Source organism: Dromiciops gliroides, chromosome 4 (assembly GCF_019393635.1).
Source record: "Dromiciops gliroides isolate mDroGli1 chromosome 4, mDroGli1.pri, whole genome shotgun sequence".
NCBI classification, from domain to species: Eukaryota; Metazoa; Chordata; class Mammalia; order Microbiotheria; family Microbiotheriidae; genus Dromiciops; species Dromiciops gliroides.
Window position 1 is genome coordinate 101,331,821 of NC_057864.1, and position 143,072 is coordinate 101,474,892.

General features: G+C 44.2%; 3 protein-coding genes, 1 long non-coding RNA gene and 1 pseudogene across 10 annotated transcripts; 2 read left to right on the top strand and 3 right to left on the bottom strand.

Annotated features, from left to right (window-relative positions):
- The first annotated feature begins 2,090 nt into the window (after positions 1-2,090).
- ADORA1 (adenosine A1 receptor) lies at positions 2,091-63,777 on the top strand. 5 transcript variants are annotated; one of them, XM_043963910.1, is made up of 4 exons: positions 2,091-2,293; positions 2,623-2,841; positions 3,217-3,614; positions 61,341-63,777. In XM_043963910.1, the coding sequence occupies exons 3-4, from the start codon at positions 3,274-3,276 to the stop codon at positions 61,975-61,977; spliced, it is 978 nt and encodes a 325-aa protein (XP_043819845.1). In that variant the 5' UTR covers positions 2,091-2,293; positions 2,623-2,841; positions 3,217-3,273; the 3' UTR covers positions 61,978-63,777. The 5 variants fall into 5 exon arrangements, with proteins under 5 accessions (XP_043819845.1, XP_043819846.1, XP_043819850.1 ...); XM_043963911.1 differs by lacking the exon at positions 2,623-2,841; XM_043963915.1 differs by lacking the exons at positions 2,091-2,293; positions 2,623-2,841; positions 3,217-3,614 and adding an exon at positions 45,850-45,874.
- Positions 23,496-23,939, bottom strand: LOC122753387 (annotated as a pseudogene).
- A 127-nt stretch (positions 63,778-63,904) lies between the features above and the next one.
- Positions 63,905-80,634, bottom strand: MYBPH (myosin binding protein H). Of its 3 annotated transcripts, XM_043963907.1 has the most exons (12): positions 80,526-80,591; positions 79,745-80,028; positions 78,702-78,836; positions 77,684-77,851; positions 72,339-72,427; positions 71,560-71,755; positions 71,206-71,345; positions 70,460-70,619; positions 66,633-66,769; positions 66,318-66,504; positions 65,853-65,897; positions 63,905-64,560 (listed from the first exon to the last, which is right to left on the bottom strand). In XM_043963907.1, exons 1-11 carry the CDS (start codon positions 80,561-80,563, stop codon positions 65,881-65,883), a joined length of 1,551 nt encoding a protein of 516 aa, XP_043819842.1. In that variant the 5' UTR covers positions 80,564-80,591; the 3' UTR covers positions 63,905-64,560; positions 65,853-65,880. The 3 variants fall into 3 exon arrangements, with proteins under 3 accessions (XP_043819842.1, XP_043819841.1, XP_043819843.1); XM_043963906.1 differs by lacking the exon at positions 63,905-64,560 and having other exon boundaries at positions 65,615-66,504; XM_043963908.1 differs by lacking the exon at positions 63,905-64,560 and having other exon boundaries at positions 65,617-66,504; positions 79,745-80,048; positions 80,526-80,634.
- LOC122726281 lies at positions 79,968-91,782 on the top strand. The gene is made up of 3 exons (XR_006352787.1): positions 79,968-80,297; positions 81,072-81,158; positions 90,834-91,782. It is a non-coding gene; the product is annotated as an uncharacterized LOC122726281 (long non-coding RNA).
- CHI3L1 (chitinase 3 like 1) lies at positions 85,401-101,330 on the bottom strand. The gene is made up of 10 exons (XM_043963909.1): positions 101,131-101,330; positions 100,761-100,790; positions 97,479-97,680; positions 95,855-95,911; positions 94,404-94,554; positions 92,698-92,822; positions 87,559-87,673; positions 87,177-87,359; positions 86,509-86,625; positions 85,401-86,180 (listed from the first exon to the last, which is right to left on the bottom strand). Exons 1-10 carry the CDS (start codon positions 101,153-101,155, stop codon positions 86,043-86,045), a joined length of 1,143 nt encoding a protein of 380 aa, XP_043819844.1. The 5' UTR covers positions 101,156-101,330; the 3' UTR covers positions 85,401-86,042.
- Between the last annotated feature and the right edge of the window lie 41,742 nt (positions 101,331-143,072).

Below are 143,072 nucleotides of genomic sequence, written 5' to 3' on the forward strand. Positions count from 1 at the left end.
GAAACTGAGGCTCCAGTTACAAAGGTAACATGTTGGCAAAGTTGGCATTTGAACCCAAGATTTCTGACTCCAATACCAGCACTCTTCTCACTGTACCCATGGGCCTAGAGTCTCAGGAGATTGAGAATGCAGAGAAAGATGGAAGGGTCCAAGGTGGGACAAGCCTCTTTGGAGGTAGGAGGATAAACAAGATGAATTCTAGGTCTCTAGATCACAATCCCCACTCTTCCTTGTCTGAGTTGTTTAGGATTCTGTGACCCTTTTTTGCCACTAGGGATCGTGAGATGTCAGAATCTCAGAACTGCTGTGTTGGAAGGGCCCTCAGAGATCATGTAGTCCATGTTCGACCTGAACAGAATTCCCATCTACAAACATCCTTGACCAGTGGATGTCCAGCTTCTACTTGAAGCCTTCGAGTGATGGGGGAATCTGCTACCTTTAAAGGAAACCATTCCATTTTTGGATAGCTCTAATTGTTAGAAAGTTTTGCCTTATTTCAGACCCCAAACTCCCTCTCTGCAACTTCCCCCAAATTTGTTCCTAATTCTGTCCTTTGGGATCAACAAAAAAGTCTAATCTCTCTCCCAAGAGGGATTAAAATGTTTGGGGACCATGATCGTCTCCTAACTCTTGCTTGTGGTCATACAGCTATTAAATAGCCAAGCTAGCAATGGAAACCACACATTTTGATTCTAGTGAGTTCAGTGTTCTTCCCACTAGAACAATGATGCTGAAAGTTATTGAGTAGAGATTAGAACTGAAGAAGCCATTTAATGTTTGGAGCTTACTGTAAAAGCTGTGTGAGGACAGGGACCTTGTCCTAGATAAACTCTGTATCTAATTCAGTGCCTAGCACAGTGCTTTGGATGCAGTAAATACTTAATATATATTTGTTGAAGTAAATTGGAGCTGTCATTCGGGTAGGGGATAAGGTTTGTTTATTTTTTTTTCTGGGAAGTGGGCTTGAGACAAGGGGCTGGGGCTGGGGGTAAGGGGCTGAATGAGAAACGATCCTTAGAGTGAGTGGAGCAGGAAGAGGACTGTCACAAAGTTATCTCTCTACCCTTGGTAGTGCAAGATATTCCTATCATCCTCTGTTCATCTTCTGACCTTTCCCCTCCTTTCAGAGGATCACCCCATACTGGTGGGTCAGGCTCCAGGTACACCCTGTGCATATCCTCAGCTAGACCCCTTTCCCTTTCTTCCATCCTTTCAGCCCCATCCAATGATCAATTCCCAGAATAGAAATTTCTCTGGTGGGTGGAGGTGAGGGTAGGGTAAGGGTCCCCTGTATCCTGGCATTTTAGCTTGGGGTTTGCACTGCCTCCAGACCCAGTCTAACTTGATTCCTGGTGGCCTGAATTGAAATCCCTTCAAAGCAGCTGGTGGGGTCAAGCTGCCCAACCTAAAAGGTGCCTTCGTGCCTAGGGGTACCCCCACCCCTAGTAGTCCAGCAATGAAAAAGAAATGTGGTCCTGTGTGTTTTGGGGGTGTCAAGGGAGACATTAGACTGACTATGTGGAGGGTACTCCCAAAGTGCCCAGTCGAGTCCTGGCATTTGAGAGATATTAGTGTGGTGCCGGATTACAGATGGCAATGATGGGCATGGGATGGACGCCTATCTAACTGATCCGAATTGGCAGACGATAGCGGAGTGAGATGCTGGAATCCTGCAGGTGGGATGTTGAGATGGGGAAGGAGGGTGGATCAGGGACCCCCAAGTCTGCTCTGGGCCGGTTGAGTCTTTGCGGGGCTGGGGAGGAGGATGGAGTAGGAATCCCCCAAGTCTGCTCTGGGCCGGTTGAGTCTTTGCGGGGACGGGGGAGAAGGAAGGTGGTTTTCCAAATGGAGGCTGGAAGGTTGGATCCAGATGAGACCCTTCAAATAGTCTTGGGTTTTGTCGCTTTTCTCGCCCATATTCATTTCCTTTGTTCAGAAAGCAGGAGGAGGGAGAGCGGGAAAGGATAGGGGAGGTGGAAAAGGAGGGGGGGTGTGGTAGGGAGGAAGAGGGGAGAAGCCGAGCTAGGAGGGAGGGGCCCACCAGTGTGCAGGTTGAAACTGTCACATTGTCCCCTCCTCCTGGGCGGGGTCCGAGGTGTGTCTGAGCTCTGCCAGAGACCCAAACCGGGGCACCCCCAGGGCACTAGCAGGCTTGCACGGTGCTGGGGGTATGGGGGTGCCACCCTCTTGGGAATTAGAGGGGACAGAAGATTTTGAGCTGGGGGGCACTGAGGCTGGGCGGCTCAGGTGTCGGGGTTCATTGTCCAGCTGGTGCCTGCTTGGGTCACCTTGGGTAAGTCTGTGTCTTGCTCAGGCTCATGAGCCCTTGTCTAGGACGCGAGTGTGGGAGTTAGGGACCAGCCCCTCCTGGAGGAGTGGGAACCTGTCCCCATAGGATGGTGCAGGCAAAGGGCAAGGGGTCCTGACCATCTGGAGGCTGGGGACTGGGGGGGCTGCCTGGGACCCAAGCGACAGAAGCAGCCGCAATGAGGCTGACTGCTGTGTGCGTGTTGGGGCCAGGGGCGGTAGCTCGGCCCTCGGCTCCTCTCTTGGCCACGGGGTCCCCAGCCGCGACTCCCACCCCTTTCCAGGTGCAAAAACAGGGGCACTATCTCTTTAAAGCTTCCAGGGCTGCTACCGCACCATGTGATTGCTTGAAAGGCTGAGCGCTGCTGGCGCTGCAGCAGAGGAGTTCGGAGGAGGATGAGCTGCGGCTCGCAGCCGCCCCGTGCCCGCAGCCCAGCCCAGCTTCGGGCTGTCCCCGAGCCCTGGCCGGGACCTGTGGTCCAGGCCCCCCGGGGACCCACCTCTGGGACCACCTGCTGGCCAGCTGGCAGGATGGTGAGCCCCTTGCCTGCCGGGCACTGGGGGGACAGTGGCTGTGGGTGTTGGGTGGGATCCCGGGGTATGTTGCGGAGGGGGGCTGGGTGGGTCACACCTGATAAGGGGTGTGGAGGAGTGGAAGGGGAGTGAGCGGAGCTATTTTTAAGTTGTTGAATGGAGTCTGCGGGAATGATAAGGGACAGGGGCAGAGATTTGTCAAGGAGAGGGCTGGGGCTACCCTCCCTCCTTTGGCTCTGGGTGTAGGGGCGCATGGTTTGCCAAGGGGCTCCAAGTAGGGCATGCCTCCGGGGTGGGGGAGCCAGGACAGCTTCCTTGCCCGGGCTCTGTTTTTCCTTAGCAGGGGGCTTACCCCCTTGGCTCCCATGCCCGCAGGTGCCTGCTGTGTGCCCACCAGTGCCTGCTGGCTGATGTTCCTGCACTGTGCCCACCATGCCACACTCCATAACGGCCTTCCAGGCCGCTTACATTGGCATCGAGGTGCTCATCGCCCTGGTGTCAGTGCCTGGGAACGTGCTGGTGATCTGGGCAGTGAAAGTGAACCAGGCTCTTCGTGATGCCACCTTCTGCTTCATTGTGTCGCTGGCTGTGGCCGACGTGGCCGTGGGTGCCCTGGTCATCCCTCTCGCCATCCTTATCAACATTGGTCCCCAGACCCATTTCTACACCTGCCTCATGGTGGCCTGTCCTGTCCTCATCCTCACCCAGAGCTCCATCCTGGCCTTGCTTGCTATTGCTGTTGACCGCTACCTCCGAGTCAAGATCCCGCTCAGGTCAGTAGGGGGTGACTGAAGGTAACCAACTCTCCTTTCTCTACCCCCATGTTTGGGTAGCCTTGGATGACATCAGTTGCCACTGGCAGTGTGGGATGTTCTGTGTTTCTGAGTGCCCCCACCTTTCCTTCCCAACACATCTGAAGAAACAGAGGAACAAGTGAGATATATTACCCTCAAAAACTGTAGATGTATCCAGGCATATTTTGCCTAGGCATCATGCCTTCTCTCCTTCTGCTCCTCAGTGTCAGGGTGCTGTTGGGTTGGTGGGTAGGAATTGGATAGGCAGGAAGAGAAGGCTCAGTCTCAGCCAAGTACTTCTAGAACAGGGAAACCAGTGGGCATACGAGCATAGGTTCATGCCAGAGAGGGCAGCTTTGGCTGTTCTCTCAACATGGTCCAAGAGGCTCAAGGCTCACTTCCATTTCTGATTTGGATGCTGTTCTGGGGGCTAGGGGTATGTGATGGCAAAATGGCGCCTAATGCGTGAGCCCAGAGCCATGGGAACTGTAGAGTCAGTCTGAGACTGGGACAAGAAAGAGGCCAGGACTCTAGAGTAATGGGGTTTGGTAGCTTTTCCCCAAGCCCCTTGGGAGCCAGAGGAAGATGGGCAGCTGGCAGCAGGACTGCTGGCCCAGGGAAGTGGACCTGCCTTTGGGGTTGCATTGTGGTACCTAAGGAACCTGGTTTCCTCTGTCTGCCGCCCATCCACTTGCTGTTTGTCGTGGGCGTTAGGGAGGGAACTGTTTATGTTCTGTCTTAATGTTCCTTGTTCTGTTGAAAAAACATTCTGAGTTTTAGTCCACGGAACAGGGTAGGAAGCAGCATTCCTGTCGGTGCCTGGGTAGTGCTATTGTCCAGGCAGCGTCAGTCCTCCTTGCTGGTGCCCAAGTTCACATCAGAGCTCAGTGCCCAGGGATGCCAGGACATGATGTAGTTACCCGGGCAGTGCCCGTGCCACATAGTGCCAGGGAGAAACCTGGACAAGTGCCAAGTAGTGGCCATGCCAGGATACCCACAAAGCGTGCTGGTCTCTTCTCTAAATGTGACAAGCTTCCCTTTCTCTCTGGGAGCCTTGTCCATCTTTGACACCTGCTATCTCTCAGATAGGCAGGAGGAATTCTGTCTGGCAGTCTTCAGGCAGACCCTCGCTCTGGTAATCTGGGGTCCTCCTTTCTTTTCTGGACAGGAGAAGATAGAGGAGAAGATGAGGACTTAGTTCTGTGTTTCTCTTTTGCATTTGAACAGATCCTTTCATTTTAGTTATTCAACCAATATTTATTAAGTGCCTCCAAGAGCAAGACATTGGACTAGATGAAGAGGTAACAGGACATGAGTCCTTGCCCCCAAGAAACTTCCCATGGCCTGGCTTGACAAAATGCTTTTGTATATGTTACCTCATTCTGTCTTCACACTAACCCAGTGAGGTAGAAAGGATCTTATTCTCATGTCGTAGATGGGAAAACCCAGACTTGGAGGGAATGAAGTGACTTACCCTCAGCCACACAGCCGGTCAGTGGCAGAGCTGGGAACAGGAGCCGGGGTAACTCCTCATCCCCTGATGTCTGATGTCTTCTTGGAGGTCATTGGGTACCTCAATACCAGAGCTCTTTCCTCTGATGAGATGCCTGGTACCAAGGGCTGTACCCCTTGATGCAAAAAGGCAAGATTTTGAATTCCTTGTAAGATCAGTCCTAGTGGGAACTTAAGGCACATAAAGGGTGGCTCTGTGATCAGGAATGACTAGTAGCAGATCTTTGTACTCTCAGATGAATCTGATCTTAGCACACTGCACCTGGGCTGGGCCCCATGGGCCAAGGACTTGATTATAAGGAAAACACCCTCTAATGTAGCAACCCTTCCCTTCCAGAAGTTCTGACTTTTGAGTGGATGCCAACTGGAAACATGTGAACGCCTTGTTGTTGATAGTACTAATATCATTAACAATTAGAAGATACTGTTGTCTCCCCAAGGACGCTAGGGTAGGTCTGGCCTCACAGCGATGGATGCTCATGCCCACTCTTCCATGCCTTAGCACTCAGATTCCCTTCCCCCACACAAGGGTCTTCCTTTGAGGTGCAGCTGTGGCTTTAATGGGGTGAGTGATGGATTGGAGGTCCGGAGGATTGGGGTTTGAGTCTCGGCTCAACTCAGCTACTGTGTGGCCTTGGACAAGCCAAGGTTTCCTCCTTTGCTCAGTGAGAGGGTTGGACTAGAAGACCTTAAGAGTCCCTTCTCCCTCTTGTTAGCTCCTGCAAGCCTTCCTTCTTCTCCCCTCTGCTCTCCAGCGTCCAGCCCCTGGGATCCTTCCACCTCAAAATTTCCAAGGACACTTTGTCTAGATCTCCCCTTTCCTTTATAACATTCTCCCTTGGATCATTCATTCGTAGTTGTCTATACGTGTCTCCCTTCTCTCTCCTTTCCTCCCTCCCCATCCTCTACATCCTCCTACCTCCACACCTGGACTTTGTAAGCCCTTGAGCGCAGAGGTCATTCTCTTTGTCATCTTTGTGTATGTGCCCAGTACCTGCTCATAATAGGTGCTTAATCAATGTTTGCTTGAATGGAATTTGAATCTAGTCCATTGTCTTGTCAGGACTGCCCTCATTCTATTCCAATCATTTACCACTTCCTTCCCTCCCTCTCTTCCTTCCTTCCTTCCTTCCTTCCTTCCTTCCTTCCTTCCTTCCTTCCTTCCTTCCTTCCTTCCTTCCTTCCTTCCTTCCTTCCTTCCTTCCTTCCTTCCTTCCTTCCTTCCTTCCTTCCTTCCTTCCTTCCTTCCTTTCCTCCCTCTCTCCCTTATTTCCTTTCTCTCTTCCTTCCTTCCTTCCCTCCCTTCCTTCTTTCCTTCCTTCCTTCTTTCTCTCCTTTCCCTCTTCCTTCCTTTCCTCCCTCACTTCTTTCCTTTCTCTCTTACTCCTTCCCTTCTTTTCTCTTCTTTCTTTCTTCCATCCTTCCTTCTTTCCTTTCTCTCTTCCTTCCTTTTCTCCCTCCCTTCTTTTTTTTTTTTTTTTTTTTTTTGCGGGGTAATGGGGATTAAGTGACTTGTCCAGGGTCACACAGCTAGTAAGTGTAAAGTGTCTGAGGCTGGATTTGAACTCAGGTACTCCTGAATCCAGGGCTGGTGCTTTATCCATTGCGCCACTTAGCTGCCCCCCTCCCTCCCTTCTTTCCTTTCTTTCTTCCTCCTTCCCTTCCTTCTTCCTATTTCTCTCTTCCTTCCTTTCTTCCCCCCTCCCTCCCTCCTTCACTTCCTTCTTTCCTTCCTTTTTTCTTTCTTTCCTTCCTTCCTTCCTCCCTCCCTCCATTCCTCCCTCCTCCCCCTCATTTCCAGAGATAGGAGAGAGAAAGATAAAATAATCCATTTTTGGTATGAATCTCACTCGTGCTGAGCTTGCCCTCATGACAATCTTTTTTGGGGGGTGCAGGGCAATGAGGGTTAAGTGACTTGCCCAGGGTCACACAACTAATAAATGTCAAGTGTCTGAGGCCAGATTTGAACTTAGGTCCTCCTGAATCCAGGGCCGGTGCTTTATCCACTATGACAACCTTCTTGATATGCATTGTCTACCCCTCCTGAGTGTATGCTTGTTCTTCTTGTTGTTCTGCCCTCAGTGACTGAAGAGGTCAGCTGTTCCTTCTCAGTTCAAACACCAACTCTTTAGGAAGTTGGGGGTTATGAGAGAATCCCAGACTAACATTCTCAGGGTAAGAGCAGGGCTCTTCCCAAGTAAGATGCTTATTCTGCAAAATTTGCTTGAACCCAAGTAAGTAGCCATTCATGAGGATAAACAGTAGGAGGCAAGGAGAGGGGCCCTCTAGGAAGAGAACATGGAACAGAAATTCAGTTCCCCAGAGGGTTCTGGGTTTATCTGCCAGGTCTTTCTTGGAGGCACAGCTTAGTGCAGTGGTAAGAATATTGAATCTGGAGTCTGAAGGCCAGCACCTGTGTGACCCTGGGCATGTCTTTCACTCTTGGGCTTGTGTTACTTCTGAGAGGGTTGGATTAGATAGACTCCTTAGGCTCCTACCAGCCTTACATCTATGAGTCTTGACCATCCCAGGTCTCCCCTGCTTGGATCTGGCCTCTTAAGGTAGAGATATTGGAGTGGGGGCAGAGACTGCTGTGACATTTCCTAGTCTAGACCCATCCCCATCACTCTCTAGGCAATGACAAGCAAGGAGTGAAATCCATCTAACTACCAAATGACTGGGAGGGCGGGGTCTGAGGACATGGGAATAAGGGCAACTAATAGAGATTCTGACATCTCTAGCCAGAAGCATCGGTGGCATTTGGCTCCTATCCCAGATAGCCAACCAAAAGCAGCTCCAGCCTCTGTCACCGTTACTGGAAATTAAATTAGTATTGACCACTACTCCTGTGCCCTTGGGTGACCTGGAAAGAGAAGGAAGACCATTGCTCAAGGCATTTTTTTGGGGAAAGGAGTAGTATGTTGGTCATTTAGCCATAAATGGGAGAAAGGATGGTATGAAGGAAGGGTTAGGTCTCCAGGATTGGGATCCAGTTACCACATAATAATCAAGCCATTGATTTGCCACTAATTAATAACTTGTTTGCATATTGATCTACATATTATTTGCATACAGCCAGCGGGTGGTTAGTGGTCCTTCCTTTACTCCTCATTTCAGGAAACCCCCCAACATCTGTTCTTCTGCTTGGCCTCTCTTAGTGCCCATATTTGAATTGGTCCTATGACATTTAAAGGAGGGTCCGTACCACGCTAGTGGTCCACCAGTTTTGTACCACAAAATCCCCAGCCTCCACCCCCAGATGCAGTTTTCTGTCTGGTCTTCCCAGGTTGGCTTGGGAAGGGTCACAATATCCAATCTATCCTTGGATCATCTTCTCTTCTTTGAGTCCTCAGGAAGTAAAGCAGCAAGAAAGTAAAGGGATGGAGGAAGAAAAAGAGAAGAAGAGGAATCCCAAGGCCCAAATAACGGGTCTGCAGGTTTAGCTACCAGGAAACCTTTCTTTGTTGCCAAACTAAATGTTCAATGTGCTGTGGTTCATTAGGGCTAAGAGCACTGTGCTGTGAGCAAGGGGAAAAGAAACATTAGAGAACCAGTGATGAGGATTATTTTGTAGGATTTATAGCAGGCATGATGTGCCTTCAAGGATGCCTAGTATAACTTCATTTTATAGGGGAGGAAATTGAAATCCAATAGAGAAGTGACTTATCAAAGGCCACACAAGCAGTACCAGAGCTGAGATCAGAACCCTGTTCTTTGATTCCATATTTGGTTCTCTTTCTTCCTTATCACACTTTTTACTTGTGCAGGGAATTGGACTGTGGCAAGGCTTTAAAGGTACAAAATTCCAGACAAGTGACTGAAGGGATTCTTGGTCTGTCTAGCTGGGGAGGACACTGGACTGCTAGTCAAGAGACTATCGAGCTTGCTGTGAGACCTTGAGCAAATCACTTTGCCTTCATTCTCTGGCCCTCAGTTTCTTCATCTGTTAAAATAGGAATTTAGCCAAGGTGAGGCCTGAAGCTCATTCCAGCAGTAAGATTTTGTGATTCATTCCTTTCACAACTAGCTATTGCCCCGGGCCTAACGAAGTCTGTATGTTGTTTTGGGTGACTGGATATTGATGTCGGGTCTTGAATGAACAAGAAACTGGAGGATTTAGGAAGAATTTTTGTAGGACTTGAAGGGATAGTGTTGGTTTTGTTTTTCTGGATCTTTGTCAGATGCTGTGATTTGCTACCCAGCCTCACATCTGCCCCTTGTTCCCTTCCTTCCAAGCTGGGGGCACCTCTACCCTAGTGGGCAGTGGGGTCCATGCTTCTGTTCATTACTGGAAGCTTGCCTTACCCAAGATGGGAAGGAAAAGCTATCTGGGGGAGGGTTGAAAGTCTGCTTGGATTAGGCCCTGACAGAGAGAAATGTTAAAAATTGAATTATGGGTAGATTAGGGATTACTTAGTTTTTTCACCACCTGCTGCCCTGGATTGGCCTTGGATTCATTTGACCACTAAAGGGGGTGAGAACAGTTATCTAATCCTTCTGCCCATACATCAGTGGAATTGGACAGGCTGTGTGTGTGTGTGTGTGTGTGTGTGTGTGTGTGTGTGTGTGTGTGTGTGTGTGTGTGTGTGTGTTGGGGGTGGGTGGGTGGGTGGGGGTTTGTGGCTTTCTGTATCCTGGAAATAGTTGCTCTCTAAATCTAGAGATTTTCAAAAGAGGAGAAAGTGAATAGTTTCCGAATCTTTATAAAGGCTGATGGCTTAGATAAGGGAAACTAGTAGAGTCACCTAGAATAAGTCTTTTCTGGGACATGAGACAACCGTGAAGCTAGTTTCTACCTCTTGCCCATATCTAGGCTAGGTCCTAGTTATATTTCTCTTGCTTTCTTGCTATAGACTCCTAACTAACTGGCTTTCCCTACCTCTAGTTCCTCTTTACTGTAATCCATTCATCTTCCTATGGTTACTTAGAGAAACCTAGGTGGTGCAGTGAATATAGTACTGGGCCAGGAGTCAGGAAGACCTGAGTTCAAATCCAGACTCAGAGACTTACTAGCTGTGTTACCCTGGACATGTCACTTAATGTCTGCCTCCGTTTCCTCAATTTTAAAAGGAGAATCATAATGAGACCTACCTCCTGGGGTTGTTGTGAAGATTAGATGAGATTATATCTGTAAAGCACTTAACACAGTACTCAACAGATATTCATTTCCTTCCATCCTATGACACTACTCTTTTCTGGTTATATTTCTGGTCAGAAATCTTCAATGATTCCTCATCGTCTATGTAAAAAAAGCCAAACTCTTTAGTTTGGCATTTAAAGTCCTCCGGGATCTGGTCTCAACCTACCTGTCTAAATTTATCTCCTGTTTCTTCCCCCATAAATTCTGTGCTGCCACCAAAGTGGACAACTTGCCACTCTCTGGACAAGCTTTTCCACTTAGGCATTTCTGCTCCTGATATTTCCCCCTGCCTGCAAGATCCATTAGCCCTTCTCCCCTTGCTAAAATCCTCTTTGCTTTTAAGGTTTATAGGACATGGATATTGAACTCGAAGGGGCTTTAAAGTCTGTCTACCACAGCCCCTCTCCCTCTATTTGACAGATGAGGGAACTGTGGATCAGGAAGGGCAAATGATTTACCTAGGGAAATACAGGGAGGAAGGGTCAGGGGAGGGATTTGAACCCATGTCCTTTGACTACAGTCAGTGTTCTTTTTTCTGTACTATGCTCCTTATGGGGGCAGCTAGGTGGCACAGTGGATAGAGTGTTGGGCTTGGAATCAGGAAGATGAGTCTTCCTGAGTTCAAAACCGGCCTTGGGGCAGCTAGGTGGCGCAGTGGATAGAGCACCGGCCCTGGATTCAGGAGGACCTGAGTTCAAATCCAGCCTCAGACACTTAACACTTACTAGCTGTGTGACCCTGGGCAAGTTACTTAACCCCAATTGCCCCACCCAAAAAAACCCCCTAAAAAACCAGCCTCACACACTTAGCTGTGCAACTCTGGGCAAGTCGCTTAATCCTGTTTGTCTCGATTTCCTCATCTGTACAATGAGCTGGAGAAGGAAATGAGAAACCACTCCAGTATCTTCGCCAAGAAAATCCCAAATGGGGTTACAGGGAGTCAGTCAGACATGACTGAAAAATGACTAAACAACAACTACATGCCCCCTACTACAGGGCCTATCTCCCAAGGCCATTTACTTTAAATGCCTCCTCTATCCCTCATGTGTATGTGATTTCTTTCTCTTATCAATTCCCATAGAACTTTGTATCTCTCCTATGGTTTCTGCCATATGCTGCCTTGTATGATTGCTATTTATGAATGTGCCTCATCTCTCCTTCTATGGTAGATCGCAAGCCCTTGAAGTCAGGCGTCATGTATTATTCATCTTTGTATCTCTCCCCCTCAACGCTAGAGCCTTGCCCACGGTATGTGCTCAATAAGTGTCTGAGTGATGGCAAGGGCAGAATCGATAGATAGTCCTTTCAGCAAGAGGGATCTGAGCTAGATTAGGAAGTTGAACCTTTCCCAACAGCTGTGTCCTATGAAGCATTGCAAGGAAGATGGGGAGATCTTTAATGGATCGAGTAAGGCACAGTCCTTGTTTGGTGGTGGTGGAGGGGAGGGGGGGGAGGGTTGGATGAGAGGTGACTCCTGGAGGCTCTTCTGAACCTCCTAGCACGTCAGAGCAGGAAGGAACTTGGAGACCATCTAATAATCCAGGTCCTTTACTGAATAGATTCGGAAACTGAGACCCAAAGAGATGACATGACTACAGAACTTAAGAGGGGGAGCCAGGATCGGAACCTACCCAGTGATCCTTTTATTGTATCGTGTTGCCTCCTATTTATGACGGTTCTTGTGTCAGGCTAAAAGGAAGGGCCTGCCCTGTCCCTGTGCCCCTAATTTCAGAGACTATATTGCATTCCTGGTATCTTCCAACCTAGCCGCCCAGGCTGGGAAGAAGGAGCAGGAGAACGTGGGTCTCTTCTGTTTCTCACGGGGCTTGGGTATCTTCCTCATTCATTTTCCTTTGCCCCTTCGATGAAAAAAGATTCCTTTTGCCCAGGGCTGAAAGTCCAGAGGGCATGGTCCATGGGGTATGTGCCCCTTTGGGGAAAGAGATGAAGTAGGGTAAGTAGCAGACAGGAGTAATGAGAGGGATGCTTGAGAAATAACTCTCTTGTGGCCCATTGTTACCCCTTGGTCACAGCCTTGTTAAGGCAAATGAGGTGGAAGCAGCTGCTGCCAAAGAGCAAACAACAAGGGGGCAGTTGGAGGGGGGAATGGTGGTGGAAAGGGAGCTAGCTTCCTCTCTGTTGGGTGCCAGGGAAGGAGAAGAGACAGGTAGAAACTGAACCTGGACGTGAAGCAGGAGAACCATGCCCATGTCCCATTGCCTTGAGAGGTAGTTGGCCATTGGGGGAGACTTTTAGGTGTGTCTCGAACACTGGCTACTTTCCTTAATGGGGAGGGGAGGGGGCAAGGAAATCCCAACTTAGGGGAATTTGGGGGCATCTTGCTCCAAACCTCCCAAGCCACTTAGACTAAGACTTGAGCATGATGGAGTTCAGCAGTTGACCAAAGGAAGACCTACAATATACAAAACACACTTTTCCTACCCACCATCTATCCCTCTGCCCACATATTGAACCTTTTCACTGACTGTCCTCCCAAATCTGTCCAAGTGCTATAAAACTGGGCTAGGCAGTCAGGCAAAATGGCAGGTTGGACTCCACTCTAGCCATGCTATGGCTTGGCAAAAATTCCATGTAGGACCCACCCATCCCTCCCCCATGCCCTTGGTGGCCCTTAGGTGTCCCCTTTATCTTTGGCTGTACAGGAGCAAAGGGACTGAGCTAAGGGCATCTGGTCTGGCCCTCCACTGCCTCCTCATTGTTGGAGGTGGCTGTTGAAGAGAGAGAGGTCAGCTGTACCCTGGGCCCCTTTCCCAGTCCTCTGTTTTCTTTCCTTGTGGGTAGCACAAGGCATAGCCACAAACATGGGATGAAAATTTCACATGCCAAGCCCTGGCTGGGAGCTCTGGGTGAGGCTGGGAATCCAGAGTGATAGGAATGCTATGGTGAATTTCTAGAGACAGAAGATGTGGCAAATAGACTTCCCAGATCCATAAAGTAGCTCCCAGGCCTTAGGACAGCTGGTTCCCTGCTGTCATTGGCTCCCTTCTCAGAGATGCACTTCCTGCCTTCCAGTGTCCAAGCAGAGAGAAGAGGGTTGGTCGCCCTAAAATTCCGAGGCATTGTACGTCCCCTCCTGATTCATGCCACTCTAACATTGGAGGGACCAGAATTTAAGAATACCCAAAGGGTCAAGCTGCATTCATTGGCATGGTGAATATTTTTTTGATCCATAAGACAATAGGCATAGTAGTACGAAAATGTTTATTGCAAAGTAAAACTATAATAATTCGTAACAGTCAACAATCCTTGTCCTTCTAGTATTAAAATCCTGGGACTCATAGGCTGTCAAGATCCCCTGATGGTTGCTTGATCCACCCTCTTGCCTCCACATAGCCCAGGCAGATGGGAATCTTTCCTGGCTTGGCCAAGCTTTAGGGACATGACTACTCAGCAAACCCCAGCATCCAGAGGCTCCCCAGATCCAGCTGTTCCTTGCATTTTTTCCTTCCTTCTGATTCTCACCTTCCTTTCAGGAAGTTGTTCTCTCCATTTAAATCTCTAGCTGCAGTGACCCTTAGCCATTATTTCCCTCTCTCTTCTGCCCTCAACATCTATACCATGCGCTAGAAAGAGATCACTCCTTGGTGGACTCGAACTAAATATCTCTACAATCTGAGTTTCTGTGAGCCAGGAGGTACTAACCTATTGTTGGGATCCAGGGGAATTCAGGCAAGTGGACTGTGGGATAGCATCAATTTTTCTCCAGTAGGGAAGAAAGACAGCAACTCAACCATTGAGGTCACCTATCCTTACCCAGAAGTGATATAGAAGATGTAACCAGTGGTGTCCCCCATTCCTGTGGGGATGCTTGTCTTGCCATGTAGAGTTTTTTTTCCCCTTCCCTATCAAAGCCACCTCAAAGCAGCAATAAGGAATGGGTCTAGACTTGAAAGATTGCTGAGCTGCCTCTCACATTGAGGATGGAGGCTTTTCAAAGAATACAGCAGAAACTATAAGCAGTCAGCAAGCATTTGTGGGCTGCCCACAGTGTGTCTTCTGCTGCTGGGCTAGACGGGCAGGTCAGGAGAGCTGGGTGGATGTTGTGTGTGTAGCAATAGGAGTCTGTGTCATGGAAAGCAAATTTGGAAATGGTGCCAATGGCCCTTGACACAGAGTCAGTCTTCCTTAGCCAGACTCCTCTGTGTTGGTCACTCTCTTGCAGAGGGTTCATGGGGTCATAGCATCATAGACTTAGATCCTAAAGGCAACTTTGAGGCCATCCAGTGCAGTCTCATTTTATAAATGAGGAAAGGGAGGTCAAGGCATGCTAAGTGAGTTAGTTATCTAAGGCCACATAGATAGTATAAGAGGCAGAATTTGAACCTGGGTCCTTTGATTTCAAAGCTAATGCTTTTTCCACTGTAGCCCCTGTACCACCCACCTTGATGGAGTTTAGAGAGTCTGGAAATCTGAATTCTTGTCTAGCTTTATTAAAAATTGGCCACATAACAAAAAAAACCAAACCACCCCAAAATCCATTGGGGCAGCTAGGTGGAGCAGAGGTTAGAGCACCAGCCCTGGAGTCAGGAGTACCTGAGTTCAAATTCAGACTCAGACACTTGTCACTTACTAGCTGTGTGACCCTGGGCAAGTTACTTAACCATCATTGCCACACAAAAAAGAAAAAAAAAACCCAAAAAACAAAAAAATTGGCCACGTGACTATAGTTGTCATGTCACCTGCCTGGGCCTTGTGCTCTTCATCTGCAAAACAAAGATGGGGGCAGAGAACAGACTAGAAAACTTTTATGGCCCCTGCAATTCTGTGATTTAGCTGTCTTGAAGGAATTAAGAAATTCTAAGAGGTAGAAGTGAGGTAGTTGCTGTCCTCCTCAATTAACTCCAGTGGCTCCCTATTGCCTCTAGGACAACCTAAAGGTTTTCTTTGGCATTTATAGCCCTTCACTAGCTGTCTCTAGCCTAACCTGCCTCTACCCTGACCTTCATAACCTATCTCTAACTTTCCAGCCTCTTTGTGCATTTCTGTGGTTCCACAACACTTACCTTCTGACTGTTCAGAACAAAGGCATGGAGAGAGGGGACATGGGAGATGGAGTGTCGTGTATGAGGAACAGATCTGGAATTTGGATCGGAGATTGAGGCTCCAGTCTCTATACTGCCACTTGTTTGCTGTGTGACCTTGGGCTAGTCACTTAATTTCTCTCAGCCTCTGTTTCTTTGTTTGTAAAATGAGGGGGGGGGTGGGCTAGATCAAGACTTAAACTTTTTTTTTTTTTAGTGAGGCAATGGGGGTTAAGTGACTTGCCCAGGGTCACACAGCTAGTAAGTGTTAAGTGTCTGAGGCCGGATTTGAACTCAGGTACTCCTGACTCTAGGGCTGGTACTCTATCCACTGCGCCACCTAGCTGCCCCAAGACTTAAACTTTTTCCACTCAAGACCCCTTTTCGCGGGAGACATTTTTACATGACCCCCTCCCCTCCCCCAAAATTTTTACACAACTCTGGTACAAAATAGGCATATCCCTATAAAATAGGTATACATAACCTTTTACTGTTGCCAAATTTTTCCCGAGGTCCACATTCAGTTATGCAGTGGGTCTCAACTGTTAGTTTAAGAAACTGGGGGCTAGATGATATCGAAGGATTTTCTTAGCTCTAAATCCTCTGATTCCCTTTCTCCACGGTGATGGGATCAGGAGGGAGAAAATTACATGTAACAGGTGGAGAGTGTTTGAGGTGATTAGGAGAAAATATATTCCAGACTTGTTGCCTGTAACCCATAGAGTGGAAGAATCTCTGGAGGAATAATTGAGAATTATTTGATTCCTAAATTAACTCCTCTGAAATAGGTGAGACAAAATATTCTGCCATTTTTGCCCCAGGTGGCAGTGCCAGAGATAGGACTTAGATGGGCCCTAAGTCCCAGTGGGAAACGCTTCATAAATGCTCATTGATTGACTGACTGAATGATGGGATGTGTGACATTTAGGAGAAGGGAAAGAAAGGACCAATGAATGGGTCCTGGCCAAGTGGCTAGTTTCCTTCCCCCCCTTCGCCCCTCCCCCTCATCCTGAGGAAGCTGACGCTAATGACTCCCCCAGGAGACTTACTGTTGTGTCTAAGCTAAAAGTCACCTCTCCGGGGAGAAAAGCTTTTCCAGTATTTTAGGAGTGTGTTTATCTGGGCCCACCTGCGGTGCCCAGTTACGGCATAACATAAATATAACAATATTACCCCAGCGAGGAAAGCATCATATTATAGGCTCCCAGGGGCTGTTCTTGAGAGCATGATTAGAAACAGCAGATTACAAGGGCCTGAGGGAAATGCAGACAAACACACAAGATTGTTTTGTGAAGTCCCAGAGGACCAATAAGGACGGGAGAATGGGGTGGGGTTTGGAAAAGACCTGCAGGGACGGAAATAATATTCATCAGTTATAGGTTTAGAACTGCAAGAGACCCAAGTGTGTTCAGCTTTCCTCATTTTACAGAGAAGGAAACTGAGACCCAAGTGTCAAAGTGGCTGGAAAACCAGCAAAGTCTTACATGGCGGAGCCTCTGGTGCGGACCTCCAACTCCAGGACTTGAGTCACAGAAGTCCCTAAGGCAGGAATTCAGTGATTAAGGAGAAGTCAGTATTGTTTAGTGGAAATCCAGGCACTGGGGATTTGGATTAAGAAGAATCTTATTAAAATCCTGCTTCCTAATTGAGTGACCTTGGGCAAGTCACTTAACTTCTCTTTTATAAAATGAGGGGGATTGGATTTCCAGAGTCCCTTCTAGCTTTAAAAGTCTGATTCTTCCCATCCCCTTTCTGTACCACCTCAGCTCTACTTAGACCTTTGACTCATAGTCTTTTTTTTTTTTAGGGGCAATGGGGGTTAAGTGACTTGCCCAGGGTCACACAGCTAGTAAGTGTCAAGTGTCTGAGGCTGGCCTTGAACTCAGGTCCTTCCGAATCCAGGGCCAGCGCCACCCAGCCACCCAGCCACCCAGCCACCCGACTCATAGTCTTTTAAAGCCAAAAGGAATCTGATATCCCCAGCTGTTCCAACTTTCTCAATTTACAAATGGGGAAATTGAGGTCCAGAGCAGGGATTGCACAGCTAGCAAGTGGGAAGAGGACGGAACTGAACTCTGGGTCTTCTGAGGACCTGAGTTCAAAATTTACCTCTGATGCTTACTATCATTTTTTTTTACCTCTCTGAGCCTCCGAATTTCTTATTTGTAAAGTAGGGGTGGGTGGGGTTGGATTAGATAGCTTCTGAGGTCCTTTTCACGTCTAGATCTATGATCCAATGACCCTCAGATCCAATATCCTTTCCTCTCACTAGGCTGCCTCCTCCTCTGGTCGAGCAGATCAAATCCGGAGTCTCTGGCTCATTCCTGTTTTGTGCAGGAATAAGGTCCTCTCCCAACCTGGACTAACCTTTCCCCCTCCCCTCTTTTTTCCATCATGTGACTTTAATTCTTTGTCCAAAACCACCTCCTTGGTGATAGGTGCTAAGTGTTGTGCAGACAACTGTGTCCTGCCTTGCAGAGATTTGTTGTTGTTGTTCAGTCGTTTTTCAGTTGCGACTCTTTGTGACCCCGTTCGGGGTTTTCTTGTCAGAGATCCTGGAATGGTTTGCCATTTCCTTCTCCAATTCATTTGACAAATGAGGCAACTGAGGCAAAGAGGGTGAAGTGACTTGTCCAGGGTCAAACAGCTAATAAGTGTCTGAGGCCAGATTTGAATTTAGGAAGATGACTGATACTCCCTGTCTGATCCCCCTCCTTGACCTTTTCTTTCTTAGAACTGATATATCCATATTGTGTAACACTCTTCCCAACTTGTTTGAATTCCTCCATGTGTGCTTTCTGGGTTTTTGCCAGTTTGTGTTCAGCGCCACCCCCACCCCCACTGCCACCCCCCACCCCCACCCCCAGGCTGTGAGCTCATGGGTAAGAAAGGACTCTCTTTGGAAGCTCCCTGCCAGGACAAGAGTATGGATTTGCATGAGATCAACTAATGGAGTTCACTGACAGACTGTCAGTGAATGAGAGGTAAGGGAAGAAGCTGCTAGGAAATAAGCCGGAGCAGGAAGGGAGAGGGTGACTCACATGGGGCAAAGATGCTAAGTTTGCCTCTGGAGCTTTTTTTTTTTTTTAAAGATTATTCCTGATATCTTTGGTTTTTATATCACCTTCATTTCTCAGTCTATCCTTCTCTTCCAGGAAAGCCATCCCTTAAAAAAAGACTAGGTTTGACATTTAACACAATGTTCCACACCCAGTCTCTGGCCTCTGCAAAGAAGGGAGGGAGGGAGACACATTTTCTTAGCTTGGTCATGATAATTTCTCTCTATTCAGTTTTGATTTTATTCCTGTTCTTTCCATTTACATTGTTGTAGTCATGCTATTGGGGCATCTAGGTGTCACAATGTATAGAGCACTGGGCTTGGAATCAGGCAGACTCATCTTCCTGAGTTCAGATCTGTCCTCAGATACTGACTAGCTGTGTGACCCTGGGCAAATCACTTCACCCTCTTTGCCTCAGTTTCCTCAACTATGAAATGAGCTGGAGAAGGAAATGGCAACCCACTCTAGTATCCTTGCCAAGAAAATCCCAAATAGGGTCACAAAGAGTCAGACACAACTGAAAAATGACTGAACAAAAACAAACAACAGTCATCTTATATATTGCGTGTTCTGCTTACTTCACTTTGCATCAGTGTATATGTTTCTGAGTCTTCCTTGTATTCTTTTTTTTTTTTTTTTAGTGAGGCAATTGGGATTAAGTGACTTGCCCAGGGTCACACAGCTAGTAAGTGTTAAGTGTCTGATGCTGGATTTGAACTCAGGTCCTCCTGAATCCAGGGCCGGTGCTTTATCCACTGTGCCACCTAGCTGCCCCCTTCCTTGTATTCTTTATCTTCATTGTTTCTTTCAGTGCAGGCGTATTCTGTTACGTCCACACACAACAATTTGTTTAACCATTTTCCAATTTGGGAGATCTACTTGGTTTCTAGTTCTTTGCTACTAAACAAAGTGCTGCTAAATTTTTTTTTTTGGTGTATTTATAGGACCTTTCTTTCTAATTATTGAACTCCTCGGGGCATATTCCTAGCAGTGGGATGTCTGGGTCAAAGTATATGGACATTTTAGTCATTTAGCATAATTTCAAAATTCTTCCCGGAATGATTGGACCAACTTACAGTTCCACTAGTAATTTATTAGTGTTACTGCCTTCTGAAGCTGTTTTTTAAAAAATTAATATGAACTTGACAAGCAATAATGCACATGAACATTTCTATAGAGAGAGAACAGAAAAAGAGGATTGTGTATGAAACCAAGAATCTATATTAAAGGTTTTAAAAAGTATATATTAAATTTAACATGATGTGACCAGCATTGCCTTGCATCCCCTTCTGAACTTTTATTTCTCTTCTGTATATTTTAAAATCTTAAACACTTTTGGGGGCAGGACATTATTTCTACTCTATTTTGTCATCAAAATTCTACTCCCCAAAGCATAAAAGTCCTGCTTTGTTATTAACAAATAAATATAATCAAGACATGAACAATGAAGCTTTTTTTTTTAAAAAAAGAGAAATCCTCTTCCTTAAGTAGGAAAAATAGCTAGTTTGTATAGCACTTTAGGATTACAAAAATGCATGTAAAATGCATCCCCCCATTTAATACTTGCTTTGACCTTTGAAGTATGAAGGAAAACAATTATATTATCTCTGTTTTACAGAAAACAGAAGCTCAGAGAGGTGGTATGAATTACCCCAGATCACATAGCTATTAAGTAACAGAGTGGCAACAGAGGCAAGTCAGAGATAGGGCTCTTCCCACTGGACCACGCTGTGTTTCTATTTATTTATTTATTTTTTGTGAGGCAGTTATGGTTAAGTGACTTGCCCAGGGTCACACAGTTAGTAAGTATCAAGTGTCTGAGGCTGGATTTGAATTCAGGTCCTCCTGACTCCAGGGCCAGTGCTCTATCCACTGTACTACCTAGCTGCCCCACACACTGTGTTTTTAAGTTAGAAACATTTCAATAGAGTGGGGAGAGCTCTGGTTTGGAATCAGAAAGCCTAATTTCAAACTCTGACTCTGGTATTTAATAGCAGTAAGGGGGCAGCTAGATGGCGCAGTGGTAAAGCGCCGGCCCTGGATTCAGGAGTACCTGAGTTCAAATCCGGCCTCAGACACTTGACACTTACTAGCTGTGTGACCCTGGGCAAGTCACTTAACCCTCATTGCCCTGCAAAAAAAAAATAGCAGTATGACCTTGGGGCAAGTAAGTTACAGAATCAGGGGGTCTCAGATATAGAAGGGACCTCATGGACTCATAGATTTACCCTTTATATCAGCCCATATAGGAAAAGCCAATCTCAGCCCCTCCTATTACAAATGAGGAAACTGGCAAAACCCCAAGATCTTTTTTTAGCTGCTTTCTAGCCCTGCTTCCCCCATATTGTACTTGTGAAGTTAATTTTTAAGCCCACATGTAAGACTTAATAATTATTAAAGTTCATGTTATTAATTCCTAACTTAACCTGTTGGGATTCTTAAGCCATTGAGATGTTTTCAGAGATTCTGAATGACAACCATTCTGTTGACTATCCCTGCCAGCTCTGTGTGGTCTGCAAATGAAATGAGTGTGATGTCTCTCCCTTTATCTAAGACACTAATAAAAATGATAGGCAGCATAGTACCAAGGACAGATCCCTGGGGACTTCAATTAGGGGCCTCCTGACAAGTCAAATTCAACCAACATTGGTAATGCACTTGCTAGATGTATGACTTTTTTTTTTTACTAAGCATAAAGAAAATTATGAAACAGCTCCTGCCCTCAAAAAACTTAAATTCTACTTCAGGGTCATATATAAAAAATATTTGAGGGGAGAGATATCATTAACACCTTGGGGGGGGGAATAAGGGAAGGCTTAATATGAAGTGATGCTTGAGCTGAATGGGGAAGCGATGATCCAGGGAGTCTCAGAGGTAGAGATAAGGAAAGGGAGTATTTCAGGCATGGTAATTCAAGGAATAGAAATAAGAGATGGAGAACCAAGCTTGGAGAATAGAACAGCCTGGGACCTCAAAACCCACCTACGTTGTCTCCTATTATCTCTTCCCTTGTCCTAGTCTCTGAGAAATAGCTGGTTCTTCTTGTCAAAGCCATCCCCTCTTCTTTTACCCTTGATGTCATCCTCTCCATGAGCTTGTAACTTCATCATTCTCTCTCTCTCTCTCTCTCTCTCTCTCTCTCTCTCTCTCTCTCTCTCTCTCTCTCTCTCTCTCTCCCTCCTTCCCCCTCTCTCCCTCTCCCTTTCCCTCCTTCTCTCTCTCATCTGACTTTATTTACTTTCTCCTTCTGTCACAAAAATTCTCAGATCTTACCTATGCTTAAAAAATAACCCTTTCATCTCCTCAAGCCATTGTACTGTATCATCTTATATTTCTTCCACAACCAAACGTTATTATTTAATCAATTAATACATATTTATTTGGTACCTACTATGTGCCAGACACTGGGTATACAAAGACATATTTGAAACAGTCTCTGCATTCAAGGAACTTATATAGGAGATGTGTATATATGATACATAAAAATATGCACAAAATAAATACAAGGAAACATTTTAAGGGGTGTGTGTGGGGGGGAGGGTGATACTAGCAACTGGGATGGTCTGCAAAGGCCTCAAATAAGAGGTGGCATTTGATCTAAGCTTTGAAGGAAGCTAATGAGTCTATGAAGTGGAGATGAGGAGGGAATGAATTTCAGGCTTGGAGCCCTGTGCAAAAGCACAGATTTGATTGACTGTGATGAGTGAGGAACAATGAGAATTCAGTTTGGCTGGACTACAGGGTGCAGTGAAAGAGTATAATGTATAATAATTCTGGAAAAGTAAGTTGTATTCAGGTTGTGAAGGAAATCAGCCCCTCATCACTAACCTTCTATGGAAATATTTTCTACCCTTATTCCCTTCCTACCTCCACACCATATGTAGCAGCTTTAATTAAGAAATGTACAAATTAGAAAAGGTGGGTGGGTGTTGGTATGTCATGTCAGCAAAAAACCCTCGGTTTGCTGAATTGTAGAGTATATAAAGAGGAATGATATATAATAAGGCTAGAAATTTAGGTTACAGTATGATTGTAAGGTCTCTAAATACCAAATAAAGAGATTGTATTTTATCCTATAGAGAACAGGGAGGTACTGAAGCTTACTGAGTAGGTGGGTGTCACAGTCAGACCAAATGTCACCTTGGCAGTTATGTGGAGAATGAATTGGAGAAAGGGGAGACTTGAGGCAAGAGACCAATTAGAAGGCTATAGTCATAACATAGTGATGCTAGTCAAAAGTAGGGTTGTAGGGGCAGCTAGGTGGTGCAGTGGATAAAGCACCAGCCCTGGAATCAGGAGGACCTGAGTTCAAATCTGACCCCAGACGCTTGACACTTACTAGCTGTGTGACCCCGAGCAAGTCACTTAACCCCCATTGCCCTGCAAAAACAAAAGTAGGGTTGTAGCTGTGGGAACAGAGACAAGAGAATGGATGCAAGAGATGGCAGGGAAGTCGAATTGACAAGATTTGGCAACTGACTAGTTACATAAGGAGTAGAGGACGATTCTGAGGTTGTGAACCTCTGGGACTGGAAGGATTGTTGGTACTCTTGACACAAGTTTGGAAGAGTGGGTTTTGTGGGGAAAGATACTGAATTCTGTTTTGTATATGTTGTGTTTAAGATGCCTTCAGAATATCCAGATGGAAATGTCCAATATGTGTGTAGGTGGTGATTTAGGACCAGAGATCAGGAGAGGGACAATAAAAAAACCCATCTCTTACCACCTCCATTTCTTCACCTCCCATTCATTTTTTTTTTTAGTAAGGCAATTGGGGTTAAGTGACTTGCCCAGGGTCACACAGCTAGTAAGTGTTAAGTGTCTGAGGCCGGATTTGAACTCAGGTACTCCTGAATCCAGAGCCGGTGCTCTATCCACTGCGCCATCTAGCTGCCCGCTCCCATTCATTTTTAAAAAACAAAAAACAAAAACAAATTTATTTATACATTAATGTTGAGGGCTGGACTAGAGTTTAAGGAAAAAGGAAAACAGTATGCTACAGTCCTGTACTGAAGAGAGAAGACAGGTTATGAGGAAGGTGAAAAGATGCACACACACACATACACATATGAACAAGATGAAGGGAAGATAGGCTGGGCAGCTGGGGTCAGGCCTCCTGGCTAGTCACCTGCTTCATGTAGGTTTCCAGCAGGCACTTTTTAAAGGCTGTGGGGTTTGTCCAAAGTTCAGCAGCATGTGTGTTCAATGGGTTGTCAATGTTGCGTTCTCCCAGAAGGCTCTGGATAGATAATAGAATGGTCCTGACATCATATTGAGCTGATCACTTGTCCTTGAGGATGTCCAAACAGATATTGCCTTGGGTATCCACATTAGGATGGTAACAAGGTGTGACAAATTTCACAGTGGGAGCATTATATGGGTAGCCACTGGGGAACTCCAGGGAGAGCTTGTACCTCAGGTCTTCATATACTGTCCCAGCAGCCCCATGGATGGTCCCAACCCATTTGAAGAGATTGTCAGACTCTGGGAAGGCAGAAATTCCTTTGTCTCTAGACATCATTAGGGTCATCAATTCCTGCTTTAACCTCTTGCCCACAGATCTGCTGACCGTGGACCATGGGGGACCAGAGATAAAGCAAGAGAAACTCCCACTCGGCAACTGCCCCATTCACTTCTTAAACCCCTGCAGTCTGGCTTCAGACTTTACTATTTAACTGAAATTACTGTTCCCAAGGTTAGAAATGATCTCTCAGTTGCTCAGAGTGATGGTCTTTTCTAGGTCTTCATTCTACTTGATGTTTCTACAGCTTTTCCCAATGTCAATCAACCATCCTTCTTGGACTCTTCTCCTTGGCTTTAATGATAGCCCTCTTTCCTAGTTTTTCTGCTTACCTAATTGCTCCTTCCAGGAGGGTGTGTACAATGTCATCTCCAGTATTATCCCACCAGAAGTGAGTATCCTGTCTCTGCCTCTGCCTTTTTCTCTCCTCTCTGTACAGTCTCTATCCACAATCTCTTCAGTTTGCATGGCTTTATTGATCTACGCAAGTAACTCATAAATGTATATATGTAACCATAATCTTTTTTCTGCATTTCAGTCCAGTATCATCAACTATCTGCCAGACAGCTCCATTGATGTCCCATTGATATCTCAAACTCAGTATTTCCAAAAGGAAATTAATTCATCATCTTTCCCACTAAATCCATTCTCCTTTAAAATCTCTTTATACATTCTTGGCTTGCACTCTAGCCTTGGTGTGCTGTCTTGGTGGTGGAGCTACCTCTCATTCTAGATAGCTTCGACATATCATGGATTTGAAAAATGCCAGGTGGACTCCAATTGAGAAGGAGATAGCAGCCCAGTGCAGAGAAGGGAACAAAGATGATTTTTAAATAAATGAATTGCATTTCTATGTGCATAGAAAAGCAGAGAAAATTAAAAAAATAAAATCTCTTTATATATGCTAAGGTCACCACCATCCATGCTCACCAACCTTATAAATTCCTTGAGAGCAAGGATCATTTTGTTTTTGTCTTTTTATCCTTAACATAGCACAGTGCTGGCACATAGGAGATATTTTAAAAATGCTTGTTGATCAATTGACTATTCCCTCTTCTAAGCTATCCATATCTAATCAGTTGCCAAGTCTTATGAATTCTTCCACATCAACTTTTTCATTCATCCCCTTCTCTTTGATCATAAGACTGCTATTGGAATTCAAACTCTCATCACCTCTCAGATGGACTCTTGTAGTGGTCTCCTAATTTTTTTCTCATTTTTAGTCTTTCTTCTCTCCAATGCATCACAGAATCCAAATTAATATAGGCTTGACTATGTCACTCTTCTGCTTAAAAATATTTCGTGGTAGGGGCAGCTAGGTGGTACAGTGGATATAGCACCAGCCCTAGATTCAGGAGGACCTGAGTTCAAATCTGGCCTCAGACACTTAACATTTAACTAGCTGTGTAACCCTGGGCAAGTAACTTAACCCCAATTGCCTCACCCCCCCCTCCAAAAAAAAGGAAAAATATTCAGTGGTTCACTGTTGCCTTTAGAATAAAATACAAGCACCTCAGTCTGCCATTTAAAGCCTTCCACAATCTGGCTTCAACCTATCTTTCCAGACTTAATTCATATCATTCCTCTTCTTGTACTCTATATTCAAACGTGCTATGAAACCATCAGCGCTATTCTTTGAGTGCTGTCAGTGAAGCATTTTCAAAGCCACCTAATTGTGCTAGCCCTGACTTTGGAGTTTTTCCCAGACCCCAGTGAGGCAAACTTCTCTCCACCTCTGTTTCTTCATAATTTTGGAGCAATGATGCTCATAAGCAAAAGCTCCAAGGTTTACCAAGCACTTTATATACATTACATCTGTTTTAATATGTGCACTACTGAACTTACTGGACTGTTGTGAAAAAAGTGCTTTATAAACCTTAAGCTGCTGCCAATATGTGAGTTGTTATTCTTTGTTTGTTAAACATCTGGGACACAGTGGCTGGCACATGGTTGGTAGCTGAAGGGTTGGATAGGAGCTTCTGTAGCATTTTCATTTATAATTGAGGGTAGCAATTCTGGATTTAGGGAGAGGAGAGGATATAGGGTCTAAAATTCAAGAATAGAGTTTAGATGCAATCAAGAAAAACATTTTTTAAACTTTTGGTGGTGAGGAATATATTGGTTACAGGGAAGGGAAGCAATATCCATTCCGATAGGTCACTGATGAGTCCCAGGGCCAAGGGACATATGCAAAAATTGATAGTATCATAGTATTTCTCATTGGAAGAGACCTTGGGGATCATATTGCCAATTTGATGGATGAAGCAACAGAGGTAAAAAAAAGAGAGAGAGAGACCACTAACTCAAGTTCACACAAGTATTAAAGATAACTCATATTTTTGAGTCACTTTAAAGTGTGCAAAGCCATTTCCCTCACAACAGGTGAGTATAAATGTTATTGCCCCTGTTTTACAAGCTCTGAGAGGTTGTGACTTACCCAGGACCATATAAGTAGTAAATAGCACAAACAAAAACTGAACGCAGGAGTCACAACTCCTGTGACTCCAAGAGTTCTTTGCGCTAAAGTAGGGGCGAAGGGATCAGACCATTCTCTACACTTCCTTCCTCTTGTTCCCTCACATTCTCCAAATATAGGCTCAGGCCCTTCTCTGCCTCCCACCAGCAAAGGACATGGCTTGGGTTTGAACTCATTTCTCCAAGATTCAAAGTAAGAATGTGCAAGAGGAAAATCCAGCCTGACAAGTAGAATGAAGGAGAGTGGAGGCTAGACCCACCAAGGCTGCCATAGAGGGGTTTGGAGGTACGGGTTAGGGGTAAACCACAATTAGTTGGCATAATGGAAATACATCAGACTAGGAATCAGAAAAGCTGGCACCTCATCCTATATCTGCCATCTATTAGCTACATGACATGGGCAAATCATTAACTTCCTTGGGCTTTGGCTCCTCAACTGTCAGAGGACGGAAGGTTACTTTCCCTGTCTTCCTGAAAGGTTTGGTGTGAAAACTGGATGAGGTAATGCATTCAAAAGCACTTTGTAAGGCATTGCAAGCTGTCAGTGGTTATTAGCATCATTATTAAAGCCCAGCTGGACCATCACATCACTTGGGCTTCCCACAGAGCTTGGGGCTCCAGAGTGGGAACAAGGTGTGTGTGTAAGGCACTTTGCCCAGAAATTCCATAATAAGGTTCCTCCACCTTCTTTACTGGGACACCATGGGACATTAAAGAGATATTATTATTTGTCCTGATATTCTGAGTCTGGCTAGTGGCTTCTTTGCCAATATTTGACCAGGAGACACATGGGTACAGGAGCAGAGAGAAAAGTAGCATGACCTGTATGTGTGTATATATGGTGTTGGAGATTGCAGATAGACAGATGACACATGTTTTCCCCCTTGGGTCCTAGGAAGGTCATAAATGTGTTACTTTTAAAAAAAAAAGGTTAAAGAACTCTTCTCTAGGAGCAGCTAGGTGGCACAGTGGGTAGAGCACTAGCCCTGGAGTCAGGAGTACCTGAGTTCAAATCCGGCCTCAGACACTTAAAACTTACTAGCTGTGTGACCCTGGGCAAGTCACTTAACCCCAATTGCCTCACAAAAAACAAACAAACAAACAAAAAAAACCCTCTTCTCTGAAGGTGGTAGATGTGAACGTTTTTTGAAGAATATGAAGGACTATGCCATTATAAGTGGCATATCATTATCATCAATATCTCATCAACATCATCAGTGATAGCAGTGGTGGTGGTAGTATTCTATGGTCTTCTTGTTGCTGTTTAGTCGTTTTCAATTATGTCCAACTCTCTGTGACTTCATTTGGGTTTTCTTTGCAGAGATACTAGAGCAATTTGCCATTTCTTTCTCTAGATCATTTTATAGATGAGAAAACTGAGGCAAACTGGGTTAAGTGACTTGCCCAGATAGCTAATAAGTGTCGGAGGCTGGATTTGAATTCTTGAAGGTGCATCTTCCTGACTTCAGGCCCGGCACTCTATCCATCCACCTCTAAAATGTCAATTCTCTTCTCATTCAGCATCTCTTCTGTGAGAGATGCTATACTACGGGGAAGGGGTGGGTGGGTAACATTTACAAGAAGTCAAGAAATGATTCCTGACCTTAGTAAGCTCAGAATTTGGTGGGAGAGAGACAGATGCTATCCTCCGGGAGCTCTGACTCTGATTTTATAAAAAGGTATATTTTGAACACTATATCCCCTTGAACTTAAAGTCATCCTCCCCAATCCAAAATGGAATGGAGTATTAAAGAGATGATTTGTAGGCACTTATGACAAGGGTGATCACAAGGGACTACCATGGATGGGCTAATGCCAGAACAAAGCCATGTTGGAATAAATAACATGATTCGATTCTTTGGCATGGTTGCTTACTAGACTGGCAAATCAGGGAGATAAGGGGCACATAGTCCCTTTGGATTCAAGGGAGGAATTTGATGTCTCTTTTTTGTTTTTTTGTTTTTTTTGTGAGGCAGTTGGGGTTAAGTGACTTGCCTAGGGTCACACAGCTAGTAAGTGTAAAGTGTCTGAGGCTGGATTTGAACTCAGGTACTCCTGACTCCAGGGCCAGTGCTCTATTGACTGTGCCACCTAGCTGCCCCTTGATGTCTCTTAATGATGTCTTTGTGGACAAGATGCAATGATATTTAGAACTGAGTAGCTGGAATTAGGAGCAGCCAGGTGGCATAGAGGATAGAGTGTTGGGTTTGGAGTCAGGAAAGTTCATTTCCCTGAGTTCAAATCTGGCCTCACATGCTTACTAGCTGTATGACCTTGAGTAATCACTTAACCCGGTTTACCCCAGTTCCTCATCTGAAAATTAATCTGGAGAAGGAAATGGCAAACTACTCCATTATCTCTGTCAAGAAAAGCCCAAGTGGTGCTATGAAGAATTGGACATGACTGAACAACCAACTGGAATTAGCATGGTGACTGAGATCAGCTAAGACAATCACTAGAAAGCCTCAGAATTAGGAGAGACCTCAGAGGCCATCTTATCTAACTTGTACCTGAGGAGGAGTCCCCTATGTAACATCTCTGACTTCCTGAGGAAACTCATTCTGCCTTTAGACGTGTCCATTGAGTTTAAATCAAAGCTCTGCTTCTTACTTCCTGTGTGACTCTGGGCAAATCACTTAACCTCTCTGCTCTGAATTTCTTCCTCTGAAGAATAAAGAGATTGAACTGGATGACCTCTGGGGCCCACCCAACTCTCAGTCTTTAAACCCTGAACTGAAACCATTAGGAAGCTTTCCCCAGTATTGAGCTGAAATTAGCTTCTGTTCAACACTTGCCTCTTGTTCCTCACTCTGCCCTCTGGGGTCAAGAAAAAGAAATTAATTCCTTTCCAAAGTGATGGCCTTTCAGACAATGGAAGTTGTCTATCACATGGGTACCTTTCTCTTCTCTAAGGGAAACATCCTTAGTTTCTTTAATCAATTCATATAGCATGAGTGCCATCAACATCCTGGCCACCCTCCTGTGAATGCACTCCAGCATGTTGATGTCCCTTCTGAAATGTGGTTCCTAAAAATACACTATACACACAGACAGACATATATGTGTATACACACATACATACACACACATACATGTGTGACTATATGTATACACACATAGCAACTAGTTGGCACAGTGGATAGAGTGCTGGGCCTGGAGTTAGGAGGACCTGAGTTCAAATATGACCTCAGATCCTGGGCAAGTCACTTAACTCTGTTTGCTTCAGTCCTCATATGTAAAATGAACTGGAGAAGGAAATGGCAAAGCACTCCAGTATCTTTGCCAAGAAAATCCCCAATCAGGTCACAAAGAGTCAGACATGACCGAAAAATAACAACAAATATATGTGTACATACATTCATATCTATATATACATAGTAAAAATGCAGAAATATGTTTAATGTGATTACACATATATAACCTATATCAGATTTCTTTCCATCTTGGGGAGGAGGGAGGGAAGGGAGGGCGGGAGAAAAATTTGGAACTAAAAATCCTATGAAAACAAATGTTAAAAACTATCCTTATATGTAACTGGAAAATAATAAAATATATGCATAGTATATATAATATAAATATATGATATACATTCATATATATATATATATTTATATACATACTATATACATACATATATGTATATATCTATTCTGACCATAGAAAAATGCAGTGTAACCACAACCTTCCTTTTTGCGAATATTATACTTCTCACTGTAGTCTATAATTGAATAAGGGTTTTTTTTGGCTCCTATTTCATACTATTGAGCTTGCAATTCACTAAGACCTCCAGATCTCTTTCATATGGCTTGCTCTCTAGCCATGTTTCCCCTATGTTGTACTTATAAAGCTGATTTTTTGAATGCAAGTGTAGGACTTTATATTTATGCCCATTAAATTTAATCTTATTAGATTTGACACAATATTCTGTCCTGTCATGACATACTGCTCAGTGTGGATGAAGTGATACCTGATGATAGAGATGAGGCTGTATAGCACAACACTTATTTTACTTCGGTTTCCTTTGTCATGGAGGATGATCTTTGCAATGGAAAGGAGAGAACATGTGTGGCTAGAACATTGATTTAGAAGGAACCTTGAAAACCATCTAGTCCAACTGCCACATTTTACAGATGAGGAAACTGAGTCCAAGAGAGGTTAAGTGATTTGCCCAAGGTTACCCAAGTAGTGATAAAGGTAGGATTTGAGCCCGGGTCTCTCTGCCCAAATCCAGGGCTCTTCCCACTGTGCCATTCTTGTGGGTTAATAAATAGGAAAGTGCATGTGACTGTTCTTGATGAGTTCAAGTCACCAGGGCCAGGTGAATTACATCCCAAAGTAGTGAAGGAAATGGAAGGTGTTATTGCTGAACCAACAAAAGTGAGTTTTGAAAAAAATCATAGAGAATAGAAGAAGTGACATGGGATGGAAGAAGGGCAAATATCCTGATTTTCAAAACAAAACAAAAAAGGAAAAGAATGAAGTCTGTGTGACTAGGATAAAGTTGTTAAGTCAGATGCTCATCAGATTCATAGCCGATGAGCATTAGGGACAAACAGCTAACACATTAGGTAACAAAGCCAAGATTTTTAAAAATATCTGGATGGGCCAGAACCAATGCTCTGAATTGAATAAGAGTAAACAAGTTGTTTTTTGAATTGAAATTTAATAGAGATAAATGTAAAGTTTTACACTTAGGTTTAAAAAAATCAGCTTAATAAGTACACAGTGGGGAGGTTAAATAACCATTTCCATTAAAGGGATTTTGAAGTTTTATTGACCTATAAACGCAGTATGTCAACAGCATGAAATAGCAATGGAAATAACCAATGCAGACTTTTGTTGTTGCTGTTGTTGTTGGGGGAGGGCAGATCTTTGGCAGGGTACTGATTTCTTGGAGTACAAACTTGCCCTACCTGTACAGAGCAGCAATTCTTCTCTATCTGTAGTCTTAGAAAGAAGGGAGGGGATAAACATTTCCATAGCATCTACTGTGTGCCAGGCACTTTGCTAAGCACTTAACAAATATTATCTTATTTGATCCTCATTGCAGGCCTGGGAGGTAGGTGAAGTTATCACTCCTATCTTACAGTTGAGGAAAATGAGGCCAATAGAGTTGAAGGGACTTGCCTGGGGATCACACAGCTAGTAAGTATCCGAGGCCAGACTGAGAGAGCCGCCAGAGGCTATTCAGAAGCCTTGCCCAGGGCCTCATGGGGTCATTGAGGTGGCACAGTGGTTAGAGCTTGGGGTTTGAAGTCGGGAAGACTCTTATACCCAGGCATAGCACCTAGCATATAGTAGATATTTAATGCTTGTTGACTGTCCCAGAAAAGCTGATGGAAAATGTGGACCTTTCAGGTGGGGACTGCTTCATTTGTGTATGTTTTTAGTGCCTAGAGCAGTGCCTGGCACAAAGTAGGCACTTAATGGGTTGACTGATTGATGGGTATGTTAGGGAGAGAAGGACTCGTCTGTCATCATCCAGACCTTCAGGCCTCACCTGGTTTCCTGTAGGCAGCAGGACCCATGGCCCAGACTCGTCTGCACGACTGCCTCAATCACATGTGCTAAGGAATCTAAATTGGGAGGTGTTGCCAACACCATGACAACAGAAATAATACCAGCCAGGCCCATGAGGGTGAGAACAGCGGGCAGAGGAAATGAGGGAAGAGAGCTTAACAAGGGCTGAGGATGGAGTGTAGGACTCTGAGCTGGCTTCTGGGCCAGGGGATCAAGGGCACGGGCAAGGGTTAAGGCAGAGAGAGGCCCAGAGGAAAGGGATCCTGAGAAAGTGATGCTATGTCAGGGACTCTGGAACATTTTGCTTTAATTCCTTCCCAGTCAGACAGGCCTGTTCAAAGGCCTGATTCTGAGTCAAGATTCCAGAGTTCGGTTGGCAATTGACTCCCCCCCCCTTTTTTTTTGTGAAGCAATTGGGGTTAAGTGACTTGCCCAGGGTCACACAGCTAGTAATTGTCAAGTGTCTGAGACTGGGTTTGAACTCAGGTCCTCCTGAATCCAGGGCCAGTGCTCTATCCACTGTGCCACCTAGCTGCCCCAGCAATTGACTTTTGAACTTGCTATGTGTCCTTAGACACTATCATCTCCCTCTCTGGACCTCAGTTCCCTTCCTTTCCCAACAAGTTAGAGGATACATTCAATTTTGATTTCCTTTATGTCTGCTGGGTGCCCAGTGTTGTTCTGGGTACAGGGAAGCCTCGGAGAGAATGAGACATTATTGCTGAAGCTGGTGGATAGAATGCTGAGCATGGAGTCAGGAAGACCAGAGTTCAAATCCCACCTCAGACTCTTACTGGGCATGATCCTTGGTTTGCCTCTGTTTCCTCAACTGTAAAGGGAGGATAATAATAGTACTTACCTTCTAGTATTGATGTAAGGATCAAATGAGTTAATATTTGTAAAAGCCCATAACACAGTGTCAGGCATAATATATACGTATACATATGCATACATATACATGGAGCAGTTAAGTGGTGCAATAGATAAATCACTGGCCCTGGATTCAGGAGGATATGAGTTCAAATTTCATCTCAGACATTTACTAGCTATGTGACCCTGGGCAAGTCACTTAACCCCAGTCAACTTAAAAATTCGGGGCCATCTCCAGTCATCCTGATGTATGTCTTGCCACTGGACCCAGATGGCTCTGGAGGAGAGAGTGAGGTTGGTGACCTTGCATAGCCCTGCTTCACTTAAATCCAATTCACTGCAAGTCATGACATCACCTCAATGTCACGGTCCTCTTTGATAATGAAGGACAAACAACAACATATTCAAGAAAATAATGGGATTTGGCAGATACTCAAAGGCCCACCTGGAGATTAATCTAAACTGATCGAATTAAGTGAGAGTGATTTACTTTGCTGATTAGTCTACTTCAGTTAATTAGATTGTAAGCATAACTGGCTAGCCCTTAAAAAGGTATTGTTCTCAGAAGCTCAGGACTTTGAACTCAGCATGAAACCACCTTCAAATCCAGTGAACCGATGGATTTGGATGATGCTAACCAATCAGCTTGAAGCAGTGTGTTGTGAAGTTGTGGTTGAAGTAGGCTCATGGTGGAGGACTTGAGGAAGAACCTCACCAGGCTGGAACTCTAGGTTAGATAGGCCTCTTCTTAATTTTCTGAACTCCACGTGAATACCTGGTATGCTTTAATAAATGCTTAATGCCCAAAGACTGGTGCTAAAGCTTCTAATTTAAGGCAACCATTCATTAGATTTTTTAGACATCACAGTTAGATTTTAAATATCACAGCTGGGGACCACGAACTCCCCTCAAACTGAGTGCGGAAGCTTTTTATAGGTCCGGAGCAGAGGCGGTCCTTACACACTGCTTCAAGCTGATTGGTTAGCATCATCCAAATCCATCGGTTCACTGGACTTGAAGGTGGTTTCATGTTGAGTTCAAAGTCCTTAGCTTCTGAGAACAATACCTTCTAAGGGCTAGCCAGGTGTGCTTACAATCTAATTAACTTGAAGCAGACTAATCAGCAAAGTCAATCACTCTCACTTAATTCAATCAGTTTAGATTTATCTCCAGGTGGGCCTTTGAGTATCTGTCAAATCCCATTATTTTCTCACAATATACATGTATTATATACTGCATAAAAGCTAGCTGCTTCTTCATCTATTTCTCCTCCTCCTCCTCCTCCTCCCCCCCCCCCCAAACAATTCATTGGCCATTTGAATGCTAGTACCCGATAACCTGGTTTAATTTGGAGTCTGAGGACCAAGATTAGAAATTTGGCTCAGCCATTGAATGGCTATGTGACCTTGAGCAATAAACCTCAAATTCCTCATTGGCTAAACTAAGGATAATCTCTTATGTCCCTCTTAGCTTTAAACCCTCTGATCCCATGAATTAGGGACTAAGATGATGATGATGTGTGCAATCAATTGTGAAACTATGTGACATAAGCTAGGAATGCTGTAGAAAGTCAGAGGAAGGGGTGTTATGGGGGGGGGGCCTGCTGTAGTGGGGGAAGACTTTATGGAAAAGGAGAATATGGGACTGGAGTTGGGAGGCTTGAAGCTGGCCCCTTGTTAATTATCGTGGACTGAGGAAAGTGAGAGGTGGTGGGAATGTATTCAACAGGATTAAACGCAGACAGATTCTCTCAGTGTGGATCTCCAGGTGCCCTGTCCTTCTGGTGCTGTCTTGATCTTCTCTCTTTCTTGTGTCTTGTGCTTCCTGGCCCTGGGGCAGAGGGAAGTGAAGAACCCTCACTGATTGGGGGTTACAGACTCAGGTCCCTCATTGATTGGGAGGGCAGTGATTGTTGGGGAGGGGCTGGGAATCAATAGGTTTTAGAACAGAAAGGGTTCTTAGAAGCCATCTACTACCAGCCAGTAGGACTGACTACTTTCAATTCTTTTTTTTTTTTAATTTTGGTGAGGCAATGGGGGTTAAGTGACTTGCCCAGGGTCACACAGCTAGTAAGTGTCAAGGGTCTGAGGCCAGATTCGAACTCAGGTCCTTCTGAATACAGGGCTGGTGCTCTATCCACTGCACTACCTAGCTGCCCCTACTTTCAATTCTTTCATTTTCTAGATGAGGAAAAAGGGACCCACAGAGTTTAAGTGACTTAGGTTGACACAGCTAGTAAATGTAGGAGGTGAGATTCAGACTGAGTTCTTCCTGACTCTAAGGCCAGCATTCTATCCACATTTCCCTCCTGTTCAGAGTCCCTACTTACAGAGAGACAGTCCAGAGCTGCCACTGATAAATGAGCTGACCTCTCTGTCCATCATTAGCACCACCACCATTCCAAAGTCCCCCCTGGTCCCCAGGCATTAGTGCGGCTCATTGCTTATTTTCATGCGAGGTGACTGAGATGCATGCTTAGCTGATTTCTCAGCTGGCTCCATCCCCCTCCAGAGCCCATAATGCCGGCTGGCATCATTTCTTTTTTCCAGATCAGGGCCCTGCCCTTTGAAGTTTTCGTGAATGGTGGATGGAAAAAAGAGTTTTGATTAAATAAGCTCTTCTCCCCATTCCCTCCTCCCTCCTGATGATCCCTCCCCAGGGTCAGGCCAGATGCGAGGGATTTAGACAGGCTCTGCCCAAGTAGGAGAAAGCAGTTGGAACTGAGTTTATTGATCATCTCTCAGAGAAAATGCCTTCCCCAGCCCTGGCACAGAGGCCCTGCCAGCTGCCACAAGCTGTTCTGGGTTTGGTTTTTTTTTTTTTCAGTCTCAAAGAAAAGGGCCAGGGCCAACTTTCTACTGCAGGGGATGGGGACCAGCTGTTCACCATCTCCACTGAGCTCCAGGCATGAGGAAATGGCTTAGAATCACAGCAAGATGGATTAAAGTTAGACTTCTGGAATAACCCAGCCTGATTTTGAGACATCGGGGCTGGCTGATCCAAGTGCAGCTGGGGTGGAATCCATATCCAAGGGATTCTGTGACAGAAATCATTAAGGAAAAGATCTCAGGCAGGAAAGGGGCTGGTGTCGTAAGCCTTGAAAGCAGCTCAGCTCCTCCTGGGGTTGTGGTCATGGAAAGAGCATTGGTATTAGACCTGGTTTCCAGTCCTGCCTGTGATCCATGATCACTACGTCATCCCTGTGCAAGTTCGTGGAACCCCCTGAACTTCTGTGGTTTGACCTGCAAAATGGAGAGAATACTTTCCCTGAAGCATTTGTGAGGGAAATGCTTTATTTAAATCTTAATGAGCTTTATAAATGTGAGCTAGAATTATTCTCCTCCATTTATATAACCAAGGCTGGCTTCATTCAGCTGCTGGGCTGGCTGCCCCCAATCTGTACCTGGATGCCCTGTTTCTTCTCCTTAGTATACCCAGGGCACCAGGGCAGAGGTTAGAGTTTCCAGAAAGGACTTTTCTTTTTTCTTTTGGTGAGGCAATTGGGGTTAAGTGACTTGCCTAGGGTCACACAGCTAGTAAGTGCAAAGTGTCTGAGGTCAGATTTGAACTCTGGTCCTCCTGACTCCATGGCTGATGCTCTATCCACTACACCACCCAGCTGCCCCAGAAAGGACTTTTCTAAAGGGAAAGAAGGTAAAATAAGCCAGGCTGACAGAGCCCAGGATTGCTGGGTTGGTGCACAGGAATCTCATCCTAAAATGCTGCTGCTATCACCACCGAAATAACCCCCAATCCCACCCCACCCATCCCCTCCTCTGTACTTCCCATACTGCACACACCCCATGACAGTGAATACACTCCCTTCACGTCCCCCCTCACTTCCTTCCATGAGATCTGCTCCCTCCCTCTCTCACCTTCCTTTCCATCACCACCACCATTACTAACTATTACTTCTAGAGCACCTTTTTTTTTTTTTTAAGTGAGGCAATTGGGGTTAAGTGACTTGCCCAGGGTCACACAGCTAGTAAGTGTTAAGTGTCTGAGGTCGGATTTGAACTCAGGTACTCCTGACTTCAGGGCCGGTGCTTAATCTACTGCGCCACCTAGCCGCCCCTAGAGCACCTTTTGCAGAGTTTTTTTCTAATCATAGAGAGAAGCATAGCTTCTGTGACTACCTAACCCCATTCTGATGTCAGGGCCTGGATTTATCACAGAATGACATGATATAGTGGAAAGAATGTTCATCTGGTCAAAAGGCTTGTGTTCAAATCCTGAAGGTCACTTATTTATTTGTGTGACCTGGGACAAATTGCTTAACCTCTCTGGGCCTCACTTTCCTCTTCTGTAAAGGGATGGGGTTGCACTTGATGGTTTTTGAGTTCCTCCAATTCTGATAGGTCTATGATCCCGTGACTGGGCTGCTACCAGAGAAACCCCTACAGGTGCACCTCGGCAGTCATGTCCAAATCAGAATTTCTTTCTGTTTTCAGCAGGTGCTTCCTAAGAACTTATGGGTTCAGTGCTTAAAGGCACCAGGAGTTCTAAAAATTAGCAAGGCTCTACCCACCAGCAGTCAGGAAAAGGACTGGCTGATCATAGGGCATGACTGCAGGTGTTGGCTGAGGGAAATTCTGTTGGAAAGCAGAGGATGGACAAGATGACCTGAGTCTTTTGGGGCTGCCTATTTGTTTTCCCTTTTAAGTGACAGTTGAGAGAATAGAAGGCATGCTAGGTGAAGTGTAGTATACATCAAGTCTGTGTGTGTGTACATGTGTGCATATTTGTATATATGTGGTTGTCCATTTTGGACACAGGTATCCCACCCATGGTCAGTAGGGCTAGTTACCTCCCAGGGTAAGTCATTGTCAGACTGAAGTACTTTACCCTAGTCCCCTCACTCCCAACAAGGAATATTGGTTTTAGAGTTAGGGGACCTGGGTTTCACACCCAATTCTGCCACCTCTATGGCTTTGGGTAAACCACTGAGCCTCAGTTTCTTCATCTGTAAGATAAGTCTAGACTGTCCCCAGGTGAGGGGGCAAGGGGTCTTTAAGGTGTCTCCCAACACCTTTAAAATGTCTGACCTTGAGGGCAGCTAGGTGGCACAGTGGATAAAGCATCGGCCCTGGATTCAGGAGGACCTGAATTCAAATATGACCTCAGACACTTGATACTTACTAGCTGTGTGACCCTGGGCAAGTCACTTAACCCTCATTTCCCTGCAAAAATAAATAAATTAAATGTCTGACCCTGTATCCCAACTCCTCTCCAGAGCAGAGTATCATGGGGGTTCGAAGATTCTTCTTTGGGCTGGCATGCCATCTGGGGACTTGGTACTGGGGCTGGCATGCTGAAGGAAGCTGGCACCTGGATGGGGCTTGGCAGCTGCCTTGTTCTAAATGCTGCATCTCAGCGTGGAGTTGTGAGGAAATCAAGTGAGTAACGACTGAAGCACAGAATTGAAAAACAATATCAATGTGGGATTGTGAAGAAGGGCTGGGAAACTGCAGGGACTGTAATGGTGATGGGATTATTATTATTGATGACAGTAGGTATGTCCCAGGTGCCAGGAGGGAGCCTTGGAAAGAGGAAAGGATAGGGATGAATTGTAAGGGGAGGAGAAGAAGGAAGGAAACTAGTCTTGACTCCTTGTCTACTGTCAGCCTCAGCTTGGTGCAGCTGGGTGACACAGTGGACAGAGCACTGGCCCTGGAGTCAGGAGCACCAGAGTTCAAATCTCACCTCAGACACTTACTAGCTGTGTGACCCTGGGCAAGTCACTTAACCCAACTGCCTTCAAACCAAATCAAACTAAATCAAAAGCAAACAAAACATCTGGGCTTCATCCTGATGTATATATTGCCACTGGACCCATATGGTTCTGGAGGAGAGAGTGAGGTTGGTGCAAGTCATGACATCACCCTGATGTCATGGTCCTCTTTAAGAACGAGGGACACAAAACCCTCAGATTCATCCTCATATCCTCAGTTCTGGCCCCATTATTCATTCAACAAGTTTTTATTGAACATCATCAAAGGCTTACACAGGTTTACAAAATTCTTCACTCCTTTCAGCCCTGTGAGTCAGTGTTTATATGTATATCTACTTTTTAAAATTGACATTTTACACATGAGGAAACTGAGGCATATAAAGGAAAAATGACTTGCCCGAGGTGGTAGAGCTAGGATTTGAATCCAAGTCTTCTGAACCTAAGTCCAGTGTTTTTTCTTTTATCGTTGTTATTACATTATTTCAGTTGACTCTTTGTGACCCCGTTTTGAGGTTTTCTTGGCAGAGATACTGTGGTAGTTTGCCATTTCCTTCTCCAGCTCATTTTGCAGATGAGGAAACTGAGGTAGACAGGGTGAGGTGACTTGCCCAGGGTCATACAACTAGGAAGTGTCTGAGACCAGATTTGAATCCAGGTCTTCCTGACCCCAGTCCCATCACTCTATCCACTGTGCCACCTAGCTGTTTTTCTACTATGCCATAACTTGTGAGACAGCCCGTTCCATCTGGGGCTAGCTCTCCTTATTAGGGAAAGTAGTCTTTTCTAAAAGCTTCTATCTGCCTTCATAGCATCGTAAGCTTTAGGGTTGAAAAGGACCCGAGAAGTCGGCTGGAATGCGGCGTTCCTATCATTAGCTAGTCAGAAAAGGAGCTAAGTTTAGTCTAGCCTGACCTGACCTGTGCTCAATGTAGAGGCAGAGTATAAAACACAGTCCTGGTTGTTAATGAATCTTATATAGCCACAGAATCAGAGACTCCAAGACTGTTACATGTTGGAGCTAAAAGGAGCCGTTCAGGAGCCATGTTTGATGATCTAGCCCCGTCATTTCATATGTCTATACATATACATGTATATGTGTGTGTTATATTTTTGAGGAAATTGAGAAAAGTAACTTGGCTAAAGTCACAAAGCTGGTAAACGGGGCCTGGGGCTAAAATCCACATCTTCTGACCTAAGCCCATTACTTTTCATCATTAGCCCATCTGCCTTTCCAGTAGGTGCCTTTGTTTCCCCCACTCTCAGTACCCCTTCCCTGATATGTAGAAAAGTGAAAGAATGCTGGTAGGCTTGGCCTAATATCCTATCTTTTCCAGGGTTATGATTTACTACTTTCATTAGAGACAGTTAGGTGGGACAGTGGTTGGAGCATTGGCCCTGACATCAGGAAGATCTGAGTTTGGGTTCTGCTGTGTGACCATGGCAAGTCCCTTAATTGCCATTTGACTCAGTATCCTTAGTGTTCTTGTGAGGATAAAATGAAATGACATTTATAAAGTGCTTTGCAAATCTTAAAATGTTAGTAGTAGGCTTGATAATCATAGTTGTTCACATTTATTTAACACTTTACAGGTACGGTGTATATGTATTATTTCATAGTCATTCTGTGAGGTTTGTTGGGTCAAGTATCATCCTGACTTTATAGATAAGGAAGCTGGGACTCAAAAAATGTGTATGATTGACCTAGAATAACACAGATAGTAAATCATGTTAGCATTTGATCTCAGGTCTTCTCCATCTGAATCCAGTGATCTTTTCAGATCCAGACTGACTCTTTTATCCATGGTATATTCCTGGTTCCCTTAGGTCTACTGTGATATCGAATTCAGGGAATGAAGATTTATATGTGCGGTGTTTACTACCCACGTACAATGTGTATATACATGTGGGTTGTCTAAATATGCTTCACAGGAGGCATTAAGAGATATGATTTGAGCTCTGAACTGTCCCTCTCCAAGGAAGATTTTAATTGTGCCTTAAAGAGAGCAGGAGGAGGGGGGAGGGAGGGGAGGGAGGGAGAAAAATTTGAAATCTTACATAAACAAATGTTGAAAACTATCTTTACATGTAACTGGAAAAAAATAAAATACTTTTATCAAGAGAGAGAGAGACACAGAGAGAGAGAGACAGAGACAGAGACAGAGACAGAGACAGAGACAGAGAGCGCGCGAGCAAGCAGGAGGAGCCAGGAGGTAGACCTTTTTGTTATCTAGTCTCAGAGAGAGAGGACTAGGATTATGTTTACCTGACCCCCCCCCTCCAAATCTTGCTGGTCTAGGAACTTGTTCAGAATTAAAAGCCAGCAGCTTCCCTGGTCTCTGTGTCTTAAAATGGGGGTAGTAAACCATGTTAGGACTTGATCCCAGGTCTTCTCCATCTGCATCCAGTGATCTTTTCAGATCCAGATTGTATCTCTTTACCCACAGTGTATTCCTGGTCCCCTTCTGCTACTGAATTAGCTTACTTGCCAGTTTGACTCCTTCCTAATATATGCTAGTTGCACGAAATACCATCGTAAATAGTGAATATTGAGTAAGCCTGTTGATATAAGGAGAGAACAAACACAGATCAGAGACATATTAGAATATGCAAAAAATTACAGTAAATGAGTTCATTAGATGAGAGCAGGATGAATATTGCTTAACCAAGAGAGAGGCCTCAATTAGACCCAAGTTGAAATTATCCAAAGTCTCTAGGGAGGCAAGCTGGAAATCAGAAGCATGTTGAGGCTTTGGCTTCCCCGACACATCTGCAAGAGTTTTTCTTTTTCTTTTCCCTGGAGTTGATCCTGAATATAATCTGGAATCATATATGTTTCTCTCAAAGAAGAAATGAAAAAAAGTCTCTCTTTTCCCAAAGCTCTTGCACCAACTCTGCTCCTCACATAGGCAAGAACAGAATCAAGAACAGCATTCTGTCTTCTACTTACTTAGGTTAGTCTCGTGCAAAATGATCTAAGCTTGACTGAAAATCTGGGTTACCTATAGAATTAGAGCTGGAAGGGATCTTAGAAAGCATCTACTCCAACCCCTCATTTTATAGATGAGGAGCTGAGGTCCAGAGAAGTTGATTTGTCCAAGGAAACAAAGGTTGTAAACAATGGAGTGTGATTCAAACTCAGATCTTGGGACTTTAAATGCATTGACCATGCTGCCTCATTTTAGAATTGGCATAAAACCAGTTAAATCGGGGTGGGGAGGCGGGGAAGGGTTATACCTGCTGAAAAATAAACTCAAATTTTAGAATCCATTCGAAAACCAAATAGAAATAACTTTCAATTGATTCATTGTTTGGACTTATCTATCTTATCTGTCAATCTGTGTGTCCTAATTGGAAATCTCGATTTTTTTGGCAGCTATGTGGTCCAGTGGATAGAATGCTGGACTTGGAATCAGGAAGACCTGAATTCCAATCCTGCCTCATATACTTACTAGCTGTATGACCTTGGGCAAGTCCCTTAACCTCTGTTTGTTTTCCCTAACTGTAAAATGGGGATAATAATAGCACCTTCTTCCCAGGGTTGTTGTGAGCATGACATAGTATTGGTAATAGTACAGTGCCTGTACAAGGCACGATATAAATACTAGCTGCTATTGTTGTTGTTGTTTTTATTATTATTATTATTATTATTATCATTATTAAATACTGCCCTTATAGAAGGCACAGTAGGAAAATAATGGACATGGGAAGTCCCTCTCCTTGGTAGATATGGCCAACATGGTCTAATTGGAAGAGCACTGGATTTGTAATAATATATCATGATTATAGAAAGGTACCTTATATGAAAGGTACCTTGAAGGTCATCAAGTCTAACTCCCTCATTTTATGGAGACAAATCACTCAACCTCTTGGGGCTTCAGTTTCCTACTCTGTAAAATGTGGGGTTTGGATTAGGTTCCTTCTAGGATCCATTGCAGCTGTATATCTTACGAACCATCAATAGATTATATAATCACAGTGAATACAATTATATTCTAAAAGCAAAGAGAAATGAATTTTGAATTATCCTCACATCCCTTTCCCCTACTTATTAATTCCCTATTTTTCCTATTTAAAAATATTTGATTGTTACCTTTTATTTATACATAGCAACAATTTCAGTATCCCTTCTTTTTCCCCTCCCAGACAGCCATCCCATATAAAAATTTTTTTTAAGAAAAAGAAAAAGGAGAGGGGGAAAAAATCAACAAAAATACCAATGCACCTGAAAAGTCTGAAAATATGTGCATTGTTCCATACCAGTGGGTCTCCCACTTTGACAGAAGGATGGGACGAATATGCTACTATTTTTAAAAGAAATTTTTTTTAGTCAACAAAAATCCTGCTTTTCTTTCTACTTCTACCCCACCCCCCCACTTATTAAGAGAGAAAAACAAAACCCCTGCTACAAATATGTATAGTCAAGAAAAAACAGCTTCTTCATTGCCTATGTCCAATCTTCACTCTTGAATCTGTCACCTTTCTGTCAGAAGGTACATAGCATGTTTCATCATGAGTCCTTTGAAACTGTATTTGGTCATGGCATCAGTAAGAATTCTTAAGTCTTTCAAAGTTGTTTGTCTTACCGTGTTGTTGTTACTGTATAAATTGTATAAATTCTCCTGGTTTTGTTCATTTCACTCTGAATTAGTTCATAGAAGTCTTCATCTTCTATAAAAATTCTTTCTGAGAGAGAAAAGAAGATGAAAACTTTCTTCCTGCCCTGAAAGAGTTTATAGTCTAATAGAAAGAGTAGAAATGCACTCAAATAATTGTAAGACAAGGCAGGATATGGTAAGTGTGTAAAAAGCATAGTGAGTTCAGATGAGAGCGAGAGCGAGAGCGAGAGAGAGAGAAATAATTGCTGGCTAGAAGAAGACAGAATCTCAGAGTTGAAAAAGGTGTAGATACCATGTGGTTCAAATTGCGCATGTAAAGAAATCCATTCCACAACTTCCCCAGCAAGTGATCGACAGGCTTCACTTGAAGACCTCCAATGGTCCAGGAGAAATGGTTCTATTTGGAGTTGTTCAGTTGTTTCAGTCATGGCTGACTCTTTATGACCCCATTTGGAATTTTTTTTTTTTTTGGCAAAGATACTGGAGTGGTTTTCTATTTCCTTCTGCAGCTCATTTGACAGGTGAGGAAACTGAGGCAAACAGGGTTAAGTGACTTGTCCAGGATCACATAGCTGGTAAGTGTCTGAGACCACATTTGAACTCAGATCTTCCTAACTGCAGGCCTAGCACTCTATCCTCCACTGTGCTACCTAGCTGCCCAGAGTCAGAGGATAAGAGTTCAAATCCCGAGTTGGCCACTTACTACTATGTTTGTGGTCCTAGGCAAGTCACCCTCTCTGGGCCTGATTCTCCTCATATGTAAAGGCAGAGGGTTCAACAAGGTGACTTGTGAGGTCCGGTCTATGATCCCATAATGGGGAACCTTTTGCCTCATAAGGGAACAGTTGAAAGTTCTGATTAAGAAGTTTTACTTTACATGGAAACAAAATATTAGCTGTCTCTGAACCTCCCCCTACTGGTCTTATTTCTCTGGTCCTCAGTTTCCTAATCCATAAGTGGAAGGAATTGTTCTTGTGATGCAGTGGAAAGGGTGCTAGGCTTTGTGTCACAGGGCTTGGAAGTTCAGATCCTGTCTCTGGCATTTACCACCTGGGTGGTCTTGAGTAACTTACCTTCTCAGTTTTCTCATATAAAATGAGAAGGCGGGTCTGGACTATGTGGCTTCTGGGGTTTCCTCTAGCTCCAGATATATGACTATGATGAGATAATATCACAGATACTTTCCAGTTCTAAATTGTATGATACTAGAAATAATCTCCAACCCCTTCATTTTACTGAAGCAGAAACCGAGGCAGAAAGAAATAGGGAAAGGCTCAAGGTCATACACCTAGTTGGAGGAAAGATTTGAACCCAGGTCTCCTGACCAAAACCAACTCTTTTTCCATTGTCGCAGGTTCTACTGAATTATTTTAAGTAATAGCTTTTTTCTCATTTTGAGACCCCTCTGTTTATGCTCGATGCACCAACAACCCCTTCCTCAGTCCCCTCAGTGAACAATATTAAAGGACGGTACTGTCCTGTGCTTCTACAGACTTTGCCACTCTGTGCGTGTGGGGCAGCTTGGGCTCCCCATTATTCTGGCTTTCTCATGAACAATAAAGTCCACAGAGGCCCATGGAGAACCAAGCCATTCAAATAATTGTCCCTTCCTTCAGAGCCCCCAGGCTCTGTAGACAGATTGCTTTGCTTCAATGGTAAAAGGAATCTTGCCTCTTTTCACTTATGTCCTAGTTGACACATCCAAGTTGTGGGGCCAGTCACAGAGCATCAAATCCCCTGGCCAGACAGGTTGGGTTTTTTCCATCTAGCCCAGCTGAATCAGAAATAGCTACCCACTGCAGGTGGGGCCAACACTCCTGATTCAATTAACTACCTCCTTCCTCCCCCATCCAGGTAAGAGAAAATCTAATCCTCACAGTCAGCAAAGGTGGGTGAGGCTGGGCTGTGGCCTCAGCTCCACTGATTCTTTAGCCCTGTTTCTGGACACTCCTTATGACTTGGGTCCCCAGTTAGATTCATTGATTGGGGAGTTCTCAGAGGGCAAGGGCAGTGTGTCCAGGGTCATACTGGGAGCGCCCCATGAGCAAGGCACTCATGGCGAATCCCTCATGAAACTACAACTTTTGGTCACTGATGGCAGGGATTTTGTCTCTCCCATCAATTAATCAATCATCAAGCACAGTGAGGATACATCCCTGCCTTCAAGTTCATTCTCTCCTGTGGTGAGGACAGGAGAGTGGGTGGGATACAAAGTTCATGGATAAATAAATACCAGAGAGATTCAAAATAAATACAAAATAATGGGGGAGGGGATGTAGCTCAAGATAGCTAAGAGTCCAGGTCTGTCTGTCAAATATTTATTGGACTGGCACCTCCCTGATGGAAGAGACCGTCTCTCTCAAGAACGTGGGAGTTTGGAACTGTGCTTCTTATCTCCTCTCAGGACCTCAGACAAGACTTCGAATCTAGGGTATAAGCTTGAGACTAGCTCTGACTAAAACAATCCAAATCAGAAATTTCGACTACTAGCACTGACCCTTGGCAAGCGGCCCATAACCACTTCCAAGGCCAGATGAGCACAATTGCCTTTAGTCCATCCCACTCTTTCCTTACAAAGGGCACAAAGGATCAGCTCCCCTTCCCTCATATGTTCCTTCCAGCTCAGCCCAGTGAAGGGGGAAGAGGAAGAGGGTACAGGATGACGCCCCGATCTTCAAGTTGGTGGAGACTGAGGCACAGGGAGGCTGCATGACATCCTAAACAAAACTCATCCAGCAAGAAAACCGGAGAAGGCGAGTCCCCGCTTTACACCCTTGGCACCCAGCCCCCTAGGCAGCGTTCCAATTAGAGCCCTATATGTACCCTGGAGCATTCAGTCTTGTTAAATTGTATCTGATTTCCTGTTTCCCTTAGGCCCACGGGAAGGAAGAGTTTCTATGTAATAAGTGGCTTAATAATCTTATAATGATGTAAACCTCACTTCCCTTGGTGGCAGATGGGATCATGTGGTCACTAAGGCAAGACTGGAGAGTTTGGAGTTTACAATTTAAAAAAAAAAAGCCCAGAAAGTGTGTTACTACAGGTTTTCTGTGTGAAAAATGCTTTCCCCCCCCTTCTAGAGCATCAAGAAGAGTCATTTCCCCCCTGAAGTACATGTCTATGTGCTAGGTTTGGCCAAATCCCTGTTCAATCCCCCACATGGATGATTATCACCAAGAGATTAGTCATTTGCAAGTGTCACTTCACAAGCTTCACTTTTTTTCCTGGTGTCTTTTCATCACAGGTATTGCCTAGATTAGGTTACTTATCAGTCTTTGCTAACTATCGTCCCTTGTGAGCTGGGGGCTAAGTAACCCAGTTAATCAGAGCTGGAGACTCCTGAGGCCAGACACAAAAAGTCGACCACATGTGCAGTCCGTGGCAGCAGGAAGGATGGGGCATAGATAGCAAGAACAGCTCCTCTCGGGAGTGTGAGATAAAGGACCAGGAGGATAAAGGAAACATTTTGAATATTTGTTGACTGAAAAAGAAAGAGATGCCCTTCTCTAACCTCTGCATCCATAATCATTTGAGTTTGGGTTGTATTTCTCATTTGTTCTAAGGAGAGAGTGTTCCAGTGCCATGGGGTGATGCAGAGATGTATGGTATTGGATGGTCCATATAAACCCACACTACTTGTGCACCAATCATTTCGTCTTTGTCAGCCTTGGTTTCCTCATCTGATGGATGAAGTGGTTGGACTCAGGACTTTTCCAGTTCTTACAAATCTGTCTCCATAAGAAGTATCTTGAGTTCTTGGGTGGGAGGAGGGAGGTAGGGAGGAAGAGAATTTGGAATACAAAATCTTAAAAAAAATAATGTCAAAATTTGTATTTACATGTAATTTGTGAAAATAAAATTTGTGTGTGTGTGTGTGTGTGTGTGTGTGTGTGTGTGTGTGTGTGGCAATTGGGGTTTAGTGACTTGCCTAGGGTCACACAGCTAGTAAGTGTTAAGTGTCTGAGGCAGGATTTGAACTCAGGTCCTCCTAACTCCAGGGCTGGTGCTCTATCCACTGCACCACCTAGCTGCCCCTAAAATAAAATTCTAAAATGAGAAGTATCATGCTTTAGTGGAGAGAGCACTAGGAGCTCTGGGTTTGAATCCCAGCTTTGATACTCATGGCTTTGTGTGGCCTTGGGTACTTAAGTAACTTCTCTCTGTGCCTCGGTTTTCTCCTTTATAAAAGGAGTTGGATTAGCTCATCTCTATAGTTCCAGGTCTAAATCTATGATTACATAAATCCATGACAGTTACGAGTGACTGAAGACCTGGACTGTACACTAACCCCTGGGGCAAGAAGGGGAAGGCAAGAGGTGAGCTAGATCTGAGAAGGACTTTTCTGAAACTAGAGGGGAAGGGATAGGTGTTTAGCAGATTTCTTAACCTGGGTTCCCCGGATTTGGTTTTTAATATGTTAACAATGATATTTTAATATAATTTTTATAGTGCTATGAATTTTTTATGCATTTAAAACATTATTCTATAAAGGGTCCCCAGGCTTCACCAGACTGCCCAAGGAATTGGTCCATGACACAAAAATGGCTAAGAACCCCTGCCATAGGGGGCAGTTAGGTGGCGAAGTGGGTAAAGCACCTGCCCTGGATTCAGGAGCACCTGAGTTCAAATTTGACCTCCGACACTTGACACTTACTAGCTGTGTGACCTTGGACAAGTCACTTAACCCTTATTGCCCTGTAAAAAAATAACCCCTGCCATAGAAGTTCAGAGGCATAGGATGGTAGAGTGGAAAGGGCTTTAGAGTTTATGAATCTAACCCCCTCCTCCTTTGGCAGATGAGGAAACTGAGGTAGAAAGATGGAGTGATTTGTTCAAGGTCATACAGCAAGTGAATGGCAGAATCAGGGAAAGATGTCAGGGTTCCTGACTCTGAGGCCAGTGTTCTCTCTATTATCCTGTGTTTTGTTCACAATGACCCAAGTGCCAAAACCATGAGAAAGAATGAACTTCCATCCTTCCATCCTGGCAAAACAGGGTGTGAAGAGGGTGAGAAGGGGGTGCGATAGGAGAAAGCCGGGACCACAGTCTCAAACAATCCTATCTTGGCCTCTGCAGAGTTGGGTCATTCTGTCTATCCCCCTGCCTCTAAGTAGGACCAGATCTTAATTGAACCCAGATTTGTGAGAGTGAGGGGGCTCTTCTTTTCTAAGTAAACAAAAAAATCTCCTTTTTGCTCTTGCTCTTCTGTCTTGTACCTCCTTTAGGGACTCCTTCCTGATGCCTACACCCCATTCTTCCTGCTTCAATTGAACCCCAGTCTCTCATGCTTGGTGGAGAACAGCTGGGCTTCCTCATCTCACTGTTATCTAGCTCTCTACCAGACTGGAAATAATCTAATTGTTCTTCAGTTCAGGTCTCTCCATCCTCTCTCAACAGTCTCTTTTCCCAACTAAGTAGTCCTAATTCTTTCAACCTCTTACCTCATTCCTGTTGTCTCCAGGGCTTATTGGCAGTATCTCACAGAATTACTGAATTTTAGAGTTGGGAAGGACCCCAGTGGCCATTGAGTGGAACCCATATCCAAAGAGGTAATCCAACTGTAACATAACCAGACAGACAAGGGGTCATCCACCCACTTCGCTTTGGGTTAGCTATGATTGTTGGGTATTTTCCTCCCTCATATCAGGCTTAGATCTGCCTCTCAAACTTCTACCCGTTGATCTTAGTACTACCCTCTGTGGCCAAACACATCGTCTCATCCTTCTTCCACTTGATTTCAGGCCTTTCAAATACAAGACAAACACCAGGTCAGGGAGCCCTACCATCTGGCTTCGAACCAGCAACCACCCGCACTGAGGAAGGGATTAGCAGTCTCCAGACAGCATCAGCCACACCACCAGAAAATAGCCAACCTACAATGCAATCAATGAAAAATGAACTTGTTAACATTTGAGGAAAATCTATCTATTGAAGTGAAAGAATCCATGGGGCGTAGAGGAAAGGCCAATCAACCGGAAGCCAGGGCTGGGTAATAGTCTTCACTCTGCCACCAACTAGCGAGCTGTGTGACTTTGACCAAGTTACTTCTCCTTTCTAGGTCGGTGTTTTTCCCTCCCTGCTTTAAAAGGATGGGCCTTTTGGGGGTCCTCTCCAGCTCTGATACTCCCTGAATCCAAGTGCTAGAGATCTTAGAGCTAGAAGGAACCTCAGAGATCATCCACAGCACCTACATTTGACAGATTAGGCTGTGAACTTGAGATCAGAGATACTCTTATTCCCAGTGCTTCACATAGTACCTGGCATATATAGTAGATGCTTAATAAATGTTTGTTGACTCGTTAACTACAAATGAAGAAAGTGAGGCCAAGAGGGGTAAAATATTAGGATAGAGTCAGAATTTGAACTCAGGTCCTTTAGACTCCTAAATCCATCACTCTCTTCACTGAACCACACTGCCTCTAGGGCATTTTGATAGATCAGACAGTAGGTTGATGATTCTTATGGAACATGGAGAAAAAGAGGATTGGTGTGTCCCAATTGGTTGATGTACTTTCAGCACTGCCCAGGGGTTACTCAGATAAACTCGAGTGGCTCCATATTACCTCCAGGATCAGATATAAAATCTTTTTTTTTGGTCTGGACTGTCTTACCCTGGACTCCTGTCCATGCCCTCTGTGATCCAGAAATACTGGTTCTTCCTGCTCATCCTTGAATATGATACTCGATCTCTTCTACTTCATGCCCTTTCACTGGCTGCGCCTTGTGTTTGAAATGCTTTTCTTCCTCATCTCTGCCTCCAGCTTTCCTTGGACTCAGCTCAAACCTCACTTTCTCAAGAGACCTTTCCTGGTCTTTCCTCCCACCCCCACCCCCAACTAACAGTGTTTTCCCTCTGAGATTATCTCCCATTTACCATTTATGTATATAAAAACTATAGTACATATTTTTATATATAACATGTATATATATGTGTGCATATATTTGCCCTTATTTCTATTCCTAGTGTTTAGCATAGTGCTTGGCACATAGTGGGTCCTTAATAAATACTTGTGTGTGTCTATGTGTATACATATATATATATATATGTGTGTGTATATATACACACATATACATTCACACAAACTATAAAGAAATATGTGTATGTATACATATTCATCATCCATCCATCTTGTGTCTGACACATAGTAAGTGCTTAAATGCTCATGGATTGATTGTTACCATTATTATATATTTTCTGTATCCTCTATAGCATACAAGGTGTCCCAAAAGTCTCAGTCCAGTTTTAGTCTTTTAAAGCTTAAAACTGCACTAAGACTTTTGGGACTTCCTGTCTAATCACTGGTATGGTACTGTTACCAATATTCACAGAAATACACTTTAAGAGAACCTAACTCTTGTCTCTCTTGTTTTATGCTCACCTGAGCACTTTGAGCTCTGTAATGCTTTAGAGGAGCCCTACTCAGGAGAAGAGAAAAGAACGTCAGATATTGTAACAATGTTACAGGTTGTCAGAGCTGGAAGGAAATTTATAGATTATTGAGACAAACTAAGTTATTTTTACAGATGAGAAAACTGAGGCTCAGAGATGGAGCAGCAATGGTGGAGAAGAGATTCCAGCCCAGTTCTCCTGGTTAAAGTCCAGGGTTCTCTCCACTCTACCACCCCGCCTCTCCTTGACCATTAGTGCACTGGGATCTGTTATATTAATTTCTTGCAAGCTTGGCTAGCATGATCTCCTGCACTCCACCCCCACCCCTACCCCCAGCCTGATCATTGCTGAAATCAAGTTGCTGAACCTCTAGAGCTTGGGAGCCTCCATAGCCCCACCAAGGTGCCGCCAACCCCAGGAGGCAAAGCCAGAAATAGCTGACTGGTCTTTTTCTACATTCAGCACTGCTGGCCACTCTTGTTTAAGCCTCGGTTCAGTCTGGTGCCTAATTTTTAAAAAAAGCCAAAAGGCTTGGCAAAGTCCCAGAGATAAGAGCCCTGAATGATTAGTGGTCTTTGACAGAGGCTCAAGGAAGGAAGAATGGAGAATGGCAGCGGGGAGAGGGGGAGGGAAGGAGGGACTCATTCTCAGCCTTCTAGTCTCTCAAGGGCTAGTATGGTAAGTGGTTGCTCTCTTGGACCCTGTTTATAGCCAAGGCGGGGATAAGGGGAGGGGGGTAATCTTTCATCAAGACAGGAAGGATTCAGTTATGAAAGCAAGAACAACTTCCTGTGGCGAGGCACTTATTTGAACCAGACCTGTGATTTCATTGTGGTATGGGACTCCCGGTGGGGATATTCCCTCTATCGTGCAGATTGGCACCTGCTTTGAAAATAATTGTCTTGGAGAGAATGGGAGCACTATGGGATTATGTCTTATCTAGGGTTACACGGCCAGTACTGGCCAGAGTCTGGACTTGAATTCAGATCTTTCTGTCTCTGCTCGCTATTCACTATCCCACACCACCTCTTGTGAAACACATTAATCCTAATCTCATAATCATCGAGTCTGCTTAATTCATGCCTGTCGAAGTCCTTCTCTTCCTTTAAGACCCGGCTCTGATGCGATCTCTCCTCCGTGAATACTTTCTTGATTGCCTCAGCTGTAAGTGATCTCTCCCCTCCTTAGACCTCTCAGAGGGACCGGTAACACGGCAAGTGCTTGCCGATTGATTTAGCCGTAGACTGGCAGAAAAAGCTATGAGCTAGGAGTCTGGAGACCTGAATTCTTCTGTCCAAGCTCTGGCTCCACCTTCCTGCTTGGCCTTGGAGGAATCGCTTACCTCAGCAACACGATGGCTAGTGCTGTAACCTCATGCCAATTCCTGTGGGCTGTGCAAATCAATGAGGCGATGGATAAGCATTTATTAATCACCTACTATTCGACAGGCACGGTTCTAGGGATACACAGACGGACATGAGAATGGTTTCTCAAGGAGCCTCTGGCATTTTTCTTAGTGCGGAAGGATGGGGAGAAACAAGTGGTGACACATAGCCAGAAGACCCTGTCTCCACTGCTTCCTGGTTATGGGGCTAAGAGCAAATCAGTTCTTTGAATAAGAGAATCCTTGCCTGTGAAATGGGGGTGATAGTACTTATACTCTTTATCCCCTCCCCCCAAGGTTCTCGGCCCTCTAGTAGACCATGACATGATAGAGAATTTTGTAACCTATCATTAAGATGTGTGAGGTGGGGGCAGCTAGGTGGCGCAGTGGATAGAGCACTGGCCCTGGATTCAGGAGGACCTGAGTTCAAATCCAGCCTCAGACACTTGACACTTACTAGCTGTGTGACCCTGGGCAAGTCACTTAACCCCAACTGCCTCACCAGAAAAAAAAAAAAAAAGATGCATGAGGTGAGTTGGACAGCCTGGAAAGGGAAAGCTAGGTGGCTCAGTGGATAGAGTGCTGGCCCTGAAGTCAAGAGGACCGGAGTTCAAATCTCACCCCCTCCCCCCGACACTTACTAGCTGTGTGACCCTGGGCAAGTCACTTAACTCCAATTGGGTTAAACATTTGGGGCCATCTCTAGTCATCCTGATATATCTATCTATCTATCTATCTATCTATCTATCTATCTATATATATATGTAGATCTATCTATATCTATATATCTTGCCACTGGACCCAGGAGGAGAGAGTGAGGCTGGTGACCTTGCACAGCCCTCCCTCATTTAAATCCAATTCACTGAAAATCATGACATTTGATGTCATGCTCCTCTTCAAGAAGGAAGGACAAACAACAAACCAAAACAAGGTGAGTTAAGGAAGACTTCCCAATGGAGATGAGTTCTTCTTGGCCTTATTTCAGGACCTGTTTGCCCTTGGTCCCTTGGTGGCTACCATATAGAGCTGAAAGGAACTTCTAACATCAAATCCAGGACTATTTTTTTTCAGATGAGGAAACTGAGGACAAGAGAGAGGAAGAGACTTACCCAAAGTCACACCCATGGTAGAACCAGAACTGATTCTCTTTATTACTATAGCTCTGCTTTCTGTGATCACAGACAACGATGTTAGAGCTGGAAAGGACCATGGAGATCAGCCCCCTATCAGCCCGACAGGCACTGTGCTATGCGTTTTACAAATATCTCATTTGAACCTCACAACAGCCTTTCGAGGTAGTCACTGTTATTATCCCCATTTGACAATTTAGGAAACTGAGGCAAATAGGAGTTAAGTGACTTGCCCAGGGTCACACAGCTAGTAAGTCTCTAAGGTCCTCCTGACTCCAGGCCCACAGCTCTACCCACTGGACCTCTGAGCTGCCTATGAGATATACCCTAGTGAGTGGCTCATCGTGCTGTGAATGGCAGGAAGTCAGAGCCAGAGCTTAAACTGGAGATTCCTAGCTCCCAGCTTTTTCTGCAGGCCCGCCACTAAATCAATCTGCAAGCATTCACGCGTGTCATGTAACCTTTGCCTGTGAGGGGCAGCGTCGGGCTTTAAAGCCTCATTTTCTGACTCTCAGAAATATACCATATCTCTAGCAAGACAGGTCCGAGCATACAGACAAGCAAATACTCAGGGGATTCAAACCCATTAGCATTGTGTATGAGGCACGATGGGGTCCTGCTCCGAGAGAGGAGGGGGAGCCATAGAGAGGCACAGACTGAGACAGAAAGAGATGACTGCTTTAGTCCAGGAAGACTTCCTAGAAGAGGCGGGCTTTCAGCAGACTCTCTGCCCAACGCTCCTACCCCAGCTCTGTTTTTCTCAGTCTGTCCTTGTCTCTGAGCCTTTTCTCGTGTTATGTTATATGTCTAGAATGCCTCACCCATCCAGCTTAATAAGCTTCATCTCTCCATTCCTACAGCTCTGCAGAGCCCACCTCCTCTCGGAACCCTTCCTAGCTTGACTAGAGACAACATGGAGGGTTTTTCCTGTTGTTCCCTGTTTCAATAAAGACTGCTTCCCTAGCAGTCACATCTGTGTTGTATTAGGTAGTAAATACTCTTGCACTCGTGTGACCCTCCCTGGGCCAGATTAGGAAGTAGATAAAGTTTGTCTTTGGTGTCCCCCCTTCCTATTTAGGTACTTCTCAATCATCCTCCAGACACCCAGGACTCCAAATAAAGCACCTGATAGACTCATTCCTTCTAAGGTGCTAATGACTTTGTTAATGGGAGAGAACCCTCCTTAGTCCAAAGGAATGAATGTCCAGCGGTGACCCAACAGGCATCGGTTGGGGAGATACCATTGTGCTTTTCTCCTTGTGTTCATGTGTGGATGGCCTTGTGAGTAAGAGTGGGAGGAGGAGAAAGGGGTTGGGGAAAGGGGTGTGGGGGTGGGGTCAGAGGGGCCCCTCCTCCCCTGTTCAGAACAACTTCTAGGCTTGCTCCTGTTTCCCACGAGTAGAGAGAGGTGTGTCTCCACCTCCTTGCCACTGAGGGCTGTCCTTCCCATGAGAACCTGTCCCACTCTAGTCAGGGGTCCTGTGTCCTTTGGGCTCTTTCCCACACAGGGAAAAAATAGAAAGAAAAACAGATCGGAGCTGATACTCTAATCACCTGGGTCAGCTTACCCATGCTCCAGGAGCAGTCCCTGGAGGGAAAGCAGTCTTCCCCTAGACAGGCCCCAGGCAGAGGCACTGGGTGCAAGGAAGGTGAAGAGAGGGAGGCCATCCAGAGATCCCTCCTATGCTCTCAGTCTTAGTGGTGGTGGTGGTGAAGGGCTGTCTTCTACAACTCTCCTTTGAGAAGAAGCCAACATTTCTCAGGTCTAGGGTTCTGGATACAACATAGAATCTCTAGATCTGCAGAGAGCTGGTTTTTCCATGCCTTTCACCCACTTATAGGAGAGAATGTTTGGAAGGGGCTTTGAGATCCTCAGAAAAAAAGTGTTAATAAGATAAGTTTTTCAGCCCCACTTTTCATCATTTAGTCACAGCTGATGAGAGCTTTTAGGGTGTTTGGTAGTCACTGGGAATTATAGGCAGAAGAGGACCAGGTTGGGGCTTATAGGGTACTAAAATGTAGAGATTGTGTAGCTAATGCCCTGAAAGAGTGATCTAATTTCTTTTGCTGTGTATACTTCAATGGAAACCAGAGACATAGCAAGGTATAGTTTCACCTGAAATGAGGAGGATGCCGTGGATGACCTTAGAAGGTTTTTTCTAGCCTGGGGGTGACAAGGAGTCTATTATAACAAATAAGATATGGGGAATTTTCCTCAGTTGTTCCCATCTGTAAAATGGGAGAGTTGGATGAAATGATTTCTCAAGTTCCATTCTGTCTTCAACATTCTGTGTTCTATGATTATATAAGTGAAGACACCATGGTGCTTCTCTTATTCTTGCTCTATCAAGAAAGCAAGACCCAGGGCAGCTAGGTGGAGCGGTGGATAGAGCACTGGCCCTGGAGTCAGAAGGACCTGAGTTCAAATCTTGCCTCAGACACTTGACACTTGCTAGCTGTGTGACCCTGGGCAAGTCACTTAACCCCAATTGCCTCACCAAAGAAAGAAAGAAAGAAAGAAAGAAAGAAAGAAAGAAAGAAAGAAAGAAAGAAAGAAAGAAAAAAAGAAAGAAAGAGACAGACTCCAAAGAGGAGGAATCTTTTCCTGGAGGAAAAGGACAGAGTTTGGGAGAGACAGGGGCTTTTAGGATCATGGGATTTAGTGCTGGAAAGAACCATAGGGATCATCTGGCTCAGCTCTCTTATTTTACATTGTTGTTTAGTGTTTTTTTCAATTGTGTCTGATTCTTCATGACCCCAGTTGGAGTTTTCTTGGCAAACATACCAGAGTGGTTTACCATTTCCTTTTCCAGCTCATTTGACAGATGAGGAAACTGAGGGAAACAGGGTGAAGTGACTTTCCCAGGGTCACACAACTGCTAAGTGTCTGAGGCTGGATTTGAACTCATGAAGGTGAGTCTTTCTGACTTCAGGCCTACCACTCTATATCTCCTGCACTACCTAGAAATAGGACTCGGAGAGGTCAGGTGACTTGTCCAAAGCTAATCAGTTAGCAGAACAGGGATTCAAACCTAGATCTTTTGAGCTTTCTGAATGCATACCTCTTCCCACCACACCACACTGCCTCTCTTCAGGGACAAGAACAGCTTAGGCTCCTTCGTGATTCTTAAAGTAAGAAAGAAGGCTGCAGGCCCCTGTGCAGAAGGAGCAGGATGAAATAAGCTTGCTCAGTTGGACTCCCCATTTCCTCCACTCCTGGGATTCTGTGGCTGTAGTCCAGGGAGATCTCAACATCCATCTCTGGTACTGCATTGGAAAAACACAACCAGGCAGAGTGCAAAGACAGCCTGCCTCAGCAGTCTTTCCGGAAGAGGAGGGGAGGATGGGGTGAGGAATGCCCTGGCATTGGCATTGACCCCTGTCATATAGGTGGAGGAGGGGCTAGTGCCCAAGTGGTTGATCTGAAGGGAGGCTGTCTGTGCATGAAGCATCTTCCCCACCAACGTGTGTGTTGTGGGACCTGAAATTCCATTATTAGTGATTCATTTTTTAGTAGGTTCACCTGCTCCAAGCCCCTGGTTTTATGGAAGAGAAGACCAGAGACCTTCAGAGGTATGGTGTCTTACACTTCTTTGATACTTCAACAAATTGATGACTTTTGATAAATAAACAAATGGGTGCTCCCTTCAGTGGCTCAGATTATTACCCATTCATGCCTCTGGGACTCTTGTCTATGTTCTCCTGCAATCTGCCAAAGGGTCCCCAAACCCCTGCAGTCATAACATCTCTTTCATTGCTGACATCCTTTCTCTTCCTTTTCTCTCACAATTGTACCTTTGTAACATGTGCATGAATACCACATGCTTATGCATTGCCATTTAAATGATCCTCAACTTCAGTTAGTTTTTTTCTGAATTAAAAAAGCAATTAAGACTGGGGTTCCAGGCTAGCCTGGGCTAAAAGTGCAGGGGCTACTCATTGCCCAGTCTCAGTATTGATAGGAGCTTTGACCTGTTCTGTTTCCAACCTGGGCCTCTTCCCGCTTCTTTAGGCAATCTGGTGGCTCCATCTTCTGCTACTCCATTCCTTTTCCCAAAGAATCACCATATTGATACCAAACTTAATATGGACACCTGATCTGCATAGCCCTTTGCAGCTCAGAACTCCCAAGCTCAACCACCAGCCTCAGCCTCTCTTGTTTCTGGAATTATAAGCATATGCCACCAGGCCCAACCTCAGCTTCAGCTCTTCAGAATTGTAGTATTCTAAGACTTGCAGCCATACAAAACTGCTGGAAGAATGTTCATATTAGAAAAAGATTGGCCTTTGATTTAGGAGGAAGTTTGAGATCATTAAAATAACTCTCTAGTTCTCCAAAGGCAATCCAGGTCCCTTCTCCTCCTTCTATTCAATTCCGGGCCCAACTTTTTGTCCCATTGAAATGTCTATTCAAGATATCTATACTGATGGACAAGCTCTATGGGTTAGCCACCCAGCTGCATATCATAGTCATTTCTGATCCAGTTGGTTTTTCCTATGTGGATAGTTGAGCTGAACTCTTATGTAATTGTGGAACCCATTTAGGAGATTCTACAATATTTTGGAGCTTGATGCAATTTGCACAATTACAACAGCAAAATGGAGCATTTGAAGTACCTTGCAATCTGTAGGGAATCCTTCAATATGAACTCAGTAGACATCCACCATGACAGTGGAAAACATCTTTGGTAAGCTTGGGTCTTGCTGTTTTACACCTTGCTCAATATCAATCATTGGAGAGATAACAAAGTTATCTCTGTTGTTACATCTTTCAGGGAATCTTTTGAGATGTTGGCATGGGCATGGGAGACATCTTGTTGGAGGAGAGCCTTTACTGAAGCATTCTGATCTACGGAATTAAATGCTTTTTTATAATCATCCAGCATGGGATCTTGTGTTGCCATAGTTTTCAGTCAATTGTGTGTCTATAAAGATGTGGTCTTTATTGTTAATGAAAGCTTATTCTCTTCTTGTACCATCATCAAGGATGATCTTGGTGTGAATGTAGATTGTGCTCATGACAATTTTGTAGAGATAGACATGTCAGATGGTTGACATGCTCTCTCTCTCTGTTGCCTTCTTTTGCTAACCTCGAGATTCCCTCCCACCAAAATTGGGTCACCTACAGCACAGTTTTTCTCTAGGTTTTGTTGTTGTTTATTTGTTTCAGTTGTGTCTGATTCTTCATGACCCTATTTGGGATTTTCTTGGCAAAAATATTAGAGGGGGAAAATAAGAAAAATATATTAGAGTGGTTTATCATTTTCTTCTCCACCTCATTTTTATAGATGAAGAAACCAAAGCAAACAGGGTAAAGTGGCTTGGCCAGGGTCACCCAGCTAGCAAGTGTCTGAGGTCAATTTTAGACTAGGGAAGATGAGTCTTCTCGACTCCAGGCCTGGCACTCTATCCACTGCATCACATAGTTATCCCTTTTCTAGGTAGACTTTATCTAATTCAGCTAGTCTTAATATTTTTGTCTGTAAGCACCATTTCTGCTTTCTCATCCAGCAGTCTGGATCTGGGATGTTAAGAGTCCAGATGTGGGGGCTCCATTGTCCTTGTTGGTGAGAAGACTTTGTTATAAAAATCTGTCCAGATCTTTTTCATTTTTTATCTATTTGTTGTGTCCCTTTCAGTTTCATCTTTAAAACCCCCCGAGACTTTGCCTAGTTGTCTCTCCCAAGAAGCTTTTTAGTAAACTTGTTTCCCCCTTCACTTCCTTCTTACTGTTCTTCTCTGGAAGACTTTCTGAAAATGCTTATATTCTAAACCAGTTTCCTTTTCTGCCATATCTCTCTGTTTTGGGGTAGGTGGGTGACACAGTGGATAGAGCCTCTGGAGTCAGGAGGATATGATTTCAAATCTGGCTTCAGACACTTGACATTTACTACCTGTGTGACCCTGGGCAAGTCACTTACCCCAATTGCCTTAAAACATCTGGGGCTATCTCTAGTCATCCTGCTATATATCTTGCCACTGGACCCAGATGGCTCTGGAGGAGACTGGTGACTTTTCACAGCCCTCCCTCACTTCAATCCAATTCACTACAAGTCATGACATCATCCTGATGTCATGGCCTTCTTCAGAGAATGAAGGAGAAACAATAATCTCTCCGCTTAGCAAAGAGATCTTAAGTGTTTACTGGCTCTAATCTCTTAGTTATGGCACTTGATTTATACTGGTTAAACTTTCTTAGGAAATGGTTATAATCTGTATTTATGCCAGTCCCTCCCCCCATTTATCATTTTTTGTCACCCAGAGCTCATTTAAATGGGTTACATTGGAGTTGTTTTAACTGTATACACCATATATTTTTCTAATTTTTAGAGTTATTTCGATCTTTACTCTGAGTCAGTATTCTGACTGAACATCGTCAGCTGATTCAGGAATGATTCCCATACCAGTAATGAATCAATTAAAACATGACCAATTTATTATTTTGTTATCTTTTTTGGTGTTTGCCCCATCCAACAAATCTGGAATCTTTTTCTTAAAAAAGTATATTCATGGTGGCTAGGTGGCGCAGTGGATAAAGCACCGGCCCTGGATTCAGGAGTACCTGAGTTCAAATCTGGCCTCAGACACTTGACACTTACTAGCTGTGTGACCCTGGGCAAGTCACTTAACCCCTATTGCCCCGCAAAAAAAAAAAAAAAAAGGTATATTCATGATAAATAGGCATGAAGCTTCTGTGTAGTCTCCAAGCTATCATCCTCTTTTGTTTCTTATTCCTGAAGCACGTTTTTTTTTGGTTGTTGTCTTTGCTTTGTCCTCCTTTGCACTGAAGTCACTAAGCAGCAAAGTGTATGATGATTTAATTTAGAGGGTTTAATTTAATGGGTTTTCTCCAGGTCTAACCATTTTTCTGCCTCCTCATTTTCTGCAACAGATGCTGGTCTTCCTAATGATATTTTTGCAATACTTATTACGAACACTGCAAGAAGAGATGGCTAAAATACTGAGAAATTATGCTTCTTATCACCTCTGAGTATATGATAAAAATCAACTCTGCCAACTCTTTTATTTGCCACTCAGAGGCGAGCCTGTGAACCATCTTTCTATCTAGTAGCAACTTCCTTTTGTCTTCTGGTTTCATTTAATTAAGAATATGGAGGTGAATACCATTCAGTTTCTTTAGCAGTATGACCAATTATCGATCACAGGTCAAGGATCTCACGTTGGGAATACCAGTGATTAAATTCATGTTTATAGATAGTCTAAAGATTGTGCTCTCTTTGGCCACCTTTTGGCCCCCTGCATAAGCAGAAGGGCCCTGAACAGGACTGAGAATCATCTCTATTTTTCTTTGTCTTGTGAGTTACTGGGCCCAAAGGATTTATCACTTAGTAGAAAACCTATTGGTAGTGAGGAAGGTCTATGTGAAGAAAGTTGGGGAATGTTAAAGTTAAATATCGTTGACAACATCATTTTGAGGAAGGTCTAATTAATCTCTTTTTTGGGGAGGTTCTCTGGAGGGCACCAAAGCTAGGGGAGAAGGCACCCAGGTAAGGCTTTGGATTTGGGTCAGCTGCTCAAGTTGAAGTTTGGTTAACTGCCTTTCTACCTCTTAATAGCTTGCCAGGGGTGGGAGGAATGGGCACAATGTTTAACAGCTCCCCATTGGCCTAGAGGTGTGCTGGACTGGTCTTTAAGGGCTTTGAGATCCTTCCTGAAAGGAGATGCTCCCCTAATTTGTGCTTCAGAACTAGAGTCCTTTCATGGAGAAAGGAAGTCTGAGGGGAAGTGGGGCATGGACAGGGGACTTCTTTATTTTCTGATAAAATCTGTCCACAAGACCGAAGAGACTAAAAGAGAAATTTGTATGTTAATCTGTCTGGTTTTGTTTTTTCAAATCTCAACCTGGTCTCTCCTTTCCCATCAACTCTAGACACACAAAGGAGCCAGGATATTTTGGGGTTAGAGGGTAGACTAGATAACTTCTAAGATCCATTCCAGCTATAAGATAAGAGATAGGTTTTTTTTACAGGGTAATGAGGGTTAAGGGACTTGCCCAGGGTCACACAGCTAGTAAGTGTCAAGTATCTGAGGCAGGATTTGAACTCAGGTCCTCCTGAATCCAGGGCTGGTGCTTTATCCACTGTTCCACCTAGCTGCCTCCAAGAGATTCTTTCTTGCCCTTGGTGTAGATTAGCCAGGGTCTGCTGAGAATGCACAAATCAGCACACTTTGTAGATGGATAGGTGAGGGGAATGGGGCGGGGGGGTTCCTTTGAGGTCCCTGGGAGGGACTGGGAGCACCTGGTCTTTGCCCCAGAGAAGGGACCTTCACAATTCTGTCTTCCTTGCCCTCAGGTACAAGATGGTGGTGACACCGAGGAGGGCGTCAGTGGCCATTGGAGGCTGCTGGCTGCTCTCCTTCCTCGTGGGCCTGACGCCCATGTTTGGCTGGAATAACCTGGAGAAACTGAAAGAGGAGACCAACAGCAGCCTGGGGAACTTGGTGATAAAATGTGAATTCGAGAAGGTCATCAGTATGGAATACATGGTCTACTTCAACTTCTTTGTCTGGGTCCTCCCACCTCTGCTGCTCATGGTTCTCATCTACCTGGAGGTCTTCTACCTGATCCGTAAGCAGCTCAACAAGAAGGTGTCGGGCTCTTCAGGGGACCCCCAGAAGTACTACGGGAAGGAGCTGAAGATCGCCAAGTCCCTGGCCCTCATCCTCTTCCTCTTTGCTCTCAGCTGGCTGCCCCTACACATTCTCAACTGCATCACTCTCTTCTGCCCAGACTGCGAGAAGCCCAGCATCCTCACCTACATCGCCATCTTCCTCACTCACGGTAACTCGGCCATGAACCCCATTGTCTACGCCTTCCGCATTCAGAAATTTCGGACCACCTTCCTGCAGATCTGGAACCAGCATTTCCGATGCCGGGCAATGCCCCCATCTGATGATGAGGATCCCCCCGAGGAGAAACTGGATAATTAGACCCTGAAGCTTCCTGTACTCCAACTTCCCTATCCTTATCCTCGCCCCTCTCCATTGGGGTACCATGGTGTCTCTCTCCTCCACTCCCCTCTACAAATCACAATCCTTGTTTGCCCATAGTTTCCTTGGCAATGCCATGGGGCATGAGCGGAGGGAGGGCCCTGAAGTGAAATCCAGAGCTTTAGACCGTCTTCCTGCCACCCCCACCAGCTTGGCCGTGTGATCTGGGTGGCCCTGGGCTTCATTGTCCTTCCTTTTACATGTTCCTGGTGAGAAAGAAAGTGGGATGCCCGTGGAAGTGAATGAGAGAAGGAAGCAGGCAGGATAGGACTCCTTGTTCTTTCAGTCAGTATCAGCGCCCCATGTCTAATGTTCCGAGGCACATGTGAGAGCCTGGAGGGGTCAAATACATGAAGATCTGGACTGGGGAGATAGTTCCTAGAGCACCCACAGACTCTCACAGTGTGGATTGGAGGGGGTAGGACAGAAGCCAACTCAGAAACCAGCTGCTGAGCTGGGATGGAGTGCTTGGTAAGAAGGAGGGAGACTTCCCCTTCCTCCCATCCTGGCTCCAGAGGGAAAAGGTTGTCAGGGAAAGGCAACTGTGACCCAATACCCCAGCATCCTAGTCTGCGGATATCATGCCCTAAGCAATGCCAGGCAGCATCCTGGTCTAAAGACATTATATTCTAGACAGTACATTCTCTGCCCCAGCAACTGGGATGGTGTAAGAAGTGGGTCCTAGGGGGCAGCTAGGTGGCACAGTGGATAAAGCACTGGCCATGGAGTCAGGAGGACCTGAGTTCAAATCTGGCCTCAGACACTTGACACTAGCTGTGTGATCCTGGGCAAGTCACTTAACTGTCATTGCCCTGCAAAAAAAAAAAAAAAAAAAAAAGAAGTGGGTCCTAAAATGGGGGGGGGGGCGTTTCCCCTAGACCATTCCTTGCTAATTCCTAGGACACTGCCAAGAGCTAGGATGCAGGTGGGGTCTAGGAGAAGCAGTGTCTCCTGAACCACGGGGGCCCAGGACAGAGATGATGCCCCTAGGTACAGTGCCAGGAACACTCCACCAGCAGGTAGCGTTGGTTCCCCCATCTTGGCCCACCAGAAACCAGAGGCCCTCAAGAAGAGCTAGGGTACACAGACACATTGGGAGTGAGACCACTCCAGCATCCTGAGCTCTTAGGTTCTTCTGGGGAGGCTGGCTGGGACTCTGTCATCCCAACTTAAGGAAGAAATGATTTCTTTCAGAAGGTCTAGAACTCTGGAGCTAGGACTGAAGCTCACGGGAAGGGGGAGCCGGGTACAGGTACCAGGGCATCACTCAGACCATCCTGGGAGCTAAATGAGGGAGGAGGGGTTATATCAATAAGTGGAGCCCATCTGCCAGCATGAGGGGGAGGGGCATGGAGGAAGCAAAGCACCTGCTGTGGATGTGCCCAGTGCTCACCCATTAAGGAGTTGCCCTGGGCATTCTCAAGAGCTGGGTGAGAAGTGTTTAGCACCATCTGAGTGGGAAGAGAAAGGTCTTTCTAAAAGGAGGTGAATAGGGAACTTGATTTTGTTCTAGGCCCTCAAAGGCATCCTGGGATGAGATCAGGGCCAGGGTGTGGCCTTGCTCTATAGTGATAGAGGGGAGGTCAGGCTGAGTTTGAATCCTGGCTCTAAGTCAGATCCCCATCAATCTGCCTCAGCTTTTCCTCAATGTGGAATGGGGGGATGGGTAGAGAGGAATGTCAGCCCATTGGTTTCCAGAGTGGGGAAGAAGGACTGACCAATAAAAGATTATGAAACCAACAAGATACAATCATAGCACTAGTTGACCCAGAGTGGTGGGAACAAGGGAATTCAGACTGAGAAGAGCTGGTGCAGCCCACGGGCTGCTGGTGGTGGGTACGTTGGGAGGCATGAGGGTAGGATAAGTGGGTGCCTCCTTATGCTTCAGATCAACTGATGCAGCTTGGAGCTCAAAGGAGGCAGGTCACCAAATGATCTGCCCCTGCACTCATTGGGCCCCCCAAACTTACTCAAGAGAACTATCTTCTCAGGAACACACTCAGAATAACCTGTGCCCCCCAACCATGATGTGATACACATGGAGCATCCTCCACAGCACACATTTATAGGGTGCCATACCTAGAAACTCCACAGTCACCTATCTACAAATGAGAGAGAAAGAGAGAGAGAGAGAGAGAGAGAGAGAGAGAGAGAGAGAGAGAGAGAGAGAAGGAGGGAGGGAGGAGAGAGAGAGAGAGTCTGTGTCTGTGTGTTGGTAAGGGGGTACACAGCCTGGAAGAAAGCAGCCCACTTCAGTGACACTGACACCCTTTGAAAATAATCCCTCTTGAGTAAGAGCATACACTCGTCTTTATTCATGGACCCCACCCTTTGAAGTCCCCTGAAGCTGGTCTTTGAAGCTCTGGGTAGCAAGCTCACTCTCCCTGGTGGTCCGCTGAGACCAGCTCTCCTGGCTCCAGTTTGGAAGGGATAAAGGAGCCCAGCTAGCAGCCACTGTGTACACAGATAGGGTCTTCCAGCTTGAAGGGAATCTTCTTGTTCTGGTGGAAGCTGCAGCAGCGTCTAGGAGGCAGAAGGCCTCCTCAGCTCCCAAGATGCAGAGCGCCTTCTCCAAAGGCATCTCCACTCTCTTCTCATCTCAGCTTTTCCCACCTTTGCCTCCCATCCCTCAGGCCTCTGAGAAATGCCCCAAACCTAGACAGCTTGACTTTCTCCATTGAATCCCACATGAGACCAGGCAAAGCAAGGATCACCACCCCCATTTTAAAGAGCATGAAACCGAGGCCCACAAAAGTTAGTGACTTGTCAAATGTGAGTTAAAGAGGTAGGTTGTGGAGGAGTGGCAAAGAACGACTGAGTGAGGACCTGGATTCAAATCTTGACTCTATCACTTTTTTCTTACATGGCCTTGAACAAGCTTTTATGAACCTAAGTCCAGTGAGGGGGCCTCACTGATGGGCCTGGAGTCAGGAAGACTCATCTTCATGAGTTCAAATCCAGCCTCAGACCCTTACCAGCTGTGTGACCCTAGCCCAGTCACTTAACCCTGTCTGTCTCAGTTTCCTCATCTCTAAAGTGAGGAAGGAGAATGAGGAGGAAATGTCAAACTCCTCTAATGTCTTTTCCAAGAAAACCCTAAATGGGGTCATGAAGAGTAGGACACGGCTGAAAAACTACTCAACAACAACAGAAAGTCTTCTCTACTAAAGAATGGGATGGGGAGGGGAATGCATTAGAATGATCCCCCTTCCAGTGCAAAATAACATGAAGAGTTAGTGGTGGAGTTGAGACTGGAGCTCAGATTCCCTCAGCCACCAGTGTCATATTCTTTCCTTTTGATTCTACTATCTCCCTAGAACTGGCACCTCCCTCCCAACCCCCCAAAATCATACTAGGTAGCATTTATATAGACTTGAAGGTTTACAAAGCATTTCACAAATATGATCTCATTTGACCCTCCCAACAGCCTTGAGAGGTAGGTGTTATTATTATCATCCCAATTTTACAGATGAGGAAAATGAGGCAAATAGAAATGAAGTGACTTGCCCAGCTAGTAAGCATCTGAAGCTGGATTTGAACTTAGGCATTTCTGAATCCAAGTCTAACACTCTACCCACTGGGCCTATATCTCTCCATGGAGCAACCTTAGCCAGTCCTCTCCCCACCCCCCACCCCCCATCCCCAACCTCAGTCTGGTTCTACCCATGATTAGATTCCCCATGTTCCTTAGTGATAAGCCCTCTCTCTGTCTTCACTTCTCCTTCCCGCCCCAGTCCTGCTGATCTCTGGATTTCTCTATCCCACAGTACTCTTCAGCCCATTACGTCACTAAAAGCCCTGAGACCTTAACTTACCTTTCCAGTTTGAAGCTTCTGGGGTTCTTCAGTGTGTGGCAGAAGCTGTAAGAGATTTCCCCCCTGTCAGAGGCCTGTAGGCTAGAAGCCCTCTGGGGGATGTGTGTCACCTCCTTGAGCTCCTGTATACCCCCAAAGAGGCCATCTCCCTTTTTCCTCTGGGCTTGTCCAATGTCTACAGAGAGGAAGGGGCCCACAACCTTACGTTGACACCTGACCCTCCCATCTCATATTTTCCCGGTGTGGAAAGTCCTTTCTAAGGTCTGACCTTGGTTTCTCCCACTGTTGTCCATCATTGTTCTAATTTTCTCCAGAGATGTTCTTAGAGCCTACCTAGCTCGATTCAACTTAAATGTGATGGAATAGGACCCTCCCCCCCACTAAAAAAAAAAAGACCTGCACCCACTTTAACATCTACAGTGGGGGTCTGCTCCCACCCCCATCATTCCTCACTGAATCCTTCACCTTTCACGTCCAGCCGACAGTCCACGGATGCCTCACCCAGGGCATTGACAGCTTTGCAGGTGTAAACACCGGCATCAAAAGGGCTGGGCTTCCGGATCTCCAGGGAGCAGACACCATGCTCGCTGAGGGCCCGGTATTTGGGGTTACCCTGTATGTCCATCTTGTTTTTCATCCAGATGATCTTGGGCTGGAAAAGTAGGGGGTGGAAGGGATATGGGGGGGAGCTGGGGAGCCCCCTGCTGGCATGTCCCAGCTAGCACACCTGTGTGTCTTCCTCCCTCCTCAGCATACCATTCCCTTCCCATCTGAGCTCACCTTGGGGGTGGCTCGAACAGAGCAGAACAGCTGGGTGCTGTAACCGGGGGTGGTCGTGTGGTCTGCCAGGGGGTGGGTAAACTTGGGGGCCTCTGAGAAGTCTCTCTCTGGCACTCCTTCTCTCTTGCTGACAGTATCTGATAAGAGAGGATGGAAGCGGAATGAAACAAGGGCTCCAAACCCCAGGAAGCTGGAGCCATTGGGAAAGAGCCCTGGTTGCTCCCTCCACTCCTTTGGAATAACAGCATTCCCAGAACATATTTTGTAATGCCAAAGACACTTTCACATGTATGACCTCATTGCAGCCTTACAGTGATATTTTGAAAAGAGGTAGGGGAAAGGAAGAAAGGAAGGAAGGAAGGAGAAAGGAAGGAGAAAGAAAGGGAAGGAAGAGGAAGGAAGAAGAAGAAGAAGAAAGAAAGGAGAAAGAAAGAAAATAGGTAAGGTAAGGACTATTATCTCTAATTATAGATGGGAAAATTGAGGCCTAGAGAATTTTAAATAAGTGACTTACCCAGTGAGTTTTTACTTTAGGGGCTAAGCAGGTTCCTAGGTTAGAATTTTGCTGGAATTGGGGGAGCAGAGAGGAAGGGCAAAGGAAAGAAAGAGGGAAAGAGGGAGAAGTTCGTGGAGTCACAGAGTTAGAGGCAATACATCTACCACCTCTATCCCTTATTCTGTCTCCCTAGAGCCCTAATACAGGGCCCCCAGCTCCTGGGGCTCTTGGGAGACAGGATGTGAGCAATTTACGGGAACCTAGAGATAGGGAGATAGGTAGAGGAAATCAGAGCCTGAAGATAAGAAAGAAATAAAATCGGATAGATAGCCATCTATAGTACATACACAAGTTAGTCACTCTGGGTGATCTGAGAGAGCACTGATTTTCCTTTTGGCAAGATATTCATTCTCCTTTTTCCGTTCTGCTCTAGCTGATGTCAGAACAAGTCTGCTTTCCTGGAGCCTCCCCCTTCCGAGGGCTAGGATGGCATGCAGGGCTGGGGTCAGCCATTCTGGGATCAGGCAGGTGTGTGACCAGATGATCACACCACTGAGTTGGTTTTCTTTCTTTCTTTTTTTTTTTTTTGGTAGGGCAATGAGGGTTAAGTGACTTGCCCAGGGTCACACAGTTAGCAAGTGTAGCGTCTGAGGCTGGATTGGAACTCAGGTCCTCCTGAATCTAGGGCAGGTGCTTTATCCACTGTGCCACCTAGCCGCCCCCACACCACTGAGTTTTTTTTTTTGTTTGTTTTTGTTTTTATGGGGCAGTGGGGTTAAGTGACTTGCCCAGGGTCACACAGCTAGTAAGTGTCAAGTCTCTGAGGCCAGACTTGAACTCAGGAACCCCTGAATCCTGGGCCGGTGCTTTATCCACTGCGCCACCTAGCCGCCCCCACACCACTGAGTTTTAAACAAAAAACAGGACCAAATGAGAGCAGTGCAATGTTGTGGGTCAGGAGACCAGACTTTTACATCCTGGCTCAGCTGTGCAGCCTTAGACAGGTCATTGTCTCTTCTAAGCCTGTTTCCTTATCGGTAAAATGAGGGCTTTGCATGAGATGGACGATTCCTAAATTTGCCTTTAGCTCTGACATTCTTTCATCCTCAGCAGTCCCCTCTACTACTTAGCTACATGACCTTGGGCCAGTTAATTCCCTTCCTTGAGCCTCATTCATCTGCAAAATTAGGGGTGTGGATAACATGATCCCCGAGGTCCCCTCCAGCTGTAAATCCTGAAATCCTCTGAAGGTGACACACTCCACTCATGAAAACACCTCCCTCATTGGAAACTGCCTTCAGAACCCACTGACAGGCCTCAGCATTTGGACCCCAAGCCAACTGTGCTCTGAATGCTGTTTAACTGTCTTCAAACATCTACCCTTATGTTCAATGACCTGCCACTGAGGTTATTTTTTCAAAATGTTGTCACAGCCACTGAGGGTCAATGAGGAGACCTCAAAATGCTTAGAGCTATGCTTCCCAAGGGGACAATACTCATCTGGACATAGAATTACATTCAACAAACTTCTGCTAGGCACCCACAGTGTGAAAACCCATACTATATGGGAGAGGTACAAAGCTCTGACTTGGACCTTACTCTCAAGGAGCATAAAATGCGATGGATATGGAAAAAGCAGTACACAAATAGCTACAAGAAGATAGATTTCATGAGATAAGTGCAAAGGAGAGAGGTCCAGGCAAAATGCTATTATAAACCTGACTAGGGCCAGCTCACTTTCACCAGGGCTCGGAAGTGACAGGGAAGGCTTCACCCGGGAAGTGGCATCTGCATTTGACCTTGAAGGGTGGGAAGAACTTCAGCTAATAGAGATAGGGTGGGGGTGAGGGGCCGGTGAGAGGGTAATTCATTCTAAACACAAGCATGGCTTTGAGCAAAGCCATAGGGATGAGATGAGCAGAATGATAACATTAAATGAGAGCTAGGGGCAAAGACAGTCCAGTAAACATGGAATGTAATGATACCATAGACATGAAGGGAATAGGCCAAGTGGTGCAGGGATTGGAGTGCTGAGCTTGCATCAGAAAGACCCAGGTTCAAATCCTCCCCCAGACACTCACTAGCTGTGTGACCCTGGGAAAGTCACTTCACCTCTGTTTGCCTCAGATTCATCATCTGTAAAATGGGGGTGATAATAATTAATAGTACTTACCTCACAGGATTGTTGTGAGAATCAAGTGAGATGAGATGGAAAATGCTTTGTAAATCTCTAAGTGCTATGAGCTCAAATCTGGCCTCAGATGCTTGATGCTTACTAGCTGTGTTACCCTGGGCAAGTCACTTAACCCTCATTGCCCCACCAAAAAAAATTATATATTCTTTAAAAAAAATCTTGAAGTGCTTGATAAATTTTAGCTATTATTAGTGGTAGTAAAAGAAAGAAATGAGTTTGGGCAGATGGCTTGAGGTCAGATTATGGAGAGCAACTCAGGAATTTATCCTTTATTTATAGGCAGTGAGAAGCTCTTAAAGGGGACCAAGTAGAAGAACAACTGGCCTCAGTATTTTAAATAAAAATGTGTGTGTGTGTGTGTGTGTGTGTGTGTGTGTGTGTGTGTGTGTGTGTGTGTGTGTGAGAGAGAGAGAGAGAGAGAGAGAGAGAGAGAGAGAGAGAGAGAGAGAGGTGGGGAGAGGGAGAGAGGCGAGAGAGACAGAGACAGAGAAGTAGGATGGGGGAGAGACAGAGAGAGGAAGAGATAAACAGAGAGAGACAGAGACAGAGAAGTAGGATGGGGGAGAGACGTAGACAGAGACAGAGAGAGAAAGAGATAAACACAGAGAAAAAGAGAAGAGAAGAGAGAAGAGAGGGAGAAGAGAAGAGAGAAGGAGAGGAGTGAGGAAAGGAGAGGAGAAGAGAGAGGGAAGGAGAAAGAGACACAGAGAGACAGAGATAGAGACAGAGACAGAGAAAGACACACACAGAGAGACAGAGAGACAGAGACACACAGAGAGACAGAGACAGAGAGAGAAAGAGATAAACACAGAGAAAAAGAGAAGAGAAGAGAAGAGAGGAGAAAGAGAGGGAGAAGAGAAAAGAGAAGGAGAGGAGTGAGGAAAGGAGAGGAGAAGAGAGAGGGAAGGAGAAAGAGACACAGAGAGACAGAGATAGAGACAGAGACAGAGAAAGACACACACAGAGAGACAGAGAGACAGAGACACACAGAGAGACAGAGACAGAGAGAGACAGAAACAGAGAGGAGAGAGTGGGGGTGAGTTTGAGAGGCTCTTCACAAGATACCCATAATGAGAAAACTAGGTTGGGGGCCTTAAGAAGTATTCTCCCCCGGATCCCTGGAAGCATCCCACTCACCGGCCTTCTGGATGTGGGCGAGCTCAGCAGTAACAGGAGCTGTGGCACTCAGGCCACATTGGTTTTCTGAGAAGACCCGGAAGGAGTAGGAATTCCCAATGATGAGGTCAGACACTGTACAAGTTGTCCGGTGGCAACGCTCAAACACTGTGAACCATTGCTGCAGGACCCCAGCATCCAGTCACCCAGATACCCTGCCATCCCCTCCCCTCCTCTGCTCACTGTGCCCAACCCATTCATGAAAATCTGGGCTGTTTATCCCACTAGTGGTCCTACCTGAGTTAGTTAGAAGGGAGAGGTCCCAGAGGGTAGAAGGAAGATGGGGACTAGTGACAAAAGTCAGGGTTTTCCTTCCCATCCTAGACCTTTATACTTGACCAGGCATTCCTTAGGGATTCCCTCAAATCAGTCCCTCCTCACATTCCAGAGACTACTCTAAGAGAATAACAATTTGCCTTTACCTAGTGCCTTAAGGTTTACAGCCAGCTTTCCTCATAATAACTCTAAAAATTTGGAAGTACAAGCGATATTATTCCCATTTTACAGATGAGGAAACTGAAACAGAAGTGAATGTGCCAGGGTCACATCTAGTAAGTAAAGGTGCCCCCTGGGATTCATCCCCAAGTCTCTCCTAATTTATTTCCAATACTCTTTCCATGAAGCCACACTGTCACCTCCCCCATCCTCTGGTCCTCTGAAGAGATCCCCCAAGACCCCTCCAACCCTGCCTGGTCAGCCTTACTCACCCCTGTCTTCTGATCTGCCTTTTGCACCGTGTAGCCCAGTAACTCTGTGTTGCCGGTGTCCCCTGGGGGCGTCCACTCCAGAGCAGCATTGAAGCCCCACACATCCAACAGCTTGATGCTTTTGGGGGGCCCGGGTCTCTCTGAAAGGCCAGGTGGTATCTGGGACCACAACGCCCTCCATGGTGGCGCATCCCTACCGTGGCACCCATTGCCCTTGGCTCACAAACCCAGACCGGCAAAGATCACATCTCCCTGCCTGCTGCTTCCCCCCATGACTGGTCTGACTCCTCCCTGGACTGGGGCTGGGCTTCCCAAGTGGCGACTCTGATCCTCTTCTTTCTCCCTCAACCATACCGATCACCAAGATGTCAATCGCAGCCTTGGCCTCTAGGTCTTCCAGGCGAACGCTGAGCTCGTAGTGGCCTGAATCAATCCTCTGGGCTGAGCGGATGAAAAGGATGGAATCTTGTTCCCCGTTCCGCACATTCACACGTTGGGTGTCCAGGGCACGGCCATTATGGGTCCAACTGACCTGAGGCTTGGGCTTACCCTGGGTGGGGTAGAGGAAAGGGAAGGAAAGTAGAAGGGATGATGATGATGATGTCGGCAATAATAGTGCATATTTCTTTTATTTAAGGTTTATAAAACACTTTCTTCCTTGCGATCCCATGAAATAAGGGAGCTGTTCTGCTCTTCATTTTCCTGGTGGGGAAACTATGTCTGTGGTCATACAGTTAACAAGAACTGGAGGCTGTCTCCTGTGCTTTTGCATGAGGAAACTGAGGCTGAAGGAAGTTAAGTTACTTGCCCAAGGTCACACAGTAAGATGAGAGACGGCTGTCCCACTAGTCAGAGGAGGATGGGTTTGAAAATTGGGTCTTCCTGGCCAGCAAATGAGCAAATGTGATAGGGCTAGAAAGAAGAGTCCTGGGGCCCACAGCCTGGCTTCATGAGGCCTTACCAGGCCCACTGAGAGACAAAGGAGTCCTACTATTTGGCGACAGTGAGCTGGATTGTAGGATCACTGATCCAGGGCTGATGGGGAACTCAGAGACCATTTTACAGATGGGGAAACTGAGGCTTAATGCATAAAAGGACAGGCTCTCAACCCTCCTGGGGAAAGGTATACTCACTTGGAAAGGGATCTGGAGGTTGATGACTTCCCCAACCTTTCGGATGTAGGTCTGTCTCAGGTAGCGAGGGACTCGAATCTTGGGGGCCTCTGAGTCAGAAAGAGAACAATGGGCCCATCAGCCCCTTTGAGCAGGAAGGTAGGGTCTTAGAGTGGTGAAGGGGGAAGCTTCTGGGGCAAAGAATCTGTCTCTGTCTCAGTCTCTTTGTCTCTATCTCTGTCTCTGTCTTTCTGTCTTTGTTCCTTTCTTTGTCCCTCTGTCTCTGTCTCTATCTGTCTCTCTGTCTCTGTCCCTCTGTCTCTCTATCTCTCTCTGTCTCTGTCTGTCTCTCACTCTCTGTCTCTGTCTCTGTGTCTCTGTCTGTCTGTCTGTCTGTCTCTCCCTTCTTAGGATCCCAGGATCTCCCATCCTAGGCTGTGCCTGGAGATCCCAGTGGGGAGCCTAGCCAGGGGAGGTTCCCGGAGGAGGCAGAGTGAATGACGGGACTTCAGGCTCTCCTGGGGAACCCCTGCACATGCTGCTGGAGAGTGTGAAGTGTTAAACATCCGTGGCACTCTCTTGGCAGCCCCTGCCATGCCAGGCTAGGATTTGCCCCGGGCTCCAAATCCTCCCCTGGCCTCACCCTGGTGAAAAACAGGCACTGCACCTGTTAACCTGCTGGCCCCAGATTTTCTGAGGAAGGGAGGAAATAAATCTTCCTTCCTCCTCACTCCCAGACCCTTTCTCTCCCCTTGGGGAGGTCATTTTGCTCTCGGCTAGACTGTCCCTAATGCAGTTGACACTGATTGGGAGTCTCTTCTCTCTCAAGTGTGGCCAGGAGAGAGATGGCCCATCCCTCTCTGTGTCTGCTAACCTCGTCGTCAGGGACCCAGGCCTAAACTCTCACTCGAATCCCTCCAGATGAAGTCAGAAACCTTTTGGTTTCTTTATGGATTCCTTGGGAGATGGGAGTCAATCTTGGGGGATAAGGGAGGGCGCACTCACTCTTGGGGGTACACATGGAAAGAAGGAATCTGTGGCTGGGGAAACCGCATGGCAAGGCATGAAACCAGCTTCCCCGAAAGCATTCGAGTTGGGATTAGAGACCAGGAAAAGCCTTCTGATCCCTCAGGGTCCTATGAGAAGATATCCGGGACGTCTATACAGCTGAGATCAGAACTGCACCGGACTCATCCCCCAAAGAAGAGCATTCCCGGGCCCCCCCACATCACTTTCCTTAGAGCCGCTCAGCTCTTAGGACAGCCTGTGTCACTATGTTGTGGGCAAACTCTGAGGATGGCAATGGTGGCAAAAAGGGGTCCTCTCTGGGAGGGTCCCTGGGGATCAAGGAATGACAGAGTCATAAAATGATTGATTTCAAGCTGGAGGAGACCTCAGAGGCCATTTAATCTACGCCCCCCCCAATTATACAGATGGGGAAACTGAGTCCCGGAGAGACTGGGCCCTCTGACTCCAACCCCAGCAATCTTTCCAATGAAGAGATCTTTCAGCCTGTCTCATCACAGGGTCATTGGTTTGATATGCTCCATGCCATCAGGGGCAGTGCTAAGAGGAGGAGCCTGAAGGAAAGTGTCTGGGGACAGGAAGGAGGGGCAGGAACACTCTGTCTCTCCTGGGATTAGACAGCAGGCATCTGCCTGTCCAGGATGCCATTCCTTTTTGGAACAGAGGAATGATGTCGGAGCAGCTGAAGGGGAGAGAGGTATGCTTGGCAGGCCCAGGTGGCAGTAGGGAAGGACAGCTGAGCAGTTGAGGTCCTTGGACAACAGGGCCCCTCCCCTCTGCTCCTTTGGGAGGGACTTGGTTATTCATACTTTCTCCCTGCCCCCACGCTTACCATCTTCTCTCCAGGAAATCCCTTCCTCCTTCTGCCCCCCCACCCCGAGGAATTTTAAGGAAGTGAAATGTAAGCAATGTCTGGCTTGTTTGATGGTGTTACCCATCTTCTTCCACAAAGGGCTGGGGCTCCCAATAGTGGCTGCCTCAGCTTGGCACCTATGCCAGGGCATAGGGATTTCTGCCCTTTTTTCTCAGGTACATCACAGTCTGTTCTGGGGATATAGCTCTGGGCTAGAGACGTGGACTAAGGAATGGGATTCTTGGGATCCTAGGCTCACTGTCGGCAGCCTTGATATTTTCTTATTTTCTAAAGTCCAGTTACAGTGTTCACGGATACTCATTCTTCCCTCATAAGCTACAAACTCTCCTTCTCTCCCCGAGTGGTGGGAGTACAGAGAATTAGGCTCTCCAGGCTTGGAAGGACCTGCAGAGGGCATTCCCCCCACCCCATACTCTGCCTCTGTGAGGGTCAAATCTCCCCCAGGCCTAAATGACGGGTATCTTTTGGGGTTTCAGAAACCACAAGGGCAGTCACTTGGAAGAAAGGTAGAGTGAGAAAAGAACCAGGAATTGGGAGAACTGGGTTTGAGTTTTGCCTGTGTGACTTGGGCCAAATCATTTTACTTTTCTGTCTGGGTTTCAACGTCCTCACCTGTTAATAAGGGGATAGAAGCAAATCGTCTCAAAGGTCCTTTATAGTGATAAGATTCTATTACCCTGAGCAATTTAAACCCCTGGTCTGGAATTTCTGAAACCTAGTCCTGTCTATTGCTAAAGATTCCAGGTCAAATCCCAGTTCTGGATCCCACTTCTTTGTGAATAGGCCATGTCACTTCATCAGGCACGATGTCACGTTGGACCCTTGGAGCCAGGAAGAACCGAGTTCAAATTTGACCTTAGCTGTGTGTCCCTGGGCAAGTCATTTAATTTCTCTGTGTCTCAATTTCCTTATCTGTAAAATTGAAGGGATTGAACATGATGGTCTCCGGGGTCTCTTCTATTTCTAGATTTGTAATCTTGGGGGCAGCTAGGTGGTGCAGTGGATAAAGCAATGGCCCTGGATTCAGGAGGACCTGAGTTCAAATCTGGCCTCAGACACTTGACACTTACTAGCTGTGTGACCCTAGGCAAGTCACTTAACCCCCATTGCCCCACACACAAAAAAGATAAAATAAAGGAAAAAGAAGATACTTAAGTGGGGGTTCAGCTAGGTGGTGGAGTGGTAGTGGTGGTGCAGCTAGGTGGTACAGTGGTTAAAGCACCAGCCCTGGATTCAGGAGGACCTGAGTTCAAATCTGGCCTCAGACACTTGACACACTTACTAGCTGTGTGACCCTGGGCAAGTCACTTAGCCTTCATTGCCTTGCAAAATAAAATAAAATAAAATGAATGAATGAATCTGTAATCTTGAGCTTCAGTTTCTCAGTCTATAAAGTTTGGCCAGATGATCTTCCAGCTTTAAATTCGATGAGCCCAAGTCCTTCTTTCTGCTTTGGAGGCTCCTTTCTTTTCTTCCTAGAAAGGCTAGAGGGCTCATTTCTAGGTCTGTGGCTTTGCCCTGGATTGTCTGAAAGACCTGAGGGGACCCGAACCCTCCTGTTCATTGTCATGGGTGAGGAGGAGAGAAATGAGCAGTGTGGCAAGGGAAAGAAGGAAGGAGAAGACAGAGACCCCAGGACACCTGCCTCTTCCTGTCTTTCTCCACCCCAGGGCCACAAATGATCCCCGGGGAGCACAAATCAGACCAAGTGACTCATTGCCATTAAGATACCGAAACCTGATCAGCCCTTCCAAGGCAGTAACTAATAGGAATGAGGCTAATGCACCCTGCAAATAGAAATATTAGTAACAGGGACAGGGCGCTTGAGTTCCAGGGTCCTCACTCAGCCTGCCTCTTTCTTTATTTCCCAGATCTCTTTTCCTTCCTAGAGTCCCAAGATTTAAAAACTAGAAGCCCAGAGAAGTTATCTGTCTCAAAACCCTCATTTACAGATGAGGAAATTGAGGCCCAACAAGCTGGATTGATTTGACCAAGCTCACGTGAGTAATAAGGAACATACCTTGGACATGAAACTCATCTGACTCAAAATACAATTCTTTCCCAACACCTTCTTGCCATCTCCTGAATTCTCCTTCCCCAGCATGGGCCACATGATCAGGCATTGTCTGACTTGGAGAACTTCTTAGCTCCCTCTCTAATTAGCTCTCCCTGCTCTGATTCATCTTCCAATTAGCCGCTAATGAGATTTTCCTAAAACACAGGTCTGACCATGTCACGCCATCTCCTCAATAGACTTTAGTGGCTCCCTATTGCCACCAGGATAAAATACAAAGTGCTCTGTTTGGCATTCAAAGCCCTTCATAGCCTAGCCCTTCCTAACTTTCTAGTCTTCTTACATCTTACTCCTGGAAAATCTTCCATCCAATAACACTGGCCTCTAGGCTGTTCCATAAACCAGACTTTCCATCTCTCTGCTCTGGGCATTTTCTCTGACTGTTCCCCAAGCCTACAATATTCTCTCTTCTCATCTCCACTTCCTGCTCCTTTAAGTCCCTACTAAAATCCCATCTTCTGCAGGAAGTCTTTCCCAACGTCTCTTAATTCTGGTGTCTTCTCTCTGTTAATGATTTCCTTTTTATCTTCACTATATCTTATGTGTTCACGCTTGCTTACTTATTGTCTCTGCCATTTGACTGTGAGACTGTCTTTTGCCTCTTTGTATCCCCAGCACTTAGCAGAATGCCTGATACATAGGAGGTACTTAATAAATGCTTATTGATTGATTGGCTGACTGAATCTCTGACCTTTAGAAGAATATGGGACAGGGGCAGCTAGGTGGTGTAGTGGATAAAGCACCAGCCCTGGATTCAGGAGTACCTGAGTTCAAATCTGGCTTCAGACACTTGACACTTACTAGCTGTGTGACCCTGGGCAAGTCACTTAACCCCAATTGCCCAGCAAAAAAGAAGAAGAAGAAGAAGAAGAAGAAGAAGAAGAAGAAGAAGAAGAAGAAGAAGAAGAAGAAGAAGAAGAAGAAGAAGAAGAATATGGGACAGAGCAATGAGTCTTTGGAGGGCACAAAGCCTATTTCTGAAGGACAGGAGATCCTGAGACAAGCACATGTGGCTTAGTCCCTGTATAACCTTGGGAAAATCTTTTAACATCTTTGACTTCCAAATTTCCTCCATTGTAAAATCAGGAGTTGGACAAAATGAGCTCTAAGGTTCTTTCTGGTTCAGTTCTAATGATCTCTATTATCTTTCCCTGATCCTGGAAAGGGCAGTGGTCCAGATTGAGAGACGCCTGGTCCTTGAAGGGCCTGAGGACTTTCTACCCTGGAGACATGCTTGGCCAGGGCTTCAGTATAAGGAGACTGACTCATCCCAAGTCTCCCTTCCCTTCTTGAGGCCTCGTAGTCCCTATGTCTCACTTACAGCTCTGGGAGGAATGGAGATGAGGAGGTGGCTGGGTGCTGAAGGGTGATGGGGGTGGGGTAGCACTTTACCGATGAACTCCTTGATGTGGACAGGCTGGTCCAAGACAGCAGCAGGGCCAGCACCTTCTGGGCTCACGGCGGCGACTCGAAGGAAGAGCTTGTTTCCTATCGCCAGGTTTCGCAGAGTGTGCTGGGTGACCATCATGGGCTGTGCACTTGCTGGTACCCACTCTGAGGCTGGGGAACAATGGGAGATGTCAAGAGGCTGCCTCCAGTTAAGGCACCCACTGATCCCTTGCTATGTGACAGCTTTGGGGAAGCTTCCCTTCCTCTCTGGGCCTCGCTTGCTCCTTTTTTCCTTTCTGATTGTTCAAGACACCCTGTGTCCGGGTCCCTTCTAGCTCACTGCTTCTTCTTGGGATCTTCAACAGGGACAGGGAAGCTGGGAACCGAAGAGGGCATGTGATCTGTGCAAAGTTACCCAGTAAAGCAGAGGGAGAGAGAACAGAGCCTCACTCATCCCATGAGAAAGAAGGGACAGGGGTTGAAAATCACAGCTAGACTGTCAGCTTCTCTGCCACCCCTGGTAAGCACTGAAGATCCTTTGGCCCCTGAGGGCTCCTTCACTTTTCATCCTAGATTCTGAGAGAATCTTGGAGGGATGGTGGAGGTGGGGGAGCTTTCTGGAGGCATCTCATCCATTTCTCTGCTTTTCATCTAATTCATCAGACTTTTATTCACCAGACTTTTCAAATGAGCCAGGCTCTATGGCAGGTTCTAAAAATGACAAGATGACCAATAGCACAGGCCCTGCATTCAAGGAACTTACAAATCTGCTCTGCCAACTGAGGACTGCCTTCTCCCAGATAAATATGTGGAATGGGGAGGGGTTCTAGGGAGAGTTTTTGGGGGGGCCTCTCCCACTCTGGAAGTCCTTCAGAAATGGAGATCTCCTTGGCTACTCCTGCCAGAACTAAGCCAGATATGACCTGAGATCCCTCGCTGGCTGAATGGTTTGATGATTTCTTGACTCAACTACCCTCCTCTGTCTCACTGTTCTCCTTCTACCCAAGTCTGGGCTACTCACCTCCCTCTAGACAATACTCCAGCATGTAACCCTTTATCCCCAGCCGTCCCAGGCTTTCTGGGGGTTCCCAGCTCACAGTCACTGAGCTGTCGGTCACATCCTCCACGGTCAGCAGCAATGGGCAGCTGGGGAGATCTGTAGGGAGAAGTCCTGGGGTTAGTGGGGTCAGGGCCCAATAGCCCCTTCCCTTCCCTTACCATAATAATAATTTTGTTTTTTGGATAGGACTTATGATTTTATCAGTGTAGGAGAGAACCTTTCCCTATCAATGCAGATGAACACTGACTCTGCAACTTAGAGACTTGAAAAGAATAATGGTTATAATGATAATATCATTTATATAGTTCTTTAAGGTTTGCAAAGCACTTTATAGATATCTCCTTTGATTCTCACAACAACCCTGGGAGGCAGGTCCTGTTATGATCCCTACTTTACAAATGAGGAAACTGAGGAAGACTACCATTGAGTGACTTGCCCAGGATCATAGAACAGGATTTGAACTCAGGTCTTACTGTTTTCAAGTTTAGAGCTCTATCCACCTCACACCAAACCACCTAGGGAGTTGCTTGGGGTCACTTAGATATTATGTGACTTGCCCAAGGTCATAAAACCAGTAAATGTCAGTAGCAGATTTTGAACCCAAGTCTTCTTGATGCAGAGGCCCAGCTCCCTAGCTACTCTCTTGAGCTGATAACAGTGGACATTTGCATAGCATTTAACGGTTAAGCAAAGTACTATACATACACTACCTCATAACAAGCATGAAGGAAAACCATGAGGTAGAGACTAAAGAAAGGATTGCACCCAACTTATGGGTGAGAAAACTGAAGCTCAGAGTAACTGAAGGCTTGCCCATGGTCACACAGCTAGAAAGCGCTGAAGATGAGATTCAAACTCAGGTTTCTAAATCCAATGTTCTTTCTACTTTATGCCCAATGCCCATTAGAACTAACTTTTCTGTGATATTTAACAAAGCACTTCCCCTCTTATAATATCTGCCTCCCCCTCCACCAGCCACTGTCCTCATTCCCGGCTCACTTCACCTTTGCTTGGCGGTGGGGGCTTGGAGACGGCAGGGGGTCCTGGGCTGGGTTCCTCTGAGGCTGGTTCTCTGGGTTCTGTCACTGTCTCCCCACCTGCGGGTTCTGGGACTGCTTCTGCCTGACTTGGTTCTGGGTTGGGCACCTCGTCAGGCTCTGCAGCCTTTTCCTCTGGCTTGCAGGCTGGGGTCTCAGCCTCTGCTTCTCCAGGCATCCTTGGCTTGGTTGGGGGCTCTGAGCTCGGGGTGATCTGTGCAGGTAGGTTGGGGTGGAGGTCTCTAGGGCTCCTGGGTGACACGATGCCGAACTGTGGGTTTATATAGTCAGAAGCCACCCCGCCTCCCGACCAAAGTATTCCCAGCTGTGGGGTCAGGTCAAGCTGGGGGAATGAAGGAGGGGGAGAGAGCAGAGAGAAGGCCAAGGCAGTTGCAGCCAGGAATAGCTCTAGGGGGAGGGGCCTTGATAGCCCCCTGAGGAGTCAGCTTCTGGGCCGCCCCTGGTAAGCACTGAAGATCCTTTGGCCCCCGAGTGCTCCAGCTCTGAGGGTACCCAAGAGGTAAGGAGGGCACCTGTTAAGGACAGGAGGGGTCAAGGGGCAGGAAGGGAGGGGGAACCTTTCACCTGGAAAATGATTCTAGATCAGATTTCATTAGGCCAGTTTCCATATGCTCCCCAGGGACTTCTCTAACTGAGCGGCTAGGTGCCCAAATGTTCTGATAATGTGCTATGCCTAATTTCTCCCCCAAGGAGTATTTCCCTTCAGCATCCCACCCAAAGGCCTTACCTCCTGGCTGCTGTCTCCCTGGCCTTGTCATTTTTCATCTAAGATGCCTGATTTCATAGCCTCCCCAGTTCCCTTCTCCCTCCTTCTCTGAGAATACCTTGTTAGTGTTGGGCCAAGTGAGGCCAGAGGCTGGGGGTTAATGGGAAGGGAGGGAGGGAGGGACTTGCAGATACCTAAAGTAGGAGAGAGATTATCTGATAGAAAGCCTTCAGTCAATCAGGCTAATTGGCCCTCAAAGGGTCTAGAACTCCATGTTTTTGTTAAGTTGGAGTGGCAAGACCTTTGGTTTCTCCAGATCCGTTCTCTGTACCTCAGATTCCCCATGTTCAGTAAAAGAAGTATTTGGTCATGAAGTCATCAATAACAGCTAATTCCATGGGACAGGGAATTGGTTTAGGATGGGAGGTGACACTTAGAGACAATCTGGCTGAGGATTACCACCTCTAGAATCTCTAAATCACCTTGGGTTTCAAGTGTCACTCTTATTGGGTTGGGGGATGTGGCCAAATTCCTTTTCTATCCAATGCCTCTCTCCTTTCCCAAAAGGTGAGCCTGGAGGACATTTGGTCCTGGGAGAAGGCATCGTGTCCCAGGAAAATTGTCCCTCATATGTCCACCCAAGAACCTTGCAATGTATGTATGTATATATGTATGTCTGTATGTATGTGTTTAAGAGTGGAGGGGAGGGTGAAAAAAGAAAGGAAATTGTGGCAGTTCTGAGGTTGACATAACATTTTGGACAGTGGTCATAAATGTTTGGTAGTGGTTGAGTCCCTGAGACCCCCCCCTGCCCCTGTCCCCACCTAAATTTGCAATCTCTGCCAGGTGACTCACTGTCCTACTGGACAGGGGGTGGACTCTGGAGACCCAATCCTTGACCTTAGATTCTGACTCTGTGGCTATAAGTGACTGTGAGTAAGCTCGCAGCACCCTGAGTCAGCCCCTGGAGAGGCAAAGTACCAGGCTGGGTGGGGTGTGGGTGGGGGGTGGGGGGAAGGAGGGGAAGGAGGTGAGGACCGTCTGTGATTCCTGGGGCATCAATGAGGAGAAGGGGTAAAATCCCAAATGTTTCCCCAGTGCCAACCCAAAAATCACAGCTTTTTTTCTGGTCACCCAGTGAAATTCACAGCCAAATTTTTCTAAGCTTTGCCCTTGGGCCAGAATCCTGCCCTTGAGATCAGATATTCCAACTGGCTTCAGATTTCTAAACAGTTAGTGGGTATCTCCTTCCCTGCACCTGGAGCTAGCTTTGCAAATAATTAAGTCAATTTGATTATTTGTCCTCGTGGAGGGAAGGCATCCTAAAAGAGCAGATGATCCCAAAATCATTTCCCTTTGGTTTTAGGCACTATTTGCACTTATATTTTAGGATAATTGTGTGAGAGACATCCCTTACATCAGAAGAAATGGGTCAGCCTCCTCATCCTGTGTTCTGGGACTGCATTCACTAATGCTGAGAATGGGCAGCATCACCTCTTAGACTAGCCTGAGCAGGTTCAGACCAGGGCAGTCTTCAAATATATACAATCTGACCATCATGTGAAAGAAGAATTAGATACTGAATATTATTATACATACGACAGATATAAAACGATACTAGCTAACACTTATATAATGGTTACTATGTGGCAGGCACTGTGCTAAGCACTTTACAATTATTATCTGATTTAATCCTCATAACAACCCTGGGAGGTAAGGTGCTCTTGTTATCATCCCCTTTTACAGATGAGGAAACTGAGGCAAATAGGGGATAAGTAACTTGCCCATGGTCACACAGCTAGTCTGAGGCTGGATTTGAACTCAGTTCTTCCTGATTCTATACTAACCCCTAGCTATACTAACAATTGAGAGGTTTCTGGAAAGGCTTCTTATAAGAAGTAGCCTATAAGAACTTAAGTTTTAAAGAAACAGGATTCTAAGAGGTGGAGGTGAGTAGAGGAAGCCCCTCAGGTTTGGGAGACAGCTTGTGCAAAAGCTTGGAGGGGGCATATGGGATATCCCATGGAGGAACAGTGAGGAAGCCAGTTTGTCTAGAACACAGAGTTGGTGACGGGGAGGAATGCGAAGTACATCTGGAAAGAGCTTGGAGTCCAATTATGGAGCATTTGAAATGCCAAAGAACCTTGTATTTTATTTTTAAGCATCTTGATCAGGGAGGAGACACATTCAGACCGCAGCTTAAAGAATATCAGTTTGTCAGCAGTTTGGGATGTGGAAACTAGGGTGGTGCCACAGGAGTGGGGAAAAAATGTTACTACAGTGAGAGAAGTCATGGAGTGAACAAGACTTTTCAAATGATTGGATAGGAGAGCGAGGGGGAGTAACATGGGGGACAGACAGCCTGGGCAAAGGCATGGAGATGGGAAATGGGATGTTTGAAAACAGGAAGCAGGCCAGGTTGGTTAGAATGTAGAGTGTGAGGCGGGGAATAATGTTTGACAGATCTGCAATAGTAGGTTGGAGCCAGACTTTGAAGGGGTTTGAATGTCAAACGAAAGACAATATGTTTTATCTTAGAGAGAACAGGGAACCACTGAAACTTCCTGCTTCATTCTTTGACATTTTATCTTCAGTGCCTAGCAAAGTGCTTGGCACATAGTAGGTATTTAAAATACTTTTCATTAACTGATTAAGAAAGGAAGTGATAAGGTCATAATGATGCTTTTGTAATGTCACACCAGCAGCAATGCAAATATAGATTAGAGAGGGGACAAACTGTAGGTTTTTGTCCAGTTGTTTTTCATTTCTGTCCAACTCTTCATGACTCCATTTGGGGGTTTTCCTGACAGAGATTCTGGAGTGTTTCACCATTTCCTTCTCCAGCTCATTTTACAGATGAGGAAACTGAGGCAAACAGGGTTGAATGGCTTGCCCATGGCCACATAGCTAGTAAATGTCTAAGGCCTGATTTGAACTCCTGAAGATGAGTCTTCCTGACTCCAGGCCCAGAGCTCTATTTGTTGCACCACCTTGCTACCCTCAAACTGAAAGTAGGAAGCCCAATTAGGAGGCTTCTGCAATATTCCAGGTGAAAGGTGATGAAGGTAGCAACCATGTAAATGGAGAGAAGGGGGTGAATGGGGAGGATCAACAAGCCTTAGTGCAGGTATGGAAGAGGGAAGATGATGTCAAAGATGACTAAAATTGTGAACCTATGGAACTGGAAGGTGGTGGTACCCTCCAAATCAGAGAGTTGGGAAGAGAGAAGGGTTAGGAGGGAAAGACAGGGAGCTCTCTTTGACATTGTTGAATTTGATATGCCTATTGGGCATCCAAGGGGAGATGTCCAGCAGACAATTGGTAATGTAGGACTGGGGATCAGGACAGAGGAGAGCCGGATAGATAGATGTGGGAATTTGTGATAGATGGATAGATAGATTGATGATAATTAGCTAGCTAGATTTTAGAATTTGTAATAGTTCTAGATTAACTCATGAGAACTTCTAAGATGTGTGTGTTAGAGAGAAGAGATGAGAAGAGAGGAGGAGGAAGAGGAGGAAGGAGGAGAAGGAGGAAGGGGAGGAAAGGGGGAGAGAGAGGAGAGGGAAAAGAGAGGGAAAGGAAAGAAGGAAAAGTAGAGAGGGAGAGAAAAGGAGGAGATAAGAGAGGGGCAGGGAAAGGGAGAGCACACAGCAAAGTGTGGGAGGTTGGATTAATTTACCAGACTCCTGGGTATGAATTCTGTTACTAAGAATAGACCATGGCATTCACCGTACTGAACCTCAGTTTCCTCACCTGCAAAACTGTGATCATAATACCTGTAGTAGCTAATTCATGGAGTAGTCATGGAGCTCAAATGGGATGGTGTATGTCAACCTTAAAGCCTATGTAAATACCAGAAATTATTATGACCTCTAAGATGCTTTTCAATTCTGAGATTCTAAGATTCAAGCTGTTCTCTCTTAGTGGGCTAGGGCATACCAACCACCCTTGGAGATTGGTCAAGCAAATGTTTGAATTTAAGAGGATTACAATAAAAAAAGGCATTTGTTTTAAGCAGGGATGATTAAACATGTTAGGTCAACAGATCATTGAATGTTAGAGTAGTGCCCATGTGAACAGGAACTTGAAAGTAAAGATGTGGTATTAAGAACCCAAGTCCCTACCCCCTCACTCTACTCCACAGATTGGGCCAGAACTCTCTCAGCCTCCTGTGGATTCATGAGTGAATTCATTGGAAATACCAAAGACCAGGGTTGGTCTAACCCCCAGTGAGGCCAGAAAACCACCTATAAAAGATCCAGAAAAAGCTACACTGCCCACAAAACCCCTTAGCTGCTAGTTTCAAATCCCACTTGTTGTGGGTTGTGGTTTGATTTCTTTAGTTTAAGACTTCCACCTCTTTCTAATCCTTGACAACAGAGGGGCAAACACTTTTAAGATATTGTTCATTTACAGCGTTTGAGAGCCTGAGGGTTAACCAGAAAATGGAAATCTTGAGGGCACTGTGGCGGCAGGGGGAGCAGTGGGGGAGGAGGCCTGGAGGAACTGGCAGAGGGAAGAAAAAGATGGAGAATGGGCAAATTGTTGGGGTGGGGAAGGCAAAGTAGATAAACTTTGACCCTTCACAATTTTGCCCCCAGGGACTCCAAAAAGTCTTTAGAGACCCTAGAGAGGGAGATCAGGAGGATGGACATGAATAGTCTACAAGAATACTCTTATATCTGGGGAAGGACTGGCATCAGGTTTGGGCATCAGGGAGGTAGGGCGCTGGACAGTGAAGGGGAACAGAGAATAAAGGGACAGGATAGAGAAGAGAATATGAGATGGGAACCTAGCAGAGGCAGATCGAAGTTGGGGTTTCTCCTGTACTCCTCATCGAAGTTAACCCTCAGCCTCTCCACTTGGGGCACAGAGATGGACTGAGACTCAAGCAAAGTTTTGAATGGTTCTCTTTATTGTTAAAATAAACAGGGGGACAAAGAAAGTAGAAAGGAAGATGCTCCAGAGTTAAGGTCAAACCTCTTCCCTAAGGAGAACAACAAGCAAGACTTCGCAGAGGCCAGTGTGATTGGTCCCTGGGCAGAGAGTGAGGGCTGCCATTCTAAACTGCTGAGTGAGGCCCAGGGGGCTTAGGGATTAGCCCACGGACAGCTCCAGGATCTAACCCATCATCTAAGTTTTCACTGAGGGTTAACTGTGTGGCCAGGCTTGGTCCTGGTCTTCAGCCCTCACTGCCTGTCCCACTCTGCCTCCCAGCCTCCCAAAGGGGCCCCTGAGGCAGAGAAGAGAAGAGAAATGAGGAGTACATTTGACCTTTAGCAGACATTCTTAGGACCAAAGGCATTTTCACCATATGACACTTTGCCCATACCCAGCTCTTACTCCCAGTTGGGGTTAAGGTAAAGGTGGTGTTGATATGTATGTGTACGAGAGTATACAAACTGTGTGTGTGCGAGAGAGAGAGAGAGAGAGAGAGAGAGAGAGAGAGAGAGAGAGAGAGATATTACACTTGAACTCTGGTTCCAGAGCAGAAGCAGAAAGGATGGGAAGCAGGGACAGATGGTATGCCAGGGGCTAAGTAGAGAAAAGGGCATCTTTGATGGCCCCTGTCAGGGGGTAGGGCTTCTGATTGCATAAGGTGCCCTGGAAGTCATCCAAGTCAAGGGTCCACACCATGGCTCCTGCCAGCTGCCTGGACTTCAAGTACTGTACCTAGCAGAGTAGATGAAACAATGGACAGGGTTAGATTTCCCAGAGGACACTGGAGTATGTGTATGTGTGTGTATATACACACACATATATCGTACACACTCTATACATACACATATACAAATACATCTACCATATATATGGTGTATAAATTTATATATGGTATATATACATATATGTGTGTGTGTGTATAGATATGGATAGATACTGTGCTGCATACCATATTGTAAGAGAGGGGTGGGGTGAGGAGGCAGCAGCAACAGGAGTCCCTGCAGACTCAGCCCCATGGCGTCCCTCCCTCCATCCTGGGCCCCCCCAAAGAGGCCCCTACCTTCATTCGGACACTTTCCTGATCCTCGTACCCCACCCATTGGTTGCCTTTCGTGGCATAGGAGACCTTTTGTTCTAAAATCTTCTTAACAGTGGCCCCAGGGAGGAATTCACAGACCTAAAAGGAGAGGAAAATAGAAATCCCCTGCTTTTCTGATCCCAACTTGTGCATGCAGCAGACACCCCCAGACCTGGTTGGCAGGAAAAGATCTAGACCGACTCCCATGCAAAATGAAATGCAAAGGGCCTAGAGGGGAGAATTCTGAGCTCCAGGCCTGTGGCTTCTTCTCTTGCTGGGGAGGAAGAGGAGGGAGAGAACAGGTGATACTTGTCGATCAATCAACAAGCAACTACTATGTGCCAGGAACTGTGCCAGGTAAGGGAGATATCAAGACAAAAATAAAAATCTCTCCCTTCAAGGAGCTTCTGTGGAGAAGACCATATGTACCCATAACTAGGGGGTTAAGTATAATAAGGCAGGGAAGGTAGGTTGGGGCTGTATGGGGAAGGGCTTCAGCCCCTGACCATTGTCATCTCTCACCTATGAGAAGGTTTTCTACTCTCATTCCCACCTCCCATCAGGTGTGTCAGGTCTTGTGAAGAAGAGAAGAATTGGAAAAGGTTAACAGGGAGTGTGAGGGAAAGAGACTGCCCCTTCCTTTTAATTACCTCATAATAGGCCAAGATCCCTGGCTCCTGGGTGTAAAGTCCCGCAGTCCCGGGGCCCAGGACGGCTGCTCCAACTTCAGAGTCTGCGGAAGCCAGGGTGAAACTATTCCCAAAGGTGGGGATTCCCATAACCAGTTTGCTGGCTGGGGCCCCCTTCATCAGCATATAGCTCACAACGTATCTCTGGGGAGGAAAGGAAAGAATATCATTAACATTTATCTGGCAGGATGGAAAGTCCTATACTGTGGGACTTTCAGCTGGGTCATCTGATTCCAAGTGCATTGCTTTCTCTACTTGATAATGTTGCCCATCCCATGGACCAACCTACTGACCACCAGGGGCCTGCTCCAGTGCCCTTTCCCCAACCTTAAAAGGTACTCACGACATTGCTGTAACGATCGTCCTTCCTTCCCTTGTACAGGGGGCTGTGGTGTCCTGCTGTCCCTTTCCAGGCTCCATGGAAGTTAAAAGTTATGAGACTGATAAAATCCAAGTACCTGTAGCAAGGATAGTAGTAGATTGGATTGGGTTGGAGGGGAGGGAACCAAAAGGAACCATCAGCTTCTGTGCAGTCATCATCATCAGACCTTGACAAAACTCATAACTACAAGCTCTACTGCGGGAGGTAAGACAGGACAAAGATGTCACTCAGACCAGTCCCTGACCACTGGAACTCACAGTCCAAGGCAGGTGGCCGCAGCACCATATATTCAGATAAGAATGATCCTTTGTTTCCTCCAGCATCTCAGATTTAGTCCTCATGGACACTCTTTCTACAAGTGCGGGTCAGAATCCTTCTACGACTTGGCAGATAATTTTTTGTGAATCTCTATGGCCAACAAATTCATCATCTTTTGGTCAACCTTATGATGAACTTCTCTGATTCCATTAAATTCAACAATCATTTATTAAGCACCTACTATGTGCTAGGGCTAGAGATCAATCAGTCAATCGACAAACCTTTATTAAGTGCTAAACCACATGCTAAATGCTTGGAATTGAAAGAAAAGGCAATATAGTCCCTGATCTCAAGTGGTTTTTGTTTTATTAGGGTGAAACTATACATAGTCCGTTAAGCAAATACAAAATATGTAGCATCTGTCTTTAGCTGGCATTTCTACAGTGCGTCAAGGTCTGTAAAGCCCCAGATCTAGGTTATATCGTTGGGTGGAGAGGCCAGCATTAGTGCCTGCTAACAGGACTTGAGCCAAGCTGGTTTTCCAGCCACGAATATGTAACCGTTCCCCATGCCTATATCCCCAAAGCTTTTTGAAGATGGCAGAATCTGCCAGAGCTTCAGTTCCACTGGCATAGACATCAGGAAACCAGGGTCACCTCTGACTCACTATAAGGCATTAGAGGAGGGTGTTAATGGAGGTTCAGAGAGCAGAAGAAACCCCCTACGGAACCAAGTCAACCTGTTTCCAACTGTGTCTTGCCTGAATTGGGGATTTCTCTCTCCAACCCCATGATGAGCAAAGGCTTTAACGAATGGCAAATTCATATATGAGCTTGGGGGCTGGGCTGCAGGACTCAGGGTGAAAAGGGATGAGATTTTCATATGTATAATGATTGTTATTCACATAGCATTTAAAAAAATTTTTTTAATGCTTGGCACATAGTAGCCATTTATTTTATTTTTTATTTTTTAATTTAATTTTTTTGTGGGGCAATGAGGGTTAAGTGACTTGCCCAGGGTCACACAGCTAGTAAGTGCACATAGCATTTTAAGGTTCTCAAAGCACTTTCCATAGTGTGAGATAAAAATGTGAGATATGGGGCAGCTAGGTGGGGCAGTGGATAGAGCACTGGCCCTGGATTCAGGAGGACCTGAGTTCAAATCTGACCTCAGACACTTGACACTTACTAGCTGCATGACCTTGGGCAAGTCATTTAACCCTCATTGCCCCACCCCCCAAAATGTGAGATATGTAGTTCTGGGTAATTTAATCATTTTACCCATAAAGCCAGCCGGTTATCAGTAAAACGAGGTCTATGGCCATCTCTCTTTTTGTAGCATGGCATTTTAGCTGGGACTTGAAGCTAGGAAAGCCCAGGAAACTGAGATAAGGCTGGGGAGAATGCAAGACATGAGGGAATAGCCTGAGAAAATTCCAAAGACCAAAGACCCCTAATGGTGGTGGTGTCACAGATTATATACCCTTCAAAGAGATGTTCCTGAGGGATGTCTAATGACCTTTGATTAGTCAACTTAATTTGGAGGTAGGGTATATTAAAATAAAGGGCTGGGGCAGCTAGGTAGTGCAGTGGGTAGAGTACCAGCCCTGGATTCGGGAGTACCCGAGTTCAAATCTGACCTCAAATAATTGACACTGACTAGCTGTGTGGCCCTGGGCAAGTCACTTAACCCCAATTGCCTCACCAAAAAAAAAGAAAAAAGAAAAAAGAAAAAAGACTTTGGAATGGGGGGAAGTCAGGATTAAATCTCTAAGATATTAATTACAAAGATAATTTCTCACAATATATTATCTCATTTGATTAGCTAGGATCAGTGATCAGATTTGCTATGATAAGTTTTTTACCCCACCTGGGGTAAGAAACAAAACCAGTTGACTCCAACAGACCTTTAAGTGCCTGTGAACTCTATCCATCCCTTTGATTCAGTCTGGGCTTCAAAGCCCTTCATAAGACAACTCCTTACCTTTCCAGTCTTCTTACATTTGATTTTTCTCTCCCATATTCTGATTCAGTGACACTGGTCTCCTTGTACAAGAAACCTTATCTCCTGAATAGGAATTTTCTCAGGCTATTCCTCATGTCTTGAATCATCTCCAGCCTTATCTCAGCTTCTTGGACTTTCTTAGCTTCAAGTTTCAGCTAAAATGCCATGCTACAAAAAGCCCTTCCCCATCTCCTTTAATGCTAATACCTTCCCTCTAAGATTATCTCCAATTAAGCCTGTATGTATTTTATTTGTATGTAGTTGTTTGGATATTATTTCTCCCATTAGACTGTGAACTCCTCCAGAGCAGGGATTGTCCCTTGCCTTTCTTTGTCTCTCTAGATCTCATAGCACCATGCCTAGCACATAGTAGGTACTTAATATTATTATGACTGACTCACCAACATTTGCAAGAGGGGATGGAGTCAGTAGATTAAATGTTGAATGCTTGAAATGTGTAATGATGAAATCCACTCACCTGATCATCAATTCTCAGCAGTTCTTCCCTGAATTATATGTATGTATATATATGATTATTATATGTATATGTATATATATCTTTAAATAACTTTTAATTGATATGTCAGCTACCAATCTGTCTAGTCTCCTATCTAATCTCCATGCAGCTGTCAAAAGAGTCTACCTAAGAAAAGTTCTGGCCATATCACTCCCCAGCTCAAGAGCCTCAGATGGCTCCAGATTGCCTCTAGTATAAAACACAGACTTCTTATCCTACCATTTAAAACTTTATACAGGGGGCAGCTAGATTGCACAGTGGATAGGGCACCAGCCCTGAATTCAGGAGGGCCTGAGTTCAAATCTAGCCTCAGACACGACATTTGCTAGCTGGGTGACCCTGGGCAAGTCACTTAACCCTCATTGCCCTGCAAAAACAAACAAACAAACAAAAAAACCTTTATACAGTTTGACTCCAACCTTTCTTTCCAACCTTTTCTCAAATTATGTCCCTTCAGGAACTCAGTGTTCTAGTCAAACTGGACTTAGAGCTCTTCCCCAAACTCAAGTTTCCTCCTTCCACCTCCCACGACTGGGCAGTCACACAAATCTTCCCTCATGATTGGAATATTTTCCCTCCTCGACCCTACACCTTATGAAAATGTGAGCTTCTCCCACTGATGAAGAACAGCAGAGAGGGGATGGATTCAAGGCACAGAAAGAGATGCACATTTGGGGGCATGGACAATATGGGGATTTTCTTTTGCTTTTGCTTTACATGCATTTTTTCATTTTTGTTACAAAGGTTTTCTTTTTATTTACTTATTTTTTCAGTAGGACAGAGGATTTGGGAGGGGAAAATGAATGCTTGATAACTGAAAAATAATGAAATTTCATTTGAAAAATCCATATTGGGGTGGCTAGGTGGTGCAGTGGATAAAGCACCAGCCCTGGATTCAGGAGGACCTGAGTTCAAATCTGGCCTCAAACACTTGACACTTACTAGCTGTGTGACCCTGGGCAAGTCACTTAACCCTCATTGCCCCACAAAAAAGAAAAGAAAAGAAAAGGAAAAAGAAAAAAATCCCTACTATAATACACTTTTAAAAAGGGATGTAGCTCTTCAGTGACTACATCAATGTAAACAGAAAGGACCACACCACAAGACATCACAAAATAACTGAAGATGATTGCTGGGAAATGATGAAGAAGAAAGAAGAGATGTGAGAAAACATACCCCTGCCCAACCTTCTTTGCAAATGTATCAGGGTGGGGGAGATGGATGGTATGGAATGTATATAATAGATTTTTTTTCTATGTATGTATCGGTTTGGCTGATTGTCCCCCTTCCTCTTTGTTATTCTTAAAAAAAAAATCTTTATTATGAGTGATGGCTCTCTGAGGAGAGAGAGAGGGAGGGATGGGGGAGGAATCTGGGCCACATTAAAATAAAAGATTAAAAAAAGATAAAAAAATAAAAGATGTCAATAAAATCTATTTTTAAGTGAACATCTTGAGGGCAAGGACCTGGCTTTTGCTTTTCTTTGTATTCTCAGTGCTTAGCATAGTGCCTGGCGAATAGTAAGCACTTAATAAAATCTTGTTAATTGACTGACTAATCCCTCCAGTAGTTAATGTTCTCATTCTCTCGCCTCAAATGACCTGGTTTTATTTTCTGTATCCATGTTGTACCAATCCACTCAGAAGAACTTAGGCTCTTTAAGGAGAGGGGTTTTCATTTTTGCATTCCCAACACCTGAGCAGTGCCTTGCACATAGTAGGTAGTTAATAGGTGTCTGCTGAACTGGATTGAAAAGATTGAGGGGGAAAAATTCCTCTCCTTGAAGAATGGATTTCTTTCTCTTGCCTCAACCTCCCCAGATGAGAAAGAATATATGAAAGAGCTTGGTGAACTGAAAAGCTGACGCAAAGGTCACTATTGGCACTGTTTTCCCCGTGGCAGTCACCACCACTGTGTCACTACCTTCATTGTCATGAGGGTTATCGTTATTTGGGTAGAATTTGATTCTTTGTTTTATCTGATCTTCACGAAACAACTAGGAGTAATTCCCTAATGTTTTGTCTTCTTCCTCCAAGCATTTGCACAAGCTGTTCCCCATGGTGGAATCTAACCTGTGAGCAAGGGAAGGCAGGAATTCCCTTGTGACAGGTGGGGATACCAAGGAGATTCAATGGCCTTCCCAAGGTCACATGGAATTAGTAGCAGAGCCAAGACTAAAACCTGCATCTCCAGCTTCCTGGTTCATTGCCCTATGCCTTCAATAGACAGATTGGGCAGGGGTGGGTAGGAAACCAGGGGAGCTGAGATTTGGGAAAGGTGGCTGGGGAAATGAAATGAGAGACCAAAGGGGAAAGACTCACTCAGAGACCTTGGGGATGTCATAACCTGCATCAAGGGTGAACCTCCCAGCGGGCAGTGCTGCACTGAGCAGAAGTTTCTCCTTTCCAGTCCTCTGAGCTTCTTTGGAAAATTCATCTGCCATTTCCTAACAGGAGATATTTCCCCATAGCAGTACCTGCTGGAAGCCTCTGATCCCACCAGCCTTCCTCACCCTCCCATGACCCCCCCCTCCCTCCCTCCCACTAGATTGAGGCTGGAAGAAAGAGGGCTCCTCATCCCTTCACCCCACCCGTTCTTTTCACTTAGAGGCCTTTTACTTCATGAATGCCAGCTCTGAATGATCACTCAGCTGCGATTAGACAGTGGCATGGAAGAACCTCAACTGGGGGGGGGGTGATCTCAGATCACTCATAGATCTAGAACTCATTTCCTGTCCAGACTCCTTTTACACAAGGAAATTGAAGCCCCAGGAGATTAAGTGACTTGTCCAAAGTTGCACAGTATGAGGGGCAGGATTTGAACCCAGGCCCTCTGTCTTCAAGATCAGGGCTCTTTCTACTGTATCATTTATGATTTCTTGTGGGGAAGCAGCTTTTCCTGTCTAATTTTGCTTTGCTCAAAGTAATAAAATGAGGCTTTGCTTCTCTAGCCCACACGTATAACATGAAATTTAGGGAAATGACAATGAATTTTGTGTTGAGGTCTTTTTTCTTAAAGGAATTTTTCCTTAGGGGCCTAGATGTAAATGGAGACATTTAGGTTGTCCCCAAACCAGAGCTGGACCTCACTGACTCAGATGCAGGTAAAGGGGTAGGCAGAGTGGTATTAAATACCTGCTGGGGAAAGGAGGGAAGAAGGAAAGGAAGGAAAGAAGGAAGGGAGGGAGGGAAGAAAGGGAGGGAGAGGAAGAAAGGAAAGGAGAAAGGGAGGGAGAAAGGAAGGAAGAAAAGGAAGAAAGCATTTATGAAGTACCTACTATGTGCCAGGCCCCATGCTAAAGCACTTTAAAAATATTATCTCATTTGATCCTCACAGCAGCACTGAAAGTTAGATGCTAAACTTGGGAGGCAGGTGAGCTAAAGTCAATAACTGAGAGGTGATAATATCCCCAAGCATCCCCTGCCACCTTACAGCAGAGGGAGAAAGAAGAGCACCATTACAACTCCCTCTCTTAGACGTGTAAACCTGGAACAGATTTTCCCCAGCCTCTGGGTACACCAAGGCCAACAGATAGATCTGTTCTCTGATATCTATAGAACAAGGATTTCTACTTGTACCTTCCCTCCATTAACTAATCCTTTTCCACAGTTAGGCATTTCCTATTTATCCTATATATGGCTTGTTTGTAAAGATTTGTTTCTTTGCTACTTCTTCCCTTAGATTGTGAACTTCCTTGAGGACAGGGATAGTCCTTTTCCTGTCTTTGTTTCCCATGGTGCCTGGAACTTAGTAGATGCTTAATAAATGCTAATTAACTGATTGATAACCACTCTGGTTCCTATTCTAAAGCCACTCAACCCATGAAGCCAGAAAGACGTTCCCAATGTCTAACCTACTACAGGTGTATATACAATTTGCTACAGCTTAAGCCTGTCTCCTTTTTTCTTGCTTCGGTAGAAGTAAAGCACAGCTCTAGACAGTTACTAAAACACATGTGCTGACCTCTGACTGACTCCTCCTGAGCTTCTCCTTTGGGCCTCCCTCCAACCTCACTGGGTTACCATACCTGAAGCAAGGAGGTATAGTGTTCTTTGTCTCTCCGTCCTGGGTAGAGCCAGACTAAGTCCAGTCCATCAAAGTTGTGCGTCCTCAGGAATGTTGTGACCGAGTTGATGAAGGTCCTTCGGCTCTCTGTTTGGGATGCCATGTCAGAGAACCTGGAAACCAACCCCCCCCCCCAGCCCCCGTTGTGAGTTCAGTACAGAAGAGCTAGGGAATTCCAGCATGGGCAATTTAAAAGAAGTTCTGAACTGTGATTAAAATGCTTGGTTCTAGTCCTGGCTCACTGTATGACTGTATTTGGGTTTTCATTCATTAAATGACTGTAGACAAATCATTTCCTTCTATGAGCATCAGTTTCCTCTTCTGTAAAATGAAGGGTTGATTTCTCAGGTTCCTTCTAGCTCTAGTTTTGTAGATTTAGGGCTGGAATTGATCTTGAAGTATGTCTAGCTCAACCCTTTCATTTACTGAGGGCTAGAGAGTTTAAGTAATATATCTAAGTCCACAAGGTGGTAAACAGCAAAGGCAGGATTTGAACCCAGGTCATCTGGCTCCAAACCCAGCACACTTTCCACCATACTATACCACCTCCCCATATGTTCTATCAGTCAAATGACCATTTTAGTCCAAATCAGGTTTCTGAGGGACTTGAGGAGTCTGGAACCACAAAGTTCTGAATATCTGATGGGAGACAACAGCAGAGATAAGGCACTTAAGATTGAAAAGTTTGCCCAACCTTCTGATTCAAGCCCCTTTTAATTAATCTTTGCTTGAACCTGTCTTCTCCCTTCAGGATCTGAAAACATTTCTTGCCATCTCCTGTTCATACCTTTGAGTCTTCCTATAAGTCATATTCACTGCCTGGAATCTCATCAAATCTTTCCTCCTTCAAATTCTGTCCTCCTGCTTCTTCCAAACTTACCTCCTTCAGGAAGCCTTACCTGACTAGCCATACCTGGCTCAGTTCACCTCAGCTGTGCTTTGCAGAGCTGGTGACAGTGGCTGTCTGACTAGGTGGCTCATACCCCCTCCCTTGCCTCCTACATCCTAGGTCTGTGTTCCTCACACATCTCCCGACTTTAAGCAATTCTGTCCAATGGACCTGAGCAGAACAGTTTTAATCCCTGTTCCCCAAGACAGGTCTTCAGATATCTGGAGACATTTATCATCCACCCTACATCTTTTCTTCTCAAAACATCCCCAGTTCCTTCCATCAATCTTTGGATGGCAAGATTTCCAGTGCCCCCCTCATCCAGATCCCCCTCCTCCAGTGAGTCCTTAAGATGTAGTGCTCAGAACTGAACACCATGCTGCAAATGTGGTCTTACCAGGGTGGTCCAGAGCAGGACTATCTGAAACCTGCCCTGCCCATTTTCCTTTCTGTTTTACCTCATGGACAAAAGGGATGGAAGGTTAGTAGGTAGACGAGACTGTTTAGGGAGGATGAAATCTTACCTCTTGGTGCCCAGTTTCCATCCACCCACAGACAAGAGTGTCTTCAGTTTGGTGTTCCTGTGGAGCAAGGGAGAAGAAGAGGACATGATTAGGCAGATCTGGGATAGCCACCTCTCTAGGATGCTCCAGAAGAAATTCTTGAGAGGTTAGACCAGAAGGCATCTAAATTCCTTCCAATTCAAGGATCCTCTTCTTCCAGGGGGTCCTTATACCCCTTTCCATTGTTAACAGGTTCATCATGAATTATTAGGCTATGTGATTTAATACTAGAAGGGGAATTAGAAAGTACCTAATCTGGGGCAGTTAGGTGGCGCAGTGGATAGAGCACTAGCCCTGGATTCAGGACTACCTGAGTTCAAATCCGGCCTCAGACACTTAACACTTACTAGCTGTGTGACCCTGGGCAAGTCACTTAACCCCAATTGCCTCACTAAAAAAAAAAAAGAAAGAAAGAAAAAAAAAGAAAGTACCTAATCCAACCCTGTCATTTTACAGATGAGGAGAGAAAGGCCAATCAATGGTAAGTGAGTGACTTGGCCAAAGTCACATAGGCGGCAAGTGTCAGAGGTGGGATTTGAACCCAGGTCCTCTGGCTGCAGAGCTGGTACTCTTCCTACTATGCCACACCATTTCCTAAAATGTTCAGTTGTAGACTTGTCAAAACATGCCAGGAGCAAGGGGCAACTGGAGACCACTGGGGTTCATAGAATTTAGAGCAGATGAAACCTTGGAGGTCATTTGCTCCAACCCCTTCATTTGACAGAGAAAAAGTTCTTAAATGACTTGTCTAAGGTCATACACCTAGTAAGTAGCAAAACATGGATTTAACCCTATGTGTTCTGACTCCTTTTCAGGGTAGCCTCCATTCCCAGTAGTCCTGTCGGTTGTGTCCTATGAGGGAAGCTTTAAGATGAGCTCAGTGGAATCATGGTACCCCGGAACCCTAGACCATCCGATCAGTTCTCTGCCTTCATGAACATCTGCTGTTGGCTGACAGCTGCTGATCTTACAGGACTGGGAGTTTGCCGATTCTCTGATGAAGAATCATCCATACAGTCAAGAGGGAATGCCCCTGAGGAGGTGTTTAGGATTTGGCTTCCACAGAAGCAGTCAATCTTCTTGGGATCCAGTGGGGAGTAGCAGACACTCCTCCCCTCCCCAAACCCCCCTTTGACCTTGAATGTGATATGGCAGAAAGAGCATTGGGTTTCTAGTCATACAACCTTAGCCTGAATTCTCTCTCTGCTGTTTACTGCACATGAGACCGTGGCCAAGCTATCCGTCTTTAGGTCTTAGTTTGCTTATTTGTAGAAGGAGGACTCTAGAAAGTTGATTGTTCAAATGACTTTTAGCTCTAAATTCTCCACTCTTATGGCTCCCATGACATTACCCCAAGATTCACAAGCTCTGTCCCAGAGGCTTCTTCCCTGGCCTTCTCTCTGCCCCATGGAGCGCTTCAGGCTAAGCTTAAAACCCCTTTAAGTATCAGCCATGAGAATCTACTTCAAGTGTACAGCATTATGTACATTGGTTTGGCCCATCCTGGTTACTATTATCTCCTGTCCCTGTCCTTTGTCTAGGCCCAACCAGGAAGAAGAAAGGGAGAGGGGCCTGCGTGACTCACCTTAGTTTGAGCTCATTCAGGGTTTCATAGAGTGTCACATCATTCCATTCCCAGGTATCAAGCTGGTTATTGCTTATGTTGGCAAAGCTGTAGATGATGTGGGTACACAAATTGGCATCAATGTCATCTGGAAAGCATGCAGCATCTCCTTCCCGGTACTGGGACCAGCTGGTATAATAGCAGACCAGCTTGTAGGCACAGCCTAAGAGAAGAGGAGCAGCAGATAGATGCATGGGCAGGGGCCCACAAATCATTGTTCTGAATACTCTGTGAGAAGAGCATTGACAGGTCCTTTGGGTATGGATGGGAGCATAACTAGAGGGAGGAAAAGAAATGATCCCCAACCTTGGGAAGATCCTAGGCTGCTAGGGAAGCTATAGCTCCCATCTTCAGGGAGACACCAATCTAATCAGAGAGGTATCATTTTTGAGTTCTTGCTCTCAGGAATGATAATGATATTAACTACCCAAATCAAATTTACTCTTGATGATATTGTTGTTGTTCAGTCGTTAAGTCATGTCCAACTCTATGTAACCTCGTGGACTCATCCATGTCATTTTCTTTGCAAAGATACTGGAGTGGTTTTCCATTTCCTCCTCCAGTACAAACCCATTTTACAGATGAGGAACTGAGGCAAAAACAGGTTAAATGACTTAACCAGGGTCACACAGCTAACAAGTGTGAGGCTGGATTTGAACTCAGGTCTTCCTGATTCCAGGCCTGGTGCTCCATCCACTGTACCACCCAGCTGTTCCTGTTAATGATATCATTATCCCCAAAAAAGGTTCTGGAGAAGACAACCAACCCCTGATGAACACTAGATTGATGGACACTACATTTTCCATATCACATACATACCAGAGTGAATAGCACAGAGAATACAGGATCCCGCCCCCTTTGTTTTTTGCTTACAGTAATGCATTTGACTCAGTAAAGCAAAACTCAGCATTAAAGTCTCTCCCTCAGTAAAGCATCTCACAATGCCAAAAGCATACAAAAACTTTTGATAGATACAACAGAGATGACTTCATTCATCTCCAATTGTGAGGAATTAAATGGGGAGAAAATCACATTAACATAGTGCAGAGTAATAAGGAAATAGAGACCAAAGGAAATATAAGACAAAGCATGGAACAAAGAGCATTTGGGTATCAGATGAGTTTGCCTAAGGAAGGTCTCTGTGAGGAAGTGAGCTTTGAGTTGAGTTTTGAAAGGGAGGACATACATTAATTGATTGAGAAAGGGATTTGACAAAACAGGAATGCCAAGAGACAGAGACATCCATTCATTCAACAGGGATTTATTAAATAAGTCCTTGCTTTGCATCTGGAGCTATGCTAAATGCTGGGGATTAAAAGCCAAAATAAAAACAATCCCTGCTCCTGAGAAATTTATATTTCACTGGTCTGAAATAACATGTTCCACAGATTAGGAATGACAGAATGTCAGAATGGGAGGGAAGTGTTAACACCTGGGTGGGTAAAGAAAGGCCTTGTTTGGATGGGGAAGGGGCATCCTAGCTGAGCCATGAAGGGAGCTGGGGAAGCCAAGAGGTGTCAGTGAGGAGGAAGAGTACTCCAGGCCTGGTGGGTCCGGGCAGGGAGATCACATATGACATATTGTGGCAGGGGTCAGTATGCAGGGCAGTTTGACTGGAATGTAGCATGCATGAAGGAGAACGATGTTCAATAAACCTGGGAGGAGACAAACTGGGAAAGGCTTTAAAAGCCAAAGTCAGAATTTCAATCAATCAATCAATATTTATTAAGCACCTACTATGTGCCAGATACTGTGCTCAGATGATAGGAAGCCGCTGGCATTTCTTGAACAGGATGATATGGTTGGAGCTATGCTTTAGCTATGAAATATCAATTTAACAGTTGTTTAGGTCAGGGCTTCTTAAACTTTTTCTACTTGTGACCTCTATGTTACCCTGGGTATATAGGTATATAAAATAGGTATACGTAAGCTTTTACTGTTGCCAAATTTTTCACGCCCCCCCATCCCACATTTGGTTATGTAACCCCATATGGGGTCACAACCTACAGTTTAAGAAGCTTCGGTTTAGAGGATGAATTGGAGAAGCAAGAGACTTGAGGCAGCTTAGGAGGCTGTTACCACAGAGAAGCCATATTTAGTGGTCGACATCTATAATCCCAACTACTCGAGAAGTTGAGGCTGGTGGATTACTTGAGTTTGAGAATTCTGAGCTTCAGTAGGTGAATGCAGGAGATCTGGCACCAATATGATGAACCCCTGGGAGCATGGGACTGGACCTGCCGAAGTTAGAAGCAGGAGCCAGTCAAGCTCCCAAGCCAATCACTCTTATTGGCGGTACTGGGCCACGAGTGACTGCTGCATCTTCAGTTTAGGAAAGACAGAGAGGTCAAGTCTCAAAAACAAGACAAAACGAATGCTACGGAGAGATCAAGAAGGATAAGAGATAAGAAAAAGACCATTGGCTTTGGTAATTAAAAGATCGTTGTTAAACCTTGGAGGTAGTTGTTTAAATTGAAAGATGAAAGCCAGATTGCAAGTGATTTGGAAATGTAAAACAGGAGACAAGAGGTAGCTTATGGTAAATGGGCTCTATTTTCTAAAGTATGAGGCAAAGCCCTCTGTTGAAAAGGAGGAAGAAGGGGGTGGTATATGAAGAGAGAGGAGAAAAGAGAAGAGGAAAGAGCAAGAGAGGAGAGCAGGGGAGAGAAGAGGAGGGAAGAGGAGAGGAAAGAAAAAGAGAAAGGAGATGAGAGGAGAGAAGGAGGAGGAAAGGAGAGGAAAGGGGAAAGGAGGGGAAGAAAGAAGATAAGAGAAGAGGGGAGGGGAGGGAAAGGGAGGGGAGAGGAGGGGAGAGGAGGGGAGGGGAGGGGAGGGGAGGAGAGTTAAAGTGTGAGTTTATTTGATCAGCATTCTTGAAGCTAGAGTAAGGCTCTCTCCCAGTCTATGTGCCATATTATCTTCTGTGAGCCCCTTTTTGCTTTACCTAAGTTAGAAGGATGACCTTCCCAGCCCTCTGCCCCTAGGTAAGATTGGATCCCAGAGAATGTAAGCCCCTTGAGTGCAAGTAATGTTTTCTTTGATCTGTTTCCCTGGTGCAGAGCATAGTGCCGAGCACATAGTAGGCATTTTTATAAATGTGCAGAGTTGAATTGAATTAAAAGTCCTTCCCTGGGCCTGAGCTGCTGCCCTGAAGCAAAAGGAGAAGGTTCCCCAGGACTGAACCCCACTCGTCCATGCATTCATTTTTTTCCCTTCTCCCCTGGCATCCCAGGTAGTACTTACTGTATTGGAACAACATCAAGATGCTGAAACCTGGAAGGAAAGAAAGCTACTGTCAGAGAAGCTCTCCATGCCGGGGTCCACCAGCATATTTGCCTGGCTCTCCCCTCCTCACCCAGTCAAGCTGTATGTAGCCATTGTCCCTGAGGCATCTCTGGAGCCCAGTCTTCAAGCTGCTTTCCAGAAAGGAACCTGGACTAGAGTCAGCCTTTTGCTTCCCCCTACTAGCCTGACACCAGTCATGGCTATCCTTGGGCAAGTAGGTGGGAGGCTGGTCTCCAGAGATGGTCCCATGGCAGCAGGAGCCACACACAGCAGCTTTACCCCTGAAAATCCAGGTTTCCAAATTCCTCTAGACTGACTCCTCACAGACCTATCTCAGCTGTTTTCAGACCCATCTTGGCTGGAATGCAGGACGCCAGAAAGCTGTGGCTTCTGTCTGTGTCAGCTGCCCACCACCTGTGGGTCTGCTGCCAGGACTTGCGTCTGCTTCCCTAGTACCCCGATGGTCTCTCCCAACTCCTGGCTTCCCTTTTATCTAACTCCACTCAACTCCTGTCCACCCCAAGCCCATCCTACTTTACAGGAATCAAGCAGTTTGTAAATAAAGGAACTAAAGACTTTTGTTGTGGTGGTGGAGAGCTTTGGGCAAAGAAAAAATGCATTGTGAAATGCTGGAGAATTTCATAATTCCCCCAGATTGGGTGTTTTTAAAAGAGTCCTGTAAAGGGTAGAGTCCAAACTAGTAGGTCTTTTCACTTGCCTTTGCCTCTGGTAGTGATCATTACCTCCCTTCCCAAATCCTACACCTCCTCCCCCTACCTCCCCAGAGAACAAACCTCAAGACTCCCCCTACCAGCATTAGCTTCATTTTCTGAGACTCTCCTGCTCTCCCTCCCCCTGCCCCTGCCTCCCCTCACCCCTCTCATTCCCTCTCCTTATCCTAGCCTGGGGTTTCTCTCCCGGATTGCTTCTTGGATTAAATTGTGGGAATCTTTCTTCATCTATGCAAATTTGTCTCAAGTCCCTCAGCCACTTGGTTTTAGGCATGAATGTAAACAACCCCAGTGAGGTCATGCAACTTAAAGGTTCCCTGAACAAGACCCCCATTTTCTCCTTGTTGTGCCAAGGCTCAGGGCTTTGAACTCCCTGACCTACTTTAAAAGACTGTTGACACAGGTTATTGGAAAAGAAACCAATTTGGGATTCTAACGGATGGGAAACCATGGACAGGGAGGGCTGGAAATGACACAGAAGTCTTACCACTCCCTTGTTTTGTCAGGTTTAGCCAAAGAAAGTGGAAATTTCAAAATATTACAGGACTCATCTTTATTCAGTTTGGCACGCTATGGCATGCATTGTCGGACAGGTCCCAAAGGCTTCCACTTGATTCTGGAGCACCTTGTTATTCCCTGGATTTGGGGCACTATCTTTTGCCAACAGATTTTCAAACAAGAGCCCCCACCCAGTGGGGTAGACCAAACCAGTCTGACATGTGAAATCATTAGTATAAGGCATTTAATGAAAATAGGAGAGCAGCATAAATCAAAGGTATAGAATTAAATAGCAAGGGGCTGCTAGGTGGCGCAGTGGATAAAGCACTGGCCTTGGATTCAGGAGGACCTGAGTTCAAATGCAGCCTCAGACACTTGACACTTAACTAGCTGTGTGACCCTGGGCAAGTCACTTAACCCTCATTGCCCTGCAAAAACAAAAACAACAGAAAACAGAATTAAACAGCCATACTTCTCTCTGGGGGAGTGCTAGGCTTAGCTTCCTGTTGACCGCTCTATTTCCACACATAGCAGGAGAAGCAAACCTCAAGGCACACGTAGTGAGGGCTCGACAGCAGAGCTAAGTGTTGTTAATTTCTCACTATGGGGGCATTGTAGAGAGCACTGTTGTTTCTCCTGGGTGTGAGAATCAGATGATCTTTGATCAGATGATCAGAATACAGTTTTCATTTTCTTCTCTTCTCTACCCAGCGAACCTCAACCTGTCCTTTGCCAGACTTTCCTTAATACCTTTGAAAACTCACAGTATCCTGGGGGATGTAGTTCCCAAAGCAAGCATGTCTAGGGGCATACCACCTTCCATAATATTTTCCTAATATTCTTGTCATTCAACACACTTCAAATTAAAGTCCTTGACATCCTGTGAAGGTCTGATCCAGGAGGAGCTACAAACTGAACCTGGTCTATCATCCCCCTATCCAAATACTTCCTATTTTCCATTCACACTGGAGATGAATAGCTCTACTGTCCATGAAAAGGATGCAAAACACCTAAGCCAACTCTTCATTAAGCTTTCTGTTCTTTTGACTCGCAACTTTCCTTGGATGGGTATTGGAGGATATTCCTTGGAAGGCTGTTAAGTCTTTTTTTAGGTCTTGATGGGCCAAGAGACTGTACTAGGAAGTTAATATAAGCAGAGGGATGAAGGAATAAAAGAGGGATGGAAGGAAGGAAGGAAAAAAGAGAGGGAGGGAGGAAGAGAGAGGGGAAGAGAGGGAGGAAGGGAGGGAGGAAAGAAGATGAAAGGAAGGAAAGGATGAAAGAAAAAAGGGAGGGAGGAAATGAAGGAAAGAAGGAAGGAGGAAGGAAAGTAAGAAGGAAGGGGAGGAGGAAGAGAGGAAAGAAGGAAGGAAGTACAGTCCCTTGGCCCATGAAGACCTAGAAAAGAAGGAAGGGAGGAAGGAAGGAAGGGAACAAGCATTTAAGTGCCTACTATGTGCCAGGCATTGTGCTAAGTGCTTTACAAATATAATCTAATTTGATCCTCTCACCAACCTGGAGAGTTAGGTGCTATTATTATCCCCATTTTGTAGTTGAAGAAACTGAGGCAGATGGAGATTAAATTCTTGCCCAGGATCAGGGGGCTGGATTTGAACTCAGGTCTTCCTGACTCTAGCCCTAGAAGCACCATGGAGAAATGGATAGAGAACCCACCATAGATTCAGAGGGAATTGGACTTAAGTCCCACCTCAAACACATACTGGCTATGTGACCCTATGGGCAAGTCCCCTCACTGCCCCGCCCCTACACACCCCAGCACATAGAAATCAGGCCCTGGTAAGTATATTAGGACAATGGTGGGTTGGAAGGGATGTCTTCAGTGCTCTCATTGTCCACCAGCAGGTGGGAAGGATGCTCTAGGACTGTGACAAGAAGGAGTGCTATTGGTGGGTCAGCCTTGGAACAGGTGGCAGATGGAATTCAGGGAGAAACAAGGATAGAAAAGCCAACAAACAGCAGTGGCTGAATCTCTCTTAGGCTGCCAAGAGCAGCACGCGGACAACTTCCCTACCTGACATCTGGACTGTTTCAACTTGTTAAATGAAGGGGGGCAGTTCTGCTAATTTCCCACAAAGGCTTCCTGTCATATCTAAGCCGATCTGCTCCCCAACCCCTGACCTCTCAGCTTGTTTGTTCCCATATTCACCTGAAAACACCCTCTCCACCCCTCCCAACTGAATTCTTGCCTCTCCTTTTTTTCCAACTCCAGCTCAGATTTCACCTTCTCTAGGAAGCTTCCCCTGATTAACCCCACTTAAGGCTGAGTGCTCCTTACTTGTTGTCTGAAGGCCTGCTCTCTCTCTGAGTATTTATATCTTGGTGTACATCTGCTTTTTGACTATTCTTCTGTGTGTGTCTGTGTCATATGTGTGTAGGAGAGAGAGACAGAGAGACATACAGAGACAGAGAGACAGAGACACCAAGAGAGACAGAGATAAAGATGGGTGATGGCTTCCCCATCATTGCCAGAGCTCCTGGTAGCTGAGACTCTATCTCCCCCATCAGCTTGGGAGTGCAGGAAAGAAAAAAGGGTTCTTCCATGTAACACTGAAAGCTGAGGCGAGGAGAAAAGCAACAGATCTCAGAACAAGTGAAGTCAGACTCCCGAGAAAAGGAAGGCAGCAGACAGCCTGCTGGCCCTGGAACCTGAAATACCAGAACACAAGGGACTCGACTAGTTGGTTTTAGGAGTTTGTGGGCACTTGGAGTAAAGCTCTGCAGGGCATCTAGGAAGGAAGAAAGGGCACTCACCAGAGAGAAACCTATAGCTATTTGTGCTCCAAGTAGCCTAACCCATTTTCTGTTCTTCAGATGCTTTTTGATAAAACTGTTCTATATTTAAGTGTTTATTGTTAGCCCAATAACTTGCAGGGGAACCGAAGAGCTCTGGCAGAAGGCTAGAAATAAACCAAACGTAGATGTTCCTAGGGTCTAAGCCCTGGGTACAGGCTGAGCCATAATCAAACAAACAATTATTGGAAACTCTCCAAGTTTGAACCTGAACCACATGAATAGAAATTCAGTTTTGAGCCAGAGTACACATGAGACACTGTAATCTCCCAGGAGGCTTGCCTGAGAAGAAATAAAAATTGACCTGGATATTCCCAAGGGCCGACGGCAGAACACGTGTGCGTACTCTCTGAGCATTAGCCCCAGACAATCAGTTGCCCATTGGATGTTTCACACTGGATGGCCTGGAGACATCTGAAACTCAACACATGCAAACTGAGATCACCCTGCCCCCTCCTTCCATCTCCACCCCCACCCCCACCCCAATCCTCCCCTCTTCCAGACTTCCCCGTTTCTCTTAAAATCACTGTCACTCTTTAGGTCTCCTCAGTTCATAACTTCAGCATTATTCCGGACTCTTCACTTTCTTTCTTTTTTTTTTTAATTAAAAAAAAAATTTTTTTGGTGGGGCAATGAGGGTTAAGTGACTTGCCCAGGGTCACACGGCTAGAAAGTGTCAAGGGTCTGAGGTCGGATTTGAACTCAGGTCCTCCTGCATCCAGGGCCGGTGCTTTATCCACTGTGCCATCCAGCTGCCCCCTCTTCACTCTTTCTTAATCAACATTTCTAATCAATGGCCACATCTTGTCTCTACCTTCACAGCTTCTCTCACATTTGACCCTTCTCGCTATTCACACAGCTATTACCTTAGTTCAGGCCTTCGTTGTCTCGTCTAGATTATTGCAGCAACCTCTTAATTGGGCTCTGCACCAGTCATCTCTCCCCATTCCACACCATTCTACCTTCTACTACCAAAGGAATTTTCCTTAAGAACATGGGCAGCTCAGTGTCCCAGTACACAAAGCTCTGGGCTTGAAATAAAGAAGACTCACCTTCCAGAGTTCAAATCCGGCCTCAGATATTTACTAGCTGGGTGGCCCTGGGCAAGTCACTTAACCCTGTTTGTCTCAGTTTCCTCATCTGTAAAATGAGCTGGAGAAGGAAATGGCAAACCACTCCAATATCTTTGCCATGAAAACCCCAATGGGGTAGCGGAGTCAGTCACAACTGAAATGACAGAACAACACCACATGTCACCACCACAATCACACCATGTGATTTCCATACTCTACCAGCACCAATGGCTTCTAACTGCCTCTAGGATCAACACTCTGATTCTATTTGGCTTTTAAAGAACCTGGCTCCAGCCTGTCTTTCCACTCTCCTTGAATATTACTCCTCCTCCCACATTCTGTGATGTAGTCACTGGCCTTCTCCCTGTTGCTCATTCATGGTACTCCATCTCTCATCTCTATACCTTTGCACTGGCTATTGCCCACACCAGGAAGGTCGTTCTTCTTTATCTTTGCCTTTGAGAACCCTTCTCTTTCTTCATGATGTAGTTCAAGCAGTCTTCTACATGAAACCTTTCTTGATCCTCAACTGGTAGTGCCCTCTCTTCCAAACTACCTTATATTTAACTACTTTGTATAAGTTTGCATTGATTCATTTTATATTTATTCAGTGCTTCATTCTCCTGGAAACTGTGCTTCGAATGCTAAGGACTTAGCCACCTTACCCTCCACTCCCACCTTACCCCCACCATAATATAAGCTTCTTGAAGGCAGGATCTACCTTTTTGCTTGTCTTTATATCCCCAGCACTTAACACAGTGCCTGGCACATTGTAAGTACTTAATAAATGCTCATTTAATTTGATTGGGGGACAGAAGAGAGAGACACACACAGACAGAGACACACATAGAGACGGACAGAGACAAAGAGACAGAAACAGATTAATTCCTCTCTAAAATTAAGGGATTAGAGATCAGTTCAATATGCATTTATTAAGCACCTATTATGAACATGCCAACACTATGTTTGTTATTGTTGCTTGGTCATTCAATTTTGTCCAACTCTTTGTGGCCCTGTGCACCATAATGTGCCAATATAGTCCATGGGGTTTTCTTAGTAAAGATACTGGACTGATTTGCCATTTCTTTCTCCAGTGGATGAGGTTATGTGACTTGCCCAAGGTCACATAGCTAGCAAGTGTCTGAGTCCAGGTTTGAACTCAGGTGTTTCTTACTTCAGGTCCAACTCCCTATCCACTGAGTCACCTGGATGCTTTTGCTTTAACACTATGCTTAGCTGGTAATAAAAAAAATAAAAATAAAACAATACCTGTCCTCAAGGAGCTTACATTCTATTAGTCCCTTCTAGTTCTAAATCCTATGGGACTCAGTCCTTTATATGTAATATGAGAGGAATGAGTTCATGATCTCTAAAATCTCTTCTAGCTCTAATGCTATGATCTGATCATCTTTGTCCATATATAGGTAAATACCAAATGGATGCGAGGTAATTTGGGTTGGGGGAGGCGCTGTATCTGGTGGAGGTGGATCATGTAGAAGGTACCACTTTAGCTGAGCTTTGGAGTAAACTAGGCATTCCAAGAAGGAGAGGCGAGATGGGAGTGCGTTCTAGGCATGGAAGATAGCCAGCCAGTGCAGAGGCAAAGAGAGGGGAATTGGAGGAGTCTAAGTGACATACAGTGAAGAGGCCACTTTGGCTGGACTTCAGAGCAGATCTAATAAATAATGAGTAATATTTAATAAGGTTCAAAAGCTGAGAAGAGTGACAATTGTGAAGGGTAATTTATGTTTGCCAGAATGCTTTTTCCCTACCTGTGCAGGGGCTTCCTAGGTCACCCACTTGCCTGCAGACATTCTGCTCCTCCTTAACCAGAAGGAGGTAGGAGTTCTTTCTTTCTTTATCTATGTTATACCCTCATCCTTCAAATCTCAGTTGCCAGAAAAAAGCCCTAAGCTACCAATATTGCCTTGTTTGCCAAGTTAAATCCAGGGCTTTGGAAAAAGCCTGAGACAGTGTTCAAGTGTTTAAAATTCAATCTGTCCCCTGAGGAAAAAAAGAAAAGAAAAGATCATTGAATAAAAGCATCTCTTCCCTCACAATCCATGCTAGTGTTGACCAAACTTCACGTACATCTACCTTTTTCCCAAAATATAGGATGAGCTACAGGAATCTCCTAAGTTTAGGGATTCCATGATCTTCCAAACTGGTATACAGTAGGCATTTAATAAATGTTTACATAACAAATAGGCACTTATTAAGTGCTTGTTGACTGATCCAAGTGGATTTTTGACATTAACAGTTTGTGATTTTGTTATATGTCTCTCCCTACCCCCTCCAATTTCCCCAAATTGGGACCAAACAAAAAGAAGACTTAAACAAAGCTGAACATCCAGGTTTCCTTGTCAGGAAGGAATGGGTTTAAATGATGGGAAGATCTTTCTCTGGAGGTTTTGGACATTAGACTGTGTAACATGGAGGACTGAAGAAGTTCCCTTCCTTGGGCATCTTTAAGGCAATGACAGAAACCCTTTGATCTGAAATGAGTTGGAAACAGTTCTGTCCATTGCTGAGAAGGTCAAAGAGATTCTTCACCACTTCCTACCCCACCTCTGCTTTTTAAATCTTCTTTTACTAAACTGTATAATAAAAAATAATCTTTCTCAATCGTTTCTATTTGCAATGGCAACTCATTTGTAATAACACCAGTCTTTATGAACTCAGAGACAGGGGAAGGGGACTTTTGAGATACATTTCAGTGGCTTTCAAACTTGATAGACCCCCCTGCAGGTTCTTTTTTTGTTTGTTTTGTTTTTTTTGCGGGGCAATGGGGGTTAAGTGACTTGCCCAGGGTCACACAGCTAGTAAGTGTCAAGGGTCCGAGGCGGAATTTGAACTCAGGTACTCCTGAATCCAGGGCCGGTGCTTTATCCACTGCGCCACCTAGCCACCCCCGACCCCCCTGCAGTTTAAACAGATCTTTGTTGGAACCTTGCATTAAAATGGTTTTTAAAATATCTTTAAAAAAAAATTCCTGCTAGTAATGAGAGGTACTGCCCTACAGGGCAGTAGAAAGATGATGGGACTTGGAATCAAGAGTTCTATTTCAGTCTTGCTGCCCTTATTTAGTAGCCATGAATCCTTGGGAAATGGAAAGGCAATAGGAGGTGTTCTGGCTTCCCATCCTCAGGCTGCTCATCTGAAAAATAAGGAAATTGGACTAGATTCCCTGCAAGGTCCCTTCTAGCTTGAACCCTGGGGTGCCAACATCATCTTTCCAAGATACTCTACTGTCTTCCATTACTACACTAGTGTGTGCACATAAGACTGTGCTTGAAAATTGGGTTATAGGGTGGGGTGGAGCCAATGAGATCACCTGGGGTACAGTCACCAAATGGGGAGATGGACAGGAAATACATCCGTGGTTAGCTTTCTATTTTAACTAATTGTTCTTGCTCTAAGCTCAGTTGTTTCTGCACTACTAAAGAAGACAATTATGTCAGGATCCTATAAATGCTGGTGTCCTGGGGGAAAGCCCAGATCTTCCCACCCTATAGTTCTGCCTAGACTTTGGTGGGTGGCTAGGGGTTGTTGTAGAGCTATTACAAGGGGTCCATCTTATTAAATGATCTAATCAAGTAAGGAAGCAAATGTATATTTTGTCATTGAATAATATCTTATGTATAGGGTATTGCTATTCTTCAAATGTAGGTAGATGCCATTATTGCTTACTAAAACACTAATTCACTTCAGTGTTACTGTGTTCATTGTAATATACTAATTTACTTAAAGGTTAATTGTTTATAGTAGCATTAAATTATTAGTTCATCCTCCTCTATCATCTAGGTCATCCTCCTGTGAGGCAATTAGGCAGTCTATAAGCATTTGTTAAGCTTCCACGGTGTAACAGGCACTGTGCTAAATTCTGGCGATACAAAGAAAGGCAAAAGACAGTTCCTGCCTTCATGATACTAACAATCTAATGGGGGAGACAACAAGATAACAAATATGTACAAACAAGCAATGTACAAGATAAACAGAAAATAATCAACAAAGGGAAGGCACTAGAATTAAGAAGGATTGGGGAAAAGCTTCCTGCAGAAGGTGGGATTCTGGTTGAGACCTGAAAGAAACCAGGAAAGCAGAAAGCTGAGTGAGAGGAGGAAGGAGAGCACTCATTCCAGGTATTGTGAACAGCCACTGAAGATGCCTTGAGCTAAGAGATGGAGTGTCTTGTTTAAGGAACATAGTGGAGGCCAGTGTCACTGAATGACACATTATGCTTTTGGGGTGGAGGTGTAAACTGTGAAAAGACTTAGGTATTTGGAGGGAAGGCTAGATTATGAATGGCTTTGAACACTAAACAGAGGGTTTTGTATTTGATTCTGGAGGTTATAAGGAGCCACTGAAATGTATTGAATAGGGGGCAGCTAGGTGGTGCAGTGGATAAAGCACCGGCCCTGGATTCAGGAGGAGCTGAGTTCAAATCCAGCCTCAGATACTTGATATTTAACTAGCTGTGTGACCCTGGGCAAGTCACTTAAACCCAATTGCCTCACCAAAAAAAAAAAAAAATTAAATCCAGTGGACCTTAGGGAAGCTAGGTGGCGCAGTGGATAAAGCACCGGCCTTGGATTCAGGAGGACCTGAGTTCAAATCCAGCCTCAGACACTTGACACTTAACTAGCTGTGTGACCCTGGGCAAGTCACTTAACAATCATTGCCCTGCAAAAACAAAAACAAACAAAAAAAGAAATGTATTGAATAGGGTGGTGACATGGGCAGACCCAAATTTTAGTAAAATCACTTCTGTGACTGAATGAAGGATGGATTGGAGTTGGGGAGAGTCTTGAGTAAGGCAGCCCTGTCAGCATGCCGTTGCAATAGTCTAGGCATAAGGTGATGATTGTCTACACCAGAGTGGTAAGCAGTGTCAGAGGAGAGAAGGGGGGGTATATACAAGAGATATTGCGAAGGTGAAATTAACAGGTCATGTTGACAGCACATGTTGAGTTTAAGGTGTATATAGGATATTGAGTTGGAGATGTCTATAAGGCAGTTGGAAATGGGAGACTGGAGATCACCAGAGAGGTTAGACTGGACAAATCGAGTTGAGAACCATCAACATCTAGATGATAATTGAATCTGTGGGAACTGATGAAATCACCAAGTGAAATTCTATAGAGGAACTGATTGACCAACACTCAGCTATCAAATTGACCCTCCTAAAGCACAGGTCTGACAGTCACACACACACACCCCACTGTTCAATAAACTCGAATGACTCCCTTTACTTCCAAGATCAAATATTAAATCCTGTCTTTAAAAGCCTCCTATACCTTTCTCCCCTCTGTGCTCTGATTCAATGGAAAATAAGGCTCCAGCTCCTGACTCTGAATTTTCATTGAGCGTCTTCCATGGCTTCTTATCTTCATTCATCTTCTGGCATTCCTGGACTCCTTTAGGTTTCAGCTAAAATCCCACTTTCTGCAAAAAACATCTTTCCCAACATCTCTTGATGCTAGTGCCTTCCCCCTTTAGATTATCTCCAATTTATCTTGTATATATCTTGTTTGTATGAAATTATTTGCTTGCTTTCTACCCATTAGACTGTGAGCTCATTAAGAACAGGAAATATTTTTCTTTTTTTCATTTAGCACAGTGTTGGAACATAGTAGGGATAATGCTTGTATAGGTTTGCTTTGCTAACTGATGGTAATTTGGGAACCCAGGAGAGACTGGTTGAAATGGAACGTGATAGAAAAGTTGGTTTGTTTTTGATGTAGAATCAACCATTGAATCTGCCCACTAAAATATCATGTATAAGCAATTGACTGTAAGAATGCTGGTGTAAAATTCTCTATGGGCATTTTAATTTTAAATGTTTTCATCTTCTTATTAATAATTTGACCCAATATCCATTATAGATCTAGCAGTATATAGTGGTATGATTCTAATAGTGTGGGGGTAGAGGGCGACAAGTCAGTGAGCCATACTTTTTGCTGTTGAGTCCTTTCAGTCATATCTGATTTCTTGTAACTCCATTTGAAATCTTCTTGGCAGAGATAGTAGAGTGGTTTGCCATTTCCTTCTCCAGATTGTTTTACAGACGAAGAACTGAGGCAAACAAGGTAAAGTGACTTGTCCAGGATCACACAGCTAGGAAGTATCTGAGGCCAGAAAAAGGAGTCTTAATTCTCAGCCCAGTGCTCCATCCATTGCATCACCTAGCTGCCTCATGAGCCATACTCAATATTCCTCTTTGGATGGTCCTCTACTCTCATGTGGGTGATATGCTTTGTTACTGGCTCCTCACTTAGGGCCATGCCTTTTTCTTTAGTCAATGCCCTCAGCCTGTGCAGGAGGGAACAATGGCAAAGATGAAAATATCAGAGGCATCAATTCACATACCAGATATAGCCTTCAAATATTGTTCTGAATTCACATTTCTTCTTAGCTCTGGGAAAGGTATAGAATATGAATCAACAAATCTCTTCTTTCTAGCTCTGTGTCCCCATGCTGGGAATGTCATAGTAATTATAAGAAAATCCCCCTCTCCCTTCTTTTCCTTTCCTTTCCTTTCCTTTCCTTTCCTTTCCTTCCTTCCTTCCTTCCTTCCTTCCTTCCTTCCTTCCTTCCTTCCTTCCTTCCTTCCTTCCTTCCTTCCTTCCTTCCTTCTCCTTCCTTTCTTCCTCCCTCCCTTCCTTCCTTCCTTCCTTCCTTCTTCCTTCCTTCCTTCCTTCCTTCCTTCCTTCCTTCCTTCCTTCCTTCCTTCCTTCCTTCCTTCCTTCCTTCCTTCCTTTCTTCCTTCCTTCCTCCCTTCCTTCCTCATCCTTCCTTCTTCCTTCCTTCCTTCTTTCTTTCTTTCTTCCTTCCTTCCTTCCTTTCTTTCTTTCTTTCTTTCTTTCTTTCTTTCTTTCTTTCTTTCTTTCTTTCTTTCTTTCTTTCTTTCTTTCTTTCTTCCTTCCTTCTCCCTCTCTCTTTTCCTCTCCCCCCTTTTGCTTTCCAATCATAACTTCCCTTTAAGTACCCTTGAACAAATGAAACACACACAGTCCAGTAATTCAATGGTTAAGCAGAGTTTCATCTTATCACTGACTTTTAAAGAGCCTACAGAGCAGAAATGTAAAAATGAACCTTAAAAGAAACAGAGATAAACTTTGCACCAAATTCTCTTCTGGGATAGAAAGGCAGAAGAATTTATCCTGGGATCTGCCCCTCTTAGTAAGCTCAGTAAGACCAGCGTGTACCCAGATGCTCCTCTTGGCCCTCAGATCTGATATTGTCCCCATCGCTGCAACTCTGCTTCTGTTTCCATGGAAACTGCTCTCTGCAGCTTCTGTTAGTCTCAGTCTCTGGTGAGGCTTTTTGTCAGGGCCCCAGCTTCCTCTCTCATGTCCGATGTAGGTTTCCCTTGATGCCTTGGTGTCTCTGTATTCACTCTTGGTAGTGGCTGCGCTGGTGGCAACAAATAGCTTACCCCATCACTTCCTCAAATCCTTGTTCTTTTTTTATTTGCAGTTTCTGAAAACATCACCTCTCACAAGACATCTACTCTTCTTCTCCCTCCCTTAGAAAATGAAAGGGGATAAGTCTTTCAAGGTTTCAGTACAAGCCTATTGGGGGAATTCCTGTCTGTTGGCAGAAATAGATCTCCACCAAAGTCTGGTGACATCTATGATTGAGTAAAGTTGGGAAGTTTGAAGAGAGATGGTAGGTTCAGAGCATGTGCCGAGGATTGCACCAAGAACAGTGAAAGACTTACACATTATGGTGTATGAAGGAACTACGAATGTTTAACCTGGAGAAGAAAAGATTTGGGGATGGGAGATATGGAAGGATGTTTATAAAGGAGAAATGTTAGGTTTTCTCTCTGGCTCCAGAGGGTTTGGAAAAAATCCTAAGGACTGGAACTATACAGAAGTGGAATTGGTTGTCTCAGGAGGTTCTGGAATTCACCAGAGATCTTCAAGCAAAGGCTCAATGACCACTTGTCAGAAATGTTGTAGACATGAATGTTTGGGAGGAGGAATAGACTGGACGGGATGGTAACTAAGGTCCCTTTTAACTCTCAAATTCTGTGATTCTAAGACATGTTAATAATCAGGACTTTGATATTGTAACAAACATCTTGAAGCTATAAGAACCAAAGCACAAATATAGAAGAAATGAAAATGTGTGTGTGTGTGTGTGTGTATGTGTGTAGGGGGCAGGTATGTGATTGGATTAGGTGCAGTACTAAAGGAGCCTGCTTCCAATCTCCTAAATTCCAATGTAAAAGATTAGACTCCCCTTTATTACACACATTGCTTCATTAAACCCTTAACTGGATGGCACGGATATGATTTTACTTATAGCCTACATTATGGCTCACGTTTGGGTTTTCCTAAAAAGAAGGGACATGTAGAAAGCTACTGATGATACAATATGTACCAGATATATGACAAAGAATTTGTTCCTGCACACAAAAGAGATACTCAAGAAAAAAGTCTTATAGCATGGTTTAAAAGAATGAGTTAGAAAAACAGGATTCAGTAACAAACTACGGTTATGATTTCTTGGGAGGCTGATACTTAAGCCTATCAGAACATAAAGTAGTTTTCAGGATTGAAAATTAAGCATTTAAAGCTTACCTTGGCTCTATGCTATTCAGTACCGTAATTCTTAGTGCTTGTTTGCTGGCAAAATGGCCAGACTTGATCCAATCCTCTTCCTTCCTTCCTTCCTTCCTTCCTTCCTTCCTTCCTTCCTTCCTTCCTTCCTTCCTTCCTTCCTTCCTTCCTTCCTTCCTTCCTTCCTTCCTTCCTTCCTTCCTTCCTTCCTTCCTTCCTTCCTTCCTTCCTTCCTTTCTTTCTTTCTTTCTTTCTTTCTTTCTTTCTTTCTTTCTTTCTTTCTTTCTTGGTGAGGCAATTGGGGTTAAGTAGTGAGGCAATTGGAGTTAAGTAACTTGCTCAGGGTCACACAGCTAGTAAGTGTCAAATGCCTGATGCCAGATTTGAATTCAGGTCCTCCTGACTCCAGGGCTGGTACTCCATCCACTGCACCACCTAGCTGCTCCACCAATCCTCTTACTGATGGACTTATTTTCCCAAAATGCTAAAGCAGTTACTAAAGACTCCTTCTCTGCTACCACAGTTACAAATCAATGAGAATCCTGGACCTCTCAAACTCACAAGGATACCCCTGAACCTGGAGCCAACTAGCCTGGGATAGGTACTCATTTGCCTAATATCGGGAGAGAAGAAACACAAAAGAGGGAGTTCAAACCCAGACCCAGCCTTGCCTCAGTAGGACATGTACTTCAGATGACATGTGCTGATGGACACATGGAGATGACTGGGAATACAGCTGCTGCTTCTCCACTCCCCCTCTCAGGAAGCTGCTCAATGCAGGCTTGACACTATTTGAAATCAGAAATAAATCAGGGGCAGCTAGGTGGCGCAGTGGATAAAGCAGCGGCTTTGGATTCAGGAAAGACCTGAGTTCAAATCTGGACTTAGACACTTGACACTAGCTGTGTGACCCTGGGCAAGTCATTTAATCCCCATTGCCCTGCAAAAAAACCACAAAACACAAAACAAAACAAACCCAAAACAAAATAAAACAAAACACCAAAAATAGAAACAAATCAACCGCTGAGAAGATCTCTAGCCCTTTTATACAACTACTGAATCACCAACTCTTCTGGTTTTGTGTTGAATAAGGGGACTCTGTCATCCCTAAGTGCAAGACCTTTAGTTTTGAATTATATGGGGCTGGAATCAAGCCCCCAGACTCCCCACATTGGTCAACCAGAACCGAGATTGAGCACTGTCAAGGTGTCCCATAGGATGGTCCTAGAGGTCATTTCAAGCTCTCTACACAGATAATGGCTAGTTTCAAATTGAGTTTGCTTCAAGTGATTACGTTACTATATTTTTAAACATACTTCCATGGTTCCAACAAAATTACTCATGAGAATTTAAAAATAAAACTGTTAAATCTTTCAAGTGAAAATGTGGTGACCTAAAACAATTCCCTTAAAGACTGACTTATGTAAGTAAAGGGGAAAACTAAAAATTTTGTGACCTAGACTAGAAGATGACCTATCACAACCAATAAGGATCCATGATCTCATTAATGTGGGTTTCTCCTCCTTTGGATACAAATCCCATCTCATTCACACCTTCCCTTCTGGTGTCATCTTTGTCTGTGTCTTCCTATAAATCCTCCAAAGAGGATGTTCCCATCATCCTGTACTCTTCCTCTTCTAGACCCTTTCATATCCCACAGATACCAATGCTGCATCTACATTCAATGTTGTTTCCAATTGCAGAATGCTTTGTTGTTGTTGTTTAGTCATTCAGTCATGTCTGACTCTTCCTGACCCTGTGCATCATTGCATGGCAGGCCCTTGATACCGCAGGGGCTTGTCTTCTGAAATCAAATCTTTTAGCATTTTAATACTGTCCATGGGGTTTTCTTGGCAAAAATACTGGAGCAGTTTGCCATGTCCTTCTCCTTTTGTTAAAACTCTCCATTATGACCTGTCCATCAAAATGCTTACTGATAGCAAATAAGCCCATCCTTCTCACTGATTGAGAGGAACAACATCTCCTGGTTTCTCTCCTCTGCTCTGCAAAATGGAAAGATGCTTGGATAATATCATTGTATTCCAAATAAAATTAATTTGAACATTTGAAGGGTTTTTTTTGAGGGTAGAAGTTATTTTAAAATTGGCCTTATGTTATTTGATGCCCTAAATAGTCATAATAGCTGACATCTATTTAGAAGATGGGGTCTGTAAACTTGGTCTAATTTTGGGGGGGAACAACATACCAATACAATTGGTTTTCTTTGTAACACCGCATACTTCATTTTATGCGTTTAAAAATATGATTCTGAAAAGGAGCCCATACATTTTACTGGATCACCAAAGTGATCTGTGACACAAAAGGTCTAAAAAACCCTCAGTTTTAAATGAATTATTTCATTTGCTCCCAAAGGCATCTACCTGTGAGGTAGATGGTTCCATTATCATTATCACCCCCATTTCATAGATGAGGAACTGAGGGTCCATGGCCTTAAGTGACTTGCTCTATATATTGATACTTCAATGGATCTGTGATCTTCTCAACATGACCATTTCCTCTGACAACAAAGACAATCATGCCTTCAAGCCTGCCCAATCTATGCTGTTCTGGCTTTTTTCCTTCAAATCGGCCACAGAGGTCTCCCAAAATGCTGAGACCTTTCTTCTAGACCTTGATCAATGGAGCCCATGAACAGTCCATCAGTTGTCCCTCCTTTGTGCTATGGGAGCGGTCCATCTGATGAGATATTGGCTGCCCCTCATCTTTCTGGTCCTATTTCTCTGATGACATCTTTTATGCCACTTTGCCACTCTTTATTATTTTCTGGCTCCCTCACTTGCACTACCTACAAGAAATCCCCCACCTCTGTCCATTCCGCTCCCCAGCCAAAAGAGAGACAATGGGGCATAGTGAATAGAACACTCGCCTTGTCGAGTCTGGAAGACCTAGGTTGGATCCTGCCTCAGACTAGCTGTATGACCTTAGACAAGTTTCTTTCGTTTAACCTCCCAAGGCCTCAATTTCACCATCTGCAAAATAATGTAGGGGTTAACATTGATCTCTATGATCCAATGATCTTAGGGTCATATCTCTCTACAGCAAAACTTCCCAGAATTCTCATTTGTAAAATAGGACAAATGGTGTTTGCACTACAGGCCTCAAAGGGTTGTTGACTGGAGAGTTATAAAAATAAAATGTAAATGCAAGCTATTGATGAGGATATTTTTCATAATTGTCAATGCATGTCCTTTTGATTTGACTTTTATTTTACTTTGGCATTATTTCACATAGATTTTTTTTCTTTGAATTACTCTATATTTTTTTGTCATCCTTTGAGGCCAGAATTCTTTAAGCTTTCTCCAGTGGACAAATGAAATATTTTCTATTTTTCAAAATTATGTACAACTGACTTCAAATGTATAATGAGTATTGTATTGCTTGCTATCTCAGTGGGTAGGGTAGGGGCTCAAGGGAAGGAAAGATTTGGGAACTAAAAAGAAGTATTTTTAAAAATTAAATTAAATTAAAAAAAATTATGTACAACTAATGCCCAGACCACATAATATAGAGAGCTAGAAAGAACCATAGAAACCATCTAATTCAATGCTTTTCAAAGTGTGGTCTATAGACTCTGGGAGGTCCCCAAGACCTTTTCAGGAGATTCACCAGATCAAATTTTTTTTTCAGAAGATTACTAAGCCATTATTTATATAACTCACATAAACAAATGCTTATGGGGGTTCTTAATAATTTTTAAGAGTGTGAAGAGATTATGAAGCCAAAAAGTTTGAAAACTGCTAATCTAGTCCAATCTCCTCATTATAATGAGGAGGAAACTGAGGCTCAGGAAGGGTGACTTGTCTGAAGTAAAAAAGATAGTAAAGCAGGGCAGCTAGGTGGCACAGTGAATAAAGCACTAGCCCTGGATTCAGGAAGACTTGAGTTCAAACCCAGCCTCAGACACTTGACACTTACTAGCTGTGTGACTTTGGGTAAGTCACTTAACCCTCATTGCCCTGGGGAAAAAAAAAAAAGAGTAAAGAGCAGAATCAGGATTTTGGTCCAGGGTCCCTATCTCCAAATCTGGTGTTCTTTGTACTACGCTGTACTGTCTCGGACTATGTCCCTTTTCTTTAATTTTATTTCGGTTGGGGGAGTATAATATAATATTTATTATTATTGATATCTTTCTCAGAGATATACATTAATCACAAACCATAAAGAGGAAATCCACTCCAAAGCAGATAAAATGAGAACCAATTCAAATGATTGACCTTGATCATCTTACAAGGCCAGGGTGGGCTCTTCTGGTTATGAATTGCCCTATGGAATCAGCACAGTGAAAAATTGGAGTAAAAGGGAATTTACCAGCAATGAAGCAAGAGCTCATGAGACAGAGAGGAAGACATAGAAGGAGCCTTAGAATGACACATCTTAGACCACCAGTCAGGCAGTATGAAGCTAATACAAGACTTTCTCAGTTTTAAAAAGCAACCACCCACTGAGTCAGATCTTTTCCATCTACCAAGATGAATGATTTATTTGAAAAAAAACAAAAAACAAAGAAACAAAACCTCTGCCTGACATTCATCACTAAAACTATTTCCTCATCTGTAAAATGAAGGGCATGAAAGTCTTTTCATTCCTAAATCTGTGATCCTACAAGTCAGAAGATGTAAAATTACAACCAAGTGGAGGACTCCATTGAGACAAAAGTCTAATGTGAAATAGATTTCATTCAGTCTACTGAAATGGATTCATTCTAAGGATCAGGAGCCTCTTGAATAGTTATTGAGGTCCTAGGAAGAGGTTCCAGGACTTGAATGGAGACTAGCACTTGTTTTAATATCCGATGCTGCCTTTGGCCTTCTTTGAGAAGTGACAACTTCTATTCTTTCAACAAAATCACCTCATCAACAATGTTATTGGAGTCATCTTCTGTCACGATGAAGGTTTCCACTGAAAACAATTCCTCAACTACAGGAGTGGGAGTCCCTGGGAAACTCAGTGCCTCCTTAACCATAATTGTGGGATAATCTGGTGATGAGGACTAAAAAATTGCCAACAGAGTTAGTTGAGGTGGAGACAAGGAAGGCCTCCTTCAGCACAGTGCCGAGTGAGAGAGGTAGAATTGTCAGAAATGAAGACAGGTGGTTTCTATCACTATAGCCCACTTGCCCCCAGTTTGTCCCCTCCTCCAAATTTCCCTATTACTATCAAGGGCCCCACCATCCTCCCATTATCCAGGATTCGAATCTAGGCATCATCCTTGATTCCTTGCTCTCTCTCACCATGCCCCCATCCCCATATCCAACCTGTTTCCAAAATATCTTCAAAACATCTGTCATCTGGCATTGCTACCACTCTGGTGCAGACCATCATCACCTCCTGCCTGGACTATGGCAACCACTCAAATCCATCCTCCCCATCTAATGGATCTTCCTAAAGCACAGCTCCAACCACTTCATCTACTACTCAGTAAACTCCAGTCAAATCCTCTGTTTGGCTTTTAAAGCCTTTGATAACCTGGCCCCTTCATCTCTCTCCAGTCTTCTTCTACCTTACTCCCCTTCACATATCTGTGTGATCCTGTGATGTTTCCTTGCTTCTCCCTGAAGAAGAGTCTCTATCTCCTGACTGGCTTCTTCCTATGCCTGGAATGCCCTCCTTGCTCATCTCAGCACCCTCCTTCAAGTCTCAGCTAAAATTCTACTTTCTGCAAGAAGCCTTTCCCAGTGCCCTTAATGCTAGCGCCATCCCTCTGAGACTCCCTCTGCTTTATGCTGTATGTATCCTGTTTGTACAATGTGGTTTGCTCTTGCTCTTGCTTTCAGAAGGCCAAGTCTGCTGCCTTTTACCCTCCCCTCACATGTGGGAATTGGGGAGTCTTTCTTCCCTTCCATCAGTTACTGCAGTTGCTTTTCCATTTAACTTTTTCCATTTAGCTTTTACAAAGGGATATTTACTTCAAAGATATAGCAAAAACAGGGGCAGCTAGGTGGCACAGTGGATAGAGCACTATCCCTGGATTCAGGAGGATCTGAATTCAAATGTGACCTCAGACACTTAACACTTATTAGCTGTGCAACCCTGGACAAGTCACTTAACCCCAATTGCCTCACCAAAAAAAAAAAAAGATATAGCAAAAACAAATATATAGATCTATGATATTTTGTTGTTCAGTTGCCTCCAACTCTTTGTGACCCCATTTTGGGGTTTTCTTGTCAAAGATACTAGAGTGGTTTATCATTTTCTTCTTCCGTTCATTTTACAGATGGGGAAACTGAGGCAAACAGGGTTAAGTGACTTTCCCAGGGTCACACAGCTAGTAACTGTCCGAGGCAGGATTTGAACTCATGAATATGAATCTTCCTGATTCCAAGCCCAGTGCTCTAACCACTGTACCACCTGCCTGCCTAAAATATAATGAGATAGAATATGAAATTGTGTAATGTAACATATAATAATATACAATACAATATATTATGTCAGCTTATGTAATATAATATATAGTTATAATATAATATGACATAACATAATGTAACAAAATGTAATATAATATAACTCTTTGGATCTCCAAATCCAAGGGAAAAAAAAAAGAACTGTGGAGTATAGATGCTGAATGAACCATACTATTTCTTTTGTTTTTGGTGCTGTTGTTTTTCTATTTTGAGGTTTTTCATCATTGCTCTTATTTTTCTCTTATAACATGACTAATGCAGAAATAGGATTAATGTTATTATGTGTATATATATATATATACACACACATATATTTTATATATATATATATATATTTATATATCTCCTATATCAGACTACCTGCTGTCTAGGGGAGGGAGAGGGGGAAGGGAGGGGAGGGAGGGAGAAAAATCTGAAACTGGAAAGCCTGTATAAACAAAAGTTGAGAACTATCTTTACATGTAATGGGAAAAAAAATAAATACTTTATTAATTAAAAAATTAAAAAAATAATATAACTCTTCAGGGGCATAATTTCCCCAACTCTAATACCTCCTCATTCTCTGGAAAGGGTAGGGGATTAGGATCATAGCTTTGCTCAGTTCTTACAAAGCATCAGTCCCACAAAGTTTGAGTCCAAGCCCAAAGGAGCAAGCTTAACACTTGCTCCTCATGACTTTGCTGCTGGATTGACTATAAAACCCAGCCTAGATTCCTGAACTCCCAGATCTCTGTGGCTGAAGGTCCTGGTTTGGAGCCTCCACTACCCACACCTAGAATGGAAAAAGAGCAAGTAAAATGGCAGAAACCCAGATCTCTTTCTTGGGATCACATAGTCTAAAAGAGAAGGGGGAGAAACGAAGGAGCCCTTAGGCTCTTCTCTCTCACTGAATGGTGTCTCTCATACGGGAAGAGAAGAAAAGCTCTGGTGGTGCTCAGTTAAGCAGGTTTAAAGATATAGACAATTGTGACCATGCAAGTGAAGAAAAACTGCTTTCAATCACATGGTAGGCCAACACATAGTGTTCTGTTTTCTAGTATTCAAGAAGTAGGTCCCCAGAATCTTCCTCGTGGAGGAGTCCATCTTAGGTAGTCTAATCATGCACCAAACCCCTGTCACATTTTTATGTTGTCTCTCTTATTAAAATGTGAGCTCCTTGGGGGCAGCTAGGTGGCACAGTGGATAAAGCGCTGGCCTTGGATTCAGGAGAACCTGAGTTCAAATTTGGCCTCATGGGGTGGGAGGGAGAAAAATCTGAAATTGTAAAGCATGTATAAACAAAAGTTGAGAACTATCTTTACATGTAATGGAAAAAATAAAATACCTCATACATTAAAAAAAAAAAATTTGGCCTCAGACACTTGACTCTTACTAGCTGTGTGACCCTAGGCAAGTCACTTAACCCCCATTGCCCTGCAAAAAAAAAAAGTGGGCTCCTTAAGGACAGGGTCTGTTTTTCCCTTTCTTTGTATTCCCTTATTATTAGCACAATGCCTGGAGCCTAGTAAGTCCATAATAAACGCTTGTTGACTTGACTTGACTGTAGACCTTTTATAAACAACTTCCTATGGAAAGATTTTATTTTCCTTTTTAACTGCTTCTTGGGATACAGTTCCAGGAATGGGATTATCAGGTTAAAGGGTATGGTCAATTTTGTGGTTCTTGCTCCTTGTACCTGAATGTATGCCCAGAGAGATTCTGCCAATTAATGTCATCACCAGCGATCATGAGAGATGAATAGATTTTCTTTTCTCACTGACAGCTTTGGGCTTTATGCTTTTTCTTAATTTTTTTCCATTCTCATGAGTGTTGTACTTGTCCTCATTTACATTTCTTTAGTAATTAATGAAGTTGATTATTTTGCTAAATGTGCATTTACTGTGTTTCTTCTCCTGTGACTCATCTGTTTATTTCCTCTGTCCATTTGTCATGATGGATGAGGCTTAATAGCTTACATTTATAAAGTACTTTGAGGTTTGCAAAACACTTTCCTCCACCTTGTGTGGGGAAGGGTTCAAGAGTTGTCACTCTTGTTTTTTATAGATGTGAAAACTTAAGATCAGAGAGTCAAGTCAATAAGCACCTACTATGTGCCAGGTACTTTGCTAAGTTCTGGGGCTCAGCAGCTCAGTGTAATGGGGCAGACAGCATGCAAGCTACTGCGCACAAACAAGATGCAAACAGGAAGTAATTGTGCAAATATGTTTCAGCCTTCCTCTGGAAATACAGGAGGATACCAAATGGAGGGCCTTGGTCTTTATTTTAGAGCAGGTATGGGTATTTTCTGACTGTTTCCTATCATATCTCACCAGGCTGCATTCCAGACTCCTCCATCAGGCCCCAATTAGAATGTAAGCTTCTTGAGGGCAGGAACTGTCTTTTTTTTTTTTTTTGGGCTTGTATTTGTATTTCCAGTGACTATAACATAATAGTCGCTTAATGTTTGTTGACTGCTTGACTGAGCTGGGTGTAACACATAAAAAGCAAAAAGAGACAAAATCTCTTTCTCTGGTGATTTTTGAGGAAGGAAGAAAAACTGCTGTGGTCCTCCCTCTCCCTCAGTAACCATGTGGCTGAGAAATTGTGGTGATTCTGTTTTTTCCTGCCTCTTTTGTATTTATTCTTTTTTTGTGGGGCAATGAGGGTTAAGTGACTTGCCCAGGGTCACACAGCTAGTAAGTGTCAAGCGTATGAGGTCAGATTTGAACTCAGGTCCTCCTGAATCCAGGGCTGGTGCTTTATCCACTATGTCACCCAGCTGCCCTTTTGTATTTATTCTTTCCTGATCTTAGGTCAATGGGTAGTGGAGATGGGTGGGCCAGATTGTGACCTTGTGAGTTTCAAAAGGTTAGAAAAGGCACCCAAGATTCAGTAACTAGAGTCCACCCAGAGTCTGCTTATAGCTGCAGCAGCCAAGGCCAATGATGAGCCAGCTCAGCTGTGAATTGATCCAGCCGCCAAAACACTATGTTCTGCCAACAAGGGAGCAACTTGTCCATTGGCTTTGCCAAACCCAGAAGTGAACAAATATGATGGGTCGAATCTTTAGCAGCAATCACTGTTGGTTCCAGTCTATTGTCCCCAGGAATGGAAGTGTAAAGGGGAGATGGGTTTTCATACTTCAGTTCCTGCTATGTCAATTAACCCATCCCTGCCCTTAAGGGTTTACTTTCCCCGCTGTAGATAGAGTGCTGGGCCCCAGTCACTAAGTGGAGACCTGACGATGTTGCCCCTGTACTCTATAAACTCCAGTGGCTCCCTATTACCTCTAGGATCAAATATAAAATCCTCTGTTTGGCTTTCAAAGCCTTTATTTTTTGTGGGGCAATGAGGGTTAAGTGACTTGTCCAGGGTCGCACAGCTAGTAAGTGTTAAGTGTCTGAGGTCAGATTTGAACTCAGGTCCTCCTGAATCCAGGACCTGTGCTTTATCCACTGTACCACCTAGCTGCCCCTTTCAAAGCCTTTTACAACTTGGCCCCTCCTTAGCTACCATTGTTCTTATTCTTTACTTTCACCCACATAGCCTAGGATCTCCTGGTGGTTCCTTGTATGAGACACCTCCTTTCCTGACTGTGTGCTTTCACCGGGTGACCCCATGCCTGAAATGCTCCCCTTCCACACTTATGATTCCCGCCTTCCCTGGCCTCCTTTAAGTCCCAGCTAAAATTCCACCTTTAGCAAGAAACCTTTCCTAGTCTCCCTCCTGCCTGATGCCTTCCCTCTGAACTAATTTCCAATATACCCTGTATGTATCTGTACAAGATGTACACATACACCCTATTGTACACATACATCTATATGGGTTGGACGTAGTTATTTGCATGTTATGCACTCCAAAAGACTGTGAGATACCTCAAGGCAGGAATTGTTTTTGCCTGGAGCTTAACATAGTGCCTGACACACAGTAGTTGCTTAATAAATGTTTGTTGTTGATAGACTAAATATACATAAAAGTATAATGAGCATTTATATAGAACCTACTGCTCAATGTACTGCTCAATGGGATAAACTCTTTTTACAAATATTATCTTTTTTGATCCTCACAATAACCCTGGGAGGTAGGTGCTATTATTTCCCCCATTTTACAGTTGAGAAAACTGAGGCAAACAACGGTTAAGTGACTTGTCTAGGATCATAGAGCTAGAAAATATCTGAGATGGAATTTGAACTTGCATCTTAGTGACTCTAGGTTCAGCACTCTATGCACTTTCTCACCTAGCTCCCAATATCCTATTGTAAAAGCTAATTGATTAATTGATATTGGAATCCTTTGAGTTGCTCTGCCACCAAGTGTATACCTCTTGGCACTTATCACACCCAGCCTTTTATCACAAGCGCCAGGCTCCCCTTCCTAATTCAGTGTGATTCAGTTTAAAAGCCCTTAAGTGCCTGCTGTGTACAAGGCAGAGAGGCAGTGTTGCTTAATGGGTAGAGCGCCGTGCTGTTAGTCACAGGCTTGGGTTTAAGTCCTGCCCCTGGCACGTTGCATAACCTCTCAGTGCTCCAGGCAACTCTCCAAGCCTTGAAGTTACAGATCAGGGTTGCTCCTTTGAATCGGCAAAAGGAATTTCATCATCAGAAGTTTTGTCATGAAATCCCAGGTTTGGATCTCCCTCTACAAATCATCCTAGACATCAGACAAACACAAAAACAAACCCATCCTGCCCCTAAGGATTTACCTTTTCTCTATAGATAGAGACCTGGACCCAGAGTCACTAAGATCAGAGTTCAAATCCTGCTCCAAACACTAGCTAGCTGTGTGGCCCTGGACAAGTCACTTAGCCTCTTTCTGCCTCAGTTTCCTTATCTGTAAAATAGGGGATAATAATAGTGCCTACCTCCCAGGCTTATTGTGAAGATAAAATGAGATAATAATTGCAATGTGCTTTGCAAACCTTAAAGAAATGCTATGATGGTGATGATAAAGATGATGACAAACATGAAGAATATGATGAGGTGGTGGTGGTGATAATCGTGATGATGATGATGTGACTTGAACATGTATAACTACATACAGAATAATATAATTTCAAGAGGCACACAACACATCTAGAAGGATGAGGAGAAGCCTGATAGAGGAGGTGATTCCTAAGCTATATTTTGAAGGAAGCTCTGGACCCTACAAGGTAAAGGTGAAGGGAGAGGTCATTAGAGGGATGGTGGCACCACATGGATAAAGGTACAAAGAGGAAATACCATGTCTGTACGGGAAACAAATAGCCACGAGTCAGACTAGATTGGAGAGAGTATGAAAGGGATTAATAGGAAATAAGACTGGAAAGGAAGATGGGAGCTAGATTGCGGGAGAATTTAAATGCCAAACTGATAAGCCTGGTGCAAATAGGGAGACATTGAATGTTCTTGAGCATTGGAGTAACTAGCAACTAGGTTGGAGCTGCACTTTGGGAATGTTATTTAGGCAGTTGTGTAGACTGTGGAATAGATGAAGGAGAAATCCAAAACAGTAACACCAGTTAGGAGGCTAGGGCAATAGTTCAGGTAAGAGATGCTGAGGGTTTGAACTAGAGAAGACAGCAGAGGCTCAGCTCTGACTGATGATAAAAATCAGGCTGCACTCAACACCAGTGTCATAACTTTATATAGAGCATTCCACTGTTAAGATCCTACAAGGTAGATGGAATAGCTATTGACTCTCTCCATTTAGTAGATGAGGTAACTGAGGTATAGAGTCATTAAAGTTAGTGCCAGAATTGGGATTAGAGCCCAGGTCTCTAATGTTCTTTCCACTAGGGACCAGAGGACACTTCAGCTGAAGCCCAGGTATATGGGGGAGGGCAGGGGAGGAGAGGAGAAGGCAGCCTGGGATTGACAACTAGACACTAAGAATCCTCAAAGAATCTGAGATGCAAGGACATGCATAGATCTTGTCACATTACTACACTCGAAATTTTTTGTTGGCTCATTATCATCCTCTAAATTCCAACATCTTTGCTTGGCATTCAAGGCCTTATGTTATCTGGTATCATTCTCCCTTTCCAGCCCTTCTGCATGCTCCCCTCCCCCACCCCTCACTGTATATTCTAGATTGCCCCCAAACCGGTCTGTCCTCTGTCCCTCAAACGTGCCATGCACCTTCCCACCTCCGGGACTTTGTTCAATTATGTATGTAATGCCTTCCCTCCCCATCTTCACCTGTTTAATTATTACTTATCTTTTAAAGCTCAGTTCAAATGCCACTTTTTCTAGGAAGCCTTCCTTGATTCTCCCAAGCACAAATGATCTCTCCCTTCCAACCTCACATGGCACTTTCTTCTGTATCTCTCTAATGCAGTGCATATTATAGGCTAAATTAGTACCTGTGTCTTAAGCCCCCGCTGTTTCTCAAGGGCACAGACCATGTCTTAGCCAAACTTTTTAACCCCTAACATAATGCTCTCTGCTCACATGTATAAAAATGTTTGTCGAATGAATAGATAAATGAGTGAATGAATCTGCCAAAATTAGCCTATCGAGTACAACCTGTATGGAGACCTCTGGGGGAAGAAAAAGGTGTGTGTGTGCATGTGTATTTGTGTGTGTGTGTGTGTGTGTGTGTTAATCTCCATCCCAACCATCCATGCTTCTCACATCTCTCCATTAACAAATATTTACATCTTTCTCCAGGACTGAAGCTCTCTTCTGACAGAAAAGATTCAGGCTGTGGGGAAATGGTTTTGACCTTGAGCCTGGCCCTGCATCAAGACTTAGAAAGTATTGCTTCATTTCCTGAGGTTGAGAAATGCCTGCATCTTTACCAGCTCCTATTTCACATCCAAGGCCGAGAGAAAAAGTCATTTGTCCTATTAAGATGTTTTCCTCTGCATATAACCAGAGTTCCAGACAAGCTGATTGTTCCCTGAATGGACCTCATTTTCCCTCACCTGCCTTTCTTTGTTTACGTTGGTCCCCCTGCCAGAATTGCCCTTGCCTTCCATCTTTGCTTATGGGTACCTACCTTATGCATTTTCTGAGTTTTAATGACACTTCCATGAAGACCTCACTCACCACCCCAGGGACCTCCCATTCCTTTGAACTCTTTTTTAAAAACAATAATAAACATCTTTATTTAAAGTTTTGAGTTTCAAATTTTATCCCTCCCTCCCTCCTTTCCCCTCTCCCTGAGGCAGTAAGCAATTAGATATAGGTTATACACGTGCAATTATGTAACATATTACCATATTGGTCATTACTTATCCTTTAAAGCCCTGAATTGGGCCTTGCATAAGAAAACTTGAATAAAAGAAAAAAATGAAAGAAAGTGAAAAATAGCATGCTTCAGTCTGTGTCTAATCAATATCAGTTCTTTCTTTGGTGTTCTTTCTATATTTCATCATCAGTCCTTTGGGATTGTCTTGGATCATTGTATTGCTGAGAATAGATAAGTCATTCACAGTTCTTCATTGAACAATATTGCTGTCACTGTGCACAACGCCTTTGAACTCTTATGACAATGAATTTATACCATTTCTGTGGCACTTCCACATACTGCCTAGTAGTGGAATTATTTGTGTGCCTATAGAGGCAGATGATAACAAGTTGCATTAGGGCCTTCCTTCCTTCCTTCCTAGTGTCCAAGGTTGAATTTGAATTCAGGTCCTCCTGACTCCAAGACCAGTGCTCTATCTACTGCACCACCTAGCTGGCCCAGCATCATCTTTCTAAAACTGGAATAGACCTCTCCTATAAGCTCTTTAGGAGCAAAGCCCTTGACGTCTGCTCTCCGTGGTCCTATACTGTGTCTTGCACATATGTCTTCAATAATATTTGCTGAATGAATGAATTGGTTAAAGCAACCAGTGAAATGTGGCTCTTGGCTGCATTTTATCTAGCCTCCAGGGTCATATCACTCCAGTTCCTGCTATTGTGACCTATAGGATAATTTCTCCCTTCCCTGGGCTGCTATAGACACCTCATACAATGGAGCCTCTGAAGAGAGCAGTCTTAGAGCAAGGATTAGTAGTCATTGAAATTAATGAATTAATAATCATTGAAAAGCTTTTCAGAAGACAGGATAAGAGGCAATAGATAAAGCACTGAATCCCAAAGCTCAGTGAACAGCACTCCCTGAGAAGGGCATAGAGTAGCTGACCTCAATAATACTTCAGCATCCCCTAAACTTCATTTCCTCTTCCTCCACCTCCTGCTTCACTTTTCTTCCTCTTCCTCTCTGTGACTAGTTTTCTGTTTCTCTTGGTGTCTAACTCATTTTCCTCTTTTCCATGTGTAGTAGGAGCAATCAATTTCCTAGGATCCTGCCATGTAGGCTGGACTCAGCTAGTTCATTTTTGCTTGTTTCTTTTTTTCTTTTTAGGCAATTGGGGTTAAGTGACTTGCCCAGGGTCACACACCTAGTAAGTGTCTGAGGCTAGATCTGAACCCAGATCCTCTTGACTCTGAGGGCCAGTGCTTTATTTATTGTGCTACCTAACTGCCCCTGCTAGTTCATTTTTAAAAGCTATATTGAAGGGGGCGGCTAGGTGGTGCAGTGAATAAAGCACCGGCCCTGGATTCAGGAGGAGCTGAGTTCAAATCCAGCCTCAGACACTTGACACTTACTAGCTATGTGACCTTGGGCAAGTCACTTAACCCCCATTGCCACACAAAACAAACAAACAACCAAAAAAAAGCTATATTGAAATTCTTTTTGAGCCCAGAGGTTTTTGATGTGATTTCCTGGTCACCTGGGTAAAAAAGTTCACAAAAAACTCCATTGCTCTCTGAGGCTTCTGACAACGGAGAGACAAACAGCATGTCTGCCTAACACCAGAAGTTGTTCTCAGCTGAATCAGTTTGGCCTCCTTACTGAATCTCCTTGTTGAGTGTCCTTCATCTGTTATCGCTAAGTAAACATCTTGTTAAATGTTGAGTGACCTAAAAGTGTCTCATTTTGTTCCAGTATCAGACCTAAACTACCAAGGTACCAGACTACAGGCGCATCCCTTAACACCTTGCCTTCTTTCTTTCTCTCTACTTCTCTTTCCCACCTATATGTCTTAATTTTTTTCTACCCAAATCCCTTGATCCCTTTTAACTGAACATAATTTAATATTTAAATATATATTTGTTGTCATTTTTCAGTCATTTTTCCATTGTGTCTGACTCTTCATGACACCATTTGGGGTTTTCTTGGTAGAGACACTAGGTTGGTTTGTCATTTCCTTCTGCAGCTTATTTTGCAGATGAGGAAATTGAGGCAAATGGGGTTAAGTGACTTGCCCAGGGTCGCACAGCCAATATGTTTCCAAGGCTAGATTTGTTCTTCTGACTCCAGGACCACTATTCTATCCACTATGATGCTGAGCTGCCCCAAAATAAAATATCTTTTAAATGAAAAGTTATGCAAATGGATCTCTGATCTCATTGACATAGCTGTTCTTTCCAATGAAGCAGATTGCAACCTCTCCATGCCTAGCCACATCCTCCCACAAATTCACTAATTCACTCTAGAACATCCATCCAGAATGCTGGCTTTGGGGGCAGGGGATCTTCCTTGCTTTCTCTTGACACAGTAAGATTCCTGGTGGGCTCCATGGGCAGCCCCTCATTATCCTTCCCTCTCACCACATGCCTGGCCATCTTTGTCCATTATTGAGTTCCTTGATGACATCCTTTACTCAGGTTCTTCATACACCCCTATGTTTTGTGACTTGTAGTCTATTTACACTTCTGAGTGATACTCATCTTTTACTTCTTACTGCCTACAATTTTCTATGGCTCACAGCCATAAACTCCATTAGAATATTACTATTAAGAAGATGGGAATTTGTTTCAGGGAGACATTTGGAGTCATTAAAGGATTAACGCAGTTTAATTAAGTGATAAGTCCATGCCAGGCACAATGTTGAATGCCCATTGTCCAAATTATGGCATGTACAGATCATTCAACTAGCTGCATGCCATAGACCGGACAATGGGCATTCAGCACTGAACCCAATGCCTGGTACATAGCTATCAATTAATGAATTCTTGTTGATTGATTTATTTTCTATCCACTTATTTTTCTTTTCTCTGTGTATTGTTAGGCCTAATTCTCTTGTGTGATTAAGGAGCTTGCCCAATAGGCTCTGTAACATTCCAGGATTTGATGCAACTAATATAATGTCATATGCAAACAATCCACAAAGTCCTTTCTAAGTCCAGGGATAAGAAATGGGCTGTTACGGCAACAGTAGAGACTAGGGTTAGACACCAGGAGTAACTGTAAGATTGTAAAATGATTATAGATAAAGAACTAAAAGGGGTCTTGGGACCACATAGCCCAACCCCCTCATTTTGCAGATGAGAACACTGAGGCCTAATGAGGTTAGTACAGGGTCAGAGGTGGGATTTGATGAAAAGAGCCTACTTGAGTCTTAGGTGGTTTTGGTAGCAATGGATGACATGAGCTCTGGAGGTCCCTCCATGCCAAGGTGATTCTGGTCTCCCTCCCCCAAGGGGAAGCTAGTGGCCAGGTGGAATGAAGTCTTGCCCCCCCCAACTGTTTCTTTTAAACAAAGTAAGCCATGATTTCATGACTTTTTCATAGTTTTGCTGATACTGTATGGGGTCATATTTACTTCCTTTGAATTAAAATACTTCCAGAGAAGAACAGAGGGAAAGAGACTGACAAAGACAGAGAGGCAGAGAGAGACAAAGACAACGTGGTATGGGGCAGCTAGGTGGTGCAGTGGATAAAGCACCGGCCCTGGATTCAGGAGTTCCTGAATTCAAATGTGGCCTCAGACACTTGACACTTACTAGCTGTGTGACCCTGGGCAAGTCACTTAACCCCATTGCCCCATAAAAACAAAATAAAACAAAACAAAAGACAACATGGTATCCTGAAAGAATAATGACTTTGGAGTCAGAAGAACTGGGTAAGGGGCCAACTAGGTGGCACAGTGGATAAAGGACTGGCCCTGGATTCAGGAGGACCTGAGTTCAAATCTGGCCTCAGACACTTGACACTTACTAGCTGTGTGACCCTGGGCAAGTCACTTAACCCCCATTGTCCTGCAAAAACAAACAAAACAAAACAAAAAAAGAAGAACTGGGTAAAACCCACAGCTCTTATTATTATTGATTACCCGTATGAAATTAAGCCAAATCATATAACTTTCCTGAGCCTCTTTTGCCTCAGCTCCAAAATGAAGGTATTGGTATAAATGATTTCTAAAGCCCCTTCCAGGGCAACTAATAGAGTGCTGGAGAGTGAGGAGGATCTGAGTTCAAATCTGGTCTCAGACACTTATTAGCTGTGTGACTCTGAGCAAGTCACTTAATCCTGCTTGCCTCAGTTTCCTCATCTGTCAAATGAACTGGAGAAAGAAATGAAAAACCACTCTAGTATCTTTGCCAAGAAAGGTCCAAATGGGGTCATGAAGAGTTGGACATGAGCAAACAACAGAAAGCCCCTTCCAAGCTACAAATCTCTAATTTTCTAATTCCGGGTTTCATAAGATGCCCCTCCCATTCTCAAGAAGCTAATTCTGGCCTCCCTTGTCCATCTCCTCAAAGGAAAGGGGGAGGGCAGATAAGGGAAATGTCACTTTAAATCCTGTGGCTTCATTCAGCAAGCTGCTCCTCAGATATTATTGGCCCAACCCAACAGCTGGGAATGACAAGTATACCCCACGGGGTGACATCAGCATCTTTTCCAGTCTGATACCTAAGGGGAGCAAGCCACTGTTAATGGTGAGAGGATCCAGTGGTGAGAGGAGGAAGGGGAAGATAAATTTTGCACAACCAGCTTTTTCTTGTGATACTCTTTTATTTTTCACCACACTCCATACCCCTGAAGGCCAGGGACCAATGCCTGGATAAATTGAGGCAACATTGAACAGGTACATACTATGAAAGATGTTACTAAAGAATGGTTTATATAGAACAGATATTAAAGTTTCAGTGACCTTGAAACTCACAATGAATAAACAGCGAGTCACAATGAGTCACTATGGAAACCAAAAAAAAGACAATGTCATCATTTTCTTTTGGATCCTAGACCTTTGATTTCATCTGAGTAGGGAAACCCTCTCCATCAAAGCTGAGTAACAACTCTCTATGACTTAAGTCTAAGAGAGTACCTGGGACAGTATGAGGTTACATGATTTGTTGATTATATGGTTAGTATGGGTCAGTGGCAGGAGTTAAATACAGAATTATCCCTCTCCAGGGTCAGGTGTCTACTCACAATGCCTTATTATTATTTTTTTTTTAGTGAGGCAATTGGGGTTAAGTGACTTACCCAGGGTCACACAGCTAGTAAGTGTTAAGTGTCTGAGGTCAGATTTGAACTCAGGTACTCCTGACTCCAGGGCTGGTGCTCTATCCACTGCGCCACCTAGCTGCCTCCCACAATGCCTTTTAAATCAGCCTTAGTCATGAACAGGGAGATGATCGTTGCACTGTCTGTTGCCATGCTCCGAACCATGTTATTCTGAAGTATAGTGTTCAGTTCTGAAGGTCACATTTTAGAAAGGACATTGACAATCCGGAGGAAGGCCTGAATTAAACATGAATTAAAGGATGGTGAGAGTATTGGAAACCATGATGTTCTGGGCTGGTCCTGACTTAGACCAGTCCCCTGGGAGTTGGTGTTCAGTATTGGAATAAAACAAGATACTCATTGGTTATTTAACAGTCAACAAAAGGAGATTTACTTAGCCATAGCAGGAGAAGGCTATGCTACAAGAATGCATTGAGGACAGCCTGAATTAACTTAGTTGAATAAAGTCCCCCTGAGTTTGAGTTGTCCATCGTGGTCTAATAAATAACCAAACATTAGAGAATGACTGGATTTTCTTATTTATTTTTAGGCAATCAGGAAGTGATGTCAATAGTCTGAGCCTTTAGTTCCCTGAGCCAATAAAGTCTTGAGGATGATTATAATACTTTTATGTTTTGTTTGTTTGTTTTTTGCAGGGCAGTAAAGGTTAAGTGACTTGCCCAGGGTCACACAGCTAGTTAAGTGTCAAGTGTCTGAGGTCAGATTTAAACTCAGGTCCTCCCGAATCCAGGGCCAGAGCTTTATCCACTGTGCTACCTAGCTGCCCCCATAATACTTTTTAAGAGAAAAAAAAACAGCATAACTTTCATGGGAGGCAAAAGGTTAGGATACTGTCCTCATCTTATGTAACATACAAGAATCAGGTGATTGCATTCCTCATGTTTAGCTTAGAGAAGAAACTGAGGGAGGATATAATAGTTATCTTCAAGTATTTGAAAAGCTGTTATCTGAAAGAGTAGTTATACTTGAGTACCTCAGGGACAATCTCTGCTACTTTCTCCCAAACTGGTAAGTCTGGGGTTCCCAGAGAGGGACTGTCATCATGAGGCTACAATTCAAATTCTCTTGGGAGTCGTCAAGGTAACCTTGCTGTGGAAGGATATGCTCCTACTATTCACCACTGTGGATCTTAAGCCCCCACTAGTGTTATTCCCATTTATATGGAATCAATAACCATGACACCATTAAGTCTCAAACATAAAGCACTTGTTTATTAATAAGATACGAGGAAGAATAATCACAACATCACAGTTACTATAAAGCAAATGTACGAATTAGGAAAATATCACAGTCTACCAATACATCTGGGTCCCATTCTCATCGATTCACTTAATGGTGATGAGGGATAGTAGACATGTTCTTATAGAAACCTAACAGGGCGGCATATGATTGGGAAAACCCCTTTGCTCAGTATAACTTGTAATTCTAGACTACCAGTTTTGATGTTTGCTGATGTTTGGGAACAATCAGAATCACATGAAGTTCTTCTCTGCTACTTTTTGCCTTTCTTATTCTCTTCATTCTCTTGCTAGGCAAATCTTCTCTCTTATCTCAAGCCCATGAAGCAGTAACAAGTAGTTTTACTCAAAATAAATCTCAATATATTTCTGAGAAAGTAATATGTTACAGTAGTGGCAAAAAGTTCTTTTAAGGCAAAGAACTACAAAGCTCCTCAGATTCACTCTTTGAGCAACGCAGATAAACCCAGTCAGCTCTTCAATGAATGGGATTCTGCTTTGTTTTATCAGTTCCAAACCTCTTCTTACAGCAAAAAAAGTTTCAAGGTCAGCTTCTTTCTCTTCTGTCTCTCCCTTTTAAACTAGAGAGAGCAATAGAGAGCAACCAAGAATCTCTGAGAGGTGACAAGAAAGGGTAATAGCTCAAATGAAAATAGGATTTAACTCTGAAACTCCCAGCAATGGTTCCAGCCTTTTATTCAGCTAATCTACAAAGTAATACCTCTCTTCCAATCAGTAGCTTAAGTACTCTTGACAACTGATTCTCCTGCCGACTTCTTTGCAGAGCTTCTACTGGTTTCTTGACTGCCTTTAACACTTTAAATTAGAGCTCCTGGTGGTAGGTGACTCATTTTTCCTTTAAGATATAAAACTCAAGAATCCAACTGTCACATATAAGCACAATAGTTCTTATTTAATATTTCCTTAGTCTCCAAACAGTTATTTGGTTTACCATCTGGACAGTTATAACCTTGATAACTCTTAAAATGGTCACAAAAATAAACAGAAAAATCATGCTGCCTTGCAATTACAGTCATTCCTCTACCTTAAAACCCTGGGTCCCACTAATAGTCTGTCTCTCCTTCACTTTTTATCTGAGAAATTGTGTTTTTTTCACAAATAGATTTTTAAAATCAGTTTTTCATGCACAAAAATCTCTTTTTCTGAAGCTTTTAAGCAACTAGACTCCACTTAGGACAGAATCTTAAATTCTTTAGGAATGGATTTCATCACTTTTCCTCACTCACATGTTTTCTTCTGCTTTTTTTTTTTTTTTGGATAGTACAACTGTTCACATATGGAAGGGGCAGCACCTTGCACTTATTCTGCTTGGCCCCAGAAGGCAAGAACTAGAAGAAATCAATGCAAATTGTGGACATTTGGCTCAACATAAAAAAAAAAAGCTTTCTCATGAGTAGTCATGGAAAACATCTCCACATTAGCTAGGTTGTGAGAGAAAACAGATAAAAACAATTAAAAACAGATTAAGGAACTGTCAAAAAATTATGCTTCAATCTGTTTTCAGATAAAATTGTAAACAGAGAAAAAATTTTTTAAAAATGCTTTTTATTAGAGTCATCCAGAGATGGAAGGGACTGCTTTGAGAGGTAGTGGGTTTCCCTTAACTTTTAGGAGGAGACAAGAGAAGATTCTTGTCCAAAATTCCATTGTACTAATTTTGTAGTTGTATGTATATATGTACATATAAAATATTATAATAATATTTGCGTGTATCATCTCCTTCAGTAGAAAAGTAGCTTCTAGAGGAAAAATAGTGTTTCATTTTTTGTCTTTGTGTGCCCATTGCTCAACACATAGTAAGCTCTTCTTTTTTTGTTTTGTTTTTTTTTGGAGGGCAATGAGGGTTAAGTGACTTGCTCAAAGTCACCCAGCTAGTAAGTGTCAAGGGTCTGAGGCAGGATTTGAACTCAGGTCCTCCTGAATCCAGGGCTGGTGCTTTATCCACTGTGCCACCTAGCTGCCTCCTCACATAGTAGGCTCTTAATCAATGCTTGTTGATTGATTGATTGATTCAGGTAGAGATTGGGCTAGAGGACTTCTGAAATCCCTTTCATTTCTCAGATTCCACAATTCTTTGAATGTGGACTATGGGAAAGTTGGAAGAAATGTCTCTCTTTCAAGGTATCTGCAAATCCAGTAAAAGAGAGAAAATGAGATTTGCATGTCAGTCAGTCAATAAACATTTATTAAGTATCTATTATGTGCCAGGCACTGTGCTAAATGCTGAGGATACAAAGAAAAGTAAAAGACAATCCCTGCTCTCAAGGGGCTCACAGTCTAATGAGGGAAATAACATGGAAACAGCCATGTATAATCATGATCATAATCACAATGATAGCAATGTAATATCATGCCAAGCACTGTGCTAAATGCTTTACAATTATTCCCTCCCTTAATCCTCACAACAACCTGGGAAGGTAGGTGCTTTTATCATTCCCCTCTAACAGATAAGAAAACAGGCAAACAGAATTTAAATTTGCTTAGGGTCACACAGCCTAGTAAATGTCTGAGGCTGGACTTGAACTCAGGTCTTCCTGACTCCAGGCTCAGAATGCTTTCTACTGCACCATTCAGCTTCCTGGGTAAGTTAGAATGCCAACAGAAGGAACGCACTACCATTAAGGGGAATAGGGAAAGGCTTCCTGTAGAAGGTGGGATTTTAGTTGGATCTTGAAAAAAACCAAGGAGGCTGGTAGACGGAGATGAGAAGGGAGAACATTCTAAGCATGAGGGAAAGCCAGTGAAAATGTTTGCTTGGAGCCAGAGAGTTGAATTAATTATAAGGAAGGGCTTCTTTAAAAGCTTTTTCATTAATATCTTATTTTTAAATCATCCTGATCTCCAAATATATCCCTCTCCATCCCCCTCCCAGAGAGGCATTTCTCATAACAAAGAATAAGAAAGAAAAAGGAAACTTACAAATCTAACTGACATCAACTGAGCGCAACATTACATTCAATCAATCAAACAACAAGCATTTATTAAGAGCCTACTATGTGCTAAGCTCTGGGAGTGGGACGGGGAATAGAAAAACAAAAGTCAAACCATCCCTTCTCTCAAACAGGGGACATGAGTGCATACAATACACATACAACACAAACATAAAATAACCTTGTATGGAAAGGAGCGAGCAGCGGTGGAGGTTTCAGGTAAAGTCTCTTGTAGAAAGTAATGCTTGAAGTGAGTGAGGATGAAGAGCACCCCTGACATGGGGAATATTCAGGGAAAAGCAGGGAGAGTAGAGATGGAGTGTTATATGTGAGGAATGCCGAGTAGGACAGGATGGTTGAATCAGAGTGCATAGAAGGGAGCAATATGTGGGAAGACTGAAGAATTAGAAAGTGACCAGTTTACGGAGGGCTTTAAATACCAATTAGAGGAGCTTATCTTTGTGGATGTGATAGGGCACCACTGGAATTTACTGAATAGGAGGTGACATATGCTTTGAGAAAACCACTTTGGCAACTGTATGAAGAATGGGTTGGCGTGGGAGAAGACAAAGCAGAAAGCCCAATTAGAAAGCTGTTCCAATAGCCCCAGTGACGGTTAATAAATGCCTGACCTAGGGTAGTAGCTGTAGGAGTGGAAAAAAGGGACATATTTAGGAGATTTTGTGGAAGTAGAAATAAGATTTAGCAACTGATTAAGTGGAATAAATAAGAATAGGGAGTTAAGGAGGAAACCAAGGTTATGAACCCCGGTGACTAGAAGGAGGGTGGTGCCTTTGAAAGTAATAGGGAAATTGTGTTCCACAATTATATTCCCCTATTACTTTCAAGAGTCCCCACATTGGAATCACACTTCTGACATTGACTTTAAGTCAAGTCATTAGATGATTTCTAAGGTCCTTTATGTTACATATTTAATTCTTGTTCAATCTAACAATTCAGTTAAACACACACCTTTATTAAATACCTGCTATTTAAAGACACTATGCCAAGTGCTACAGATGTAAAAATGAAACACAGTGCCGGGGTGATAAAACGTACTTGATTTAGTCCACATCAATTGTAGACTCCCTGAAGGCTAGAACAGGTTCAAGGCTTGCTTTGGGGCAATAGCCACAGCTTACTAGCCCCCAGCAAGGTTCTTTGTATCAGATCAACCAGAGGAAGAAGATTACCAGTTTTGGTGAGGCAATTGGTGTTAAGTGACTTGTCCAGGGTCACACAGCTAGTGTCAAGTGTCTGAGGCTGGATTTGAACTCAGGTCCTCTTGAATCCAGAGCCGGTGCTTTATCCACTGTGCCACCTAGTTTCCCCCAAGAATACCAATTTAAGGTAAACTCAGTTTACGGGTGGCTGTAGGAAACTTTGTTGTAGCTTTAGAATTGAAGTGGGAATCTCAGTATTAGAATTACCAACCACTAAAGCTGGTATCATGACTTCTTTAGCCATAAATCACAGCAGTGGCAAAGCTTCCTGGAGCATGACTCTGACCCACATTGCCTTAGCACTGCTGCTGCTTGTGTTGCCCCACATGAGCCAAGAACAGATGAGACTCAGAAACCGTAATCCTCTGCTGCTCTGATTTCCAATCCTCCTCGACTCAGAGAGAAATCCCTTGATCCTGTGCCTTGTATATAAGCAAGGGGGCATGCAATATTCAAGACCCTTCCTGTAGGAACACAGATCCCTGCTCCCAAACCTTGTAAAAGATAGTCCAGTGAGTCTGTGCCTACCTAGAATACATAGGTCTCATAAACATGCATACAGATAACCACGATATAAAGGGCAGTCTGATGACAAGGGCAAAGGAGGGATTCGGGCAAAGTATTATAAAGAAACTCAGAGGGGAAAGATCATTTCAAGCCTGGGGGTCAAGGATAGAATGGAAGGGGGGGTTGGAGAAATGTGTGACAAACTTAGGGAGAAGATGACACCAGAACTGGGCATTGAAGAAAGGAAAGGATGCAATGCCGTATAATGTATGTTTAGAGAAAGAAGAGAAGTAAGCCTAAGACAGAATTTTAGGGACACCCACAATTAAAGGGTGCGATATGGATGAGGAGCTAGAGGAGAATATTGGGGTGTCAGGGATGAGGGAGAAGGAAGGAAAAAAATATACTCAGGACTCACTTTTAAGTTTAATCTAGGGGCAGCTAGGTGGTGCAGTGGATAAAGCACCGGCTTTGGATTCAGGAGGACCTGAGTTCAAATCCGGACTCAGACACTTGACACTTACTAGTTGTGTGACCCTGGGCAGGTCACTTAACCCTCATTGCCCCACAAAAATAAATAAATAGATAGGTGATAGATAGATAGATAGATAGATAGATAGATAGATAGATAGATAGATAGATAGATAGATAAGTTTAATCTACATGATAATATTTTCTCCATACTTTCTTAAGTCTGGGCAAACAACAAAACAGTAAATCCCACCCTGATTTGTAGATTTTCAAGGTGTAAATGCTCACATTAAAAATTTACTGCCTAGGGGCAGCTAGGTGGTGCAGTGGATAAAAACACTATCCCTGGATTCAGGAGGACCCTGAGTTCGATTCCAGTCTCAGACACTTGACACTTACTAGCTGTGTGACCCTGGGCAAGTCACTTAACCCCAGTTGCCTAACCAAAAAAAAAAAAACAAAAACAAAAAACAAAAACAAAATTTACCAACTGACTCTTGAAAGCCTGTATAAGCTGACTCCACCACACTCATGCCAAGGACCCAAACTGGAGAGACATTATTTATGCCTGGCCAAGAAACAGCCTCTAATGGCCAATATGCTGCATATGGAAACAACAACAACAACAACAACAACAACAAAAACCTAAGACTAACTACTTCTGCAATCAGATTTTTTTGCACCTTTGTCAAAATTCAACCATTAGAGTTTCATAACTTCCAGTCCATGAATTCAAAAGTCCCCTGAGAGTTGGAATACATTATACAATTCTCAGCTCTTAGTAACTCACAGTTCTGTAACACATTAAGGTTTGAAAAGCACTTTGTCCACAGAAACACTCTGAGGTTGGTGGTGAAAGTATTGTTAAGTCTCAGTTTCCTTAACTATGAAATGAGATGATTAGATGAGAACCTTTCTAAGTGCCTTTCTACTCCAGATCTTAGATCTTAGAAGCCCAGAGATACTTTAATCACAGCACCAAGTACGTCAAAAGTTTTTATAACTTTTCATAAATATTTCAATAAAGTATTTCATAAATAAAAATTTTCATCTTGTTATTTCTATTTTCTGTATGTATAAAAAGATGTACCACAAAAAAAAAAAAAGATGTACCACGTCAATTGACTCAGTTTGGTCTCTCAAGGTAGTCTTAATTTCCCGTCCTTCTTTAAGACCCACAATGCTCCTTCCACTAAACTGCCCTGACTTCTTTATAGCTAAATGCAGAATTTGCTGAAGGCAGGTCCAGCTAGAGTGAATGGGGAAACAATAGGTTCAGACCATAGGACTGTTATTAGGAAGTAGTCAGCCTGACTTAGAGGCTCTAGATATTCAGAAAATCTAGAAGAATAATAGCTAGTATCTCTATATCACTTTAGGGTTAGTAAAATGCTTTCCATACATTAGCTCATTTTAATTCTCACAACAAACCTGTAAGATTGGTGCTATAGGGATTATTATCCCCATCTTTTATGCAAAGAAACTGAGACTCAGTCACTTGCCAAGGTCACATAATTTATTAAATGTGAGAGATAAGGTGCTATTCTCTTGTCTCATCAGCTAGGTGGCATGGTGGATAGAGTTCCAGACTTGGAGGCAAGAAGACCCGAGTTCAAATCCCACCTCTGACACAAACTTAGCTGTGTCACTCTTGGCAAGTCACTTCACTAATCTCAGACTCAGTTTCTTTATCTGTAAAATAGAAGTAATAATAGTTGTTGTTCATTCATTTTTTTCAGTTGTGTCCAACTCTTCATGGCTCTATTTGGGGTTTTCTTGGCAAAGATACTAGAGAGATTTGCCATTTCCTTTTCCAGCTCATTCTACAAATGAGGAAACTGAGGCAAACATGGTTAAGTGACTTGCCCAGGGTCACACAGCTAGTAAGTGTCTGTGGCCAGATTTGAACTCATGAAGATGAGTCTTCCTGACTCTGGGCCTGGCACTTTATCCACTGTGCCACCTACCCACCTCCCAAGATTGTTGTGAGGATCAAATTAGATAATATATGTAAATCTCTTTGCAAACCTTAAAGCATTATTTAATTTTAGGGGCAAAGTGCCTGGAGAAAAATGTTCAAAAGAGATTTTTTTTGAGTTTGTCATGGAGGATTTCACTTCTTTATAAAAAGAAGGACCATGGAGAAAATATCCAGTAATTCACAAGAGGAAATCATTGGAAAGATGATTGGGATGGGAGCAGCTAGGTGGTGCAGTGGATAAAGCACCAGCCCTGGATTCAGGAGGACATGAATTCAAATCTGGGCTCAGACACTTGACACTTACTAGCTGTGTGACCCTGGGCAAGTCACTTAACCCTCATTGCCCCACCAAAAAAAACAAACCAACAAATAAAATACTTAAAAAAAAAGAAGTAACTAAGATGATTGGGATGATTGTAATGTATAACCTGTATCAAAACGCTTGCTGTCCTCGGGAGGTGGGAGGGGAGGGAAGGTGGGAGAAAGATCTGGAACTCAAAAAATATCTTTATGGGTAATTGGAAAAATAATTAAAATAAATAAATTTTAAAATAAAATAAAATGTACTGCCCTGTTTATATGTTAAAAAAAAAAGATGTTTGGGAACAAAGCTCATGAGCTCAGACATCAGTGTATTGATGAATAGAGCATGGGTCATAAACAAATGAATTTATTATTTTAACCCAAGAAAACAAATGCAATCTCATAAGATTTATTAGACTTGGAAGGATGGAACTCATGCCCTGGAACATGGTACTCAAAAGGTATACCTTGTACAAAAATCATTTCACTAATAGAAGGCCTGTCAGAACAGTACAATGTCAAGAAGATCTATACCTCTATGGAAATCCATCATCCTGAAAGGCAAGCAGGGTGGAGAACCTCTGACCATTTAGATGGGAGAAATACCAATTGGGTCAGGATAAAAGACACAGGAGTGATACTTTTATGGTGGTATATCATAGACTGTTTGGCCAGAAGGAGGAAATTCCTGATCAGTTTCACAGAATTTGGGGTTGAAAGGGACTTCAAAGGGCACCTGGTCCAAGCTGGACCTGTGAAATATCCCATCTCTAACACATCTTATGACAGGCTTTGTTGGAAGATTTCAAATGAAGAGGAAAACCTACTGTCTCTTGGGAGAATTTGTGCCACTTTTCTATAACTCTTGTTATTAGGAGATTTTCCCTTACACCCAGAAGAAACGTGCTTCTCTGAAAATCCCATTCATTGCATGCTCTTCTGCCCTGTGGGGTCCAGAAAAGTAAGTCTACCTAGAGGTGTGCTAGAGCTAGCTGTAATGGCTGGAGAGGGTCAATTGTGAAATTTTCAGTTGTGAGCATTTACACCTTGGAAATCAGCAAATGCTACAAATCATGGCTTTATTTACTGTTTTGTTAATTGTCTAGACTTAAGGAAGTGATGGAGGAAAAGTGATTAGTGCCGATTAAATCTGAGTATATCACAGTTACTTTTTCTCCTCCAGAAAATTGGTTGTTAAACATTTACTGGCACACCCCCGGGCCA

Coding starts and splice junctions, on each gene's coding strand:
- ADORA1 (XM_043963910.1), top strand. CDS start 3,274: ATGCCACACTCCATAACGGCCTTCCAGGCCGCTTACATTGGCATCGAG. Junction 3,615..61,340: donor CGAGTCAAGATCCCGCTCAG/GTCAGTAGGGGG, acceptor CCTTGCCCTCAG/GTACAAGATGGTGGTGACAC.
- MYBPH (XM_043963906.1), bottom strand. CDS start 80,563: ATGAAAAATGACAAGGCCAGGGAGACAGCAGCCAGGAG. Junction 77,852..78,701: donor GGAGTATTGTCTAGAGGGAG/GTGAGTAGCCCA, acceptor ATTGTTCCCCAG/CCTCAGAGTGGGTACCAGCA. Junction 66,505..66,632: donor CTGTTCGAGCCACCCCCAAG/GTGAGCTCAGAT, acceptor CTACTTTTCCAG/CCCAAGATCATCTGGATGAA.
- CHI3L1 (XM_043963909.1), bottom strand. CDS start 101,155: ATGGGTCTGAAAACAGCTGAGATAG. Junction 97,681..100,760: donor CTTGATGTTGTTCCAATACA/GTAAGTACTACC, acceptor CTCTTCTCTTAG/GCTGTGCCTACAAGCTGGTC. Junction 87,360..87,558: donor ACGATCGTTACAGCAATGTC/GTGAGTACCTTT, acceptor TTTCCTCCCCAG/AGATACGTTGTGAGCTATAT.